The 124,767-nt window shown below is 49.5% G+C and overlaps 3 protein-coding genes across 8 annotated transcripts; all 3 read right to left on the reverse strand.

Annotated features, from left to right (window-relative positions):
• Positions 1–4,700: 4,700 nt before the first annotated feature.
• On the reverse strand, positions 4,701–47,969 carry LMX1A (LIM homeobox transcription factor 1 alpha). The gene is made up of 8 exons (XM_069863083.1): positions 47,894–47,969; positions 47,285–47,471; positions 10,764–10,996; positions 5,864–6,033; positions 5,633–5,710; positions 5,459–5,528; positions 5,182–5,352; positions 4,701–4,963 (listed from the first exon to the last, which is right to left on the reverse strand). The coding sequence occupies exons 1-8, from the start codon at positions 47,967–47,969 to the stop codon at positions 4,803–4,805; spliced, it is 1,146 nt and encodes a 381-aa protein (XP_069719184.1). The 3' UTR covers positions 4,701–4,802.
• A 6,781-nt stretch (positions 47,970–54,750) lies between these two features.
• RXRG (retinoid X receptor gamma) lies at positions 54,751–95,179 on the reverse strand. Of its 5 annotated transcripts, none has more exons than XM_069862702.1 (11): positions 95,109–95,179; positions 94,257–94,392; positions 66,049–66,308; positions 62,811–62,955; positions 61,929–62,108; positions 58,836–58,996; positions 57,967–58,096; positions 57,253–57,385; positions 56,387–56,478; positions 56,065–56,170; positions 54,751–55,225 (listed from the first exon to the last, which is right to left on the reverse strand). In XM_069862702.1, exons 1-11 carry the CDS (start codon positions 95,139–95,141, stop codon positions 55,078–55,080), a joined length of 1,524 nt encoding a protein of 507 aa, XP_069718803.1. In that variant the 5' UTR covers positions 95,142–95,179; the 3' UTR covers positions 54,751–55,077. The 5 variants fall into 5 exon arrangements, with proteins under 5 accessions (XP_069718803.1, XP_069718804.1, XP_069718805.1 ...); XM_069862703.1 differs by lacking the exon at positions 95,109–95,179 and adding an exon at positions 94,468–94,515; XM_069862704.1 differs by lacking the exon at positions 95,109–95,179 and adding an exon at positions 94,477–94,496.
• Positions 95,180–105,583: 10,404 nt separating this feature from the next.
• Positions 105,584–113,633, reverse strand: SELE (selectin E). Of its 2 annotated transcripts, XM_069862707.1 has the most exons (14): positions 113,413–113,632; positions 113,051–113,130; positions 112,229–112,615; positions 111,380–111,487; positions 111,069–111,254; positions 110,290–110,475; positions 110,000–110,185; positions 109,241–109,426; positions 108,951–109,136; positions 108,652–108,837; positions 107,602–107,709; positions 107,130–107,151; positions 106,947–107,019; positions 105,584–106,587 (listed from the first exon to the last, which is right to left on the reverse strand). In XM_069862707.1, exons 2-13 carry the CDS (start codon positions 113,085–113,087, stop codon positions 106,962–106,964), a joined length of 1,836 nt encoding a protein of 611 aa, XP_069718808.1. In that variant the 5' UTR covers positions 113,088–113,130; positions 113,413–113,632; the 3' UTR covers positions 105,584–106,587; positions 106,947–106,961. The 2 variants fall into 2 exon arrangements, with proteins under 2 accessions (XP_069718808.1, XP_069718809.1); XM_069862708.1 differs by having other exon boundaries at positions 105,584–107,019; positions 113,413–113,633.
• Between the last annotated feature and the right edge of the window lie 11,134 nt (positions 113,634–124,767).

The following is a 124,767-nucleotide window of genomic DNA, read 5'->3' on the forward strand; positions in this document are numbered from 1 at the left end:
GTAGAGCCTGTTTTCATGTCAGACCCTGTTCTTTTCTTCCTGCTTTGACAAGAAGATATCGTTTGTCCCAGGGAGTCACTCCCCACACCAAGAGCAGGCTTAGATGTGGAGCACTCTACAGCAAAGCAGCATCATGGAAGTACATCCCAGAGGGGCCAATCCTGAATATCGCAAACCCACCACCCACCCAAGGACACCCAACAACCCACCCAGCCCTGTAAGAGTCCATCTGCCACACAGCGACTCCACCACCTGGAGAAGATAAGGACCAGCCAGTTTTGCTTTGGCAGGATCCGTCCACACCCTGAAATAAGCTCAACAGAATATGAAAACCAGATGACAGAGGGACACGCATCTGCTACGACATCGAACAACTGAAAGCTGGACCCGTGTTCAGACTGTGTTAAGCATCCAGACCAACCTGCAGGAGGAAGACAGGCTTAAACCCATGAATACAGCTGATTTTACTAAACAAGGATCTACCCTCTTCCACAATACTGATCCTTCCCCAAAATTATATACTATGTGTAATAATTTTATACATCTACTCACACATACGTTGAGATACTGTTATTGAAGCATGTCATTACTCTTCTTTTTTTTTTTCCTCAAGATTTTTCAAGGAGGCAACCAGTCAGCATGCACGGGTTTTGTGGAGGCTTTGTTTTGGGGGAAGGAATTTTGTAAGTGTAAATTGATAGTTAGGCTGATGGAAAGGCAGACGGGTATAAGTGAAAATTTTTCAAATAGGAGATGCTGTGGGTGGAGAAGCTAAGCCTTTTATCTTTAAAAGATCCGTTAAAAAAGCCCTTTAAATGTGATGCTTTAAGAAGTACCCAAGTGCAGAGGATTTTAAAGGTAGTTTTAATAACCATAATGAAAACATCAATTTTTCTGTTGCAAGCCTGGGTAGTGTTAACTCAGCCATTGCCTGCACTGGTATCAAAGGGGACTCAAGCTGGCTCATGGGTCACCACAGCTCCTCCACTCTGCATATTCTACCTGCCCTAGATCTGCCCCCTTTCTGCAAGCAAAGCACAGTTCCAGCCCACACTGACCAGCAGCCTCACCCCAAACCCCTTCTGTTCCACCAGCCAGCACTTCTCCAAGACCATGAAGTCCGGTGACAGAGAAATCCCAAGCCATAATTTCAGCAACCAGTCCATACCAGTACACGTCCTACCCTTTTCCCTGCTGCTCTGGAACCCTCCTCTGCTAAGCCTCCAGATTAAGCGATAGGATTTTTGACTTACCCTATCATCCATCAATAAGTTAGGTTGGGAGAAACCAGATAAAAAAATGATGCTTAGCCAACATTACTAGCACTTATAACAGGTACCACCCTTGTACTTTGCAAGAATAAAGTACAAACACATCCCCCAGCCTCTACAAAGAAATTTCCCAAGACACAATTGTCTCTTAGAAAGAGCAAGGACTTTAGAAACAAAACTTACACACAAGCAGCTATCGTGCACTCCTTCACAAGGTCATCAAAAATCAACCACCTGACTTCCTAGGGCACATCTTCCCACCACCTCCCAAAGCCACATAACCTGCAAATCCTGCTTTTATAGGGTTTTACCCTCCCTCCTGCAAAACCTTCACCTGGTGACTCACTAATTATATCCTAAGTGAGGAAGCAGGCACAGCTGAGATATTTACACTGGAAGAGAAGACCTTGCAGCTCACAACTCTTATTTAATTCTCCACAGAAAGCCTTCTCCTACATGTTAGACACTTCTTTCTGTCCTTTTCCAGCTCATGTTTGGGCAATCAGTTGCTGGATAAGGGCTCAAAATGTTAGTGTTGAGAGAAAACAGAGCCTGTGCAGTGATTAAAAATAAGTCTTCATTTTGGGGAGAGAGGGGAAACACCCAGCTGCAGGATGACAAAGAACAAAGTCCCAAGCAGTTTGGGTCAGACAGGCTGCCCAGCACCCTGTCCCAAGACACAATTGGGTGACTGGAACAAACTGGATGCTGCTGGGCTGGGGCTGCTGTGGGTTTTTTCAGCACTTGCCGTTCTTGGGGTTGGCTGCCGTGGTCTTCTGGCCTGAAATAGAGCAAAGACCCAAACTAACCCAAGAAATCCAAGCTGTTCATTGGAAAGTACAATTTGCAAAATAAAAATCACACATTTTCTTCATACAGTCACATCATTTTGGAATTTTTTTTTTCTTCGGGTTGGACTTCGAAGACACTACGAGCAGTGACTGAAGAAGGGCAGGAAAGAGAACACCTTATTTTGAACATCTCAGATAATGAGTGGATCCCCATCCCCGATTTGGTGGCATAAGGACATATCTGTGAAACCTCTCCGTGTCAGGGACTTGTGAGAGCAACTCCTACTGGGAAATACCCGTCATGATGGGCTGGTGCTCCTGGTGAAGTGATAACTTAGGTAACAGCACGTGTGGGTTAACTTGTGCAGCAGAAATAGTTTCCAGCTCCTGCAGCCCCTCTGCCCCCAAGGAGGATGAACGCCTCCCAGCCATGTTCTGCTCAGTGAGGTCATATGGCAACCAAAGATGTGAAGATACCCATGAAGTCTGCAGGGCTTTTTAATTCAAGAGCTCACGCATTCAGGAAGATACTTTGCTCGTAATCTTGCTTTCCTGACTTCTCCAGCTTCCTGTGGCAGGTCAAAAGACAAAGCAGTGTTTTCTGGTGGTGCAAGCACGTATGAGCCCGTGCAGAGAGCAGGCAAACATGCAGAACACTTTGCTTTCTCTTTTTGCCCATCATTTCTACAAGATCTCTCCTTGTTGTAAGAAGATCACCCAGTGCCTGGCCTCCCTTTATTGGCTAGGAGTTACCTCACTGCCTCCAGCCATCTGAAAGTTAGTTGTTCACGGCTGATCTTGTCCTCCACAGTGCTGCTGTGCTCAGTGGAGAGCCCCAGCAAGCCCCTCACTGCCACCTTGAGTGGGAGCCAGAGGTAAATGTGTCACCTTCCAGATCCACCAGCCTCTGTCCATTGTCCCAAAAGAACCCTCCAGGACCAGTTTAGTCCCAGATCAGAGAATTATTGATACCGAAAATCCAAGGAGCAGAAGCTTCCCTCATGGTCTCACTATACTCTACCCAACACTTTGGTAACTTTGGAGATAATTCAAACCCTTCCCTGTCCAAGTCAACTGGATACCCCATGTAAGAAGAGACTAGGCTTTTTTTTTTTTCCAGACATTTTTTTGTCTTTTTAATCTTGGTACATGATTTCTGACAGTGCGTCAGCATCTCCCGCTCGGTCAGCCATCCCTGGACCCTGCTACATTCAGTGTCAGATCGCACGGTGGCACTGAGCCACCGCTTTGAGCCTCACAGTCACTTGTACGTCTTTACGGGTTGTTGCTTACATTGTTTGTGAACAGCAGCACAAAAGGACACAACGCATGAAAACGAGAGTGGGTATGAGGTGAGGGTCACCTGAAGGTTTGACCCTAAGGAGAACTTTCTCAGATTCCCATGGCTCCTGCAGGGATGAACCTGAGCCTGGTGTGGGAAATGCAGGGCTCTCTTCCTTTCTCCTTTGCCTGAGGGGCGGCAATACAGGCTGCGATGTCTTCCAGAGCCAGGACAGCAGCTCACACTGGTCTGGCACCCGTGTTTGAGGGTACAGGACAGGGTTGCTGGCGGAGGCAGGCCGAGTCCTGCCGTGGGAAGGAGAGATGATGGAGAAAAGCATGGCCGAGCCCTGATGAGCCAGACGTCCACCAACTCCAGCAGCATTGTCCACCCAGCACCGACCTCCCGGAGGTGTCCAGCAGTGGGGACAGAACCTGGCCACTGTGCTGTCCCCATCGATCTGCTGGCAGAGGAGCAGGACCCTGGAGCCAGCTCTGCTTTGGGTTTCAACTGCTCCTCAAAATCAGTGGGGCAACCTGAGAGCACCAAATAGAACCACCCCCAAAACCCAAACCTATCACCTGAAATGAACTGATGTTCCTTCCCTACCACTGGGCTTTTGCAACCTAAACATAATGTTTATAAAAAGTAAATTATTTCATCTTATAACTTAAGTGCATTATTTCCTTAAATATGGTTCACACGGAAAATAAAGTTACTTTTGCTGTACAGTAAATTTCTGATAGACTTAGAAATAAACTTTGTTGATACAATCTGGCAGGTGTGGCTGTGCAGCACATCACCCACAGCCCCACGGCTCTGCGCACACACACTCATACACACACGCACACAGCCCCATCCTTGGGGACAGGGACAATGTTAGGGGTTTCTAGCTTTCTATATTCACATGGGAACATCTACCTTAAAACTCCCTGTGTTTAAATAGCGAGCGGTCGAGCTGGTTGAGGGAACAGAGGGAAAACCTCACGGCAAAATTTTCCCTGTGTTTCCCCAAAGTGTTGTCAGCTTTTCAAACTTCAAAATCCAGCTGATGCTGTGGGCTCCCACCTCGAGCAGCAGCAGTTTGCTCTTTCTACTGCTTAGAACAAAGGAGATGCAAAGGGGATATGGAACCGGGATGTTCCTGTGGGAAGGGTTTCCACCTCCCTGTGCCTTTCCCTGTGCCAAACCAAGAAATTTCGTTCCTCGTTTGAAATTTGAAAACATACCAGCCAGCTGCAAAAACCACTCCTCTCCCTAATCCTAGGCTCCTAAGAGAAACATGAAACTATGCACCCATAACTTAACTTGCTCCTTGGGAATCCCAAACTACAACATATTGTTTGATAGCATCCCAGCAGTGTTACTTTCCCCTCCCTCCCAACCCCGAGGGTTCCACAGCCCCTCCTGGGGCAGCACGGTGTCGGTGGCAGCCCCATGCCGGGGACCACGCTGAGCTCAGGAGGTGAAGTAGGAGTTCTGCATGGAGTAGAGGTGGTCGATGGGGTTCCCCACCCGTGCTTGGAGTGGCCCCACATCTGCCGTTGCGAGGAAGCAGTCGCCCAGGTTGCTCAGTGAGGTATCATCGCTATCCAAGTCGTGGAAGAGGGGCTCGGCACCTTTGGAAGGAGGAAAGGAGTAGAAAGTCTTCAGAGCCTGCCTTTTCCTTCAGCACTTTGACAGTGCCTGGTACTCCTCGCTTTTGCAGTGAATGCATTTAAGGAAGAGGGGACTGCTGTCTTCTCAAAAATCTCTGCAACCCTCACACGTGCTCCCACCCCACAGCCCCGCATCTCTTCAAAGGAGAGAATGCAAGAGGCAAATCTTGGAGCCTTACCATAGGGGTGCATATGGTCTCCGGGCATCTGTGGTGGGGTGAGCCCTTGCCGGAAGGGGTCGGAGCCATAGACGCTTTGATCCATGCCCAGGAGCTGCTGGGGTGGGGGTAGAGTGGTGTAGGGGTTCAGCATCCCCTCTAGCCCCGCGCTGCTGGTGCTGTTTGTCTGGGCTGGGAGATAAGAGCAACCATCAGTGCAGTTGGGTTGCTGATTTCTGGGGGTCCAGCCTCCTTGGGAAGCCCGGGGGGGTGGGAGAGCAGGCTGTGAGGGGGGTACCTGTGCTCAGGCGTTGTGTGTTTTGCTGATCCTGCTGCTGCTGCTGCTGCCTTCTGGCAAGCTTCTTCATCTGACCGAGAAGGGGGAAAATCAGGGTGAAATCATCCCCTGGCCAGAGAAAGGAGGGAGGAGAGACCTAGCACCAGCCGCTGGTGAGGGACTTCTCATACCTACCTTTGCTCTCTGGTTCTGGAACCAGACCTGCACCACACGGACGCTCAGCCCTGTCTCAGCTGCCAGCGTCTCCCGCACCTTGGAGAGAGGAATGACAGCAGCACATTAGCCCCCTCAGCTGTTTGCGGGGATATTAGGAGTTGGAAGGAGCAGCTAGAGCAAATCCTTGCTCAGCATCCAGGACATCCCTGGGAGGTGGAAGCAGCTGAGCATGGGCCTCCCTCCCCATACCTTCCTGCAGGGCTTGGAGGAGACTTCAAAAGATGCCTTGAATGCCCTCCGCTGCTGTGTGGTCAGGATCGTCCGGGGTCTCTTGGGCCGCTTGTGATCCTTCCCGTCCTCAGTGCCCTTCCCTGATGCTTGGCCCAGTTTGCAGATGCTGTCCTCATCGTCACTTTTGCCTAAGGAAGAGGGAAAAAAGCAGGTCTTTACAGAAAATGGGCAGCACACATCGTTTTCCAGTATGTCCAAACTAATCTGGGGGATTTAAAACAATCTGGTGTTGGCAGGGATCTTCTTGTGAGTGTGTGTGAGGAGCTGAGGTTTGGGGCTGCCTACCCCATGGCAGCTCAGAGAGGGGAAAGGCTGCTGTGTCTCACAGTTCAGGGCCACTCATCCAGCAGATGCGCTTTTTGGTTCTTGTTCTCCCCAACAGTCTGAGCGGCTGCAATATGAAACCCTGGGACATCTGATTTTCCCTCTGTCAGACCAAAATCCCTGCCTGCTCCACAGGGATTTCCTGCCAGGTCACAGCTGGGGACACATCTGGACAGAGACAGGCAGGTCACATCCATGCGAGGGGACAGCAGAGGTTGGGGACCGCTGGGCTCCAGGCACCTGGTGTCTCTGCCCGGATGGCCCAGGCTGGGGGAGGTCAGGGTGAAGGGTGAGCAGGGACGCAACGTGTTAGCCAAAACCTCACAAACCTCTCCTGATCTGCCTTACCACGCCGTTCAACTCCCCTTAAAGCTCAGAGAAGAGGCACCTTTTTGCCTGTCTCCCCACTTCCATGGAGTGTTAGATCTCCCAGGGTGCTTCAAGCTTCACCCCGTGGTTACTCTCTGTGAGGTGCATTCCCAGACACGGCTGTTTATCTCGGGGCCATGAGGCCTTCAGGCAAGAGCTGCTCTGGGACAGCGGGCAGCGCTGCCCTGCCTCTTACCATCCCTCCTCGGTTCCTGCATCACCACCGTGTCCGTGACCTCGCTTGTGCGGGAGGGCTGTAATGCACATTTGACAGCACAGGTGCTTCCCTCCCACGAGCCGTAAATCACTTACAACATTTTCCAGCAAGCTCCTCTACCATCCGTTTGGGAATCGATAATGGAGCTGAGGTGCTGGTTTGATGCAGATGCAGCCTGAGAGGCTGAGCTTGGCACGAGTCCCGTGCCGGGGCTGCTGCTTCTCTGGGACATGGGCACCAGAGGGTTGTGAGTCTGGCACAGAGGAATTTGTGGCTACAACAGGCCAGGTTGTACCCCATGGTGAGAGCTAAACATGGATCACACAAAGCAGAAAAGTGTGTCAGCCCAGCTAGGCGCTGGGGAAAGATGGGAGAAGATCTCTGGGACAAGGGGAAGCGATGTTTCCTACAGAGAAGCAAGGATGTTCTTGGGTACCAATCACCTCTTCCCTCTGGGCTGCTGGACTCTCTTCTGAGCTCGCCAGCCTATATGGAGACCTTCCCTTTGGTGAGGACTGGGAGGGCCACGGAGAGATGTCTGTGCTGGTCTCCAAAACAGCCCGGAGCTGGGTGCTGGCCGCAGGGAGCCAGTACCTTGCTGCTGCAGCTCACCCACAGCACATCTATGGATCAACACCAGCAGCAACGACAGCGGGAAAGACTAACTGCTCTTTTCTTGCACGTCCCAGTGTAAGAGACATAGAAATGCTGCAGGTCTGAGAGTCCCAGTGCTGGGGACCACAGGGCATGGAGTCTCTGATGGCTAACGGGGATGAGCAGCAGCCACTGCTGCCTCCTTCTCAGTGCCAGCACAAGCAGGGTGTCTGCTCTGCTGAGCTGCCTGCTTTCCTGAAACCCAGAGGAATTCAGTTTTTATGTAAGGGTAGAGATTTTTTACGAATGATGGGAGGAGGAATGGAGGATAGAGACATTTTGGTGCCTGAACCCTTTTGCACCTTAACATGAGGTGAGGGCCCTAACGTCCCCCAGTCTGGGAGGGGCAGAGCCAGCAGCGGGGAGTCAGAGAGTCATGGACTCTATCAAGCAAATGATGCTTAAAACCCACAACATGGGGAAAAACCCACTCCTAGCAGACCCCCTCGAGCCCTCCCCCCCAGCACCTGCTCCCCAAATCCCTCCTAGCGTCAAAGGGAAAGAAGCAAAAACGAAGCCGGATTTGGCAGGGTATTACTTTTAATTAACTCTCCCTTTCAACCCTTTCCCCACCAAGGAAGGGGGAGAAATTAATGAGTGTCTGGGCCTGCCCCTGACGTCACCTGGGAAGGGCTGGGGCGATGGATATTGTGCAGTGTGCCCTCGGTCCGACCCGCTGAGCCTGCAGCCCGCCGCCGGGGCCAGGACATTCCTCGCTCAGGAGGATTTAGGGAGAGGAGAAACGTTAGGACGCTTTTAATTGGAAAGCGGGGTCTTCTTTCAGAGGGGTTTGTTTACTTAGGCTGGGCGGTAGAGGCTCGGGGGAGGCAGTAATTGAAGCAAGGGTTTGGGAGATTACAGACAACATATGGCTCGCTTTTTATCTGCGCTTTCTCATAAAGTGGCCTTTGGTGTGCAGTGCTGGGGGAGGGGAGCTGGGGGCTTCAAAGAGGAGAGGGGAGAGGCTGGACGTGCCCATTGCGTGTCGCTGATGAGGGGGCATCTGTGACTGGTGCCAGAGAGGAGGAACCTCTGCATCCCCTGGGGAGGATGCAGCAGGAGGGGCAGAGCCCTGGCCTGCCGAGCACCTGTGTGGGACACACACCTGGGCTGGTTCCTGACCCCATCCCAAGCCAAACTGGTGGTGGCCACCAAAACCAGGCAGGGATGGCAGTAGGGCTAAGCTATGGAGTCTGTGGGGAGATGGGAAGGGCTGGGACCCCCCAGACAGGGGCTGCCAGGGGATGCCGGGGGCTTTGGGTTGGGTTTCCGACCAGCCAAGGGGTTGTCGTGCCCTTTTGATCCCACACTGGCCCTTTGCATCCCTCAGGTCTCAGCTGGAGTTTCCACAAAAATAACTATTTTCCCTGGAGGATTTTGCTAGTTGAAGCTCTCAGTTTGGCTGGAGCCCCTGGCTGAAGGGCTGAACCACCAGCCGATGAGCCACTGGGGAGGAAAAGCTCCGCAGCCTTTCCCAAACTGCTCTTTTCCCCCACTAGGAATAAACCCAAAACACTGTGGGACCAGATGCCAATTCACTTATTTTCTTGTGTGACATCTCCTCATTGGTTCCTATTTTAACTAAAAGAGTTTGCACTTCCCAAAAGGAAAAAAAAAATAATAATTCTTCAATCAAGTAAGGACTTTCCCAGGGCCAAGGCAAGAGCCGGCACCACTGTGCTGGATCCTGCTGCTTCCCTGCCTCTCCAGCTCCTCCAGCACTGGACCATCACTCACCAGTTCCCTCCAGCCACCTCCTCCCATAGCCTCACTCTTTATTTTTCAAATATCATCACCATTATTTGGGGGAGGATTTTTTTCTTTTGAGCAAGCAAGGTTACAGAGCACAGGCAGAGCCAGCAGTAAAGCAGCTTCTTGCTGTGGAAGAGCACAATATCAAAAAGAAACACGGACTCTGGGCAATTTTTTTTCCACCCCGAATGAAACCATCCCTGTCCCCCCACGCACCTTCTCCCAGCTGCAGCATCACCTGCACTTGGTGGTGAGCACCGGGCTTTGCATGTCCACAACTTACCCTGCTTCACACTTTAATAACTCCCTCCTAAAGAGGCTTGTAATGCTGGTTTCTATTTTTTAATTTTTAAATTCCAGTGCTTTGTTCTAGCAGGGAAAAGACAGGCTCCCCTCAGCTTACTGGCAGCCCTTTCCAGAGCACAGCATTTCAAAGGTAAATCCTTCCTTCCAACAAGGTAGATTTTCCCCCAGTGGTGGTTTTTAAGAGGAGTCAAGTGAACCATGCACACAGTGTGGGGCTGTGCAGCCTCACGAGGAGCAAGTCTCTGTGGGGACAGCATTAACGCAAGGATTTCTGCTAGCAGATCATTTCCACCTCCCAGCCTCATTGCTGGGTTTTCTTACCAAATTTGTCATCCTGGGAAACATTCAGATTTGATCTGCATTGACTACAGACAGGTATTTTAATGCTGATCTGATGATCTGGGCAACCTAACCCAGCAGTGACACGCTGGCTGGAGCAGGATGGGAGCCCTTCACCCCTCTCCAGCTGCGGTGCCACCCCTCCTGTACCCCCCTTGGCTCTCCAGTGTCCCTGCAGTGTCACCACGCCAAGTCCGCAGTCTGGCCATCAACTGCCTCAGAAGCTGCTGGGGACAGAAGATTTGCAGGCTCCTTGCTGCCAGTTCATGTTTTAGCGCTGTGCCTCGGTTTCCCCTTGGTATTAAAATGGTGGGCGCAGCAGAAGCAGCTGCCTTCTTGCACTCAGCCTTTCCAGAGCCCTGGTGGGGATGCTGAGGCCCAGGGAAGGGACACAGAAGGTTTAGCCCAAGGTGGTCAGTGGGATGTTTTGTACTGTGATTTATTTTATTTTTGAGGAAGAAAACTCTCATTTACGTTGTATTTATACTAGGGGTAGCTCCTCTGTTTCCCCACGTGAAGAGGTGGGAGATGTCGCCTTTGGCCAGCACAGCTCTGCCCTCGTGCCTGGGGAGGCCGTACACCCCTGGGCACGGGGTGCTGGTGCCTCGCACAGCCCAGGATCACAAACCCTTGGAGAAAGATGCCTAATGAGATGGGACGGTTCCCAGAGCACCCTCCAGCCCCTCCACTGCTGAGATCCTTGCCCACATCCTTGCCACCAAGGTGAGAGAAACTCTGGCTGGAGAATGCAATGCTATTTATAGAGCTTTTCCCTTCAGACCGCAGGGCAGAGGTTCGAGGCAGCAAGCCCAAATCTCACCTCCAGACCCCACCACGCTTGCAGGGACCTCGGAGTGGGACCAGCCAGGGAGACGCCGGGCACAGGCGGCCCCTTACCAGAATCCGACAGAGCTGGGCTCACCAAGCTCAGCAGCTCCCGCTCCTTTTCGTAGTCGCCCTTACAGAGGAGCTGCCCCTCCTTCAGCACAAACTCGTCGCCTTTCTGCAGGCGCCGCTCACAGACGCAGCAGCAGAAGCAGCGCAGGTGGTAGACGCTCTTCTGGGCGCGCATCACCAGCTCGCTGGGCGCGATGGCCTCCAGGCACCCGGCGCACTTCACTGCGAAGAGCCTGGGGGAGCAAGAGGAGACCCCGCTGAGATGCCCCACAGCACCGTGGATGCACCTGGTGGGTGGCACGGCGCTGGGGACAAGGGATAGGGCATCCATGGTGGGGAGACAGACATCGGCACAGGATCACTGTGGCACCCCAAGGGTGCTTTGATTGTGTTGAGGGGCTGGGGACAAGAGTGCTGGCACCCTGAGTGACATGGTGTGTGCTGCAAGCTTGCTGTGTGCCAACGGGGGATGCTCTCCTTGGGTCACTTTCAGTATTTCTGGGTTACCTGGTGCTCACCATGAATGTGGTCAAAGAACAACCCAACGTTCACACACTCTTGGTGGAAACCATACAGGCATCAAACTCAAGCCCAGCTACCACCACCACAAGACATGGGACGTACCCCATCAACATGGGTTCTATCAAGCCAGCCCTACAAGCCCACCTGCCTCTGGCTCACGCTTAGATTTAAGGAGATGCTGGAGATGGCAATGGGGCTGGTGAGCTCATCCATGCCTCTCAACAAGCAACTGTAGAAAGCATCTGTGTTGTCGGTCACCCACAAAACACCCCATCCCTCTGGCCTGGATCAGCAGCCGGGCACTGCAACAGCCCCGTTCCTCATTGCCAAATACATCCAGAATGTCTAATACACGATAAAAATGTCCACGGCAGCAAGCCTTGGGTTAAGGCCAGTGACAGATTGAAGACTTGATGTGTCAAAAGCAAAAGAAGCAGCTCAGTTGGTTCCTTGACAATGATGTGACAGTATTTGAGGCTTCCCTAGTGGTACAGTCCCCAGGTTTCAACACATTAGGTTTATACTTAAAAGCCAATAATAACGACAGCTATAACACTTAGGCTGAAACAGAGCTTTTCTTTTTCCAATTGTAAATGTTCTAACCAAGAAGCTCAGTAGCAACATCAATGACTCACAGATGGGGAAACTGAGGCAAGCAGAGCAGAGGTAGCAGTATCAGTGTTGGCTTAGGAGTACTTGGAAGTGCCCGGTGCTCAACCCTGGGCTGCATGTTTTAAGTGAATGGGATGTTTCCCTCAGGACAGATGTTTGAAGGTACCAAACCAGAATCTCTTCACCACCCTCAGATATCTGTGTTTTTGGCTTCAGCCCCACAAAGGAAAAAAGGGCTGTTTACCCAGCCTTGTGCTAAATATCTGTGGGAACTGGACATTACTATTCCTCTGTCTTGATGATTTTGGCCCAGAAAGAGAAAGCAGAAGTCAGCACGCATCCTGCAGAGGTTATCTCCGAGCATTGCCCATGTCCTGAGGATGCCCTGGGGACCTCCACAAGGAGCGCTGCATCCAGCCCTCTGCAGGACCCAGATGGCCCCCAAATCCATGGTCTCCATCCTATGTTATCGCCAGTGGAAACCCGTGGGGCCAGGGGGCTGCAGGCCTGGGGAGGGAAAGGGCAGCCCTGTAGCCATCAGCAGGGTTTCAATCCTCCTTTTTTGCTTTTGGCCACCCTGCAGTAAATGAAAAGCGCTAAGTCAGCCCCATTCCAACAAGGAGAGGACCTGACGGACACAAAAACCTTGCAGCAAAGCCATCAGAAAATGGGGATCATTTTAAAAAGCTCCATAAAATAAGGAGATGGGGGAAAAAGAGAGCACACACATGTCTTTGTGCCCTGGAGGTAGACGCCAAGGCGAAGGCACCTGTAACACCAGAGATGCTGCTGCACAGAAGCTCCCCAGCAGCAGAGAGGCGTGCGTTTTGGTGCAGCCCCTGCACAGCCTCTGCTCCTGTGAAATCTCAGCCAAGCTTCATCTCACTTTTTCATTTCACTGCTTCAGTTACCCAATAGGCAATAAGCAAGACGGTCAGCTGTGCAAAGTGCCGGAGGGGGCCAGGCAGGCTCCACCGCGCAGGCAGCCAGCCCGGCACAGTTGGCAGCAGCTGGTCACATCTGTGCCCATCCCATCAGCCCGGCGCTTGTCCCCGGGAAGCTGGCGAGCCCGGGCAAGGCAGCACGTCCCATGAGTGCAAGGAGGGCAGAAACACTGCAGGAGCAGCGCATAACGCCTGCCTCCCCACATCAACAGGAAGAGTCGGCTGCAGAGCATCATCTCCCAGTGCCCTGTGCCGTGGCTGGTGAGCACCCAGCTCCAGAGGCCAACAGCTGCCTGCCAGATGTGCACATAGCTGGTGGGGTGCCAGGGGATATTGCCACCCACCAGCAGTGCCTGCCAGCCTTTGGGGCTGGGTGTTGAGAGCTTGAAGGGTTGGGAATGGTGCCCCCAAATAAACCCTGCTTTATTGGTGTTGGCTCCATCCCACTCAGGGTCCTTGCATGGACGCTTCATGCCAGCACATGGGCTATGTCTGTTCCCTCCCAGGTCCTCCCAAAACCGCAGCGGCGAGCACAGGGGTAGGGGGTATCTCTCTGCATCCCAGTGAAATCCCGGGCATGCTTGGCAAACTGATTTAGATTAGACATTAGGAAGAATTTCTTTACCATGAGAGTAGCGAGACACAGGAACAAGTTACTAAGGGAGGTGGTGGCTGCCCCATCCCTGGAGGTGTTCAAGGCCAGGTTGGATGTGCCCTGGGCAGCCTGATCCAGTGGGATGTCCCTGCCCACAGCAGGGGGATTGGAACTGGGTCATCTTTAAGGTCTCTTCCAACCCAAACTATTCTGTGATTCTATGATTCTATGAAACTGTAGCATCCCTCAGAAAGTAGGAACGGGGTGTTATAAAGATTTTCTAAACCACTATTTTCAGTACCGGAAAAGGAAAATCACCAAATAAAGGTGCTCAGGGAGTTTGTAACTTCAGATAATGCCATGAGTAGCTTTTATTTTTGGATGTTCAGCCTTAACTTCCCAGGTTTAGGTACAACTGTCTTTCTCTAAGGTATCTATATTTTCACTACTCCCGTGACTGCCCTGGGAAGAGAGGAATGTGCATTCCCTTGAAAGAATGACCCCTTCTGAAGGGTCATTATTTCTTGTTCCAGCTCTGAGAAACATAGATTTGCAGTAATATTTCTGTAGTCATTTCATCTTTAATTAGATCTCAATTTTATGTCAAAGTGGAGGCAATCTGTATTCATCTGGTAACGCATTCTCATCCTGTTTAAATGAAGCTTAAGCCCTACCTGTTGGGATGACTAACTGCTCTCAGTAACAAAATACTGATAAGCTATTACGTTACTGTTATCTAATCTTCATGAATGAGTGTGCCTAAAACCTCTGTTTTCAGGGCATCAATTAAAAAGCCATAAACCTTTGCCAACTAGTCACAGCAGCACCAACACGGACATTTCTAAACCCAAAGCGTGCTGCAAACAGGAAGGTGAGAGATTCAGGTAAATGGTTGCCTGTTCATTATTAAACCTAGAATAAATGACCAAATGAATAAATGATTTAATTTCCAAGCAGCTGAGTTCCCAACAGCTCCCGCTGAGGGATGCCGAAGGAATGGGGTGCTTTTCACTACCCAGTGCAGGACTCCCCCATACCTGGGCAAAGCGAGATGTAAAGAAATCCCCATAAAACCTTCTCCACAGTGTGAAGTCGTAAAGAGCGTCTTACAACCCCATAATTAACCCAGATTATAGGCACTAAAAGGCCATGGGCATAAAAACTGCAAGCTACCACAGGTAGTAATGGGGACGGAGCAAAGGGCATTGCTGGTGTCCCACATCCCTACAGCCCTGGACAATACCAGGTCCTCTATGGGAACTGGGGAGGAAGAGTGTGCAAAGACAATCCCACACACGGATAACCCCGTGCATGGATAAACCACACATGGATAATGCCACTCAGGGATAGCCCCACATAGGAGAGAACTCCTGCATGGATGGTCCCACTGAAACACTCTTGCTTATCCTGGGACAGGGCAGAAGGAAAATGTTCTTCCAGCCCCAGATCTAGCAATTAATTTCATATGTGTGCCTGAGCAAGACACACTAGCCTGGATCCGGAGATGTTTTCTTCCACCTCAGGGATCTGCAGTTCTGTTCCCCGCTCCCTCCTGCTGCAAAGCAGCAGGCTGCAGAGCAAACACCGTATTTTCTCCCCTCTCTACCTCTTTGTGTCTTCCTGCAGCTGCAAAGGGGACTTTGAGATTACGTTTCTCTACACGAGGCCGCAGGAGGAGGAGGACTGGTTCTGGCCAGCAACTTCAAGAGATTTTAAACAAAGAGCAAATTATGAACCCCTAAACTGCAATGGAAGTACCTTAATTTCCGCCATCCTAGAGATGCTGCAGGCTTTAGTTCTCACCAGATTTTTTTTCCCTCTCCATAGAATGGAGTTGAAAAGCTAAATCAGGCCTGGTGGCAGCCTTTGGGTTTGTTTATCCACGTTCAAAACTGGCAGGGACAGGGTGACCTGCTCAGCACTGCGATGCTCAGCAGAAACCCAGCCTGCCAAGGGCACCTCAGTGAAAGTCGCAACGAAGCATTGACAGTGAATATTTGTAAACAAAACCAAACACACGCAGGTTAGGAAGAAATGGAACAAAAATGTGGTGATGCAAGCAATATTTATCACAACATACTACCTGTCCTTTCTGATCTTAAAAATGTTCGTGTTCCTATACTGATTAATCTGTGTGAATATACATTTATTTTTTAACATTTATATGTCTCTTGAAATGACAATCTGCAGGTTTGAAACAGAAAGGTGGTGGAAAACATTGAAACAAAATAATTTGCTGTTTCTAAAAGCGCAGTGTTTCTGCTGGAAGACCCCCGAGTGAGCTAGCTGGCATCACAGACATCCCCCTTTCCTCTGGGACATTAATTCCACTTCTCCACATAATTCCTCTTCCTCAAGAAAGCCATCTCAGACCTCTGCTTTGGGGTTTCCCATCCACACAGTATCACTGAAACCTAGAAATTTCAACACATGGCCAAAGGCACCTCTGGGGCAGCGCATCCATCCCATCCCATCCCATCCCCGGAGCACTGATGAAGGGGGAGCAGTGCAGGCAGCCCTGGTTTCCCACCCGAGCCACCGTTCCCTGTTTCTCCCTTTATTTTGAGGTGACAGGCTGAAAGGGGACATGACTGACGGGCGCTTCCCGGCTGCTGTCTGTCTGCGTGCGCTGCATACAAACGCAGCCCCTCGGAGCCTCCCCGGGGAGGGGGCGGTGGGTCAGGGATGCTGATATTAAATACTGACGGGACAAATCTCAAACAGCGCGTGGAGGCTTGGCTCAGGTGGTGGGTAAGGTAAGGCAGCGCTGTCGGGAGGAGGGATGCTGTCCTACCTGCCCAGGGTTGTGGTGAGAGGGGCAGGGAGAGCCCCGCAGTGCCCTGTGGGCTCCTGGCTGAGGGCAGCGGTGGGCACTGTTGCCACCAGTCCCCACGAAGCAGTGCAGGCAGCTGCCCAGATGCATCTGCAGGGATGCTGTTTTTTCCAGCACCTCAGTGCAGAGACCTGACCAGCCTATCTTCCACTCTCACCATGTCCCAGGAGCCTGGAGGCTGAGCAGACGCCAACCATCGCATCAGAAGTGCAGGGAGCTCCTGCCCAGCCGTGCTCATAGCCATCCCCAATGAATGGCTCTCTGAAGAGCAAAGCCTTGAATCATAGAATCACCAGGTTGGAAAAGACCCACCAGATCATCGATTCCATCCATTCCCATCAATCACTAAACCATGTCCCACAGTACCTCGTCCACACGTCCCTTAGATCCCTCCAGGGAAGGTGACTCAACCCCCTCCCTGGGCAGCCTCTGCCAGGGACCAATCACCCTTTCTGGGAAAAATTTTTTCTGATGTCCAGCCTGAACCTCCCCTGGTGGAGCTTGAGGCCATTCCCTCTCGTCCTGTCCCCTGTCCATTGGGAGAAGAGGCCAGCACCCTCCTCTCTACAACCTCCTTTCAGGTAGTTGGAGAGAGCAATGAGGTCTCCCCTCAGCCTCCTCTTCTCCAGGCTAAACACCCCCTCCTAGAGCAGAACAGCCAACAGCCGTGCACAGTGCAAGAGGCACAGGAGGAGGCTGGTGGCAGGTGCCAGCAGTGAACCACAGGGCTACGTGGGGAGTAAGGATGCTGGATTGATTTGTCTTGGCACTGGGTTATCTTCTCACTCACTGTCACCTGTTGGAAGTGGAGAGAGCAGCACTGGGCCCTCAACAGGCTGGCAGTGAAAAAATGCCAGTCGCTGTCAGCCCTGCACCCATGGCTTGGGAACAAGTTGTCGCCCTGCTGCTGCTGGGCTCACGTCACCCTATCCCTCTGTCTGGCCTTCATGGTGTGAAAGGATGACGCAGAGGGCATGGAACATGGCAGAGCAGGAAAAGCAACGGATGCATCTCCCAAGCATGGTGGCTGTTGAGGCACCCTCTGACCACAACAATGAGGGGACCCCGCAGACCCTCGGCCCCGTCAGGAGGGATGCAGAGGCCATAAGAGCAGCTAGGAAAGGGCTGAGTCCACCTCCAGCTCTGCAGAGAGCAAGCTGGCGTGTCCTGGGGATGGGGGAGCAATTCGGATGGCAATCCAGCAACAGCAATCCCGGGGATCTCCACGCTCCCAGACTGACAGGAAAGCACCCACAGCTGCCTTCACCTTCCCTCCCCACACAACCCAAGTCCTCCAAGAGCTCTCCAGTGGGACAGAGGAGGGATATTTACCCCGAGGCTGTTCTCCTGACCCTTCCCAGTCTCCTGGCTCCCTCCCCCTGAGGCAGACAAGTGTTCGCTTTACTGCCTGGCAACGGGGCTGGGGCTAAGCTTGCTAAAATATGAGTGTTTTTTGGCTGGAGTACCAGAAGGCTGCAGTCCTACAGAGAGAAAAAAATTGAGCACTCCATGCCATGGCTCCAGAAAGGGGGAGAATTAGGTTTCACACCGAGCAGGCTGGACCATGGCATTCTTTAGTTAATGCTTAACAAACGCCCAAACAAAAGCGGCCAACTTCACTGCATGTTTGTAAAATGTATTCTCAGCAGATTCGGGTTTATTGGAGAATTCGCTCGCTTTGCAGCAAGTGGCGTTTTCCTTTTTTTTTTTTTAAATTTAATTTCCCTTCTCCTCCCTCCCCCCTACCTCAAGCCCTTCTCATTCCTGCTGCCTGAATGCATCTTCCGGCACTTCGAAGGGACATGGTAACGGGCTTATTTCATCCTGGGGGCTGATGCAAGCTTGGCTCCGTGGCCCCAGGGTGTGAGCTCTTCCCAGCGCCCAGCCAAGCCACTGCTGGTAACCAGGGATGGGGAGTCCCAAAAGTCAACCCCTCAGTGCCTTGCAAATCCACCCCTGAGCAACTGGCTGGTGGCAATGTTCTCTGAGAAGCTGAGGAAAGCGAGGAAGGGAGGTGAAGCCTGGGACTCTTGCTTTGCATCTCTCCAACTAACCCAGCTCTCTGAAGGTCTAAATCCAGTGGTCCTTATCCACCCACCACCCCACTCCACCACGAGTCCCAGAGCTGCACGCCTCCCGGCCTCGGAGAGCCCATCACAGCAGCGGCTTCTGCCAAGTACAGGTTGCTTTCAAAGGCAGAGCCGCTGCCAGGGATGGCCAGGGCAGGGAGGAGGGGAACAGCCCTGTCCAGAGACCCCAGAGGCTTTGGAGGAGTTAAACTGAGGGTCCATGCATGGGCATCCTGCAGGAACATCCCTAAACAAGCTCCTGTCCTGATAGAAGCACCTAAACAGGTCTCACATTGTCTCCTGGTGCTGTGGCAGAGGACACCAGTGACAAGGGACTTGAGGGACTCGTGGAGGAGAGGGCAGCAAAGGCGAAGGGTGGGCAGTAGAGGGGAGGGTGTTGGCACCAGGCAGTTTGACCCTCCTTCTGCTACATGTGAACCATCCGAGCCTTCCCAGGAAAGGGCATCTTCATCCCTGCCTCCTGGATTAAGGCCCCTCCAGAACCTCCAAAGACCACAGTAGGACACACAGGGGCACTGCTAAAATGACAGGGCTAAATAAATAGACAAATAATGCCTTCAAAATATGCTAGCAACCCTCACGACATCTCTACACCAAAATAAAAAAGCAAGCAGTGCACAGCTTCTAAAGCTGCTTTGAATCGCTCCATTTCTGAACAAGGACATACTTATAAGACCTTCATCAAAAAGATGCTGTAGAACACAGAGGTTCCAGGCCCACTCCAGGCCCTCGAGGAGTCTTATAGAAGTCCTCTACTGACTTCAGGAGCAGCCAGAAAGGGATCTCCTGGGCAATGTCAGAAGAAGACACCATTTCCCAAAGGCTGCTCCTTTGTGCACCACTCACCCACCCCCAACAGCCTGTAGCAGCAGGCAGGGAGCTGGCAGCGATCGAGCACCAGCTTTTGGAGGCAGGAGGGACACAGGTAGGAGAGGAGGAGGCACACACAAGACTGTATCCGAGCCCAAACGCCATCCCAATGGACACAAACCAAGGAACAATCCTATCCAGCCACAGCATGGCAGTTCTGCATCCCAGCTGATACATCTCCCACCAAGCCGAATTCTGAGCAGCAACCCCCTCCCTGCCCCATGCCCCCAAGAAAACAAGGATAATTGAAAAACCACAATATCACTAGTCAAATTTAATATTGAGAGTGAGTGAGTGGGAGCCAGAGGTCAGAATTAATTACACCCCACCATATTTCAGCACGCTGCCGCGGCTCCGTGTCCTTTCCTTGGGGAGCAGTGCTTCCACAGAGAGGTCGACAGACATTATTAGAAAGGACTGATTTAAACGTACCCCCAGGAGCTTTTCGGCTTGTCTCTTCAGAGCCTTTGTTTGTACTGAGATTAATGGGGAGGCAAATGATGGAAAAGCGAAGTCACCAGGAGCAAGAGGATGTGCCATCACCACCACCATCCCGATTTGGCCAGCTTTGCAAGCAAGGCAGGAATAACTAGCAGAGAAGGAAATGCTGTTCGTGTCATTTGTTTTGTGGATAAAAATTTCATGATCTTGAAATCTATTTTTTTCCTTTCCAAGAAACACATATCCTGGTTAAAATAACCTGCGGGCTGGTTTTCTTACCCCTTGGGGATGTTATATACCCACTGTTTTTTCGATGTGCTGCTTCACCATGGGGGAAGGAGCTATTTTCATTCTGTTCCAGCCTAAGGTACTCCCTCTTGCAGGTCATTATATTTGGTTCTGATATTTTTGTAAACATCCTGTGATGGGAAATGAATGTAGAAACAAAACAAAAAACCTAAATGCTTTCTATTTTCCATTCAGAAATTCAAAAGAAGGGCTAGAGAGGAAAGAGAGGAAAGAGAGGAAAGAGAGGAAAGAGAGGAAAGAGAGGAAAGAGAGGAAAGAGCGCAGACGAAGCAGAGAAGTTGTGAAAACTGCTTCCTCAGGGACAGACAGTACTCAACTGGCCCCAGCCCTGAGCAACCTGATCCACATATGAACCAACTCTGCTCCAAGCACAGGAAGAGCTGGGGATCTCCAGTCCCTTCCAGCCCTGACTACCCCATGATACCATAAATTCACCTTCACCTTGTACCAACAGGTACCAACCAAACCGAGTTTGGTCCCACAGGTCCAAGCTCACACCTAGGACCACCCAAATCCCTGGCTGCCCAGGGCAGATCATGCTCCTCTCTTTTTTTGCCGGGGGGAGCTTTCTCAACGCATCACCTCTGAGGGCATCAGGGCTCGCAGCAGCTCTCAAATCTCCTAGGCTACAATCAATCCTTGCATTTTCCCTTAGTAAACAGAAAACCCACGTTGCCCCCAAGGGTTCTCAGAGTATCCAGGAACGGGGCGCGGGAGTCACCATTTCCCAAGCGTTTAAAATTCACGAAGCATTCGTGCCGATGTGCCAATGTGGCAAACTCTCTCTCATTAGAAGGCGGCCAATATCCTGTTGAGCTTCCCGGAGCTCCAGCAGCTATAAAAATCGCTCAGCTGTATGAAAGCTAAACAGAGTAAACTAAGTCGGACATAGAGACCAGCTGCTTCGGACCAGCTCGGCAAACAGAGATCCACGCGCGCTGCTGGCAGGGAGATATCAGTCTCCCGGCTGGGTTATTTCTTGCCTTATCTTTTATTTCCATGTGCCCCAGCTCACCTTCACATGGGGTTTTGCATAAATATCATCTACGTGTGTTGTCAAGTTGTTGGGATGGTTTCTGGGGTTATTTTTCCAATAGCATTTCCACAATGGGAAGCAGCTGTTGTGGTTAACAGGCTGCTCCAAAGCAAAAGCTGCGCTGCACATCCAGATATCTCAAAAGAGGCATCCTTCATTCATAGCTCTGTGCACTAGAGAGCACTATAACATGTGTTTCGATGAAGTTTGTTAACTACTCAGCTAAACAAGCGTGCTGGAAATGCCAGAGGAATATGCTCTGGAATGAATGGAAATATTCATCTAAAAAGACATTAAATTTAAGCCATCTTCCCCCCCCACCTCTGCTGAGCTCATGTTGCAGTGCTCTTCTAGCGTGTACTCTCAGGCTGGGGTTTAGGGAGAAACAAATGCTTGGGGCACAATTTGCAACCCCAGCAGCACCTTAGACATGGCTGTGAAAACAGGCAATGGCACGCGGGGGGTTCTCGCGCCACCCGTGGCCCCCGGTGACGCACCAGCAAAGGCAGCCTGGCAACGGGCAGCCAGGATGGGATGTTCACTGCCCAGGATCCCAGCAAGTGACCTATTCCCAACCGACATCTCAGGAGTGGAAAACCTCTGCCTTTTGGGATGGCAGCCCTTCCACAGGTCTGAGCATCAGCTCCCCGGAGGTATTGAGCATCCTGGAGTAGATCAGCCTCATAATAAACAGGGATAAAACCCCGTGAAAATTTGATTATCAAGGGTTTAAAATTCACTTGCTTCTCTGGAGCTTTTTCCTTTTCATTCTCAGGAAGTCTGGGAGGGAAGTCTACATTTTTAGCCAACCCTCTCTTGAAAATTCAGTATTACAACAATGTGAATCCAAACTCTTTTTGATTTCGATGTAGCATTTCAAGGTGGCTTCAGTAGCCACGAATACCCCAAAAAAGGCTCTACTTGATGCCAGCAAACAAGAAGTGGCCTCAGACCTTGACATAAATTAGTGGGGTCAGTATCTGTCACAAGGGAGAGATGCTAAGAAGGCTCCAAACTGGCCAGCAGAAAAGCTGGTTGAGAGTTTCCCCATAAACTCATTGCCCTTTTTTCTACTTGCTCTATTTTATAAACATATGTATACAAAAATACAGACACGTGTACACACAGTATGTGATTTCTCTGAAAAGTCTTTGTTTTCTGCAGCGTTTTTTCAATTCAGATATGTGTCCAATGGGACCTCTCCAGTTCCAGTCACTCGGGTACTGAAGGGCTGTGCGCAGGGATGCTGAGCAACCTGGAAAAAAGGCACTCCGGCACTCAGCCCCCGCTTGGCGAAAGCCCTGGCTGGACCTCATCTGACTTCCTCGCCCATAAACATTTTCCTGGAGCTTTTAGATCTGAAAAACATCTCTTTGAATTTTTTTTTTTTCTTAACCATTTTGATTTCCTTGCTTGGTTTTCCAGCATGCTGAAATTTCCTTCCAGACATGAACAACTGATGCTCTGCCTCATGCATCCCTCACACCCCGCAGCACCCAAATACCTCATAGACCTCCCCAATGTGCTCCTATCACCAGAGGAGGCTGTGTGGGGATTTGGGAGCAAAAGGTAGTGTCCCCTGCAAGGAGGAACAAGGTTGCAGGGACATGTTCCCCATGCCACCACTGAGCTCATGCCGCAGTCACTGCTGCAGGGATGTGGGGCCAGTGCCTATCTTGCTGGGCTACCTGAGTCCCAGCACTGCTGAGGCACCAAGCTGAGCTTTTGAGGGATTAGATGGTAAAAGCAAACACACTTTCTCTAGGAAACAGGTTCCTGCTGCTCATCTGTTTGGGGTTTAACACAGTGTCGGGGGCAGCAGCCTCCGGCAGCCATGGAGGCAGGATATTACTTTGTTGCTTATTCATTTTATTGCTTCTCCTTTCTAAATATTTGCTTGGCAGGGAAAGGATTCCCTTTACACAGTATCAGTTTTTACAGGTCAATTGAATTTCTGGCGCTCTCAATCCCTCTTTCTCTCCAATTGCATTTGCAAAACAAATATTGATTGTACCAATTAGCTGCAAACCCCTCACGGAAGACGGCTCAATGCCTTCAGCTGGGAGAAGGCTCTCCTGGCCCAAAAACATGGGCTGGTAGGCAGAGCCGGTGGGATGGGAGCCCACACAGTGGTGGTGTCAGAGCAGGGCACTGAAAACCCTCAGCATGACCTCAGCATGAAGACAACAGCAAAAATGATGTTGCTAATCCTTCCAGCTACAAGGAAACATCTCTGAGGGTTGCTGAGTTAACGTTGGGGTGTTCCCTTGCACCTGAGATGTGTATAAACTACCCTGGGGCCTATAGTTCACTGTGGAACCTAACAACTGCAACCAAAGGAGACCGCAGGGGCCGGCAGCAGCAATAACAAATGTGTTCAGGTGGTAGGTAGATCCTGTAAGACCTTAAGTCACTCACCTCCAAAAGAAGCCTCATTTCTTTCATTGAAACACTGAATGCCCGAGCTCGTTGGGACAAGGATGCGGTAAGACCGGCACCCCACCCTCTATCCCTGCCTACAGCTCAGGTGTTTGGGAGTCCCTTCTAGCTCTGCTCTTCTGCCTATTGTGTGATAAACAAGCGGCTTCGGGCAGCAACACGGGCATCTTTCTCCTGCCAGCCTGGCAACACTTGCCCTCCTGAAAAGCCGGCAGATGCTTTTTTTGTAAGGGGTGGACTAGGCTCTGATGATACAGGAGTACACACTGGGGTCCTTGGCCACAGAACAAGGACTGCAACAACACCTTCTTTCAAAATCCCACTCTTAAGATTGAAACCAAAAAAGTCCTTCTCCCCAAAACGTCTCAGGGTTTGCCTGTGAGGTGCTGGCCTTACCTGAGCTGCCTCACCAAAAGCAACGGGCATGTCCAACCCAAGCACCATACTACACTTTCACATTGATTTCATTGCTCTAGGTTTTATTTGTGGCTTCCTTGGGAGGTTTTGTCGAAATCCTCACTGCCACAGGGAGAAAGGAAAGACACTTCAGTGGAAAAATCAGTTAGCATTAAAAACTTGCTGTGTTCTGCTCCAACACAGACTGAATAACTTTTAAAAGAGCAAATGAGATCACCGAATCACGCAGCGGTACGAGTCACAGTGGGGAATGGGAAGAAGATTGCCATCACCCTGCACACGAGAGCCTTTGCCGGCTCTTATCTGCCGCCAGCTGCTGCTGGGATGGGGTCCCCGGCGCTGGCTGGGATGGCGATGACAGCTCCGGTGTCACTCCAGCACGACCTGTGACACAGCCCTGCAGCTCATGACTGGCCAGGTAGCCAGTGGCAAAGCATTCAGAGCACACTGTTAAATGTGTCCTGCCTGTGTCAAAAGTCACAGTCTAAAGTAAAGGCCTGGGGGGCGGCACTGCTGGATCAGGCACCGCGGCTGGAGACCCTGTCTGCAGCCTGCTGGAGCCAGGATGTGGGCTTCCCTACTGCAACAGCACAGGAAAGACGCTGGGCACGGCTGGTGGCCACTCCATCCCAGAGAGGACTCCCAGGCTGCCAGGGATGCCCAGCCTGGGAAAAGCCTCTTTATTCAGCTGCCAACCTCAAAATGCTGCTGCAAATCCCAGAAAGCAGAGACGGTCCACAGCCCCCTTCCCAAGTAACCCCTGCAGCCTAGGAAAGGCAGATTGCCCAGTGTAGCCCAGGAATGGTGCAGAATCTAGGAGAAATGCTTTTTCTTCCAAAATGTGGGATACTCCCCCCTAACTTCTCTGAATCACAGTGGGGAGGAATTCAGGTTCCCCCTGCAGTGTTGGGGTAAAATGAGACAAGAAAACAGAGTGGTTGCCCTTCCACAGGGTGCGGGGTCTGGTACACACAGGGGTTTTGAGTTCCCCCTGCAAGCTGAGCTAAAAGCAGGAGAGAGATGCTAGTTTAAAAGATGTTGATATATAAGCTGGTCCCATCCGATGACAGCATGTACATATCCAGCCTCCCTGGGCGGAGGGTTGGAAGCAGATGCCTGGTTAAAGAAAGGAGGGACCAGCCACGAACCGCTCACGCTCCTCTGCAGCTTGGATAAGTACGAGGCTGTTTGGCTCTGTGTTTTGGGCTTGGGCCCATCCCTCCGGTTTAAAGCAGTTGAACTAAGTCCAAAGGCTCATTAGGTCAGTCTGCCTGGAGCTAGTTCTGCCGCCAGGACATTTCATCCCAATCTGAAGTCGATGTTCCTCTTTGTGGCTGTGAGGGATGTGGTAGGCAAGCAAGAGGAGGCAGTCCCTGCAGCTTGGGCAGTCCTGCTGACTCCCAGCACTTCACCTGAAATGGGTGACAGCGGGTGCTGGAGGCCCCATGCCAACAGCCTGGGATTGGGTGACAATCCCACCTTTTCACTATTTCCTTGCTACCAACTCCCATTTTAAACTGATCTCCCTGGGCAGCACCTGGAACAGGAGCTCTTAGGCTAGCGAGTCCCATGAGCTCAGAAAAAAAAAAAAAAAGCAAAGTCAAAGAACGCAGTATTTAATCCCCAGTTCATGTCAAATGACTTGATGGGTACCCCAAGGTCAGGAGCATTGATTTATTTTGCCAGCCTGTCTCCTGGACGCACAGGGCAGAGGCAGGCCGAATCCCCCTCCCTCGCGTCAAGCAGCGCATGCATCCATCCCGTCCCAGAGACATCCCTAAGAAGATGTCACCATGCCACCTCCCAGCCCTGCTGAACCCTCTAAAGGTCAGCACCAAAGGCATGTCCACCACACATGGTTATTAGTTCTCTGTGGGTCCGTCCATCCCTCCACTACAGCTGGGTGAACAATTCACAGCGCATAAATTTATCTAGCAGATCTCAGCCCACGTGCTGTTTGCTAACAGTCTGTAGAGAGGCTATATTTTATCCCTTTGGGTTTCTTGGCCAGCATTCAAACTCCTGACCCTGATTTATTCACAATCGGTCAACAGCCACATTTCATCTCTACAGGCCACGTCTGCACAGAGCTATTCGAAGCACGTGGCTCGACGTCCCGCAGCAGTGCCGGGGCACCTCACCGTAAACCAGTTCTTGCTCTTTGTGGCACCTCCAAGAGGTAGCCAGGAGGTTTTGTGACCAAAAATAGGCTCTGCGGGGGCAAACTTTGCCTGACAAGAGCAGTGTGGCCGGAACAAACCGCACCTCTTCTGCGCACGAAGGCGATGAGAGCTCCAGATGCCGGCCAAGGCTGGCTCGCTGCCTGTCCCCATCCCATCTCACCATCTCTTTGCCCACCTCTCTGCCTATTTATAGTCATGGAAGACCTTTGCACAACGCCTGAGCAATTCGAGGGCTGAGTGTATAGGCGGGATGGCAAATGTCTCTCTCTAATTTTCCGAAGTCCTTTTCCTTCTCCCTCCCAAGGGGACTGCCCCAGAGAAGCAGGCATGCATCCTGCCTTTGCAACAAGACCTTAGGACCAGCCAGAAAACCACTCTCGGAGCTACACCCATTGCCTACCTGGCCTTGGGGGGTTCATAAACTACCCTATGCTGTGTCTCAGCGAGACTCTACCACAGCGGCAATCACTCATGCCGACGCAAGCATCGCCCTGTAATGCCAAACCAGATAAAATAATCAGGGCAATGGAGAAGGTACAGAGTCATCTGCAGAATTCAGAGAAATGGAGTGATGTGAAGGATCAGGGTTAGTATCAGCCCTATCTGACATCTTCATTGGCAATTGCAATTAGGGACTAATTAGCATGTTAATAACATTAGCAGTAGATAAAAAGCTGGAGAGGATAGAATGGAGCAAAACAATCTGAAGGGGACCCTGGAGAGATAAAAAAAACAACAACAACAAAACAAAACTCTAAACCCAAAGGAAATTCAGTTTGTAAAAACACAGCTTCTGTAGTCCAGGGCAAAATCATCCAGAGCAGATGCTGTGGCGGGAGGAGGAAGGCAGGAGCAGGGAAGCGGAAAGCAGCTCAGCGCGGGGGCAGCGTGTTGGGCAGGCGAACAAAGCCAGCCCCCTGGCTCCCCTGCAAAGAGGGTCACAGGTTTAGCTCGCAGGCTGTGCAGTGAGCTGGGGCAGCCCACAGGTTTTACCTGGAGGGTTGAAGAAGGACCAGAACCACACGCTGGTGACCCACAAAGCACCCTGCTGGCATGTGGTAGTGCCACATAAGAAAAACTAATATCCAAAGTAGGGCTATTAAATGCAACTCAACTTCATTTGGAGCCTTTTCCCCAGGCCTGGGCTCAAGAAGCCCCACTGAACAAACATCTCGCCTCCAAGCAGCAGTTGTGCACCTGATTCCCGGGTGGATTGGTTACATAGAGCAAGAGGAGAGGTGGCAGAGGAGTGTCACCTTCAGCTAGGCTGGGCAAGGTCGGGGGAGCAAGGCAGCAAGCAGAGCTTGTGACTGTGTTCACACTGCTAGAAGAGACCCCCACTGCCCAGCTGTGCACAAAAATAATTCCTCCTCCTCTGCAGAGCCTCACACTGCCACCTTTGCTCGCTCCATGTTGTGTAACTGGCATGAAGTGCCAGATGCCCTTCCCCTCTAGCCAAGCTGAAGCTTCTCCCCATGCCTCCTACATCACACAAGCCCCTGGACCACTGGCTGAAAGCGGCACCATCGCTATCTTATGCAACACAGGACGAGAGGCAGACTTTGAGAGTTGGACACCACCAAGGTGGTCCTTGTGCTGATGTCATTGGTAGTCTACACTTAATAATAAGACGGAGAGAATTGTCTTCTTGCAAGAAAATCCTATAGTAACTCAAATGACCAAAATGGGATAACCTGAGTGCCTTAGGGGACCTGGTGCAAACCAGGTGGCTGTAAAACCCCGCAGGGTCCAAGCACTCATGGGGAGACAATGGTGGGACTGCAGCCACTCTCACACCGCTCTGGGAGCACTAAGTGAGACAGATGAAACAGCATGGAACAACCCTCCAGCATCAGTCCTAACCTCACAATTACCATGGCAAGAGGGACTTTGTCCATTCCCGTGACGGACAGGGAAGCTCAGAAGCGCTCACCTGATCTCTGCAGCTCTGCTTCACCAATGGCTCTTTCTGCCAAACAACACATAACAACCAGCAGAACTGCAAGGAAAGGGCTGAGCTCGTTAAAAGCCCTTCATCATGAGACACAGCTGCTCCTTTGACTCCCAGCTGGAGCCTTCCACCCTCAAAACCCGGTGCTCCTTGGCAGACCATCCTTGGGAGTCACTACCTCCTCTCTGAGCGCCAACAATTCAGGTGGACCTAGCAGGACCTGAGTCACTGTCACTTGTCCCCACCATGTGCGGACAAGGAAAGTCACACCAGCCACAGCATGGTGTCTCTTCTAAATGGCTGCTGTCACCAGTGATATCTTAGCACTCCAGCCCTTCCCTGGACCATTTGGAGGGTTTAGAAGTGCAACCAGTTCATGGGAACCCCAGATTTCTAACCTGCCAGGAACAGTGCTACAGTGTGCAGGAGCTCCAGAGGCTCTGGGCTGTGCAGCCGCCTGGCATCAGGAGGAGGCAAGAGTTTTATTGTCCAAGGGGGGCTTAAAGCGGCTCCTAATGCATGAGTATCTGGAGGCAGGCAGGGAGGAGGGGAGATGCTTTCCTGTGATTTGTGGGCTGTTCTCGGGTTGTCCTTGCTGCCAGGTCTTGGGCAATTTGATGACTTTTGTTGTAAACTGGAAGAACAGGAGACATGCGAAGGAGGAAACTTGCATTCCTCTCGCCTAAGAAATCCCTTCTCACTTTCCCCCAAATCACACATACACCCAACCTCAGCCTCTCCGGGCTGGCTTGGACACCAGCTCCCCTCCCACACCCAGATGACCTACTCGTACAGAAATGGCCAGGGCCACAGCCAGGGCGTTATCCTCTCTTCCTTTCCTTCCCTACCCGCCTCCTGCCTGCACAACCCTGCTGGCAGTCAAGGCAGGCAGGGGGACCCTTCAGCCTCTACTGTTAAGGGGAGAAGGGGAAAACGCCAGATAAAAAGACCCTCTCCCAGCAACATTGGTGTGAAGGGGGCTCCAAGCCTCAAAAACTCACTCCAGCCTCTCCACAAGCTGCAGCCCAACCACCTCCACACCTGCTCTTCCTGAGAATTCCCTGGTGGCTTGCAAACATGGATGTTGTATTTCTCTGCCTCTGTTTCCCAGAATAAGATCCACACCAGGAGCTCTCTGCCTCTGGGACTGGGGTCCCCAAAGCTGGACAGGGACGTGACCCACCAGGCAAGGGTAGTGGACACAGTGATGGATACGGCACACCAGTCCATTATGCCTTTATTTCTTGAGTACCTCCCCTCCTTAGGTGCCTCTTCTGCCCCTAGAAGTGCCCTGGGGGAACGCAGAAGGGGAAAGGACTCACACAAAGTTGAAACACAGCAGTGACCACCTCAGGCCTTGAGGCCACGTACTGGTAGGCAGAAAGCCAAAGCCTGCTGAAGAGCCTGAGCCTGCTCTAGTCTGCTGCGAAAGCCTGTGGGGAAGGTGTGCATCAGGAGGAAAACCATCTGAGCATGAACAGATACTAAATCAAAGCAACACAGAGTTAGGGAAACAACTGCTGAGTATTTTACCACTGAAGCTTAATGATGTCACCTGCCAACCTGTGGAACGTCTTCTAAGCTGATTAAGGCAAAGAGTGACCTGCATGTCACCAGTATGGAAAGGTGCCTCCAAGTCACCTTGTGAGAGGGAGAAAGCAAGGGATTCTTTGAACCGTACTGCAAAATAGCCTCTACATCCTTGTGGCCATCATGAGGGACTTCCCATCTCTACCTACACATGGCCAGAAAGCATCCATAAGGCTAAAACTCACCTCCACAAGATAATGTTATTCCCCAGGGTCAGCCACACTGCACTGGGGAGTTTCTCACTGGTGAAAAGGTGAAGCCAAGACCTCGCATGAAAACTGCGAGGAGAAACCCGGCAGCGCTGGGTTAAGCAAGACCCTGCAATCTGGCTGCGGGCGTTCGCCTGTGCAATCTTGGCTTTGCAACGGGTTTGCAGGTCCATTAAACAAAGTGAGACAGAAAATTGGACACCAGCGCCTGCTTCGTGGAGTGAGAGCTGCCCTGGTCCAAGCCCATCTCACCGGGGCCTCCTGAATTTCTTTTCCCCCCCTTTCTAAAGGAGAATAAAGACAAATCTCAGGCTCAGACTCTGATCAAACACAACCTCATATGTGCTCAAGGGGAGCAACCAGCACTGGAGTGGTAAGAATGAAGCACGGTCCTCGCATGGATCTTTCCGCTCCCATTTCCACACCCAGATGGATTTAGGCCTTCTCGGCTGGGGTGGGACCCTTCTGGGTAAGAGGAGAAAAAGCTCTGGGGTGGATCCTGCTGTTTCCTATTCTGGGAAGGGCAGAGCCCCTTTGAACTCTGTCCTTCTGTTGCAGAGAGTGAAATCTGGAGACGTAAAAAAACCACACAACTCAATGCTAATCTAGATTTACAACTTCCAGGATATCAAACACTGTCATCCCCAAAACATCACTGACCTATGCATGTGCCAGGCAGCCCCACAACAGACAGACAAGCTGGACTTGATCTGCTAAGCCAACGTTAACAGGCAGCCGAATATCAGCCATTAGATTTGATCTTTTTAGCACCAGCGCATTGCCCTAGGCAGCCAGCAAGACTATTATTAGGGCTCAAGGCAGACTGGCCACTGAATGCTTTCCCTGCAAGCACTGCCCCCTGAAAGGATGCGTAATTCCCACCGCAGTACCCCTCATTGCATAGATATTGGATTTGGGAAATACTTATCTGCCACGGGCAAAACAGGTTTTTTTTCCCCATGCCTGCCCTTTCAAATGAGAGTGCAACACTGTTTGCCGAGATCTCCACCTTTTGCAGCAGGCGTTACCTCCAAACACCTGGGGAAAACCTAACCCATGCTCCAGATGGTATAATACAAGTCTGTCACCAAAAGCCACCAGCATCCCTAAAGCTCGCACATCCTATCCATTCAGTGAGAGGGGAAGCCTGAGGAAGAGCAAAGCAGCAGAGGTAGCAAGCAAATGAAAGGCATTGCTGGAGCAGGGAGGCAACAAACAGCCCCACGTGCCAGCATCTCCCTGTGAAATAGCTCAGTGGCTCCATTCATGGTCTGGGGAGTTGGCAAGGAAGGGCTGGGGGGGCCCTAGAAACCTGCAAACAGCTTCAGAACAGCTCACGGCAGCAGCAGAGAGACAGACATATACATCAGGGTAGACTGTGAAAGCAAAATACAACACCACCTCCCTTGCTATAGCATCTAAAAATCCTCCTAAAGTAGGTTCCTGAGCTGGTGTGAGCTGAGCAGAGGCACAGGAGCACCCAAGACATCCACACCAAAGCCGCAAGGTGACCCAGTGCTGCTGCCATAGATGCTGCAATGGGCATCCTTGACCCAGTGCAAACAGCCCTGTCCTGAGCTGATCCTCCAGGAACCGCTGTGACTTTACAATGCACCTTTGGATGTAACAAGACCCTGGTTTGCTCCCTAATGTTGCTAGTTACTGTGGTGTGTAAAACAAGCCCTTTGATAATCTTGTTTTCCAGGTTGTAAACTCACTCCTGGGTCACTGGAATAAGAATGCATGGGGGCCTCGCCTCCTTGCACTGTTTCTAATGATCTCAAGATCCTCAATGGGGAATCATGCCCGGTTTCTGCAAGCTATTATCTAATCTAATTCCCTCCATCCCATTACTTAAGGATTTACAACACATAACCTCCCCTGAAATGATTTCTGGTAAGTTCTTTGAAAGCTCTTCTGGTTCTCACATCATCATCAGGGTCAGCCACACATTAATGGCAAAGCATTTATGCACTGGGTAACTTGTTCCCTGGCAAGTGAGTTTGTTTATACTTTTTAAATTCAAGAAGCGATTAACAGTTGCCACAAAAGCAACATGCTTCTCTTGGGTGACGGCCAGAAAGCCCTGACTCACCTTTGGGAATTCGGATGCCTCCATCTCCACAGATGTCTTCCATGAACACAGTGGTTGCAAGGTAAATCCTAATGCTGAATATCTAATGCTAAGAAATAGTCATGCACTTGCTAACCCAAAGAGCTGTGACTCTGGCTTCCCAAGCCAGCTCAAGGTGACCGTTTCAGGGAATATCTGTGCCAACATCACAAAGTCAAACAAATCTGAGCATCTTCCAGCTTCCCCTAGAGCCAGAGAACTAGAAGTGCTCCCTATTCAATGAAGGGAAGACTTCATCTAAATCCCCTGACTCTGCGACCTGGAGCTTTAAAAACCAAAGATCCAGAGATAATACTGTGGATGAAGCCAGGGTGACGGCAAAATCTTTTGATCTGACAGAGCATCCTGTTGAAAGCAAGAAACCCCCAGCCCCTGGAACTCAGCATCCTCTGATCACATTGGAAACCCTGGTCCTTGGAGTCCAGCATCCTCTGCTTACACCAAAAGCCCAGTCCCTGAAGCCCAACATTCTTGGCTCATGTCAAACAACTGCACACACGGAAAGCAGAGGCAGAAGCATCCACCCCACAGTGTTTCCTGCTTCCTGACCAACAGTCATCTCTCAGGGAGAGAGAATCCGCTCACTGCCCCCACTGAAAACAACGACTGGCTGCAGAGCTCCCCAGGTTTTAGGAGACAAGCTCCCTTTCCACACAGGCCTCCTCACAGCCATCATAAAGCAATGATTTCCAGGCTTAGCCCTCTGCGCTAGACTTCAACCAGCTGTAGACAGGCCCATGCATATCCTCTTCCTAATCCTTCATACACAATCCCTAGACAGTCCCTGGCTTTTATTATTTTTCTGGCAGGAGAGAGCACCACGTTAACCCCTGTGAGCAGGCTGCAGCCTGAGCATCTCTCAGCACATCCCAGCTTGGGTCCAATTCATAAATTAAATGTTCCTGTAACAAGAGAACTGGTGAGGGCCAATTGTCTATTAATATTTTAAACCCTTGCTAATTCTTATTTAACGAGTTGTTTGAACAGTCCCTTGCTTGATACAATGATGGGTCTAAAACATTCATTTATTGATAACACTGGGGAGGGATGGCCTTTCCTGCAAGGGGCTGGAAGCCAAGCAACAGTGCCTGCAACAGCATCACTACACAGGCTGCTCATCAAGACAAGGACTCTGTGCTCCTCACCTCTGCCAGCAAACCCATCCCTGCACAGCAGTTCTGTCCTGGGGGACAAGTTGAAGTCTTTCTTGGGAGGCATTTTAAGGCACTGAGAGCAAGAAAATATCGTCTATGTGTATGCTGAAAGCTTCTGTACTTAGCATGATGCCGTAAAACTCTCAGGGGATGGAACTGCACCTGATACACGGGCTCTGGCTAAGGGGCAGCAGTTCCAGATGTGGGAACAGCGTGTTGGCAGCACATGAGAAACTCTCGAGTGGCTGTGGGCAGGATTTGTATCCCAGAGCCACACTGATCCCCGGAGCACACCCTGAATGGAGAGATCCCAAGATGTGGGCTGCAGCCTCACCAGCCGGCAGCAAAACCAGCCTCCACCTCCAAGCGTGAGCTCCCAAGGCTTTACCCCAGGAGCAAGCAGAGCTCTGCAAGATGGTTCAGTGGTCGGGAGAGGCTGCAGCTGGGAGCTGCCCCTCTGGCCCCGAGCTCAGCACTGACCTTGAAATGTAGGGCGGGTGGCTGCCATCACCGGCATCATATGATCCGTTACAAAACACGATGGGCTCTACTTAGAGGTTACACGCCATGGGACAAATTTAACACCCGAGAGCATTCCCGATTCCATTGGAAGAATTCCTGGCAGGGGCTCAGTAATCGCCCACTACTGTAAGTGGCCAAGTGCCATCACATTGGTCCAGGCACATGAGGACCTTGTTCCTTATTTCTGATGGGAAAGACACCTCAGCTGATGGATGACACCATGCAATACGATGAATCCCTCAGTGGTGGGTGGGCCTGAAAGCAGAGAAAAGGAATCTGGCAAAGGTACTCCTCCAAAAAGTCTTCCTTTGCTTGAGAAATATATTTGAGGGCTGAAATTAAAAAGTTGCATTGTAGGCAGCCTGACTATGTAGCTAGGAGGTCCGTGAAGAGATCCCTACGGTGAAGGATGCTCTGATGGGCATCAGAACAAGCAGATGGAATAGAGGCATCCGCAAAAGTTGCCTAGTCCACAAATGCCAATGCCTGAGGATTTCCCAGCCCAGCCATGAGGAAGAAAGGCTCAACACCTGGAGAAATCATCCCTGCTGCCATCCTACCAGGTGTACACAAGCTCTTCCAGAGCCATGCAGGCTGTTTCCAGAGGTGATGTAGGGAGATGCTACTCTGAAGCTGAGCCCAAGAAAGGCACAGGGGAGGCAGGGTGGGAGAGCCTCTCCCAGCAGCGGATCTGGTCCCAGTTCAGCAGTGAGCCAGACCCCGCCACTCCCACCTCCTCCTCTCCTTCCTTTTCCTTTTGACCAGCCCCAGCTCCGTGTTTCTGGAGTGGTAAGAGTCAGCTCTGCCAATACTGCTGAGGGGCCCTGAGCCAGCTCTGGCTACAACCTCAGGATGAAAACATCAGCTCTGAAACACAGCAATGGGGAGAACAGACAGGCGGACACGTGCACGCATGAAGACTCCTGCAACCAGCAGAGATCTGATGTCAGCAGCAAGGTTTGCAGTAATGGGCAGTTTGGGGCACCCACTTGGCGTCTTAAGGAAAGGAGGATGTTGTGCTTGTTTAGAGTGGGCTCACAGCGAGTAGGATGGGTAGTGTTTGCTTCCAGTCCCTGTGAACACAAACTCCTGCTGCTCCCAGTCTGGTTTGCCCTCTAGCTTACACCAAGAGCCCGGCACAGTCCCAGCCGTGATGCTTACGGGAGGAGAGGAGCATCACTGTGACAGGCAGGTGAAGATGCTAGAGGAGGACCACACCAGGTCGGGTAGTGGATGCCCCCAGCTAAGAAAAGACCAGGTCTGGAGCATCAGCACGGAGGTAATGGAGCCAGGTCAGACAAGACGACAGAAAACGTTGTCGGGCCAGCAGCTATTTTTATCTACAAGGACCAACACTTAATACTCTCCTATCTCCCACAAAATGTCACTTGAGCTCTGGCAGAAAGTTTGCACCACTCCCAGACAAGGGCTGAAACCTGAGCATGTAATCCCTGCTCCAGTCAAAAGTTTTAGTGGGATTCACAGTGTCTAGGCAGGGGAAGATGAGAAAAAAACAAACATTTTCCCCTGAGAAATGATGGCTGGAGCAGAGGAGAGGCAGAGGACTGTGTCCCTCTCCAGAGTCACCTGCAACATCTTCAGGGCAAAAGAGACCTTGCAAGCCCTGAGGCTATTTAGCCTCACAACCTCAATCCGGCTTTGGCTATCCTGAGAGGGTCTTTAGACGAGGGGAGAGTGGGGAAAGTAAGGTGTTCACAACCCCGCTCTCTGAACACCGTACCCCCAGGGAGGTGAAGGGCTGAGAGGAGCAGCGTAGGCTGGTCAGAGCCTGCAGCGGGGTTCTGCAGCAGGCTGGGGCACGACACACCATTGAGATATCACTGCCATCCCTCTTGATAATCATCTCCTCACCACTGAGCGGCTTTAATTACTGCAAACACCATCTCCCCAGTGCCCTCTCTCTCTCTCTGCTTCCACTCCCTTTCCTCTCCTTAGGAAGCCTGGACCCAGACACGCCAGGAGCACGAGGAACAGAGGCTTCCCTCACTTAATAAAGGCAAGGTAGAGTAATGCTGTTATTAACAGCAGCCCGGCCCCCTTCTCACCAACAGCAGGAATATTGCACAGGTAATCCCCGGAGAGCACCCCAGCACTGCCCTCGGCAGCAGATGCAATAACACAGCCTCGCTGGGCCCCACCGCTGCCTTTTTATATTGCGGTGAGTGTAAACACCAGTGGGGTGCTCTCCCAGCCCCCTCCCCTTTAGATTGCAAGTGGCATTTTAGTATCAGGGAGAAAGGGAAGGAGGGATGGATGGATGGATGGATGGATGGATGGATGGATGGATGGATGGATGGATGGATGGATGGAATCCCCCTCCTTTGTTGGGCACAAGACAGCTCAGATTTAGGACAGCATCCTCTGACAGGGTCTTCTCAGGGAGGGGCAAGAAGTAAGGAACAAAGAGCTCCAGGCTGGGACTCGAGATGCAGCAAAACATGCTGTGACACAGAGATTTCCAGTGAGCTCAGAAACTTAGGGCACCCTGCTGTTCAGGGCTTCCACAGAAACTTACAGGAGGTGAATTTTTGCTTGGGATAAAAGGCTTGATAGATACCTTGGAGCTGCCCCCAACTGACGTGGCTTTTTTCACATTACACTGCCCTTTTTGAAATTAAAGACTGGCCGAAGCTGTTCAGATGGAAGCACAGGCAAGGAGAGGAACGAGCAGAGAACACGGTGGGCAAGCCCTGCTGGGCTTTGCAGCCCCAGGGAATTGCAGCAGGATGCTAACAAAAGGGACATGGCTAGGGCTTCCCAGAGGGATCCACAGCAACCCAGTGCAAGCAAACAGCAGATGTTCATGGTGAAAACTGGCTCTGCTAGCCACAGAAATCCTCTCTTGTGGCAAGGAGCAGGGTAAGAACCACAGGGAATACAATGTAAAGGCAAAACCCACATTCCTGAGATGGCCAAGAAGTGATCACATCTATCTCCCTCCATCTCCAGTTTCTAAGATCCATTTCTGAAGCATCACCAGCCAAGAAATGTGGGTTGATTGGACGTGGTTAAAGCAAACACGCACACGCAAAATCTTATAGCTGAAACTTGAATGGTCTCCACAAACATCATGCATATTTTCAAGGACACTGAGGAAATACACATTTTTCCCCCTTTTTGTGGACTTTAAAAAAATGCCCCAAGGGAAAAAGTAATTTAGAACTACTTAGGAAACACAAAACATAAAAAGCCTATAATTATTTCTCTGCCAAGGGCTTGTCAGTTTGAAAATCCTCGCTCTTGAACCACTAATCCTTATGGAAAAAAAAATGCAGCTTTGGCAAGATGCATTGTCGGTTGACTTTTGCTGCCTTTCCCAGCATGAAGGTACTAAAGGGGAAAACTTAAATTTGGGTTTTGTTTCTCTAGCACCTTATGCCCATGATGTGCCCAACGTGCTTCCGACATGGATCAAGACCTGAAAAGCGTCACCCCAAGGTGAGGCCAGCAGTTAGACTGCATGAGAATGGTACTTTGCAGGCATCAGGCTGGGGAGAGAAGGACCAAGGCTGATGTCTGGAGGCAGAAGTGCCTGAAACAGGCAAAATTAAATCAGTTTGGGGTGGGGGTATATTTCTTTAAAAGCCAAGGATTCAGAGAGTTCCTGGGTTATTTTTTTATATGCGGTTGGAAATAGCATAAAGACATTATTGGCAGGAAGATTGTGCTTTCTCAGGAGGATGGGGATGGGCCATCCCAGCAGAGCAGGGTGGATTTGGGCTCTGTGGCTTAGCAGCCAGATTTATCACTTCATGTCACCCTGCCTAGATGAGGATGGGTGGCTACAGTGCCTCTAAACTTGGTTGGCCATAAAGAACGTATACATACCTCAGCACCAAAACATCATCCGTGTTTCTTCACTCTAGTCATAAAGAGCTACAGTTTCACCGTGAGGCCAGAGGAGGAGAAAGGTCAAGTGTTGGAAGCAGGCAAGAGCCCAGCGTGCTCGGCCAGAGGTTGTTCCCATTGCAAACCCTTATCATGAAACTAAAAACAATATCCAGCAGAGATTCTTAACACAACACATCTGGAGAGAGAGCACTTCTCCCCCAGCTCTTCACCGGCCAACTGCTCGGGGCCTCGGCTCCATGTCTCAGCCAGTCAAAAAGAAAAGGTACAAAGGTGAGTTTGGTGCTGCAGAGGCAACTCCCACAGAGACCCTGCCAAGGGCAGAGACATTTTGGCTCTTGGTAGGACCCAGTCTAACACTGCCAGCACGGGCACACCGGCAGCTCTCCCCAGCCTAAAGCATCTCTGAGCACTGCGGGAGGCGCGTTACACCGGACAGAGTAGGGGAGCCACTTGGATCCTGCTGCACCCCAGCACACATCCATCAGATTTGGAGCTACAGGGCAGAGGGCATCCATCATACACACATCTTGCACAGCAGGGCCCAGAAAAATCTCACCCCTGACGTGGACAGCTTTTCCCCCACCACGGATAAACACCTCACTTGGACCTACCTTCCCCGTGCAGGGCCCTTCACCCATCTCTGATGTCTTCTCTCATTACCTTTACCTAATCCATCTCCACAACAGCACCTCCCATCAATGTGGCTTTTAATGTCCTCAAGGTAATGCATGCAGGAAGCCTCCCCTTTCTGGTTAACCCTCTTTCCTAGGGACAGAGCTGAAACAACCTCAGACTAAAGAGCCCAAACTACAAGACTTTAAGCTTCATTAAACTTTTAAGCCAGTCCGTTGAGGCTGCTCTTTCAGCCTTTCATAATTACGGATGCTGAAGGAAGGAGCAACGTTCACCTGAGAAGGCATCAAGAAGATTCAAACACTTAATGGCTTTCGTAACCAAGCTCACACATCCACATCACTGTTTGAAAGGATCTGCTCGATACCACTCCAGCGCTCTGCCCGGCAGCAGAGATGCTGAGATATACGTAATTCAGTAATTCAGTTCCCCATTGCCAACCCAGCTGGCCACCCGTTCGGCACATAAGGCTTGGAACACATGAGCCTGAGCCACCTCACTGCTCCAGAGACCACAGGCACACAAGTCAAGAGGATAGTTGGGTTCACAGACACCGTTCAGGTGCGCAAGGCGCTCTCTGCTCTTCCTGCAGGCAAGACCTGAAAATCAGCATCTCCATCGGGCAATTCAGACTTCGGCTCGGCTGAACCACGTGCTCCAGAGGAGCCTCTTCCTCCCCTTCAGCCCTTGCAGAAGCCCACAGAAAGTGATGTGCAAGCAGAGAGAAGACTGTCACGCCATCCTCAACACCCAGCATGGGGATGGGGTCCTGTACACTCGATGCACACATTTCAGACCTGCTGTTCCTTCCTCTCCTCATTGCCTGGATGGTCTTCTCTACAACCAGAAATGGAAAAGATGCCCCAGAAGTGTCTTGCAGGACAGTTGCAATCCAGGCTCGACACAGAAGTCATTGGGTACGAGTTTTGGGGTTGCGCCTTGAAAAATGCCCACCTTCACTATCACCACCCACATTTTTATTCATCTGACAGCATCAAAATCACCCCTGTGGAGGCGATTGTGAACATGTGCCATTTCCTATGTTGCATCTCCCTCCTCCTGCTTACACTCATTACTGCGGAGGTTAGCAACATTTTACATAGCTAAGATGCTGTTTTCCTGGAATAAGGACTTAACAGAGCTGGCAGATGTTGAGCAGAAATTTTGAAAGGAAAGCATCCCTATGTTTTTACAACAGCAGGGGTTGGAGGGAAGAAATGACAACATTGACTCTCAAATAAAAAAAAAAAACCTGCTGCAGCTGAGAACTGCCTTCAGGTTCCTTAACCTATTTCTCTCCCCTTTCCAAATTTTTCCTCTCAAATGCTTCCCTGAGCTTTCAATAGCAAAGAGAAAATTCCTGCCTCTCTCTTCCTGCTTGACCAGGAAGAAAATTCAACTCATAACGTGGCCCTGCTGGCCCCAGGCAGGGAAGGAGGAGGACTTGGTGCACCCAGGCTCCAGGTTCATCCCAGGAGCTCTGCAGCACAAATCCAGAGGAGAAGATGCATGTCCCAAACAGATGAATTGCATATGAACAGTGGATTCCCTGGGAATCACCCTTGCCTCCTGTGCTTTTAAGTCCCTGCTTTGCTCCCTCACAGGGCAGGGGAACTTGCCCGGAGGGCTTTTGGGCTCACCACCCCACTGCAATCGTGGTTATCATTCCAGAGGAACAGACATACCGGGGAGAGAGATTTTGCACGGTGGCGGCGGGGGCGGAGGACAATGGGCTGAGGAGTGATGGTCGCGTGAAAAAGGATTTGTTCCGCTGTCAAGGATAGAAGGCTCTCCCCAAGAGCAGCGTTAGGAAATGAAGGCCACAAGGAAAGGAGACGGGTAGGGAGCGACAAGAGACAATGTACAGACGATGGTGACAGGGGGACAGCTGGGAAGGATCAACACCGAGCCTTGATGGACTCGCAAAGCACGAGTACCAGCTGAGGAAACCTCCTCCAGGGTGCTCTGCCCTCTGAGGCATTTGCCTCAAGGAAGAGCAGGATGTCTCTGCACAGGGTGAAACTTTCGTCTGTGGCCACGGAGACCCAGCGATTCTCGGATGAAGTGGAGCATCACTGCCTGCTGGGATAGTCCTCCTACCTAAACAACACCTGTGAGACGCCGGAATCCCTGAAACACCACCTTTCAGTCACCTTTGGTCAGAGGTAGCCTAAGGTGGAACACTCAAAGGCAACGTGACATAAAAATTAGCAAATCTGGAGAGAGACTGAGATTCAGTCTCAGCCTTCAAACTTATTCAGCAAGACGCTCAAAGCACTTGTGATGATGTAATGAAGCCTTTTTTAGCTATATTCTTATTTCCAGCTTGATTTCATGAGTGAAGGAGCCAAATCTCAGCTCTTTCTCTTGCATCCATCATAGCCAGATCAAGCTGCCCCCCCCAGTAAAAAGAGACCGGTGCCAGCAGCCCAACACGGTACCTCTGCTGCCCTGCCATAGCGCTGCTCAGTGGTCAGCCCGCCCCACGCCTTTTGCAAAAGCTTTGGAATCTGTCTGTCTGTAAATATTTGGGGTGGGAAACCAAGGATTACAGAGCCTCTCTCCTGGGCAACCAAGGTTTGATGAACTTAAAAAAAAAAAAAACAAAAACAACAAAAAAGAAACAAACAAACCTCAAACAGAGCTGCAGTGAAATGCCTGCTGGTTTCATGGATACACACGAGACAACCTGGGTGCACCCACTGGCCCTGAGGACCAACAGCACCAGAAGACACCCAGGGACCAGCTGCCTTCCTTCTGCCCAGGCAGGGCTGCTTCCAGGTTAAAACTATTGAGGAACAAAACTGAATTTACAGGCGGGCATAACTGTAGCTGCAGGCTTCCACACGTTTGCACAGCATTTGCCACGTCAGGGAGTGCCGTTAGTCCCCTCCACCTCTTCCTGCTGAAATCTCTTACAAATACATGGAAATCCACATTTCTCGTGAAAATATACTTACAGAAAAAAAATATTTTGGATCAAACCCAGCATTTCACCCAAAAAAAATCCAAGTATTTTCTCCCTGCTTTAAAGATATTCTTTACTTCCATTACACAGGAGATGCTTTATTAAATCGTAGGCAGAGGCAGAGTCCTCCAGCCCAGGCCCCCTATCCCCACTTCACATTTGCGTCTGCAGCAGGCATGAGCCAGAGACAAAGCAGATCACAAAGGGACAAAGACAATCCTGAGAAGAAAAATACCCAGGACACTTCTCTCATTTCCACCTGCCTCTGCCTTGGCCACTGTCTCCTCTTCCTCAGACATCCTCTAGCACTGGGACATGCTGCGTGCCCCTCTTGGCTGAACAGGGGGGTCACCAGAAGTAGGGAATGGTGAATCCAGACCCAAACTTGATTCAAACAATTGGGTTTTCCCCCTCCTCACCCAGAAGCAGGACTTGTACCCTTGCGAGCAGAAAAGACCAACCGGCACCCCTCAAATCCACCTCCTCCCCCTCCAAAGAAGAGGGTGATTTACAGTCCCTCCAGCCACACCCCGGGGCAAGTGTACAGGATCTAGGGGTGACCACAGCATCAGCTTTAGACTCGGCTGGAAAGATACCTGAGGAACGACCATACAAGAAACCAAATGACGGGCTTTCTTAAACCCACAGCTCAGCAAATCCCTCCCTGCTCCTGGCGGCTGTGAGCAGGTGAAGAACCGGCAAGGCAAGGGCTGGCGAGCCGGGGCAGGAGAGGACCCCAGCTGTCTCTCCAGCTGGTGGAGACAAAATTCTCATCAAACCAAAACAAAACCCCCTTTCTTCCCTGAGCTGATTTCTTTTCAGCGCCTTCATTGGGATTGCAAAGATCTGAAGTGGTTCCTCCAGCTCTGAGTGCCTTGCCAAGGAGTGCTGGGTCATGGAAGGAGAAAGAAAGAAATTAAAAAGGAAGAAAAATCGTGGCAGATCTGAAATAAGATGGCAGAAGCCATGGAGGGTCCCATGAATGCTCAGGTTCCGGCTCTGCCAGAACCAACTCATAGCCCCCAGGGTCCCGCTGCCAACAAGCAGGAGAAAGGGTGACCCCAAAGCCATCCCTGTTCCCACCACAGAAGGACAGATGACAAGTATATTCAGCTGCTTCACTCCCAAGCTGCCAAACGTTGTTCCCTTTCAGGCCTTTCTATGAAACATTAATTGTAAGACAGATATCTAATTAAGGGCAGGGGGAAGGGGCAAGATGCCAAATTTCTTCTCTTCTCCCTTTGGAAAGGAGAGCTCTGCAAGCAGCACAAAGGAGGATGGGAGCAGCAGAGATGGGGCAAGGCATATTTTGCGTGCCCTTCTTTTCCAGCCTGGAACCTGAAGCAATGTCCCTCTTATCACCACACCCCAGTGCTTCCCCTGTCCACCAGCATAACAAGCTGATTTAATAACAAAACAGAGGACCGGTGACTGGTCCCAGCCTGGCAGCACCAACCACCTCACCCCTGGAGGCAAGGAAGCCAAATTCAGCTGCCTCGGAGCCATGCTCATCCCAGTCTGGAAAGAGTCAGCACATTTCCTCTGGGAGCTGTGGGAAAGGGGCTGAGGACAGAGAGGAGTTTGCTGTGAGAGATGAGGTGCTGGGTGAGGATGGAGAGCAGGAAAGAAGGATGGGAAGAAAAGGCTGAGGGAAAAGAGAGACCAGCAAGAGGGACATCATGCTGCAGAGCTGCTGCGTGCTCTGCTATCCCCATCCAGGCCAGCCTGACTGTCCCCAGCCAAGTGGAGAAACCCAAGTTAGAACCATCACCTCCATAGGATCCCCTGTAAGAAGGGAAAACGACCTCCAGAGGACATGCTGCACCATAGGTGGACGTAGTTCTCTGGAAGAATTGTTCTCTCCATCAGCCAAAAGAAGGGCAAAAAGTCCTGTTTCTCCAGGTGAGAGAAGGCAAAGGACCGAATATCGCAGCACAATCCCCTTGGATCATAGAAAGTCTCTGGACAGTAGGACCAGGCTGCCCTAAAGCATCCAGCATCAGCATCACTTTATTCATTCAATCTGTTTGGGATTATCCCCCTCGCAACCCTTCTGGGCCAGGGAAGCAGCGCAATGGTTTGCAGCTAATTGTGTAATTACATTCATTACCCACATTAAGCAAGATAAACAGCCACCACACTATAAACCTCTTCCCCCTCTCTCCTGTACGGCAGCAGATGCCAGACAAGCCTCTAGCGAGCAAGAGGAGCCTGCGCTGCCCCAAGCTGGGCAGATCCCACCTTCCCTCCGGGCAGACTGAGCTGCAGTTTGCCGGGACCACGTTCTCTATATGAAGATAACCGGGTGTGGGTTCAAAACCCAACACTTATGGGTTTCTTTGCATGCATTTTCTTTTGCACACATTCAGAACTTGGAAGGACGTGTGGCTTTTTAATTCATGGAGGAGGTGGAGGCACCCATGCAACCCCATGACTCCAGGAGCGAGGGATTTCAGAGGGGAGCAGGGGGAGTTTTGCAAGGACGACGCGGAAGCTGGCAGCAGCACAGAGCCATCAAGCCGTGCAAAGACAGGGCGAGCATCACACAACTGCCTCCCTCGGCCGGGGAGCCCGGCACGGCGTCGGAGGCTCAGGGGCTGCGGCCACCCACATGCCAGGCCTGCTCCGAGATGTGCCGGCCATCTGCTCCTGCCAGCGGGGACGGGGACGGGGCTCTGCGCTGCGGCTGGGGACATGCCAAGCCGTCCCGCCGCCACCACGCTCCCCAGCTGCGCCCCCCGTCACGACCGCACTGCGTCCAGCGCCCCTGGCCCCCAGAACTGGACGGTGGGGTTCCTGCGCCCCACTGGCGCTGCCCGCAGCAGGGCTTGGGGTGAGGATGGCTCCAGGTCCTCCCTACGGCTCTGGCTCCGTTGGGCCCCATACAAACCCACTGTGAAACGCCTTCGGGCAAGTGAAGCTCAGCAGTTCCCATTCTCACGTGGATTTTAAGTCTCCAGGGCAGCCCCGCTCTTCCCATTGCTTCCAGATCCCATTCCCATTTATGACCAGGTTCGATGCTGCCCATCCCCCTCAAAACCTGCCACCACAAAAGCCCATCCCCTGGTCATCAACATGGGGGCCCCACGGCCAGGACGCATCCCCAGAGCTGCTTTAGCAGTCGGGGAACCGTCCAGGGCAAAGCCTGAACCTTGTAATAGTTGAGACTTATCAGGTTTGGACAAGCGCCGGGGGCTGCCGCGGGATTCAGGATGTTCTGTAATGAACGTCCTCTGCCCCAAATAGATGCTGTCCCAGGGGCACGGGCTCGAGCCGTCCCTCCCCAGGAGCCCTCCCCATCAGCACGGGGGAATCCAGTCCAAGAGTGACCCCCAGCCCCCCAGCTGGCACCACTGTCCCAACTGCCCAGGCACCCCAAAGCGATGCCGAGACCCAGCCTGGCATCCCTGGTCTTTAATCCGTCCCACACCAGGTCCCCTCTCACAAGGTCTTCCTCTTCACGAAAGACAGAGAAATGTAAAACATCTGTTTTAACAAATGATTCTTCAATTTCTAGAGTCCGGCAAGTCAGATGCTCACTTAAAACTGTCTGTAACACTTTCCACGGGTGTATTTATAACTAAAGACATAACTCTGCCGTCTCACGCTCTGTCATTAACCCTCTACAGCCTTGTTATAAATGGAGCTCAGAGTGCGAAGATAGATGTCCGAAAACACTGCATTCACTCATTTGTGGTAAAACATCCCAACAGTCACCGTTTGGAAGAGAAATTCCCTTCTTTCAATTAAAAACAAACAAACAAAAAAAAACCAAGACAAACAAAACCACCAACACAACAGCACTGGCAGCACCGTGTTTCACGCACAGACACCACAGTCGAGCCCGTTGAGCTTCACTGCGCTATTGGAGAGGCCCCCGGAGCCCAGCTCCAGCGGCGGTACCACCGGTACCGCACGGAGGATCAGCTGCGCAAGGAGTGTCACTCACACACAATAATTAACCGGCTCCGCGCTCAAAATAATTAGCTCGGTCCACGAGCAGCAGCTCTTCCCCTACGTGTTTCACACCAAAAGCCTCGGCATCAGCACCGCGGCGGAGGCAGGCATGGAGCTCCTGTGCCCGGGGAAAACAGCCCAAAGACAGGACAGTTTGGGCAAAGAAAGAGGGTTTCTTAATTAAATACAGAGTCATACATAAAGCTCCACAGACCCTGAAGGAAAGGGCTCTTTGGGACACCACTCCAATACTTGCTGTCCCCTGGTCACATCGCCAGCACGGCGGAGAATCCTGCCGGGGGGATGGAGGGAGCAGCCTCGCAGCCAAAAAATAAAGTAAAATAAAATTCAAGGAGACAACAACATGAGAGAAGGGGCAGGCAGGTGCAGGAGGGGAAGAGGCTGGCAGTGGCTCAGGGCTAAAACCATCCTGCCTCCGGGAATCTGCCTGCCGCTGAGCCCACTCTCGAGCTCAGGCAGAAGTCACCAGCCTGATCACGGCTGAGAAATAATCAAGATAAACAGTGGCACTACCATGGCCTAGGAAATATTTGTGGCGTTATTTTTTTTTAATTCTTTTTGCAGTCATCCTTGTCCATCCTGACAGCAAGATGGGCACAGCAAGAAGCCGACTGTGGCACCAATTTCTTTCTCGGCCAAAAGACATAGGAGGAGGGTTTCAGGCTGGAGTCGGCTACCCGGGCTCCGAATCCACAGCCGAACGCGCCGCATAAAACCCACGCATGCTGCAAGCTGGAAAGGCATTTCAGCAGTAATAATGACTCTAATTTCCCTATAAAGCTCCAAATGCAGGCGTTAATAAAGCAGAAAAAATGTGAATTAAACTGTGTTGGAAGCGCACGGAAACCGGTAGCCAAAATATCTACGGACAAACAAAATCTCGACAAATTTTTGCCCCCGTAACGCAGCTCCCTCCGCTCTCGCAGCAGCTAATTCTTCCGCTCTTTCGTAAACATTCGAAAAACAAGGTCACACGCACAAATTCTGCTTTCAATTTGCCTTGTATCCATAGCGATTAAACTCAGACCCACAATACGGGACTTAGAGAGAAAAACTTTAAAAAGGCCTGGAGCGGGGCTGGTCCCCAGCACCTCGCCGACCCGCCAGCGACAAGAGCATCGGCGATGACCGTGTTCTCATAAAACAGGGACCTGGGAATTAAATCGCAGGGCTTCAGCAGCCGTGCGATCACCATAGCGAGGGATCCAGCCCCCCAACTACACTCCCTCGGAGAAACAACCAGCCCAGAGGCAACACAAATTTGCTGGCTCCGAAACCCGGCCAGGGAGTGGGGTCCAGCAAAAGCGGCAAGAGCGGGATGAGCAGGAAAAAAACGAAAGCAGCTGCAGGAGAGGAAGGAGTCGGCAACGCTCACCCCATTCCCAAAAGAAAGGCTTTTCTCTAAGAAAAATAATTTTCTCATCATCTCTCCTCCCCAGGCCCCACGCTCTCCAAAGGGGAAGCGTCGGGGCTGGAAGCTTTAACCACCTACGTACAATTTCCTGCTCAATCGCAGCCACAGACACGGGGAAAGGCCCCGGCGGGCGATACCGAACGGCCTGAATTCAGCAGAGCCGTCCCCGGGCCCTGCCGAGCGCCTCAGTTTCCCCAGCCAAGCCGGGGGAGCAACAGCATCGTCCCGCCCGCATTAGGATATTAGGAAAATCCTGATATTAGGAGCAGAGCCCCATCCAGGACTACGCCAGGGAGGACACAACGTCCCTTGTGTGGATGCTCAGCAGGGAAATCATAGAATCATAGAATCACCAGGTTGGAAGAGACCCACCGGATCATCAAATCCAACCATTCCCATCAATCACTAACCCATGTCCCTCAGCACCTCGTCCACCCGTCCCTTAAACCCCTCCAGGGAAGAGGACTCAACCCCCTCCCTGGGCAGCCTCTGCCAGGGACCAGTGACCCTTTCCATGCAGAATTTTTTCCTGATGTCCAGCCTAAATCTAAATAAAGCCAGAGGAGCCGAGAAAACGCTCGGCCCCGTCCCTCCGCTGACCAGGGGGCTCAGAGGGTCCCCTCGAAAGGCTCCTAACCCCCCACGGGCCTGACTGAGCGCGACGAAAAGGGGAGAAGCGGGGGTGCCGGGAGGCTGCGGGGCTGAGGGCGTGGGGGACACCGGGGCCCCGGCCCGCTGGGTCCGAGCCTCGAGGGGCGCGGGGAGTGGGGCGAGAGGGGCTGGGGGGACGCGGGGGACACTTACTTCTCGTAGTCGGGCTTGCAGTAGAGCTTCTTGTCGCGGCAGAAGCAGGTGTCGTGCAGGGGCTCCTTGCAGGCGGCGCACTGGACGCAGGCCTCGTGCCACAGGCCGTCGTTGAGGCGCAGCAGGAAGCGGTCGGCGATGACCCCCCGGCAGCCCTCGCACACCGAGCGCGGCGCCGCCGCTCCTCCTGCGGGAACGACCCGTGGGGGAACGGGGGCAGCCCCCGGGGAGCCCCCCGAGGGGCCGGGGGGGGGTTCGGGGCGCCGCTCCGGGGCTGGGGGGGGGGCGCGGGGCGCGGGGCAGCGACGGGCGGGGGGCGCCGGCCCCGATTTCGTTGGTCGCGGAGCGGCGGCCGCTCGGGACCGACGTTAAAACGAATACAGATAAAATAAAACGAGTTCTCTCTCGTCCGAGGCGAACGAAAGGCGCTCGTCGAGCCGGGGCGGAGTAGGGGTGGGGGGACAGCGGTTTAATGCACCCGCGGAACGAAACGCGAGGCGGGGGGGGGCGGTGGCGAGTCGGGGCTCCCCGGCCCCCCTGTTCCCCGGCTCCCCGGCCTCCCCGCCCCCCTGGTCCCCCGGACCCAGGACCCTCGGCTCCCCGGCTTACCCAGCAGCGAGGGGAACGGGGCGGCGGCGTCCAGGGCGCTCGGCAAACTCTCCTCCATCTTCAGCCCGTCCAGCATGGTGAGAGCGGGGCCGGGCGGGGGCCGCCTGCCCGCACAGGGACAGCTGAGCCCCGCGGGACACGGACCCGCAACCCCGGGACACGGGGATGCGGGACACGGGGATGTGGGATACAGAGGGGGGATGCGGGACACGGGGATGCGGGACACGGGGATGCGGGACGCGGGGGGGGATGCGGGAGACGGGGATGCAGGACACGGGGATGCGGGACACAGAGGGGGGGATGCGGGACACGGAGGGGGGATGCGGGACACGGGGATGTGGGACACGGGGATGCGGGAGACGGGGGGGATGCAGGACACGGAGGGGGGATGCGGGACACGGGGATGCGGGAGGATACGAGACGGGAGGACGAGAGGAGGATGCGGGACAGGGGAGGATGCAAGGCGGGAGGACGAGGGGAGGATGCGGAGCGGGGGGCTGCGGGGCTCGGCCGCTCACCTGCGTCCCGGCCCCGGCGCTGCCTTCCCGCGGGGAGCCGGCGGCAGGGGCGTCCCCCCCCGTCACCGCTCCCGGAGGGTCCCGGGGCTGCCGAGCCGAGCGCAGCGCAGCGACCTGCGGGGAAGCGCCGTCCGAGCGCTGCCGAGGCGCATCTCCTGCCGCTGACACCTCCCTGCCCGACCCCCACCCCCTGCCCTCCCCTCCCCACCCCGCCCGGAATGAGTTTCCTCCCCGCTCTCCTGCCTGGGGAGGCAGCGGCCCCGACACGCCTCGAGGGGCACGGCCGGGGCAGCCCCGCACCCCGGGTTTTTTTCCTTCTTTTCTTAGGAAGCAGCCTAAAAAGAAGAAAAGGGGCGGGTGGGGGGAAAGGTGGCGGGTGCCCCCCCGACATCGCGGCTCTGCCGGTAGCGAAACCGACTGGAAATCAGCTCCTTCTTTCGGGAGAAGCCGAGCACGGGAATTTTGGGGGATAGCAAGTCCCGGGGCTCCTGGAGGGATGCGCTCCTGGGGCTCCGGGAAGGGATGAGCTCCCCGGGCTCGGGGCAGGGATGCGCCCCCGGGGCTCCCGTTGGGATGCGCTCCTGGGGTTCCCGTTGGGATGCGCCCCCGGGCTCCGCGTTGCCCCGGGCGCCTGGCTCCCGCCGCTCCCGACACTTTAAGGAAAACGAGCGTTGGGAGGGAGGAAAAGAAACCAAACACAGAGCCGGAGAGTTGCCCCGGAGGGTTCGCGGAGGGGAAGGTCCTGCCCGGCCGCGGATCTTCCTCGTAAGCCGGCGGTTCCCCCGTCCTGCCCGTCTCTCCCCTCGGTCCCGCCCGGGGCTTTGGGGGGTTCGCTGCTTTTAGGGGAGTTTCACGTCCCCGCGGGTACCTGGCGCTGCCGGAGCCGCCGGGGCTGCGGTTACCCCGGCCCGGGGGAGCCCGGGAGGGGAGAAACCGGCTGCGGAGCTGCCAGGGACCCGATACCGGCTCCTGGAGGCTTTTAGGAGCCTCGACTCCCGTGTTGAGTGTGACCTCGTCACGGGGGGCAGGAGGGCTCCGGCCTCCCTGCGGGACATCCCCGTCCTCGTCACTACGCGCTCCCCACGCCCGCATGATGCGGGTGATGCAGGGACCGAGGTTTGTCCTTTGGGAGCTCCGAGGAAGGGAAAAGGCCACAGGTTGGCACGGGGGGATCACCGCCCTGCCAAAATCCCGTGGGAGAGGGAAGGAGGGTCCCGGGACAGCCCCGCGGTGTCCCAGTATGACTGGACTGGGAGCCATCGGCACCATCGCAGGGGTCAGCGTGACACAGCTCCCACCCTTCATAGCCAAGGAGACTGAGGTGCAGCTGCAGCAGGGAGGCACTGAACTCTGCTGCCTCTGTCTTTGTCTCTCCTGAAGGTCTCCAGGCAGCTCCAGACAGGTTTCTGGGTAGCCAGATCTGTCAGAGCCACGTTGGCAAGACACCAGCCCGGCAAGGGCCGCAGCGTGACTACAGGGGCTCTGGGCACCGTGCGCTGCTCTCCCTCCCAGTGCAAACCAGCAGAGCCATCCCTCCCCAGCCCAGCTGCAGAGCTGGGCAGTGCAGCAGGTTTTCCTTTACAGAGCCAGCAGTCAGCCCCACGGGGTGGGAACGCCGTCCGCCAGCTCTGCTAGAAGCTTTGGCCCTGCACAGGACACCTTGCTTGCAAACTCAGGCTGCTCACTCTATTTTATCTGAGCAGAGATGCAGGAACAGCTGAGGGAGAAGTCAGTCTCCCCTGTATCTGTCACCCGGTGGTGTTCCCCGTCCTCCTCCTCCTCCTCTCCACGTGAGGAGGGCTCTGGTGGCTGCCTCACCTCCCAGCTCAGTCTATGAAGGATCAGGCTTGAGGGAAGGGCATGGAGCACAACACTGAGGGGCTGCAGCAGAGTGTTCTGCCCAGGATTTACACCCGTCCACCAGCTCCCACACAGATCACCAGCACTGGAGCCCCCCCGTGCAAAGAATGGTTCCTGGGTGAACCAGTAATATACGCAGGAAACACTTCAAGCCCCCTCACTCCCGAAGCACACCTGCACCTAGTACAATTGCCCTTCAAAAGAGGGGGGAGCATCTCAGTCAGCTCACCACAGGCAGGTTTTCCATGAGTAGCTCACCCAGGGCTGAATTAGGTGCAGCAGCCTCAGCAGCTGAAGATAATTAAACCAGAGGAGAAGCAGGACTAAGCTTTCTCCTTCTAGCTGTAGGGTTACAAAAACTGAGTGGGCAAAACAGCATTAAACAGAAGCTGCCCACCAAATGAACAAGCTGACGGCACTGGAAGGGAGCCACAGGTCTCCCCCAGTTATCTCCCCTCTGGGGCTGCCCAGCTCTCATGTCTTTTGCCCGGGAGCTCGGGTGGACCAGCAGGACCCCACTGTTGGCTGATGGAAGGAGATCAGCACTCAGCTTCAAGGGTGAGTAGCCACAGTCACAGCAACAGACACAGCTCCAGGCAGCACGGAGCCGGATCAGCCCTCCAGCACCACCTTAACCCTGCCCAGCACAGCAGATTCAGACCCCTGCAGGAGCCAGAGGGGCTGGACCCAGAAGCAGGCACACAGGAGACTGAGGAAGAAGGTGGTGATGAGCACGTGCTCCAGCTGATTCTCTTGGGACGGGAGTCACTGGGCCAACCAGCCAGCATCACACCTTCAGTGCCTGAAGCCAGCTTGAGCCAGAAGACAAAGCTGTGCCCACCACTCAGGGCCATCTCCCTGTACCACTAATCCCATAAAGAATACACCACCCGCTCCGTCCTGCCACCCTCACAGCCCTTCCCGGGCATCAGCTGCTGCGCACGCAGTCAGAATGGCAGAGGCAAGCCAGAAACCACCACGATGCTGGCAGATATACCTGGGGTGCTCAAATCCTCTCCCTTTACCACCAAAATCCCCCAGGGCAAGTCTGTCTTAGGTAGAGCTAATTGCACAGAGGGTGTAGGTTGGCAGCCACCGTCCTCACATCGATATAGGTTGGTTGTCCACTAATGCTGACAAATGCCTGGAGTTCCATGAGGGCTTCTCTGTCTTTGTGTCATGCTTTCTAAGAGTGTATTATAACTCACTGTGAAATAAAACCCATCGTTCCCTGAAAGGGGATACACCACTGCTTCCCTCTGCTACCATCAGCTCTGGGGAGCCCCACCGTGCTTCCTCATCAGTGCAATTCCTCCTCTGCTCCGTGCCTTCTCGTGCTCTAGGAGCCATCGAGTCAGCACAGCCTCCCCAGCTTCACCCCCGGCCTTTGGTGGGACAGAGAGGAGACAAGCAGAGAAACTAAGCAGCAGGGAGAGCTTCTCGGAGGAGCTCAGGTGTGATGCTGAGGGCAATCCAGGGCCCAGCCCAGACAAGAGACCCTTGAGGAAAGGTTAGTGGCGCTTGGTTCAGAGTCTGAAAGTCATCTCAGCATTGTAGGACATGCCCTTGAATCACTAAATGCTCAGAGCTGAACTGAATGCAAACCAGCTCAGACTTGTATAGCTTAGGATTTATTTATTTTTTTATTCCCAGTCCAGAACTCCTGGTTTTGAACCTCAGTAGAAACTGAAGCAGCTGCTACAAAACCCATACGAAGGCAGAGCAGGAAAAGACCAGCTTGATTCCTGGGTGAGAAACAAATCCAGCTTAGCGCAAGCAATGGAATTCAAGGGTTTTTTTTCATTTTCCAAGGTCCTCCTCGTAAATGGCTAAAGCCACTATTTTGTGAAGTTCCCCCCCACGGAGCACTACAGAGCAAGCAGCTCAGAATTAACAGATGCTTTGAAAAGGTTGGTCTGTGCACTAAAACAAGGGTTGTCCGTGGTGGAGGGCACCTGCTCCAAACCCATGAGATGTGATGCATAGTGGGAAAGAGAATGTGACACTTTGCCTTGCAACAGCGATTCCCAGAGCAAAGGAAAGCAAAGCCAGAGCTTAATCTGAGGTGATGAGGGCTTTCTTAGGGAAACTAGCAACTGGGTCTTGAGAAAAGGTAAACCAGAAACTGGAATCCAGCAAGAGCAAAATTCAGAGAAGATAGGAGGAGCCAGATTTCAGTAGGAAGAGTAGGTAGCTGGACCCTGTTACCCTCTCCTTGTTATGACTGAAAAGTGGCTGATGCCTAAAATTTTGGAGGCACCATCTCGATATGTGTCTGCAAGGAAAAATGTCCACGTTGGAAGGGACATAAACTTTGCTGTGTCTTGATTTTTTTAGTTCTTCAGTGTTATTTTTTAGTTCTTTGTACAGCTATAACTCTACACAAGCTGGGGCTGAATGTATGTGCAAGGACAGAAGTTTTCCTTGACTTATCCACCCTTCAGGCAGAAATTTGTACCAATTAGTTTTCTGCAGGCCTGGAAGCTGCGTGGCCCAGAACCCAGAGATCACCTTGCCAGGGTCTCAACGTACCTCGCCAAGAGTAGGGGCGTCCAGGAGCCACAAGTGGCTGCTTTGAGACTTTCTGCCCCAGCCTGAGCTATCATATCCCGTTATTCCAGCTTCAAAAAGCAACTGTTCACATTGCAGGTAGTGGTCTGGATTTGCCTGCAGGCAGGGGACAGCAGCAAGGCGGTCGAGTTGAACCCCAACCTTGCAGCTCGGTGCAAACACTTAGGGTCACAGCTGCACCAACCATGGGCCAGGGGCAGCCTCTGATCTCAAAGGGTCACTAGCAGACAGCTGTCCCGTGAGCAGGAAAGAAGTCACCGAGAGAGACAGCATTGGTGTGGAAGCGTCCTGTCCTCTCCAGCTGGCGCCGGCTGCCGCCCGCAGCAGCTCACCCCAAAGCCAAAACTCACTCCCAGTTCCTCCCAGCAGGGCTCCAAAGCAGCACTCGGACACCCTCTGAACAAAATCTCTGCTGCACACATGACCCTCAGGCTTCCCTCTATATATTTCAGCAAAAAGCACTAATACCACACCGTGGCATCAGCTTCTTTTCTTGCTAAGCCTGCTCACAACAACCAACCTCCTTGATTTAAACCATCAAACCTGAGAGCAAGGAGGTCAAGAGAAACCCAACCCACCTACCTGGGGACCAGCTCATAGAAGAACGCGGTTCTTGGAGGGGGAAGCCTGTAGCAGCACCAGGCTGGAGGTCACCCCTTGTGGCACCACCCCAGAGCAGTTTGCATGCAGGCTCTCAGACTCTGGCAAAGATTTTAAAATGAGCAGGTTGAATATTTTGTGTCTTTAAACACTTTTCTTTTAATGGAAAATTACCTTTTCAGTTAAAAGTAGCCCCTTAGTCAACGCTCTTCACCTCTTTTTAAATTCTCCCTGTTTTTTTTCCAGCGTCGCTAAAAAAATAGTTTTCATAATTTTGGATTTTTAGCTTTTTTTTTTCTCCTGCTTTATTGATTCTCTCTTTCTCCTATTCACAGTGAAATACTGGAGAATGAATCATGTCCCCGCAGGGACAAAATGGTTCATTTTTATCGTCCTTTCTTTCCTGTTGTCACTCCTCCTTTCCCCCAAACTTCCCTGAGTCACCGAGCGGCAGCGTTGCAATCTGTCACACGGACAGACGAGGCACGGCTGCATCTCACTGCACGGTCTGTGCGAGGGTCAGGAGGGGCAGATCACTTAACACTACACCTGTTTTATGAATAAGAATACAGGCAGTTTTGCTGGGTTCCTGGGAGGATGTTTTCCCACCAGGATAAGCTCCGTGTATTGAACAAATTCATGTCTTTTAACTCGTTTGACTCTGGTTAGCTCGATTGTGATGGGGAGCTCGAGTGGTGCCATTTCAGCAGGGGAAAAAAAAAGCAGACCCTTAAGACAGATTTTGCTAGAGCGTCTTTTGCTTTACCTTTCTGCAGTTTTCACTTATGAAGGTATGAGATTATAAATTTGGGGTTGAAGCGCCTGTTTCTAGTGGAGAAAAAAACAAACAAACATGCACCAAAAACCCAAATAACTAAAACCAGGATCCATAAAGCTTCAGAAAGATGAAAATTGCCCATGAGCACACCAGGTTTGGGTCACTCCTAAGTACTCCACTTGGACCAAAATGAAGCACTTTGCTTCTTCCCTCAGTATCTGGATTGGCTCGGAAAAGAAAAGCACATTGAAAAGTCATTTTTAAAATTACTTAAGAAAATCAAAGAGTCTAAAAGTTTAAGATGGTAGAATGAAATGTTCTGGTTCAAAGCAGCAAGTTTTTCCAGGTCTTCCCTTAGCAGGAACAAGAAGAAACAATACCTGTTCTCTCTTGGCCAGAGGATCATGCCCATCAGCATACACAGCGATGTCCTGAGTGACGTTCCTGCTCCTATTGTGCTGCCCAAGAGTCCCGGGAAGGTCCCACAACCCCATCCCAAGCCAGGTCTGTGACGGCAGCAACAGAAGACACTGCTCTCCCAGCTCCAGTCAGTGCCTGCCTCGTATTATTTTATTTGTTCTGTTGGCTTTTATTGAGAGTGAAAAAATAATTTAAAGCAATTATCTGTACAGGGGGCAGGGGACTGGTTAGCTGGCCGGAGGGTCTGTGACTCAGCACGGCCAGGCCAGGGAGGGCTAGAGGGGGTGATTTACAGCTGTACAAAACCACAACAATCCCACCGAGGAGGAGCAGAGGGTGCAGGACATCTCCTGAGCTCTCATAAGCCCAGAGCAGAGGGGTGGGAGTCTGTGCAGGAGCAGGGGGGATCAAGGTCTGGCTAGAGCGGAGCCAGACTCTCAAGTGACCTGCAGGGGTGTCTCCAGCATCTCCATGAGGAAGGTGTCAATGGGGGTGTCCCCGATCAGCTTGAAGAAGAAGAGGTGCTCCAGGCACTTCAGCCCGATGGAGCGCAGCGCGGGCAGGCGCAGGAGGAGTTTGGCAAACCTGGAAAAGAGCAGAGTCAGAGGCATGCGGGAGGCACTGGCTACCCTCTAGCATGTGTTCCCAAGCCTGGAGAACAGAGCCCAAATCCTCCTCAAAAATGCCTTGGAGAGTTCTCCACTCTAGATTCTCTTATGCCTTCAAAATAAGCTTTTCTCTCCACATGTGTTGAGGAAATACACCTCTTTTCAAACATAATTTAGTACTTTTAAGGGGATCAGGAGAGCACAGCCCAAATCCTCCCCAAAAATGCCTTGGAGAGTTCTTAGTCTAAGATTCTCTTGTCCTTTCAAAATAAGCATTTCTCTCTGCAAGTGTGGAGGAAAGATGTCCACTTTCAAAAGTGAATTTGGCATTTTAAAAATTTTTTAAAAAAAAAAGAAGAAAAAAAGAAGATACACCCAGATTGCCTTTCTGAGACTTGAACTAGTGACTAGTGCCATTGAAATCCGTCTTGAAACCACCTTTAAAAATCCCCAGCCTCCCAAAAGGGCGTACAACCCCCCAGCAGAGGCTCTGCCAGAGGCGCAGATGCAAGAGGGGCAGCAGGCAGGTCCAGAGCCAAAAATAGCAGAAGATGCTGTGGATGCATCACTTGGCTGGCAGTGATGAGGATGCTGCTGGCGTTGGAGAATTCGGCCAGCAGAGGGTAGGATTGGATTGAAAAGCAAGAAAATTGCATTTCGCCAGCACCCTAAAGGCTCTGGCACAGGACTAAGGCAGTTTTGGCTGGTGTCCTGCCCTTGCTTTGAGGGTGGCTCAGGCAGAGCCAGCACAGACAGCTCTGCCTCAGCCTCGTCTTCGCACGCTCTGAGCTGCCAGCCCTGCCCGGTGACACTCACCGCCCTGGCTGCTCGGGGTACTTCTGCTTCGTGTAGGCTTCCAGCGTGGCATAGACCTTCTCCCGCAGCGATTCCACTTCTGAGGGGCTGGACAAACCCTTGGCATCTGGACGAGAGAGAGAATACAGGTAGAGAATGACCTGCATAAAGGACCTTCCCACTTCACGCATGGGTGGGAGAGGACTCAGGCTCTTTTTAATCATGCATCCAGGGGCTGGGACAAATCTGCCTGCAGTCATGCTGCTCAGCCCTCCTGCTTGTGACTTGCCAGGGCCCAGAGTGCAGGCATGTCACCTGGAATTGCCCCAGGCCTTGGACTTACCTGGGTTGAACAGCACAATGGCTCGCAGGCACCCCAGCTCTGACTTATCCATCTGCATGTCTTTCATTTTGGACACCAGCTCCGTCAAAACCCTGCATGTGGGGCACAAGAGTGGGCAGACAATCAGAGACAGGTACAGACAGCAAGGCTGAGGGCTGAAAAGCATCTGAGACAGGCACTTGGAATATGCCCAATTCCTGTCTGCAGGAAGAGGCAGCTTTTAGGGACAGCCACACGACACATCACTCTTCTACGATGTGCATCAGCAGCATTCATGGACTTCAGCATCAAATTTGTTCCCATTCTCACTTCGCTCAGCACATGCCCCCTGTGCTTTTGCCAGACTATGGAGAACAATTTGCATTCAGCTGAGGAAAAACACATCTTTTTTTCTTCACATTTCTCTGTGCAAAACATGGGCTCTGCCTTTACACATGCCAGTTGTGTAAAAGTGGTGATACAGTGTCCTGCCAGGCAGGGAGGAGGCACGGCGTGGACAGGACATGTGCAGCCATGATACGAACAAGTTGGGCTTTAAGGCTTTGCCAGCTAAAGCTCTTGCTGATCAGTATTAGCTCTAGATCCAGTTATGGCAAACTCTTTGAGAGAAGGCAAAGAAGCATTCCTCCCGGTGCACACCCAACCAAGCTGCTTCTGCAGCTGCAAATCTCTTTCCAAGGTGCCTTCACCCCATTCTTGTGTTTCAAGCCATTTGAGCATCCCTTACTCGTTCTGAGCCAGTTCTGCCCCAAATCACCATGGGTCTGCTTTAGTTTCCACTAAGGACACATTTCCCATTCAGAGGGCAAAGACAGAGCCAACAGATGGTTCCTACAGCTCGGGGTTGATAGAAACCAGCTACATACCTGTCGAAGATGGAGCCCACGCCAGCACTGTGAGCGCTGCTGCGGTGCACGTGCAAGCCCGTGGCCAGAAGGATGCCGTCTTGCACCGACACGGAGCGGTGGGAAAAAGAGGCAATGAGCAGCTCATTCCAGCCTGCAAGAGAATGTGTGCATGACTCAAAAGGCAGTTCAGCAAAAAATCCATATAGAAGAGGGGAGCTGTTTTCTCCCTACTGCCTTCAGACTCGGACCACAGAGACATGGGACCCTAGGTACCAGCTGCATCCTTGCCAACACTACAAGGGGTGGCAAACCTTGATCAGCAGCAAGGAAAGTGCAGGAAAAAAACCCAAAACACAAAAGGAAGAAAAGATCCTCCTAAAATCCCATATTCCTTGCATCAGCAACCCCTTTACATTATTTCGCACGTTACAAACGTTAGTTGAGTTCTGTGGTTATAGGAATTGTATTAAAAAGACACAATTATTCACTCTCCCCCAGCCCTCCAACAGGTCTGCATGAAGAAGGGAACAAACAGGAGATTCCACAGTCCCATCCACAGCCTCTGCCAACTGCTCATTGTGGCTCAGGACAGATTGCTTACCCCATGGCAGCAGGAATGGATCAGCACAAGATCTCGCATTTACCGTTCAGCCTGGCTGGCAGAGCACGAAGCCCAGCAAAGGGACAGAGGCGCCAGGAATAGCCCCAGAGACCACAGGTGGGGGATGTTACCTGCCCGGAGGAGAATGACTTGGTCTTCCAGTGTCAGATCGGAGAAGTGGGGGATTCGCTTGGCCCACTCCACTAGTGTGAAGAGCTGCTTGTCAGCTGCGTGGCATATGTTGGTAACAGGGTCATTTGTCTAATTAAGGATGATACCAAAAGGGAAAGAGCAGAGGAAAAGAGGGGAATTTATCAGTGTAAAATCTTTGATGATCACTGTCTGCACTGCATGCAGTATTGGATCAAGTTAACAATACCAAGAGCCACAAGTAAAATGATCAAATTGTCAATAAACTCATCTGTGCACTGTTGGAAAGAGAAGGTATGTACTAGTGGTCCCCCCAACCACTCCACAACCAGCCAAATCAGCTGGTTGATAGACTCTTCTGTTTGCTTGCTGTTCTTTGCAAAGAAAATCCTGCATGACACGCTGCACCCCTGTTCCCAGGGCACATCTAAAAAGGCATCAAGTAGCCTCTGAACAGGAACAAACATCACTTTTATCCAAAACAGTAAAACCACAGCAGTAAACCTGCTGCATCCAGCTCCATCCCAGTCTCAGTTACTGGGGCAGACGAGCAGTGTCCAGAGCTGTGCAACTGTGGAAGCCAGCACAGGGCTCAGACTCTCTGATATCCAATTCCCCTACCTACTCATTGAAACTAAAAGGAACTGGAAAAATATGCTAAGAAAATAATGTATAGGCTGATTTCTACTTGTGATTCAGAGTCGCTTCAAAAGAAGAATTGTTGGTGATTTTTAGGCGGTGCAAAGCATAAACCCCTTGCAAAATGCTAGCTGTTCACATAGGGTTTGCCTTCTCAAACCATACCTCAAAGGCTCTCATCTCAAACTATAAGTGATTTTAGTGCCCTTACTGAGCTCTCTGTGCTCATGTCACTGTACGCCTCCGTCTTGGGTTCGACCGCCAGCTCAGCTTCCAGGATCCTCTCCACAGGCATGTCCTCGTTGCCACTGCTTGTGGATTCAGCCTCATTCTCGCTCCGCTCCCTGCTCCTCTGTCTCTCCTCCTGCACAGCTGCAGCATAGAAAAGGGAATTTTCATATCTACAGCAACACTTACCGGCTCACAGTGGGTCCCTTTTCCTCTGGGAGGAGGGATGAGAATCCCCCTCAGGAAGTGAAGAAGAGAAAATAAACTAATACTGCAGATGGGCATCCATAAAATGTCTGCCATCATCACCCTCCAATGACTCTGGGGTTGCTGTAGACCACTGGTCTCCAAATTTGACAGAATAATTTGATTTCTAAGGTACGAAGTTCCAAAACAGTGGAAAGAGGAGTTGATGCCTCCAGGTGGCAGCCTGGACTCAGCTGTCATTAGATGCTGGAGGAGGAAAGAGGGACCCCAGCACCCAGATGCTGAGGTTTGCTGTGCTCAGTGCATGCTTCAAGCAGCCCCAGGGCAGCCAGAGCACCAGCAGCAGGGTTGGATGGTCACTCACCCCCCAGAGCATCCGCACGCTGCCTGCCTCGTGCCTGAGCGAACGCCTACCCAGCCTGGCATCACCTCTCCCTCCACAACCCCTTTGCCCAACCCTCCCCGCTAGAATTCAGTTCCCTTGCACCTCGGAATGCCCCAGTGCCTCCACTCTCTTCTCCCATATCCGAACATTTTCCAAAATATCTACTGAATCACTGACATTCCCTCCAGATCTCAGCTATCAAGTCTGCTGGGTGTTTGTAGGACAGGTCAGCGTGGGACATGTGTACACGGCACGCCAAGCTTTATGCTCAGTAGAAGTCGTGGATGCACATTTTTGTTGGAGAAATCCCAAAGAGAAATAAAGACATTCTTCAAAGAAAAAAAAAGGCAAGTGACCAGCAGGTGTCGTATCAGTTTAGCTCATTGGTGGGGAGAAACATCCCAAGACACCATCTCTTCCCTGCAGGAGCATGGACAAGGGCCCAAAGACCTCAGGGTGTTGGTTGACAGTGACTGAACATGAGCCAGCAGGGGCCCAGGTGGCCAAGAAGGCCAATGGCATCTTGGCTTGGATCAGAAACGGCGTGGCCAGCAGGGCCAGGGAAGTTCTTCTCCCTCTGGACTCGGCCCTGGTGAGACCGCTCCTCGAATCCAGGGGTCAGTTCTGGGCCCCTCACCACAAGAAGGATGTTGAGGCTCTGGAGCGAGTCCAGAGAAGAGCAACAAAGCTGGTGAAGGGGCTGAAGAACAAGAGGAGCGTCTGAGAGAGCTGGGGGTGTTTAGCCTGGAGAAGAGGAGGCTGAGGGGAGACCTCATTGCTCTCTACAACTCCCTGAAAGGAGGTTGTGGAGAGGAGGGTGCTGGCCTCTTCTCCCAAGTGACAGGGGACAGGACAAGAGGGAATGGCCTCAAGCTCCACCAGGGGAGGTTCAGGCTAGACGTTAGGAAAAAATTTTTCCCAGAAAGGGTGATTGGTCCCTGGCAGAGGCTGCCCAGGGAGGGGGTTGAGTCACCTTCCCTGGAGGGGTTTAAGGGACGGGTGGAAGAGGTGCTGAGAGCATGCCAATGAAATAACAGTTCCCTCACTCGGTCTCCAAACTCATCTGGGATTCCTTGTTCAAGGTGCAATCTGTCCCCAGCTACTGCAGCTCCCTGAAAGCCCCTGTGATTATTGCAGCCAAACCCCTGCAGGATCCACCAGGATCCTGGGGTTTAAATTTCCACACTCTGCAAAGCGAAGTCGCATTGCCACCCTGGTCCTCTGAACCACTTTGCACCCAGCTGGAAGGGAGAGCTGTGCCTCAGATTGGGGTTTTGATTCAAGCTTGGCATTTTGTGGTCCCCCACCGCCCTAAGAGGCTGACGCAGCATTGATGATGCTGCAGGGCACAGGCCAAGGCTCAGCCCGTGCACAGCGTTACAGCTCCTTCTCTGGGCTCCGCACAGCCTGAGCACAGCAACCTGTTTGCGTGCTCCGCAGGGGAGCAAGTGTCGCCTCAGAAGAGACAGCTATATTGCCTGCTGGCATTAAGCACTGGAGGTGGCACAGTTACTTTATCTTGGGAAAAGCAGCTTGTCACTATCTGACCATGCATGTGTCAGTAAAATTGGGGAGACAACCCATCTCAGCGGACCTCGCTCCACCAAGGGAGCAGCAGTAGACAGAGAAACACCCCTGCTGCAGCGCTTGCCTATCCGTGCAGCAGAGATTCACTCAGTGGTGGCTTTTACAAAGACTTTTGCACCTTTGGGAGCTGTCTGGGAGAAAGGCAGGGCGGTAGCACCCACCACAGACACACGTCACCCTCAGCAGCTCTTGCAGGGTTCCTTCAAGTCAGCGCAAAATCCCTCCTTAAGTCCAATTGCCTCAAGTTGTATCCTTGCTCCAAATAGACACCTTAGGTTTTCTGGACCAGAAACAGAGCCGGGGACTGCAGTGACTGCATGTGAACATGGGAGAAGCTGCATGAACTGCTTCCATACACAGCATAAAAACACCACAGGGTGTGGAGCTGTTCATCTCCTAAGGTAAGGCTGAGAGTGGCAATGACAGAGGACTATAAAATAAAAGATAGAAATAAATAATCCGCCCTTATCTTTCAGTGCAAGAATTAGATGGTGGCAAAGGAAGCCAGCAAGCTGAAAACAAAAAAGGAGGTTGCTCTTCACACAGGAGACAAATAGGCTGCAGGATCCCTCACTGCTGGGTGGCATCCACAGCGGGGGTTTACAGGGGTCCAGGCCACTAAGTGTCACTAGCTAAAGGCAAGCTTGGGCCAGAATCAGTTAATAGGCTCAACAGTCACCAGTATGCGTGTTTAGGTGGGATGGGAAAAAAATTACAGTGTAATAGTTTTCTCATGAGCACCATTTTCTTTACTAAACAAGGTCAAAAATGCCCTGAAGCTGTCATTGTGGGTTTTTTCAATGTTCCATCCTTAGACGGCCACCAAGAGCCAGATTTACCTGAACGAATGTAAGGAAAATTTCTGTAAGCCCATTTCTTCCATCAGCTCACACATACCTTCCCTCTTCATCCCCATTGCGAGGCACTTCTGATAGCGGCAGTACTGGCAGCGGTTGCGTTGACGCTTGTCTATGAGGCAGTCCTTGTTGTCACGGCAGGTATAGATCAGGTCCTTCCGGATTGTCCTCTTAAAGAAGCCTTTGCAGCCCTCGCAGCTGTACACCCCGTAGTGCTTCCCTGCGGAGGCAAGCAGAGGCCATCAGTGGGCAGGCAGACAGCTGCCCTTCCCTCCAGCACGAAGAGCTCAAACCAACCCCAAAGGTGGAAAAAACTGGCTGCAGGTTATCACCTTAGCAGGTCTGATTTGGCTTTAGCAGCTCTTAGCAGGAATAGTGACCAGCAGCAGTCAAACTACAGGACCATCGCTTTCCTGTGATAAGGAGGGACCACATTCCAGAGGAAGGATGTGGAGCCACATCTTGGCTGCAGTGCAGGTGTGGAAAAGCCACAGGTAGAACCACTGCGGGTGCACTGAGATGGAAGGGGTCTGCGAGGCTTGGCCAGACTGCAGGCCTCTGGGGTAGCAGAGAAACCCCAGGCACAGCCAAAGCCCAGCCAACATAAAACACAAGCAAAATTAGAACAACAGTGATTTTGATGTATTTGCCTTTCATAAACAGGGAAAAAATGTATAATGGGATTGTATACATAAGGGAGAAGAGCAGGGCTTACAGGTTGGTTCTCTTTTGGGCACAGTTGCCACTACTCTGCAAAACATCGAGTCTCCCCTCGCGTAAGCGAGATCCAGCTATGGATCCTGCAATGCCAGCACGGCCCCAGTGAGCCTCTGCTGCACTCACTCCTGCACAAGCCTTTGCTGCGGAGCATCAGGGGAGTTTTCATTGCAGAAAGCCTGCCCCAAGAAAGAAAACTTCCTACCTGAGGACCTGTCCCCACAGATGGCACAGATGTGTTTGGCTAAGGATCCTGGGCTTGTAGATGGATAATTCATGTTCCCAAGCCCTGGGAGCCCCGGCAAAGGCTTGACATCCTCTGAACTGCTGACATTGTTCAGGAGGTTGAGCTGCAGAAGCAGAAGCCATCAGACAGGTTAGAGGGTTGAGACTCATACCTCAATGAAAGCACCCCCAAAGTGAGTTGGCCCTTCCCCTGTTGTCTGTGCTGGGCTCATCCCACAAGTTTATTCCCAGAAACTCCATGGGGCTGCCATGGGCAGTCAGACATCCTCCCGTGAATCCAGCTGGATGGGTTTAAGCAGATGCCCGTCTGCAGATATTGCCTCTCACCCTGCCCTGACGCTGTAAATAAAGCCAGGACTAAGCAGAGCTGGAAAAGGGCAGGCAGCAAGCCTCTGCTGCTCAGTTGCAGCCTCCAAGTGACAGGGCTGGTGGGACCCAGCCTGCTTTGTTAGAGGATGCTGACCACTGGCTGCTTGCAGCCTCGAGCACCAACAGCTTCGTAAGGAAAAGCTTTGCAGCCAGGCAATTTGCTGCAGTTAAACCTGCACTGCTGCGTAGCTGGGGAAGCTGTAACGATGTTTTAAAAAAATATGCTAAGTGGGTTGGCTCCCCTGCCTCATGATATGCAAATCTGCACAAATGCATGAAAGTAAGGCCATCTTGGCCACTCTCATAGGCTGGAGAACAGAGCAGATTTGGGGTTGCCAGCTTGGAAAAAAAAAAAAAAAATGGGAGCAGGCTGAGCATCTAAAATCGGCTGCAGTGAGATGCAAGCGAACAGCCCAGAGCCCCCAGCTGAGATCCTTAGGAGCTGCTCATGGCTGCTGCAAGTTAAAGGTTACAAACCAACATCGATTGGAGACAAAAGCCTGATGTTGCCCATGGCTTCATTTCATTGCTATTTGCTTTTGACCTGTTGTCAGCAGGCAGTGAGGATTAAGGACCATTGAGACATCTTGTCAAAAACTGTCTGGGCAGTGCAACGTCTCTCCAAACCCACCACCCAAGCATCTTTCCCACTGCCATGCTTTGAGGGATGGGGATGGTTTCTTTATCATTGAGCTTGTTTTTAGCAGCTGCCCCAATTTATCAGCTACATTTTGTGTTCTCAGTGAAAACGCAGAACTAGAGACAGAAACCAAAGCTTTAGATGAAAATCCAGGCACAGCCTTCTTTACAGTCTCCATAACAGCTAAACCACTAGATCTCGTGTGTGTCATTGCAAGTTCTCCACTTGCTCCAAGAGACTGATCGTTTCCTATGAAAAAGTATAATAATTTCCACAGGGAATTTCAGCGAAGAACAAGAAGGGTTCATCCCATTGGGATTTTTGAACCTGTTACTAGTAAAACAAAAAGGCAAAGCCTGTTTTCACTTCTCTCACCCCTGTCCCTCCATTTTCAAAGCTTCAGTGGCCTGATGACATTGAAAATACAAATTATCCAGCAAAAAACTACCACATTAGGAATCAGCTTGTTTTGCTGCACTGGAAAATAAAAGTGTTTAGGAAAAAAAATACCCAGAGGTTCACTCTGCCCAATGAAGACCCAGCTTAGGCACCGGGCAGTGGCAAATCCTTATGCTTCAACATCCAAACCTGGCCCAAGGAAAGGAGAAGCCAACGCTTTGCTTCTCACAAGTGCCCAGTCACTGGTTTTACCCTGGAAATTTTTCCTTGCAAGATGCTGAGCCAGGTGGAACTTTTATGGTGTGAAGTATTACTCAGAGCTCAGGTACCACATTTTCTTTCTCTCTGGCTGCACTTTGAGACAATAACAGGGAGAGAGGGTGTATGCGAGTGGAGAAATGGGGCAGTTTTAGCCATCAGTGTCCTCAGAGCTTGACTCCTGCAGGTTAAGTGCAATCGCGTATGATATCTGGGACAACTGCTTGAACCCAAATCCATTAGCTGCCTCCCTGCTGAATCCCCAAGGCCCAGCTGTCTCCTTGCATTAGTGTCAACACAAATGAAATCCACTCCTTGGAACTGGGAACTTGGCGTGGTGCCCAGAGGAGGAAAACCACTTCCCAGAGCATCCCCAGCCCCAAAGGAGAGTTTTCCACCCAGCCAATGCTGCCACCAGCTTCCACTACCATGAAGTACCTGCTCTAGATGCAGGGGCACAAATACTGTCAGGTCAATGGTGAACAGTTAGGTGGTGCAAGGGAAGGAAGGATGCCCAGCACACCCAGCGCAGACAGCCCAGACCCCCGCAGGAGCTGAGGATGCTGGTGAAAGGTAAGCCAAACCTGTCAAATCACCCTTATACTCCCTTAGACCTCTCGAGTGACCTCCTCAAATCATCCTCACCCAGCCTTAGTGGCAGCACTGGGAAAAGCAGGCAGACCATGTAGATGGGGCAGCAAGGTCTGGGGCACAGAGGGCTCTCAAGCACTCCCTGCCTTCGGGTCGCACTAACAAAACACAAAGTCTCATTAATCAAAGACAGGATTCCCACTTATATTTCAGCATTTCAGAGTATTTCAGCATAAAAACAAAATCCCATACTTCCACCTTGGTCCCAGCCACACAAGAGGTGGCAGCAGGCTTTTGGAACAGCAGATCCTGGCCCCAGATAACCACCCTAGGAGGCTCCCAGGCCATCCATGGCTCTGAGGAGGCACTGACTCCTGTCTGGAAGAGAAATCTCAGCACCTGAGTGAGCTCAGGCAACAAGGATGGGAGCGCTTCATTTTTCTTCAGGCAGACTTTGTATGCCACACATAGGATGTGGCAGGCATTCAGCATTCACTTTTCTCAAGAGAGAGTCTGTTTCCTTTCCAAATAACAAAGCAAAGCAGATAGATACCCTTTTGCAGGAGGAAGGGGGCTGCTTTACAGGCTGCATCCCTTGGTTACCCCAATTATATCCAAATATAGTAAGTATATATATAGCAATAGATGCAGTGGAGGGAAACTGGCTTTCACCCATGGTGAGAACAGACCTTGGAACTAGCTCTCTCCTCTCACCGTGCAGGGTATTTTGAAGCATGTACAGGTGCCTTCTCTACATCTGTGCCGTGGGGATTTATGCTGAAAGATTCACCTATTGGAAATTGCTTGTTACAGCTGATCTCCCTAATTGGCCAAAACACAACAGATTCTACCAGCCAAGCCACTCCCTCAAGTTTTCAGGTTGTCCCCCAATCTCTGAGCGCTATGAATCGTAGGGAAGGAAGGGTGCACGTTAACCTACCTGTGGATTGGCCTGTGTTACAAAATTCATGCCCGGGGCCGAGGACAGGGTGACAGGGTGCGAGCCGATGGAGGATGCGATGACCCTGTATGGCGAGCCCAGTGCGTTCACTGGAGACCCGATCGCGTTCATGGGGGACGGCAGTGCCCGGGAGGCGTTCGCAGAGGCTTCGAGGTAGTTATGGTGCCCTTCTACTGAGTTTCCCGTGGAAAGGCTTGACGATGGGCTCACAGATGTGGAGCTGGCATGCACAGGGGAATCTACCAGGAAAAGCAGAAAGATTGAATAAACTACGAGCGAGGCTGGCTGTACAGTGACCAGCTGCCCAGCCTTGGTCACGTCAGCTTAGATACTGGCCAAGGCTCAGTGCCAGCCAGCAAACTTGTCTTATGCTGTAAAAGGAAAGAGCAAAACACTGGTTATGGTACAGGAAATAAGAGTGACATATAGCAATAAAACATATTATGAAGATAATAATTACATCTTCCTTCACTGCTTCAGTGCCTCAGCTGACTTGGAAGGTATCACTGACTGCCAGCCTCAGGCTGGTTTTCCAAGGTATTCCCTGAGGTCCCATTTCTCGTGTCTACGCGGGCTTCAGAGACAGCGAGCATCTGAATCTATGAAATCTCTGCTGACCAGGCTGCAAACCCCAAATATTCCTTGTGTCTTATGAAGCACTTTCGCTACCTCTGATGGCTCAGACATCATGCTCAGCAGGCTCCTCTTCCCATGGTTCCGTTCTTCCCCTTCCCACCCACTCACCTCTCCACTGTACTATTTCACATATTCCACCAGCTCTCAAAATTTGATGCCAGCACCTTCAGGCGTAGCTGGAGGAATGCAGGACAAGAAACTGCCCATGACATGCTAACAACACAGATGACAGGACAGGGCACTCACAAAATATTTTGTCCATTACTTTTCCTCACTTAGTATGGACAGAGCAGTGAGCACGGCCACACAGACGTGCCTGCGCAGACAGTCTCACAAGCAAAAGGAAAGTAGCTTTCCTCTCTCCACACTAAAGAACTCCAGTGCACATTACCAAACTAATCCTGTTAGTAGCCCCACAAGACCAACCTGCCCCTGAGCCCTGCTGGGGAAGAGGTGGCATAGAAAAGCGATATATCCTTGATCACTGCCACTTTGGAGCAGTCTCTGAGGCTGAACCCCTCATCCAAGGCCTAAACGTTGCCTTCTAGAAGGCTGATCTCAAATATAGAGAGGGTACCTGCACATCAAATGCCCACCAGTCCCAACAGGTTATGTATCTAGCCCTATTTTAAGGATTTCTATAACCTTTTTCCCCTCCCCTAGAATTTACCAACCCCGGCTGTAGTTATCATTTCAATGAACCACTGCCTCTCTGTTAGTTTTTTAACACAGGAGATCATTCCCTGGAGTAGCGAGACAAAGATGTTGCCTGGGAAGGTCACACAGCTGGTTTTCCACGGTCCGCACTGAGGATGCTTCTTCCCATTGCATTTGCAAGTAAGGCAGCAATTTGGTGTTTTGTTTGTTTGGATTTTCCTCCTTTTAACATTATTGCAAAGTTATTTATGTGACAGTGTTTGTTATTTTACCTGAAGTAACAATCAAATCTGATTCAAAGGGAAGATGCACAATAAAGACGGGAAAAGGTCAGCTTGCTGAATAACATTAAAGACATTTGTCAGAGTCAAGGAGGACTCGATCCGCCGTTATCAACCCACTTCAGACTTAATTCTGCAGAGGGAGGGGGAGAAAAGGTCTTTGTCAATTCTTGCTTTGGCTTTTTGGATCAATTCTCCCAGTGGGAAGGTGATGTGCAGCAAGAGGAAGCCAGCTCAATGACAATAGTAGAAGCCTTGGAGGCAGGGAGGCAGTCTGGAGGCTGCGCCAGGGCCCCTGCCTGCTGCTGGAGAGAGTCACCCCGCATCCCCCCACCTCCATCGCGGAGACACGCAGCCTGTTCTCTCTTACTAGACAGCAAAATCCCTACCTTGTAACAGCTTCCAAGCGCAAAAGCCTATCACCCCAGAGACAGCTGCCAGGAAAGCCTTTAGCAGGTTGAGATGTGCTGTTTGCCTGGCCCCCTACTTTCCTAAGCTTTCAACCCAGAAAGGCAGCTCAATTTTTTCCTGGGACTTAAAAGGAGTATCCTGACTCGAGCAGTTATTGTCTTCGGAGAAAAGTGAATGCATTTTTCATCACCTGTGAGCTGCCTGGTACCATAGCATGCAGCCCTCCCCAGCATCTGTAGCACAGACTTATAAAGAAATTGTTTTCATGCCTCTTTAAACAACCAGGTAAACAACATTGGCTTTGAGGATTCTTCAGCTTGGAAAATAAGCCACTGAAGGGGAGATGGGGCAGAAATCTATCACATGAGGACAGCTAAGGAGGAGAATGATTCTTCATCTTTTTCCATTAACACAGAAAAGGGCATATTTTGAAGGTATCATGAAGAAGATCTAAACCGATAAGAAAAGACTCCCAGGAGAGTTATATAAGGGTTTGCATTTTTATCAGACCTTGCAGAATCACTGTCACCACTAAGCTTCTCTATTAGAAAGGCGTAAGTTTCATAAGGACCCAGAGCAAGAAGAGGAGAGGAGAGGGAGACCTCATTGCTCTCTACAGCTCCCTGAAAGGAGGTTGTGGAGAAGAGGGAGCTGGGCTCTTCTCCCAGGTGACAGGGGACAGGACAAGAGGGAATGGCCTCAAGCTGCATCAGGGGAAGTTTAGATTCAACATTTGGAAAAATTCCTTCATGGAAGGGGCTATCAAGCACTGGCAGAGGCTGCCCAGGGAGGTGGTTGAGTCACCATCCCTGGAGGTGTTTAAAAGGCGGGTAGATGAGGTGTTTGGGGACATGATTGAGTACTAGACAGGTACGGTTGGAGTTAATGATCTCTAAGGTCTTTTCCAAGCTAAGGATTCTATGATTCTATAAATGAGAAAATCAACAGGAGAGCAGGGCATAAAGCCAGGCTCTGCCAGGACCTGATGACAGAAACCAGAGTCAAAAAGCTTGTACCCAAGACACCTGGGCATGCTGCACCACCAGGGCTGTGACAAACCTGTTGATCAAAAGAAATGGAAAAGAAAAAAATTAAATAAATTTTAACTTCCTTTAACCAATGAAAATTTTTATCTATTATAAACGGCAAGACAAATCCTATTTAGAAAAGTAGAAACAAGCAAAAAAAAAATAAAATCAAAGCAAAGCAGTCCTGCAGGGTAATCCAAACTTAGACTTCCAGTCCCTCCCTGGGTGAACTTCGCCAAGGCAGACCCTGAGGGAGCAGAAACACACCCTTCTGTCCTTGGGGAAATACTCCTACCAGCATCTTATTTACAGGCTGGAGTGCTCTGGGATGGGTATAGGGTGTGACTGCTACCAGGTTATCAGGTTGTGCAGAAGGTGTGCAGGAAGGGCTGTGCCAAGGCGTCTTTGACACTGGGGCTCCACGAGCTGATGGCTCTCCAGGTGGTTTCAGTCTAAAGGAGCCAGGCTGGCTTGGACAGCGCAAGCAGCAGGGATTGCAAGTCAGATTAATTTTGGTTCAAAATGATTAAATTTCTGATTTGCAGGAACATACTGCTGATCCATGGCCCACATCTCTCAACAGAAAGTCGTGCTAAAGGCCTTGGGCTTGCAGGGATGGGGACAGACAGAAGCATCAGTAAGGCAGCGCAGCAGGGCCAGCAAGGAGCAGGGATGAAGTTCTGGGACAGAGTGGGGTGGACTAGGGAGACAGGACTCAGTCCTGCACGCCAGCCACAGCCTCTGCCTCTCCAGCAGCATTCGGCACAGGTGACATTTACAGAGACCAAAGCGGGCCTGGAGTCTGTCCATCAGGTAATGCAAGGTGACAAGGGATGCTGGAGATGCAGCGGGGACCCACAGAGCAGAGGGCAGCCCTGCACTGGGAAGCACGGACCGCGGCCGGCACAGCCCCTACCTGCCAGCACCAGATGTGGCTCCCAGACTGGTCAGGTCCTTCATGTCTGCTGGGGAAGGCTGGTGAGACCCTGCACCAGGGATCGCTGCTGCTTTTAACCACCTGCTCCGGGTGCAAGACCAGTTTATTTCTGATCTGAATGGGGCTGTTTGTGTCTTTCTTCCCCATCTCCCTCCTCCACATTAATGCTTGGAGAGGTAGTTTCCTGAAGAGAGGTTCAGGGAAGCCCAATATTGTATTTATCAGAGGAAGAGAGGATAGGAAGGAACTTGCATGAGCGTATTCTCTGATGTCTTCACTGCAAACGTGCAGTGTCTAGAGAACCTAGTGCTTTAATGAACTCTCCACAAGCTCTTTTCTATGGAATCAGACACACTCCTGCCTTCTCATTGTAGGAAGCAAAGTTTAGAAAGAAGAAACATCCTTCTGGGTGGTTTGCTGTTTCAAGCTGCAGAGAGCAGCCATGGGTTGGAAGTGTGCACACACGCAGTATCCATTGTGTTGCTTCCACATCCAGCATAAGGATCATATCTAACATCAGCATAGGCATGCTGACATTGGTAAAAATAATGACAGAAGACCCTAAGAACTACTCTGGTTCTCTACAGTTTGAAAACAGTGCCCTTAAGGACATAAGCAGGAGTGTTGAATTTACCCAGCAACCACTGAAGCCAAACAAGGACACAAAGCTTTGATACTCCACTCTCACCTATGTTTCACCTCCGTCTGAGCAAAATTCTAGTCCAGGCATGGGAAACTTGCATGAACAGCCTCAAAGTGTGGCAGATAAGAACGGTTGGACTCGATGATCCAAGAGGTCTTTTCCAACCTGGTGATTCTATGAAAATTTGGAGCAGAAAAACACTCTCATATATGTCTGACAGGTGCAGCACCAGAGCACAAAATTCCACGCCCCCCTCACCAATGCCAATCAGCCAGGTCTGTGCTAACACAGCTAAACTGGTCCAGGACCAACACTAGCACAATAAAATCAGCTTGGACATGTCTGTGCTGTGAGCACCTCACAGGTAAAGCTGGGACAGGTGTGGAAGAGAAGACGTACATGAGTGCACAATCAACCCCAAATGCCTCAGTAAAGGCAACAGGAAAAGGTGTGTCCAAGCCGCAACCAGTAAAGATCATCGAATCCTAGAATCACCAGGTTGGAAGAGACCCACCAGATCATCAAGTCCAACCATTCCCATCAATCACTAACCCATGTCTCTCAGCACCTCATCCACCCATCCCTTAAACCCCTCCAGGGAAGGGGACTCAACCCCCTCCCTGGGCAGCCTCTGCCAGGGACCAATCACCCTTTCCACGAAAATTTTTTCCTAACGTCCAGCCTGACCCTCCCCTGGTGGAGCTTGAGGCCATTCCCTCTCGTCCTGTCCCCTGTCCCTTGGGAGAAGAGCCCAGCTCCCTCCTCTCTACAACCTCCTTTCAGGTAGTTGCAGAGAGCAATGAGGTCTCCCCTCAGCCTCCTCTTCTCCAGGCTAAACACCCCCAGCTCTCTCCGCTGCTCCTCATCAGGTCTGTTCTCCAGCCCCCTCACCAGATGTCTTGATTTTCACCCAGATAATGTCAGGAAACATCAGTCTCAGCAAGTACATTTGAGCAGGAGGTAGGATGAGAACGCATGGAGAGCGGAAACATCCAAGCCCTCCATCCACCATCTGTTTATCAATGTGGATTGCAAGGGGATTTTTTTGGTTAATGCCCCTTCAGCTCTAACACCTGGCAAACCCTTGCGTGAAAAAATATCCACGTTAAACACTGGTGTCTTTCTTCAGCTAAGGCCTAAAGCCATCCTGCCTCCTCCTCAGACCTGAGTATCCCTGGCAAGCCTAGAGATGATGGTATTTTCAACCTTCACAGTTGTGGTTTTAATGTCAGAGAGAATAAAAAGCTGGAACTCTTCAAATAATGGAAAACACACGTGCGCTTCGGAGGCCTCAGATATACAGAGAAAGGGCTCATTTCATTGGTATGATCAATTGCAATGCAAGTTGCCCTGCCTGACACAAGACGAGCAACATTTTGCAGATACTCCATCCTCTGCAGATCAGAGAGCACCTCGGAGTGGGAAGAGACAGGCAGAGGAAGGCGGATTTCAGCAGAGGAGCACGGATGCGCGTGGGAGGTACAGCCTGGCAGGTAGCTCGTCCTTGGGGACGACCTTCAGGGGGAAATAACTGTGAGAAATACTCCTGAAAATGGATGCGGTTATGTAGCAGGGAACCTGGGTTAACTGGAACCAAACAGGTTTGCTGGTATGATTGCAGAGGTAGTTTTTATTTAATGCATGGAAACTAAACTGAAAAATTCTTCCCTTTCTTGTAACATTCCATCTTCCTGCTTAACTCTGAGCCAATAAATAACGCACCTTTCCCCTGACAGACAACATCATGGAGGAGCAAATATTTTTGGAGGTGTGCTGGCACATATGTGAGCAAGGACTTTTGCAACAGGGCAGGAGACCAGTAATCAGGAGAAAGTTTCCCTCAGCTCTCCGGGTGGTGGGTAGAGCTGCTTCCTCTCCTCTCATGCTATGCTCAACTGGACAATGCCTAAACAGCTTAATAAGTCTGTGCATAAGTAGCTTAATATGTCCAGGGACCTTTGGACAAGACACACTCACAGTGTAACCACATATTCTCTTCTCCAGGAAGCCAAACTAAGGAGGAGGGAAGGAATTTACTCACTCTAGTAAAGTATCGCATCCCCCTGGTGACCACAGTAGCAAACAAGAGTTGGATAAAGTTTCTCATCTCCAAAGAAACAAAAGTTGTTGAATTTGAGTCCTGTAGGGTTTTTCATGATTGTCTGATCGGATTCCCCACCTGGCTAGCAGGACCTCCAGCACAGGATCCACCAGGAAAAGATATGTACAAATTCCTATGGTGGTCTTTAAACTCCAGGACAGTCTATGGGTCCCCATCAGAAAAGATCCCACTGGCTGCCCCACACAACAGATGGCAAGTGTCTCCTGCTTAAAAAAATAGCAAATTAAATCTGCGTTTCCCCAGCTGCAGGAGGTGCCCAGTTACTGGATTTTCTTGCACCTTTGCTGGATCAAAGAGCCTTGTCTCATCTTCACATACACAGTTCCAGGTACGGACATGGCAAGCTGCGACAGCCAAGGAAAAAGCATCTTGCAGGTCACAAAACCTGGAACCACCACAGGTGAGAAAGCCAGGTAGCAGCCCCATTTCAGGGACAACCTGAGTTTCCTTCTCCCTATCCCCCCAAACGACCTGGCCTAACCCCGCTTTGCTTGGAAGAGCTGACAAGATTGCAGCCGGAGGTGGTATGGCCACAGGCCAAGTTACATGAGTGCTAATAAAAGAGACTTTGTGGAAGAGCCAAGTTAGTTCTTGTCCCCAACCAACTGTGCCAGAGAGTGCTCAGAGAGAAAGGACAGCCAGCACAGCATCTTTCCTTGCCCTGGGAGCTGGGCTCTGGATGAAATGTATCCTTCTGGAGAATAAAACCACATTTATAAGACCTCTCCTTGCTCCCACAGCACAGGCTCTGAAGACAAATCCACCTGCTGTAGCGCATACCTCCTGCTTTAGATGTCTAAGGGTGACTCACCTGAACCCTCTCCCTGCTACTCTACATACTCATCTGTAACTTCAGAGTCTGACTGTCCTTTTCTCATCACAAATCATGTGCTTATATTACCAATTTGTTTGTACGTTCTGTGACAAATTCAGTGGTGTTATTCAGACATTTAAGATCAAAGTGACTTTTATACACACCATCAAAAACGTGTACCTTATTTCTAACTTGAATGCAGATAAAAATAATTTAAAGCATATGTAATAGCTGAATACAAAAATATATGATTTTTTTTTGATGCTATGCTCAAAATGAAGCCCAGAATTTCAGAGCTACAAGAAATCTGAATACCATAAGATCCAGACACACTGAACCACAGCGGACGCATCACCTTAACTCTGCCCTCCAGCAATATGGTGCAAGAAAAATGAATGCAACAAGCCGACACTGCCCTTTTCCACAATTCTGATGTCTCCTTTCATGGTTCCAGCACAGGCAGGATCAGCAACAGTTTCATAGCTAGTTTAAAGGAGCAGGGAGCAGCAAAGACCATGAACACACCACAGGTTTGATGGAGATGTAGGCTGCCTGCATGGGCTTTGCGATGAGGACCCCAAGACAGTGGGAAGTCGCCGTACACCTCCATCAGCGGTCACCATGATCTATCCCACTTCATCCCTCTGGAAGCCTCACTTGTCCTCTCGCACAGCCCAAAGTTGAGGAGCTGAGGAAAGGCCAGAGCAACCGTTTTAAAGCAGCCCAGACAAAACTTGGCCAACCCTTTTGCACCTCTGTTTTTCTAAACCAAACTAGAATTAGGTTAAAGCACCAGTTAAACATACTTCTAAATGAAAGCTAAAGTCTCATTATACAGAACTGTTGGTGGGCTGGAGAATAGTCCTTTGCTTGTTCCTTAAAAACATCAGTGAGCAATAGATTCTTCCAAGACGTCTCTTTACTGCAGAAACTGCCTAAAAAGATATTTTGGAAAGTCAAGCGCTTATGAAACTTGGGGATGACTCGATGCAATACCACTGACTTTTCTGGAGTTGTAGGATTACCAGAGGTGAGCATCTGGTACAAGAAGGAGAGAAAAGAAAATTACACACGTAGCAGGAACATCCCACGTGCAATTCAATGCCTGCAGAAACCCCTTCTCTAGCAGAGAAATAAGAAGTTGATGGCAAACAGCCTGGGAGCCTCCAGAGAGAGTGAAAGAGTCCTGGGGGCATTTACTCGCCTGGAAAGGCTGAGAACAACTTGAGGAGCTTTCCAGAGATATTAAGACTTTGCACATCCATCAAGAACAATGTCCTTTAACTTTGCCGGAGCAGCATCAATATTTTGTCAGCAGCTGACACCTGGGTGCTCCCAGCTCTTTGCAGCCAAGCTCTCCAACCTTCCAGCCCCCCGCCTTGGTCAGGGAGCTCTACAGCTCATCAGCCCGTTACCCTTACACCTCCCGAAGTGTGACAAGAGGAATAACTTCAGATAAAAACAATGAGCAAGCCCCAGTAATTGCAAAGCCCATTTTCCAAGGGCAGTTCTGGTTTTACAACTGGAGCTCGCTCACAGCTGGTGTGCAACGGGGGTATTGCAGCTCGCAGCTACGCAGACGCAGCCCTTCGCAAACCACTGTCTAACTGTGCAGTCTCGTTTGGCTAATCAGACACAGCTTCACACAATTATGGTGGTGTCTGTGTCACAAGGGCAGGAGACAGACACTGAGCAAGGAAAGAGCCCTCTTTAGAATTTCTTGGGGTCTGTTTTATGTTTTAAAAGTATTTTTCTCCTCCAACAACTTAATAAAAAATACAATTGGAAGAGTATTTATTTGGTCTGGTCCTATAACTGTGATGAATAGACTCAGTCCATCACACACACACACACATCTCAAATGTTACGTACTAAACCTCAGAGCAGGGAGTCAATGGTTTGACTCAAGCCCACATAATTTCAAGCAGCGTGGTTTGGCTGCGGTGAAGTTCACAGCACACAATCACAGGACAGCTTCAATTAGAAGCACAAGGTACCACAGGTTACAGCCACATACCAGCTAGGTTAAACATGTTTTTGAATTCCCCCTGCCCTCCCATACTGTGGGATCAGCTCCTCCACCTACCCCAGAAGGCACAGATTGCAAACGCAAGTAAAATACTTACTGCCAAAGCCCGCAGGAAACTTAATGAAGTGAGGATAATTCCCATACATGTTTAATCTTCAGTTCATCTCTTGCCTTTCTAAACACAACCGCCTCCTCTAACTTCAAAGCTGCCTGGAGCGTGGCGCAGCCTGCCGAGGTCGGGACATGGCTCTGCAGGAGCAGGGGCTCTTGGAGGGTGCCAGGGCAGCTGCCTCCTCCCGTGGCCTCATCCTTGCTTCACGCTGGCAGCAGCTGCTCGCCAGGATGAGACATGCTCTTGTTCTCCGCTGCTCAGGGCTGGCTCCCGTGCTCAGCTGTCTCGGCTCCCTGCAAATTCACGGCAGACTGTCCTGGTAGCATAATCGCCCGGATAAGATGCCGATCAATGCATGACGGCTCTGGTATAGATCAGAAATTGGGAGGAGGGGGGGAGGTTAAGTTGTTTAGGGGAGGAGCATCACAGGGAAGGAGGGGGATGCTTTGCTTTTCCACCAGTGAGGACTTGATGCAGTTTGTTAGCTATACGAGCCTCAGCCATGTGGATATGTTTTCCAGACATGCAAATGACCAACCATCACCTGGAGGGTCTGGCATGCCGAGGACAAGCCAGCTGATAGTCCAGGCAGGAGGACTCATGCAACCGTCCCAGCAATCTGGGGCTAGGGCTGTGCAGGGCAGAGAGCTCCTCACTCCCACAACAAGCCTCGAAGCAGCTATGCCCCTAGTATCAAGCCATGGTCCCTGTGGTGCTGGACCGTGGTCACCCCTAGGAAATGCAGCCAGGGCTGAGGAGGTCCAGGACCTTCCTGGGGTTAGTGGAGCTGGAAGCTCAAACCCCCTCCCCAACCCAATCCAAAAAAGTCCAAAAAACACCTGAAACACTCCCAAAAAAGCATCATTACCCAGTTACTTTAGCACAGCTGTATGGGATGAGAAGGGGTGGGAGTATGGGACAGAGACCAGGGACCTCAATCCATGCCACACACAACCAGTAAAGCATCCACAGCCACAGCAGAAAGCACAAGGTTTCACAGACAGAATCACAGAATCACAGAATCACAGAATAACCAGGTTGGAAGAGACCCACCGGATCACCGAGTCCAACCGTTCCTACCAAACACCAAACCATATCCCTCAGCACCTCGTCCACCCGTGCCCCAAACACCTCCAGGGAAGGTGACTCAACCACCTCCCTGGGCAGCCTGTTCCAGTGCCCAATGACCCTTTCTGTAAAGAATTTTTTCCTAACGTCTAGCCTAAACCTCCCCTGTCGGAGCTTGAGGCCATTCCCTCTTGTCCTGTCCCCTGTCACTTGGGAGAAGAGGCCAGCACCCTCCTCTCTACAACGTCCTTTCAGGTAGTTGTAGAGAGCAATGAGGTCACCCCTCAGCCTCCTCTTCTCCAGGCTAAACAACCCCAGCTCTCTCAGCCGCTCCTCATAAGGCCTGTTCTCCAGCCCTTTCACCAGCTTTGTTGCTCTTCTCTGTACTCGCTCCAGAGCCTCAACATCCTTCTTGTGGTGAGGGGCCCAGAACTGAACACAGGATTCGAGGAGCGGTCTCACCAGTGCCGAGTACAGAGGGAGGATAACCTCCCTGGACCTGCTGGTCACGCCGTTTCTGATACAAGTCAAGATGCCATTGGCCTTCTTGGCCACCTGGGCACACTGCTGGCTCATATTCAGTCGGCTGTCAACCAACACCCCCAGGTCCCTCTCCTCCAGGCAGCTTTCTAGACAGACTTCTCCTAGTCTGTAGCTGCACAGGGTTGTTGTGCCCCAAGTGCAGGACCCGGCATTTGGCCTTGTTAAACCTCATGCCATTGGACTCTGCCCAGCGGTCCAGCCTGTTCAGATCCCTTTGCAGAGCCTCCCGACCCTCCAGCAGATCGACACTTCCACCCAGCTTAGTGTCATCCGCAAACTTGCTAAGGGTGCATTCGATGCCTTCATCCAGGTCATTGATGAAGACAGTCCCATACACACATCCACGACTTCAGTTTAATGCCCACCCACCCTCACAATGAGGCACTGCTGGGAATAGGTAGAAATAAGCAGAAACAAGCAGCCAGACGTCCAACTGTGTCAAAGCCACATGCAACTGCAGCACCACCTTGTCCAGCTACTGGTACTTGAAAGGGAGATCGGTCCCCATCCACTGCCTGGCGAGGCCCCTGCCCAGCTGCTGCAGTTTTGGGGAAAGGCAGGAATGCAGGCAATAACACTGACCACTGTTTCTGGTTTCTGATCTGTGTGACCTCGGATGAAGTCACCTCGAAGGAATGAAGGAGAGAGGAATTTTGCCCAAGGTTGTAAAGCAAGCAGAGACCAAGGTCTGCGCTGATTTGAGCGCGTGTTGGAGGAGGAGGTGGGCTGCAGCTCTGCTGATGGCACCAGCCACACAGCAGAGAAAGGGGCTACAGGACTAGAGAAAGGGGCTCTGCCTTCCCAGGGGTACCACGAACCACCCCCACGTACAGGATGGGGAGCACGCCATGCAAGCAGCCAGACAAAAAGAGGCAAGAACAGCAGATTAGGATGTTTGGCATCCTTCAAAGGCCTGCTGGCTTTTGGCACGCTCCAGGTCACTCAGGGCCCCATGCTGCCCTTTGGCACCAAGCATGCTACAAGTGGAAGGCGTGCGATACGCCAGCAGAGAGCTGCTCACAGCATCCTGCGGCTGCTCAGGCAGACGCTGACTGAGGAGCTGTCAGCCCAGAGGTGTGTGTGCAGGAGAAGGAAAGGCTACCCTCGTTAGCTCCATTTCTTCCTTCGCCCTCAGACATTGCCATGCCTCTTTCTCTCTAGCCACAGAGTTTGAGCAAGGGAAGGTTTTTTTCACTCCCTCATATTAACGACTTTTAAACTATTTTTAAAAGGCAATTTTGCTTCCTCACGTTTCTACTCTGCATCTGTGTGCAAGGACCTGGTAATCATAGAATCATAGAATAACCAGGTTGGAAGAGACCCACCGGATCATCGAGTCCAACCATTCCCATCAATCACTAACCCATGTCCCTCAGCACCTCGTCCACCCGTCCCTTAAACCCCTCCAGGGAAGGGGACTCAACCCCCTCCCTGGGCAGCCTCTGCCAGGGACCAATCACCCTTTCCATGAAAATTTTTTTCCTAACGTCCAGCCTAAACCTCCCCTGGTGGAGCTTGAGGCCATTCCCTGTCGTCCTGTCCCCTGTCCCTTGGGAGAAGAGCCCAGCTCCCTCCTCTCCACAACCTCCTCTCAGGGAGTTGTAGAGAGCAATGAGGTCTCCCCTCAGCCTCCTCTTCTCCAGGCTAAACACCCCCAGCTCTCTCAACGTGCAACATCAGGAGGATGCCATGACATAGATGCACAGTTTTTATGGATAGCACATACATTAGACCAACTCCAGGACTTGGAGTTTACCTGGGAATGGGAACCTCCTATTTGGCAAAGCATCTTCAGGTGGCAGAATGAATGGACTGCTGCCAGGAGCATGGAGGTTTGCAGGCAATAGTATCAGCCTTCTGCATAGCCCTTTAGCTGTAGTCCAGGCACATACACATTTTTTTCCTCACAGTTAAATAAAAGAGGATCAGTATTCAGAGTAGGTTCTACCAAGGCAAAAAAAAAAACCCAAATAACTGCAGTCTTGCAGGAGGAATACAAACCAAAGAGATTGCTCTCATTTTCTGTCTGGCCTCCTTTCACATTTCGTTTGTTTTACTGCACAAACATAAACAGCACTGCAGAATTGTTTCAGTGGAGGAGAGGCAGCTGAACAGCCTGCTTGCACACCCGAAGTTCTGAATTCTGGGGAAGGGACACCAAAGGGTTTGATAACCAACACAAGGGATAACACAGCAGCATCTGACTGTGGGTGCTGTGTCCTGTCCCTCTCCCTGTTCAGTTGAGCTTGTGTCCTCCCCTGCCATCACCCCAACACACAATCGGGGGCATCCCCGGTGAACGTGCTCAGCAAGGGCCAGTCCTCCAAGCATCCACAGCCACATCCAAGCACAGGACCTACAGGCACAACTCCTGCCCCACTCTCACCTGGCCACACTCTCATGCACCCACAGGTCCTTCCAAAACCATCTCCATCCTGCTCTAATCCAAGTGGTATCAGGTCTCTGGCAACCACAGGGATTTCTAAACTGTAAGCAAAGTTTGCTGCTTCAGGATAATGCTGGCCTTGCCTCTGGTGCCGTCCTTCAGCAGCCACACCAGAGATCCTTTTAGGGGCAGGAGGCAAGAGCCAGGCGTGGGGCAGGGGTGCCCCGGGGCCCCGCGGGCAGAGACCTCTAGTGCTGTGGACGAGCCGCCCGCAAGGTGCCCTGTTTCAATCTTTGGATAGAAAATTGGATTTCTCAGCAAGGCAAGATTTCCTCCTCTGTGACAAGACCGAAAGAAACATTTTTCCATCAAAAACCCCAACAAATAATCTGCTTCCAAACAAGTGATTTTCACACACACACAGCCTCGATGATCTTCAAAACTTGCACAGGAGAGCGGGGCTTCGTGCAGCCCCAGGCACAGCTGCCGGGGGGTGTCTCCCCAACCCAGCATCAGAAGGCTCTAGCGCGATGGGCAGGCTCCCTGTCCAGCAAACACCCAGAGCCTTTTCCCATCATCTGCCCACCACCCCCAGCTCCCACGTACCCACAAGCGCTCAGAATTGAGCCACCGTTTCAAGACAAATCCATTCTTGCACAACAGAGTTGCTTCCACCTACTTGAGTCTCGCCTCCCTACAGTCCCAGCCTGGCTTGTCCCTTGCTCTCGGGCTGAACAAGAGGGCTGTGCCCTCGCCACCACAGAGCCAGCTGCACGGCAGCGCCGGGACAGGGAGGTGTGAGCAACGAAGCAGCTTTGTGTTTTAAGCACCAACTGTGCTGAGATTTAGTAGTACCATTAATTCTTACTGACTGCATGGGATCTCGGCAGCTTTAATTCCATGCTAATGAAGTTTTAGTGGGGAATTATTTTTATTGATCTGCCCAGAGCAAAGAGCCTGATTTTAGTCCAGCTCTGCCAACATCCCCTTCCCCATCCCTCTTTTCTCATTTCCAGCTGAGAAGAAAGGGGAGAGGAAAGAAGACAAAACAGCTCTGAGCTCCTTAAAAAGGTTGGCAGTCCCAAGCAGTAAGTGGATTACTTTATTGATTTTTAGCAGATCTGGGTTAGCGAGTGCTTAGTGCTGCAGAACACATGTACACATTGAGAAACTCCAAGGAAACCCCTCCAAGCCCTTTCCCTCAAGCAATGCAGGCATTGGGCTATTCTTTTAGGAGTCCACTACAGGTTTTGGGGTGTGGAGATGTTCCAGCCCCGGTACACAAACCAGTCTGTGACAGGACTCAAGGAACTAGCCCAGTGTCTCTTAAGTAGTACTGCAGGACTGTATAGAGGCAGCTCCTCAATTTCTGCTACAAATAGCACAAGTCACTGCTTCAAATTATTGAATGCTTTTTATTCCCCTACCTTGTTATGTAAAAGGAGAAGACATTATGACTGCCACTGTTATTTTAGGAAGGAAGATCATTGCCATGCCACTCCCAGATGGGACTTGGTGCTGCCAACTGCCATCCAGCAGCTATTCCTTGGAGGTCATCAGTCAGAGCAGGACTCTGATACAAGCCAGCTGAGATGTTACCATTGTGCTGGGGTTCTTGACTCGCTCACCTCCCAATTAGCTTTCCAGAGCCATTGTACTGCAGCCAATATTTCAGCAGCGTGTTGGAACAGCATCTCAAAGACCTCCCAGTACTACTCCACCAAGCCTCCTGAGATGCTGATCTCTGAAGCCAGATCCTAAGCATGTGAAGGTCTGTAGTGGAATAATCTTTTCCTATCCTGCCTCAGAGCCAGGAAAGCTAGAGGTTTTCCTCACATGTTGAATTTAACCAGGAAAACCCCAAACACAACTGAGAATCCCATCAGTCTGCTATCCCATCTCTGTTTAAAGGCAGAGGTTGTTCATGTGGCAACAGTACATGCAAACAAAAAGCTTGCAGTTCCTATAACCCTGCAGCTGCACACACGTCTTCCTCCTGCTTTGGAGCTAGAGTCCCAGAGAAAACCTTTTGCCCAGAGGGTGCTGATCCTAGAGCTGGGGCTCCCTTCACATAGCTAGTGAGGTACAACAGGGACTTCCAGGCTGAGGGCTCCAGAAGCCAAAATGCCCACTCCCTTCCCTGCTGGCCCTCACAGGACACACTGTCACTTGTGACACATTCAGGGTGAGGTGACACGCTCAGGGACAAAGCCAGTGGCAAAGCAGGGACTTGAAACTGGGTTTCTCCAGGCTAACTGATGGACTTACCCAACCTCATCTATCTGCTGTACTGGTTGGCATTGGCCTGAAAGAGGCAAAAGGCACCAAAAGCAAAGTGATCCCTGGGGATGGAGATGAAGGGAGCTACTGCATCAGCCCTTCCCAACCCAGCCCTGCCCTTTCTCACCACTGTCTCTTGTAAAGCAATAACCACAGACACCAAGGTAATGAAATTAGCCCCAGAGCCCCACCAGGCTAATGCAATTAGCAGCAGCAGCAGCGTATTCAACGGCAGCATCACAAGCACACCTGCAGTAACACAGCCTGTCCTCTCCTTCTCCCCAGGTCTTCCCCATCTCTCCCTGAGCCCCACGGCTGCCACTCAGTGTGCGTCCCCTCCCCAGGGTCTGGAAGGCACAGGTCATTCTCCCCAGGGTCACTGTTCCCAGGAGGGCACTGCCTACCTTGCAGGAAGCACAGTCCCATGCAGCCAAGAGCAGCCTCTGAGGGCAGATAATTCCCAGCCTGTTTAAACCTTGGGAGACCTTCAATTACCAGCACCGTAATGAGGCCTTCAACACTAATCAGCAGTGTCACTGAATCCTCTTACGCCTGCCTAAGCACCTCCAGCAGCTTTGCTGGTTGCAAGGCCCAGCTGCCCACTCCTCCAGGGAATTACCTCCCCGGGCAGGCATCAGTGGTGGCACAAGCACATTTTGACACAGATACAGATAAGACACTCCCAGGCACCAGTGACAGGTGACAGAGTGGCAGACACACCCAAGTAAGGCTTCTGCCCAGCCCAGAAGGGACCTGGGACCAATCCTGCACTGCAGATGCATTGGAGTGGACAAACATCGCAAAATTACAATGGAGGGATATCTTAATGCTAGTGTTCCCTGCCTGAGGGGCAGAGGGCAGGTTTACATCTGTCCATTTCTGAATATGAGGTGTCATCTATACCACCAAGCCAAGCTCATTCTCTGGGATGCTCCAAGAAACTTTTCAGCCCCTAACTGCGGATGGCAGGTGACCTCGTCTCGCTTCGCTCCGCTCCTCTGCGCTGGCACCCATTCACGAGGCGACAGGCAGCTCCTTCCACACATCCGTTCTGACTCACGCTTTCTGCTCCAACAATGCACTTTTTAATATCATGCGAGGAGCAAAAACAACAGGTCCACTATAATGCTGAGATATCCTGCGGCAGAAAATCCATTCGGAACCCAGCTAGAGAGAGTCAAGTCAATTAGACACTTTCTGGGGCGTCAAGCTGCCAACAATCCCAGCCTTTGTAACTGCAAAGAATCGCCGCCTATGTGCTTCCCAGCGACTCCTCCTTGCCAGAGCAGAAAGGTCAGCAGTGGCAGCGTCACGGAAAAGCATGCCACAGAGTACCCCTGGGAAGGTGGATCCAAAAAAATAGCCATTTGGACCCTCTGGAAAATAAGGTTTTTTTGCCAAAAGCATCCATTGCTTTGCGTTGCGTTCAGAGAGAAGTAAGCAAGACCAAAATACAGATTTGTGCTATACCACAGAGATGTTTGGGCACTAAGGATAAATGGTTGGGTCAGAGTGCTAGCTTAGGATTTGGGAGCTCGCTGCTCCCTGCCTGTTTTCACACAAGTCACTCCACTGTATTTGCTGGAATCAAGACTCTAGAGACAAAAAAAAGAGCATCACAGTACTGCAACTGAGAGAGCCTCACATCCCTCTGCATTTGAAGGTAAACACCTGACTTATCTTGTCAGCTGTGCAAGGCAACAAACTGGGCTATAGAATCAAGATTCCAGGTTGGATGAGCACCAGATGAAGGCAGGATTTCTATATGAAAGTGCTGAAGTCACTTAGATCCAAAGGCAGATCTCTGAGCAAAAGGCACTCGTGTGCAGAGGAGATTTTGGTGGGAAGTGAACACTTGGCTCTTTAAAAGAGTTCACTTTAACACGTCATTCCGTATTCAGCAAGGGGCTTTCCAAGGACGGGAAGAAAAGGTTCACTTGATGCCTCCTTGATAACACCCTGCAAGCAACTTTTCCAGAGTGCCAAAGGACCTAGAGGTTGTCATCCAAACACAAGCCCATCTTTAACCCTGCTGTACACACGATGCGACGCTGGGATTTCTACAAAATGCCTGAAAACAGCTAGGTTACCTCCCTTCAAACAAAGCTACACCCTGAAAACCAAGATTTCCTCATCTCCTGAGAAAGAATTCTCAGAGAAACATTAGAAGACACAGCCCATGCAATTGCCTGTGGTTCTGCTGTTTTCCCACAACCTTTTGTCAGAGGAAATATTTCAACAGAAGATGGTTCCTTCACCAGATTAACCCTACATTATTGTTTGTAGGGAAAGGAACTCAACACACACACACAAACCAGTAACAAAAACACGGATTTCAGGGCTTGACTACCCAGAAAAAAAAACCTACTTAAGTGAAAGTTGGTTCCCCCATCTGCCTCCAGAGAACTCCTGGAGAACTTTCAGAAAGCCCTTTTTCCCCGGATTCTGCTCCATTCGTCATTCTGTTTTGCTGGGAAAGCTGGATTTCCATGAGCAGACTGCATTCCCCTCCTTGGCAAGGGCCTGAGCTGGGTGGCACACAGCTGACAGGGTAGCAAAGCCGCACGAGGTGTCTGCTGGACCTTGCATGGAGCTCAGCACAGGGTGGGGAAAGTCTTGCCACAGCACTGCCCTGCACAAGGCCACAAAGGGCTCCCACTTGGTCTTTTCTTGCTATTCTCACTCTGCATCCCTGTGTTCATGCTTTTACATTTCCTCCTGCTTCAGCAAGTGCAAAACTCCAGAGACAACCTGTCAATCTCCATCACATCTGGCTGCCTCAGATGGTCTATTTATACCAGACAGGCAAGTCTTGGAGCTCAAGGTAACAAGGGGTCATTTCTGCTCTGAGTAGCTCCTGTCTCAGGGGAAGAAAGCTTCAAGGCATCCAAGAGGAACAGCTTCACATCAGGGGCTAGCACCAGTACCTTCGTGACTGAGGACACAGTGGCCATCACCAGCCACAGCAGCCCTGCCCCAAAAGCTCCAGAAGGCTGATATCTATCATAAGACAGCTCCTCCCAAATACCACTGTATCCTGCCACGGGAGAGGGGAGATCAACATTTACCTTTGGATTTCTAACCCATCCTCTCTGCAAGCCAGCAAGGCAACAACTTCAGGCTTGCTGACACTGGGTTTCTCCACTGAGCACTACCTGGATCAGGTGCAAGTGGTCACACCAATGCCATAGCGAGGGCTCTGGCTTCCACCAAATCATTTGTCTCTTGCACTTTTGTCTAAATATGACCTGCTCTCTGGTAGCCAGTGTATCTGACCCAGGATAAAGCCTGCCTTATCACACGGCCTCACAGCTTTTAGATCTAGACCAAGTGCAGGAAAGCTACACCTACCACATCGCCAAGGTGCAGCATCAGTTAGCACTTCTCATCCAGCTTCCTTTGCAGTTTAGTCCTTGCTTCAGTCAACCAGGCATTTTCCACAAGCCACAGTGGGATGGTGGGGTTGCTGCCCCTTTCACAGGACACTTGCAGCTCCTCAGGAGCCATTTCATTTCTCCATATGCCACTGGCTCATTAACCCTTTTCCCAATTTCAGCCTTTCCATTAGGTCCTCTGAGAGCAGGGGAAGAAATTAAATACAAGTGTGTCTGCATGAAAGAGGGAGAGGTTGGTTTCTCAAATCTTTGCTATCTCCTCTACTGCACAAAGGTCTCATCTATTTCCATAACAGCATGATCTTCCAGGGGATGGCTCTCCTGAGCTCCAGTGAGTTTCAAGGAAGTCTTGGAACAAGCTTCCATTGCTCTAAATACTCTGATCCAGTACCTCTGGCTTAGCACAGCAGCCCTGCACACTGAAGTCTCCAGCTCACACCTACAATACCTCCGAGTCGCCAGAGGAAAACACACCAAAAAAGTCCCCAAACAATAAACCAGACAACATCCTTGCTAAAGACACACCCTGTTGGATGCGGTGCCGCAGGTACACACCTGCGCAGCCTCTCCATAAACAGCAGATCCAGAAACACAGCCTGAGCATGGCAGTTAGAAAAGGCAAAGCACAACCAAGTCTTGCTGCCTAAGCACGTGAGGCATAAAATGCCTCACCCAACTCAGGTGACCTGAAGCCCAAAGATAACCCTTCATTAATCAGTGGTAAAAAAGGACAGGAGAAAGGGGATGCAGAGACCTCACCTTAGCCTTCACTGCCTCTGCCTCCACTGGTGGCTTAAACAGCTCCACTCTTGATAGTCTGGGTCCTGGAAAGGGACAGCTCTGTGCAGGGGCACCTCTCTGTGGTGAGGGTTAGGGTTTGGGACTCCCCACGAAGAGCTGGTCACAGAGAGCTGTCCTAGACCCACCTGGGTCTGTTGCCTAAGCCACAGGGGCTTCTGCTTCACAGAAAACAAACATGTTCATTTTGTGATCATCTCTTTCCAGATCCAACCAACATCACTTCAAGACTGCCTGCCTGGTCTGTTTGACATTTGGGAGATAAAGCCATCTCTTTGCCTTGCCCTGGCAGATACACGCATCCCTCATCTGTTCTAGTGGCTGTTCTTCCCCTGGGACTCACCTTCCAGTGGCAGCTGAAGGGAAACAAACATGAAACTCAGCCAAAACCTTCTCCCATGAGATCAGTTCCTCTCAATGCTTCGCTACAGAAACTGTTTAAAATCCTTCACCTCACTGTGTAGCCGAGGGGCTGGTAAGGAGTGAGCATCCCTTTCCTCATCAATGCCCTCTATTGCCTTTCAAACGTATTCTGCTCTCAAAAGCCACATGCTCCCCTGTACCAAATGAAAAGTCCACTGTTACTTAAAGCCATGGAAGCATAACAAAATTCTCTGTGCCCCAAAGAAAGGGACAGCCCTGGATCAAGACAAGTACGTACCACACTACACAGAACCAAGGCAGCACAACAGTGAGGAGTGAGTACACGAAGAATTTGCAGGGGTGTGGAATGACATTTGCTGGCACTACAAAATACCTGCTCTCTACCCCACCACCTCTTCCCAGTGGAAAGGGAGAAAAAGAAAGGAGCAACTGCCCACAGTCACAGGTTTTGGCCCTGTCCTCTTTATCCACTGGGCAGGAGCAGAGAACGGACCTGGGATGATGGGGGCACGGGAATACACGCTCGAGTACTGGAACTGCACTGACACGCACTGACTTAAGTCAGCTTATTAAAGCGAGCCCCTAATACCCCAGAGCAGCTTGTCCAACACAGAGCCACCTTCTCTGCTAACCAGGCATAGCCCAATTGTGAAATCTTGAGCCGAGTCCCTTTTTAGGTCTTTAGTTTCCAGACCAGCAGCACAGCCCCAAAGGCTGATCTATACCAGTAAATTCACCAGCCTCAGGGTCTGTCCTGCTGGTTGTAAGCACTATCCCTGGCACCTTTCATCAGACAGTTCCCAAACAGAGCTCAGGAATCAGTGCAGGACAAGCATTGTTCCCACAGGGAACTTTGGACACTTAAGAGCTAAGCCATACCCACACAAATCATGTCTTTATTTCATTAATGCAGCTTTTAAATCATACCTTTCCACTACATCCTGCAGCCACAAAGCCTGCAATCCATGGCAGCAAAGACTCAACACTTCAAGCATCCCAGAAATTGTGCAAGACTCCCCTCAGAGCCCCAAGAATCTCTCTGAATGCCCCCAGGCACCTGTGCCAGGTGAAAAGCTTTTCAGGAAGGCTCTTCCTGCAAGAGATATGTTATTTCAAGCTCCCACAGGTGAAGCAGACCTGGTAGATGTTTACATGCCATGCTGTGGCACATATAGCTCATAATCTAGGATGACACAGCGGCAAGGGAAGGTGAGTATTGATGAACCCTTGGTCGGGTGAAACAGAAGAGCTAAAACAGTCGAGAGCCTTAGCTGACACCAGCGGGCACAGTTCTCTGGCAAAATAAAACCATCCCATTTGCAACACCTAAGAGCTGCCCTGATGCCTCTTTCTGGCTGGAAACCAAGCTGTCAGTGAAGGCTGGCTCCCAGGACCCCAGGCAAGCACACCCGAAGCCAGAATCTCCCCAAACCTTCCCCATCATCTGTAACCCTCACTGGAGAAGAGCCTTGCTCCTGTCTCTGCTGAGCATCTTGCACAGCTGCTCCCTCAAAGCAGCCGCGTTCCTGCCCTTGGTAACAAGTCAGCAACAAGCAAAAGATCGTTTACATCCATCACTGTGCACACAGGAGCGAAGGGGGCCAGGGCTGCCAGAGAACAGCCAGGCAATGCCCAGACAGTGAGTGGCAGGAACGTCTGTGCAGAATCACTATGGATTTTGGGGGCAGCCAGTCCTGGACCCACAAGGTTATCACTGAGGGAAGAAGCCAAACAGTTCAGGCTGCTGGGAGGTACCTGCTGGAGGAAGGATGCTGGAGCACACTCTGCTCCTACCTCCCCTGTAAGCATCCATCAAATCAAGATGGATTTTTGGCCTGGCTGCTTTTTATATCCATGGGAGGCTCTCACCTAGCCCACACAGCTATGGTCTAACCAAAGTCCCAAACCCCACACAGGGGCTAAACATATATGTATGTGTGTGTATATATATAAATATAAAATCACTGACTCGGGTTTAAACCCCAGCACCACTTTTTTGGCCTGATGAGGAAGGCAGTGAGTTTGCAAGGATGCTTGATGTGAGATGTGATGTGATGCCTCCCTGCCATCCCAGGCTCTAAAGGGCACTTGGTTCCCAAGCCACCTGCCCCATTCCCAGCTGCGCAAGCGCGGCCGCCCCCCGGGGCACCTGCAGCCCTGTGCGTGCAACCAGAGATGGAAGGTTCCCTGGACAGCACGTCAGCCCTCCCCACGGGCTGACTCTCCACGAGCGATCTGTCAGGGGCAGGAAGCATCACCCAGCACAGAAACAGGGCTGAGCTATTCCCAGCTCCCCTTGGCGCTGTGGGTCAGCGGGGCTCAGACCCAGGTGTGTGATGTAGAGGCACAGCTGGCCCTGGCTGCTGAATGGGACAGACAGTTTTGCATTTCGAGTGCCCAGGGTGCTGGTGCCACGATGTAAAACCCTGTGCAGGTCCATTACAGGTCCTCAAAGTGCGCCCCTTTCTCCCCCAGCAGGACTCAGCCCCCTGTTCTCCTGCCCACAGCATTCAGAGGTGGAAGTATTCACCTGTTCCAGAGTCACTCTTTGCTTCTGTAGCCTTATATCTCGAAGAAAACTCATCCCGAAGGGCACGGCAGGCCCAGCCTGCCTGCAAGCCACCACCCTGCAAATGCAGCCTCATTGCCTGGCTGGAAAACCTGTCCCAAACGCTCTGCTGTCCTCTCCTTGCCTCGTGTATGCCTTTAACAGTTTGCTGGATTACCCATTGCAACTAAAATAACAAAGCTACAAAAGAAGAGGGCAAACAAACGCGATATTCTGCAGCAATTAGGGCTAAAGAGGGGAAAGGGGAGCAAGGAATGAATGGACAATGGAGAGGGCAGGGACGTGGCAGCCCAGGACCAGGCAGGCTGGGCACGAACTGTCCTCAGGAGGCAGAGTCTGAGCCAGGGAGCAGCGAGCTGTGTGTAAGGAAAGCAGGGAGATGAAAAGGGCTGTTTAAACAAGCACCAGGCAGTCCCCGCGAGGCCTCCGCATCCACTCCGCTTCCTCGCAGAGCGCCTAGGGGAGAGCAGCTCCCGCTTTCCCCCCTCACCGAGTCCTTTTGGGTGGCGGGGGATGCTGGCAAGCTGTGGTGGGGTCCACTCAGAAAGGAAGGAATCCATTAATCTCCCTGGTAATTACTGCCACATATGGATTTGCACAATTACACTCCGTTAATTGGTTATTACAGGCAAGCCAGACTGACTGGGCAGAACGGCTGGGCTTTAACCCCTTTGCTGCCCTCAGGGCCAGCCAGACACAGAGGCAGCCTTCTCCAAAAAAACTGCTGTATCCTCCTGTAACCTTGCTCGCGCCCATGCCAAGAACCAGCAAACGTGGTTCCCAGCAGCCAGTGCAAGGCACCTTTGCTCCGACACCTTCCTTTCAGCTGGGGATCCAAAGGAGACAGACCAAAGGGAAAGGAACGAGGCTGCACCTTCAAAACACCCAAACTTTCCCAGGCAATTGCATCCTCTCTGGGTTTGCAGCATGCACACCACGTACTCCCCAGGGTGCCCAGGGACTGAAAACTCTGATCTTGTTTGTTTTTAGGAGACCCAGATTCCTCATGCACTTCGACTCTGTGCCCTCAAGCCCAGCAGGGCTGGTGCCAAGGAGAGGAGAATCCACCCTCAAGTCTCTCTCAGTCTCTGAGCACAGTTTCTCTGACTAGATTTGCAATGTAATTCTTCTCTTCCTCAATCAGAACACTGAAAACAGAGGCTTTACTCTAGTGATAAATATATATCTGCAACCACAGTGACAAACTATACCAAAAAGTACAGATAAAGCCCTTTTAGAACTCCAGATGGGGTAGGACTTCTGCCCGATGGGCGCGGAGGCAGCCGGGCCCCCTCACACTGCAGAGGTCACCTCCAACTCAACACGCCATCCAGGACCAGACCCCAGAACGTCTCATCAGAATCCAACCATGTTCCTGGAGAAAGCCTCAAAGATGCAGGCCAAGGCAAGAGCGATTTCTGCCACAACCATGTAAAAGGTTTCCTGCTAAAAAGCTGTAACAGGAAGGCAAACAGGAGCATTGCAGAAAACCCACAGGGCAGCAGAACCCATCTGAGAAGAGAGCTGTGCTCAGCAGCCTCTGAGGGCAGGGCAGGCATTAGCATCCTAGCACATCAGAGCCACCACACCGTCACTTGGCTTTTTCAGGCTCACGCTTCTGGGATGCTCCTCCACAAGAGAGGGCGCAGAGAAACCAGCTGCAGACAGCTCATACCACCCAGACAGAGAAGCCTTACACATCATTGCTCGCAGGGTGTGGCAAGGCACCACTATACCATGCTGCACCTCCCCATCCCGGCACATTCAGTTTTGCTCTCATTCGTTGCGTTATTGCTGCTTCCCAGAGATTTCGTCTTTGCTCACATTGTCATACACAGACAGGGATTGAGATAACACCCTGTTGCCCCATCCTCCCCCTGTCCCGAGGGCAGCCCAGCGCTCCTCCGAGGGACGCAGCAACTGCTTGGCAATAGGACATTGCTTAGCACAACCAAGGCACTTACGGGAAGACTGGGACAAATCCAGGCATCACACAAAGCACACGGTGAGGGCTTTCAGCTCAACTTGTGAATTTCCCCAACAAGCCACTGCAGCAGGAGCAAGAAGAGAAACCAAGCAGGAACACAGCATAAGAAGAGACATCTAACTCCAAACCACCCGCTAGCTCCATCCTCTGAGTTAAAAAAGCTCTTGAGTGGCCCACTTTGGGTTTTCAGCTGAAGTAGATCAAAAGGAGACTCAAAACACCTGCAACACTCCCATACCCTTTTCCCTACCGCTATCACTACAGTAATGCCTGCTACAACGCTCTAGCCCAGGAGAAACCTCCTTCTCCTCAACTAATTACAGGGCTTTTACTGTCCTCCCTCTGCTGCAAGCAGCAAGTCCAGCAATAAAAGTCTCCTCCTTAGGTCACGGGAGTTACATGAAAGTTGCAGTAGGATTTGTTCCTGTTATTTCAGTTGCCTCTGATTTCCCAGCTCCCTGGCTTCAATATAGAGATTTCTCCCTCATGCCCACCAGCTGCAGGCTCGCTGCCCGAAGGGGAACATCTCGTCCGTTTTAAAGGCAGCACCTCCCAGCTCCCTGACAGTGTTTTTAGGTATGCGTGAGCTTGTCTTTGAGGAACAAAAAGGCAGGCCAGCTCTGAACCCGTGAAAGGTTGCCGATCCCTGCTGTAAACCAATTGCCTCTGCAAAGTTCGGAATGAATCTTCAGAGCTGTCAAAGGGAAGATCGGGCAGAACCTGCAACCGTGCTTAAAAAGGTCAGCTGGGAAAAGTCAGGATGGGAAGGATGCTCGCTTTATTGACAGATGCAGAGTGGAAGGGGCTAACCTGTGGATACCCGCAAGCTGGTTTTGGCAGCACACGCGAGACTTCAACTCTGGGCTCTGATGGCTGGAGCTGGTGACAAATCCTTTGTGGATCACTTCCAGACAACAGAGTCTGGGGACTAACTCTGAAATAAGACGGAGGCTGAGCACCAGGCAGAGCTCTTGTGCAGCCTTCCTTCATTCTGACAGATGGGAGTAGGCTGGTTGGATGCATACCTTTCTGGATCTCATAAACCAGACCATCTTTTTAGATCTCTGAGACTAGAACACGATTTTCTCTGTATCCTTTACTTACACGTACATCTATTTGTCCAGGTTTCTGTAGGAAACAGAGTGTGAGCATCCAGGCATTTGCTGGCAGTTTCTCACATATAAAGTGAATCACCCCAGTAAAAAGCCAGGGAATCTTCCAAAACTGAAGAAATTTGACCCAAACTCCCCCCACCTTGCGAGAACTTTAGAGTCTAGGTGTGATGAGGGTTTGGAGTACTTGTAAAAATAAGTAAACAGAATATTTAAAAACTACAGTTCTTCACTACCCCAGTTATAACATGGGTTCTACCAGCATGGAAATGTACAAAGGATGACTTACAGCTGCGCATCACCCCCCCAGAAACCCCAGTAGAATTACTCAGGGTTCATGCAAGGACCAGTACATCAGCACTACCATCAGGCACAAGCCAAGGTAGCTTTTCCAGAATGCTTTCAAATTCCCTCCTAGCTCTCAGTCCTACCTTTTGCCAAGGTTTCCTTTCCCTAAGCTTGGCTCAGGGGAAGGATATAAACCCACAGGCTCTTTGTGTGGCTCAGAGGTGGTCTGAGCCCAGACCGCAGGAGGGATTTGCCAGCCCCTTGCCATGCTCAGAGCTGGTACCAGCTCTGTGAGTTCTGGACACCAGCAAGTAGCCTTTGGGGTGGACATTAGAAATAGCAGGTGACAGCAGCCTTGCTGTGCCCCACAGGCTGCCAACACACACCAAGGACACCTGTGCCCTGCGCGACCGAGAGAAAGGGGTCAAAGCAGAGGGAAAGCAACTTCACTGCAAGCCCAAACCAGAGCCAGCAAATTCCTATCCACTGCCTGCTGCCTCGTCATCTCAGCATGCTGCCTGCCCGTTTGTGCTTGGTTACCATCTCCTGGCCTTTTGAGAGCAATCCCTGCCCTCTCTGCAGTCCCTCCAGCCCTCTGATCTGCCCCAAACAAGCGAGTTTTGATCCCCAGGGTTTGGTCCCTGGTGCAAAGGTTACTTTGCATCTGATCAGATCAATTCCAGCATTGAGCCACTGTATCACTTGATATACAGGAATCAGAAAAAATAGTCTATCTGCTGATGCTAATTAAACTGGATATTGATAGGGATACGTGAAATGTTTACTAAGAAAGCAGCAAGAGAAGTCGCTGTTTTAATTTTTGTGTGACTAGCAAATATATAAGGCAAGTAAATATATTCCTTTGGGTCAGAATATTATTATACATACGTTGCAAAGAGCTCCTCTGTAGCAAAGAGAGTGAAACACATTGGGTCAGGCCAAAACACAAACCATGTTCAAAAGGATCTGAAATTAATTAGACTATTACAGTATTTTTCCAGTGGAATTCTGTCTCTCTGCGTCTGCACATAAACACACACACATTTAATATATTTGACAATACTTATCAGCTTTTGGAGAAACATCACTTTGTTAAAAATGTTATTCTCATGGAAAATTCTTGACTAGCTTCATGCATAACTTCCACCTGTCCTTTGTTGACCTTTACGAGCTGATGTCCAGAACTCCTTTAGTATAAGAGATCTCAGCCCTCGCTGAGTATCCTTTTCCACAACCAGAATAATTTTCTTTCCCTCTGTCACAGGAGGAAAACACAGACTCACAGAGAACAGGTCTGCAAGTGACCTGGCAAACTCACCTCACCCATCTTCGTGTCCCAAATCAGACCAGAGACCTTCAGAGACAGAGCTGCCACCTCCTTCCCCAGCCCACCTGCCCCATCACATCTCCACCACTCCTGTCAAACGGCTTTTCCCAGGTCTGGACTGAGCCTTCCCTCCTGCAATGGAGAGGGCAGCACAGCGCTATGAGGGCTTCTTTTCAAAACCTGCACCTGAATTAAAGTCCCATAAAGGCTCTGTTCGGTCGGTGCCCATTGCTATAGGAGCAGCTCGCCCAGGAGGCTCGGCAAACCCCACGGCTCTTGGCAGTGGCCGCGGTGCCGTCCCACTCGCCCTCCGAGCAGCTGCCTGAGCTCACGCTGCCGTTCAGCACAGCTGGTTCACATGGGGTCCCGCAAGAACTTACAGAAGTGAGGGAAGGAGCCCGTCTCCAGGGAATACGGAGCCTGTGTACCCGGCTGCATTTCCAACCTGCGTCCTGTCTCTTCAGTGGACTCAACCATGAAGGGAGGTTTAGGATCAGCTCTCTCAGCTGTGTTGTGCTGTTGGAGAAAGAAAGGAGTGTTTACATATCACAGAGCAGCATCCTCACCATTTGTCCTAAGTTACAAATTTACCTCCCAGACCTTGACCAGGGCTGGGGTTTGCTGTGTTTGCTCTCCGGGCTGTTGTCTCTTTGGAAAGCAGGAGGTGTTGCAATCCTGGGGGAGGGCTGGCTGCCCCGGCTGCCTGGGGAAGGCCCTGCGACGCCGAGGAGCGCGTCCAAAACGGCTCTGCTAAGAAAGTGTCTCCTGGAAGTGATTTCTCTTCTAAATCTGGCTCCTAAAGAAATGGCACTAAGCAAACACCTGACATCCTGCCCGAGCATCTCAGTTCTGCTTTCCTCCTCTCTGCCAGTTTGTCTTTACTTTTTCTTGTATCTGCAAGCCTACCCATTCTATCTAATAACAAACTCTGCCGTCAAGAAGGTGGTAACATTCGTCACATCGCCCCTGGACTCCAGTGGAGACCAGGTATAGCTGGCTTTTGCCTCATTGAAGCTTTTTCAAGGACCGTGGGGGCAGGTGACAAGGGAGCAATGTCCTGTATGCATTCCTGGGCAGTGTCACTAGCTGCCTGCAGGTGACCTGGACAGACCCTTGTCTCCAGAAGACTTTCAGAAGACAATCAGCCTATGCTGCAACCAGTTTTCCTTGTGCTGAAGTTAGACGCTGCGGCTTTGTCCCTCTGCCAGCTTATCTCAGTTGCCCTCTCAAACCTTATGAGGGCGGCCGCCTGCATCTTCCCTCATATTTGGATTTTGCCAGTCCTGACGGAGAGAAGTTGCAAGCAAACAACATTCCTCTCCCCTGTCTGCACTGATAATCTCAGATCTCATCTCCTTTGTGCTCCCTTTCAGGCTGTGTCAACATCACCAGGATTGCACTGACTTCACTGCCCCATCCCGTACACCGTGTGCCGCCCTGCCCAGCCCCACCGCACGCAGTATTTCTTTGGAATGTGAGTCAGACCTGATAGGGGGTTTAACCACCTTCTTCCCCTAGATTTCTCCACATTTACAGCAACAAAACACGCAGGTCCCAGAGTATGGAGTGATCTCAAGGCTCCTTCTTCCAAAGGCTTTCTGAAATTGGAGCCTTTGTGTTGCTGTCATCCCCTCAGATCCGCAGAGAGAGTGTTACTAAAGCCCAGGTGGGACACACAGCCCCTTCCACATCAGTGCCAACCACGGGGACATATCCTGCAGGATGAGCAGGGAGTCCTGGCAGGATGCTAGCGAGGGCACTGAATTGCTGCTTTGTCTTTGCTTGCATTTTCAGGAAATTCTTAATCTGAAATTGCAACAAATTCCCAAAATTCAAGCTCTCATGGAGCTGAAACCCTGGAAGGTAATCTGGATTGGGTCCAAGAGGTAAGAAAAGAGACATGGAAAGATAGGATAGGCTGTGGCATCAGCTCTGAGCCTCTTTAGGAGCTGTAGAAATCCAGTGCGCTCTGTCTGCTGTTTCTTTTCCCCATGAGCATTGCCCTTCTTACGTTCCTACACTGCCTTGGGTACGATGGATCTAAACTCCCCATTTTGTTGTTGGTTTTGCCCAGGAAGGGCTGCCCAGCAATTGGACCACGGGTCAGAGGCTCCAGATCCTCTCAAGCTTGCCACTGACCTTTCAGATCCACTCATTTGCCTTCCCAGTTCCGACAGACGGCAAGATTTCTCTGCTCCGAGCCGTGGTGCTTGGATCCCTCTTGCTGTCCCTTTCCCTCTCTCAGACCTAACATTTCACAGCAGATGCCAGAGCACGGATCCACTCCTGAAACAAATCTGTGGTGCTAGGTGGCACGGCTATAATTACATGACAGGAGCCAGAAGAAAGTCTATGAAACGCTGCCCTTTCAAAATCTTAAACCTCCACTCAGAGCGCTTTGCGTGGCTGTGAGCAGAAGCAGCACAACATGAATGCTGCAAGCACACAGAGGAGCCGAATCAATGTCCTGTGGATACAGCCCAGCAAAATTAGCAAATGATGTACAGGACTGCAGGTTTTCACATGTGAGGGAAGGATTTACAGTGATACCAATGGAATTATTTCAGCCCCACAGTGACAATACCCACTCGCTTCCTTATTATATTTTATTGATCTTGCCCTAAATACATGTGGCTGGAGGAAACGATGCATAAATTACTAACAAATTAATTTCTTGCTCCAACACAAACTCACAACAGCCCTTTGAAGGGGAACCAGGAAAGACAATGTGTGAAAGGATAAAGGCAACGAGACAAGCTTGGATGTAATAATCCCACGTGAATGATTATTGCTGCAACTAATGTAATCTAATAATGAAGAATTTACGCCAGATGTCCCTTGGAATATGCCAGGCAGACTTGGGATTCAGCAGTGGATCCATTTCTAAGGAAACCTTGTTAGGAGGAAAAAAAATGCTGTTGTCTGTCAAATGCAAGGCTGTAGACCTTTCTTGTCGGAGTCACTATTAAAGCAAACCTCACAAAGCTTCTGGGACTGTGTGCATTAGGCCTGATTGCCAATTTGTTCTCAGGTGAGGTTCAAGGTGCTGGCTTTGGCCGACAGAGCGCTGGGAGCAGCCCATTTCAGAAGGTGCCCCTCACCCTATGGCAGAGCTGTCACTAGGATTTCTCCTGTGTCTCCCTGGGGCAGAGAGGGAGCTGCTGGAAGGGTAGTCTCCAGGATAGCAGAATGAAGAGCGGAGAATCAGCTCCTTCTATTTATTTTCAACTTGCTACCTTTCACCTCCCACAAAGATACCCTAGACCAGATCTCCATTACCATCTCAGGGCATGATGCACCCTATACACCCCTTCTCACGAGCTGCAGCGTATGAGGACACCGTGTAGCAGGGAAATAGAAACCACTGGTGCAACCAGGCTGCTGCAAAATGAGATCGGCTTCCCCTTGGTTCTAAACGCCCTTTAGAAGCCCATTTCGCAGCAAGCGTGTCGAGGCAGAGTGCTGCTGGCCATCCAGGACTTCATGAAGACCTGAACTAGAACAAATTTGTTGTCAAAGAGGAGATCAGAGGTGGGATGATGTATTATTTCAGATCCAGCACTGAATGAATTCTCTTCTAGCCCAGATATAAGGACAGCACTACAAATGGGCACCAATTTCTATGGCATGTCAGGCAATCAGCCAGACCAGAGACCTGACATCAATGCTTCCCCTCTCCATTCAAAAACCCACGTGAGTTAATTCTACAAAACCAGTACAAATCACACTTTTCATTCTCCCTCCTTGCCACTGCTTATTCATCACCTCTTTGAAGGTATTTCATACAGCCATTCCAAACACTTACTCTGGTTATGGTTTGAGGTTTCAACTGCGGTTCATAATTCCCTCTTATTAACCACTGTTATTTAAGTAGCTCTGATGGGAAGAAGGGGTAAGGGAAGCTTTAGCAAGATGCAGATCCACTAAACCACAAACCACTAAGCCCTATTAACTTAATTGGGAATGAACATTTTGTTCATTTGCTGTTTTTGCAGAAGACCTAGAGATCTCCATAGCGAACCTGCGAGACTCCAGTACTGAGTCGTGGGCACTACACGAATATGGTTTGATTGTGTTAAAATCCCAGCCTCAGTGCAGTGGAAATCTCTTTCACGGGAGCTCTTTGATCTGTGCCTGCGCGCTGCTGGTTTGTTCTAACAGGCACACAGCTGCTCCAAAGGACTTTTAACGTAGCTGCACGGAGGACTTGCAGACCCTGATTTTAGCTGGTTTGTATGTATGTCAGACGTCACCATGACTAGAAACAACTTACAAACAGGACCAAAGATCAGGCCTAATTTTAGTAAGCCTTTGGGCTTCGCATCCCCTGAGTGTGCTTGCTTTGATGAAACACAATCAGAGGATGAAAGAAAGCAAAAACCCAGCTGGCATCTGCTGGGAGGGCAGGGAAAGGGAATCTGGCAGACAGGAGGATCCTACAGAGATTGCCAACACCCCTACACGTCTGGTTTGCTATTTGGGCAGCGTGTTGAATCCAAAGGTGATAAACATTTGGTTTGACCAGCCAGACAAGATGTGCCCACATCGGATACTGCATCCTCCCTCCTCACCCACCAGCATCTCTGCAGTTCTTAAGACGGCTCCTTCTGCTGTGCCGCAGGTCTCCAGCCCCTGAGCTTCAGAGAGGATCCAGGCTCTGCTGGAGTGAAACTGGTGGTTAGCTGCTCCCTTACAAAGAGCAGGCTGGCCGGCTGGGCTGCTCTATACCAGACATCTAGACAAGTGACTTCAAATTTCACTCTGCAGCACAACACAAGGATTGCTGTCAGAAGACGTCTCTGAACCTCAGGAAACTTTGATGTATCCGTAGTATTTTTAGGACAACAGCTTTACTTACGATTCAGTTCCATGAAAAGACAAAAATTTCACTAAAGTGGGGATCACTTTGTTCTCCAAATACTTTCAGTGAGGAAGAGCGACTCTGAAATGAAAAGAAAGATGCTGTTTTCTGAGCATCAAAAGAGGTTAGTAAAGATTCTTGACTACCCATTCTCTTGGTCTGAAGTCCTGAGGAAAGTATTACAGCCCAGTCGTGCTCTTTAACCAAAGACCATTTAGAGTGTTCTCTTTTCTCCAGTCAGGACACAGTTTCTTTCTATAAATATCTAGTGGTTTTACTGTGCCATCGAACATGCAGGTGAGCAGGCTCAATACATTTATCAGCCAGCCACACGCAGCCTGAATGACTCACGGCCCCTGCAGCAGCAATCAGCAAGTATGTGATGGAGGACAGACAGCCGAGTCAACCCCCTGGGCTGCAAAAAACCTTGTTAGCTTTTAAAACCCATTCCTCACCCCCACTCTCTCTCCAGAGAAGCCTAGAGCACCTCTTCGGAGGTCTGGGCATGAGGACCTGCACCCTGGGCCCACCAGGTGGATTTTATGGAGGTGGCCTGGCCTGCTGGACCCCTTCTGGGATGGAAGGGGCTGCTGATAGCATCGTCGCGTCTGCTCTCTGTCACAAGAACCAGGGCTTGTCTGCCCCGGAAACAACGCGCTAGGCAAACACGCAAACCTTTGCGGAAGCTACAGCAATTAGGTTAATTAAGAGCTAGGGCAGTCCCATATGTTTTCTGATCTGTTGGTTGCACCTGTTCCTGTAGCATCCAAGCACCCTGAAGGCTTAGATTTTCCCACTCTAGACACAGGAGCTGTCCCAGATAAGAGCGAAGGCGTCTTTGCCTTGTGTCCAGCAGTAGATGGAGGTGGCAGGAGCACAAGAACAGGACATGTTGCCATTCCCTGGTACAGGTCCTCTGCTTTTCCAAGGAAGGTCCCAAATATCTTCTCTAAGGAGTTCAGTAGCATTCCAGTTTAGACCAAGACAGATGCATGAATTTTCCAGATTCAGCTGTCAGCAGGTCTCAGAAATCAAACTTAGTGCTCATGTTTCCAGGCCACAGCTTCCATGTTAAAAGAACTAATAGCTTCAGCTTGGGATTTCTGAGATAGTTGACTTGATTCAGACACCCGGTCAGCCCCGTTGCCCAGAACCTATGCACCCAAATCCCTGAGGCTGCCTGGAGCATCCTTGCAGACATGGGCCGCCACTGCACTAGGATCCACCTGGAGAGTCCCAGTGTTTTGCATGGGATGCACAGCACCAACCTCTACCTGCAGTGCTGTCGCTCACAGTGTGGGACAGGGCTTTGGAGTGGGTGACATCTCAGGCCTCCTCAAATCCTATTTTCTAGGATACTCTGACAAGTCCTTTCCTCAGGCGCAAATTCAGGGAAAAACCTGATCTTCAGAGTTAGTTTTGCTCATTGCAAAGTCTGGTGGAGCCCACGTTTCCCAAACTCCTCCAAGACAGATGGTTCATCTTTGCACAATTCATTTCTCTGAGGCAGAATTGCTTTCTGTAGATACACCCCAATGCCAACACAACAACAAAAAAACAGAGTCAAAGAGTGACTGTTTCCAACCATCTTTGTCTCCCCTTCTCAAGCTGGAACACGAATAAAGTGCTTTAGAAGTCCATGTAGTCTCCACCACCAACTTCTGTCACCTAAAGCCTGACCTGCAAGACCTGCTCCCACTTATCCAACAGGGAAGGATGTTGCAAAGGGTCATTCACCATTTAACAGGCTGAGAATGAAAATTCACCCTGTGTGCCTGCAAGGAAACGGGAAGCAAAAGTGACAAAAGAAAAACATTGACTGACCCGTTGTACCCGTGCGTGTGGGCGCGTGTGTGTTATTAGCCTCATCTGGCAGCTCTTGAAACAATTCTGTCAGCACCTAAAGGAATTGCTGCTGAATTTAATGCAGCCAAACTGAAAGAACTGCAGTCTGGAGAAGAGGGTGGCCTGTCTCTGATTCATTTTCAGCACTTACATGACTTCAGTGAGCCAGATGCTTGTTTGTAAGCAATTGCAGTTTCTTTACAAGAAACGGCTTACGTCCAGTATGTTTTTAAAATCTGGATTTTAAACTCAATGTTAGGGAAGTCATGGATTTTTTTAATGTCCCAAGTGCTCTTCTCCTGGCACATCAGCTGGGATTTTATTCTACTCTGAGCAGAAGCTAAGCCTTCTACTCGGGGAAGGCAAATTAAACAGGGCACTGAATATTCCTGAAGAAAGGGCTAATAGAGGGAAAAGAAAACGAATCAAAGCGGTTTGTACTAACCTCTGCAGCAATGTCCAGCTGCCCCAGTTCAGAAGAGCAGCATGACAAATACATTCAGGTGAATAGCTGGCCCATCTTCAGTGCAAATAAACCACCAGCCTGAGCAAACTCTGCCTGTGTGAGTAGTGTGGCTTTACCAGTTGACAACACAATGCAAACTGCTACTGCTCCTTCTCAGGCCACATGGCGAGGGTCTCTTACCTCTACCCCAAGCCCTGGCCCCCACCAAAAAAAAGCCAGGGAGAAGAGCACAAATGGCAGGCAAGAAGGATCTTGCAAAACAGAGATGGAGCTGTTCTTCCCTCCAGGAAAAGAGGAAGAGCAGTGGAGAACATGGGGAGCCTCCTTTCTCTCTCCTGCATGACTCCACGATGACTACTTCATCACTGTCGAGTGCTTCAGCCAAATCCACTGCCTTTAGTTGCAAGAGGTGGGTGACACGGGTGAGTTTTTCCTCCACAAGTGCCTTTGACAGAGTAGAAAAACCTTTGCTACACCCAGTTGTTTGCAGAAGTGGTGTTGGTCAAAAGCGATTTGCTTTAAAGTATCGAAGATCTTCTCCATTCTCTTGACAATGACCCAGCAGTTCCTAACTCATCTGCAAAGCTTCCTTCTGCTGCCTTTGAGGGCCATCCAGGTCAGATGGGAACAGACCCACGACATAGAGAGCATCCCCTGCTCTCCACCCAGGGACCAACCTGCCACCCCTGGGACGAGCGGAGGCAAGGGAGGAGGAGGAAACAGAGCAAGGACCAGAGAGGGCCCTTTCTCTCTCTCTTAGAACAGGCTTTCTAGGACTACTGCGGCCGTCTCCCTGCTCAAACCGCATCATTTCCCCATGGGAGGGCTCGGTGGTTCATGTGACACCAGCATTTCACCATGTCTGACTTTCATGTTATCTCGATTGTTTGCACTGACATGAGATAAGGTGAAACGGGGACATCTGTGTTTTCCTCTTAGTGTAGGCCAGGCTGGGCTGGATTTCCCAACATTCCAAGGTGAACACATCTTGCCTGACTGCAGCCTCTTCTTTCCCAGAAATCATCCTGTGGAATAAGCCCTGAGCAGAGTGTTTCCTGGCTCCCTTTTAGCCCTTTTCCTTCCACCCAAGAGCTCCATGACCCAAAACCGGCTCCAGAAGGCATGGATTCAGTGTAATTCCCTTTTCCTGCCCACTCAGAGGCTGTCAAAAGCCCAAAATGACAGCACTGGAGTGCCAGACGCAAGCAAGTCACCTGCAATTTCACACCTGCCATTGCTGCTTTCGTGGCAGCTGGTGAGGCGAGAAGTTGATGAAGGTCCCACTTGGCCCAGGCTGAAAGTCAAAGCAACTGTTGGGCTTTTCAGGGAATGTCCTTCCCTGAAGTGGAAAGGCAGGTAGAAAACCTGCTGGCAGCTGCCCAGGGGCATCTGCTGCCTTCCTGAGGAGGCATTTGTGCTTTCTGCACGCTGTCCTGTTCTTGGCAGCAGCTTATCCAAGCTGGAAAAAGCACTGGCCATCATCAGCTGTGGAAACACTTTCTGGGCTGTGGATTTCTTCCTCACCACTGGAGCCACAGCTGAACGGCGTTGGCCACGTCTGCCTCCCTTCTAGGTGAGATTTAATTGTGCCAGGTGAGTGGCTGTGACCATCCAGCGGGCTGAGGCTCCACTGCTCAAATCGAGCCTGCGGTTTTGTTTGTTTCCCCGTAAACGCGTCACGAGAGAGGCCATAAACCAGGCTAGGGAGCTCCGTAGTACAACTGTGCAAATGCTACGACAGGCTGGTTTTCTGCCTGCCACAGTTTTCTGCCCTCCTCCAAGCTTCTGCTGCCCATCATCAGCAAGAGATTGGCCTGCCCGTGTGTGCAAGCCCGTGCTGAATTTCTCACTTGATCAGAGTCGTGAGTCCCAGGGCAGCCAGTTGTGTTGCTCTGTGTCCCTGAGCAAGAGCTCACCATGGCAGCTTTCTCCCCCAAGACTATGGGCTGAGGACCCTCACCAAATACACACCACAAATCGCACGCTAGCAGCGCGCTCGAACCAAGGGGAGGGAGCCAGCCCCCTGCAAGAACCAGAGGAATTGAAACAGAAGCAAGACTCGGGACAGAAACCAGACTCACAGAGGCTTGAATATGTTGCAGTTTGGCTTCCTAGCCCTAATACCCTCTGACAGCTCCCAGAGCACGAGCTGAGCGAGTTCGCGGTTTGATCATTACACCAGCTCCTGCGAGAGCTGCTGCTTCAAAGTCCCTGCTGGCAGTCCTCAGCACGCAAGGAGCTGCGAAGACCCGCAGTCTCCAGAGCCAGTAGCAGTGACCTGTCTTCAAGAGTGAAGAACGGCTGGCTAGATGCTGGGTCCGATCCAGCCCTTGAAAACTGGAGCTCCGGGAGGCTGCTTCAGCCAAGATTTGGTAAAAGACTGCTTGTTTGATGGCTAATTGCTTATGAAAACAGAAGGCACAGACCCAGTCTGGGTAGAGCTAATACTATCCATATCACCAAGGGCCACAGAAACACCTACCCCAATTCAAACACTACCTGTCTGTCTGAGACTTTAACTGAACTTTTGTTTCTAAGTCCCCTTCTGTCAGCCTGCAGATGTAAAAAGCTAATGCCACGCGGGCAGCTTGGTTCGTCCAATGTGTTAAGTTACACCACGAAAACCATCCCCTTGCCAAGCAGCAAACACGCAAAACTGTGAAAGAACACATGTGCCTCCCAGTTAATGTCACCTTCACAGCTTCCATAGGTCACGGCTCACGCAGACATCTGCTCCAAAATAAGATGCCAGGCAAAACACAGATCCCATTCTAAACAATGCCCCAGGCCCAGGGAGAGCTAAGGAATTTAAGGGAACAATAGAAAAGAAGGAAATTCTCTCCAGCAAAGCCCCTGTAGCCCTTTGGTGATTGCCCAGCGCTGCACCGTTTAGGGGAGTGATATAACGGAGTTTCTAAAAGACCTGGCAGCAAGTGTTCCCGTGGCCGTTCTTGCCGGCACAGGAACAATACAGAGAGCAAACAACAGAAGAGCTGTGTTCACCCTCACTCAACAGAGACGCATCCACTGCGAACGAAAATTGCTTCCTGAAGATCCCAAAGGCCTGGACAGACCGTGGCATCAGAGCGGGTAAGTCATATCCTGACACAGGAAAAAACAGGGCCAGGAAAGGACCAAGAATCAAGCAATGTGGAAAAGCGCAGACTAGGGTTTTGCCTGTGCCCAGGACTAACATTAACTACGAGGACAGATGTAACCTGCGAGTCAGTGAAAGAAAGGAGATGCCAGGGAGTCTTTGTCTGGTCTACGGGATATATGGGAGATAGAGAGAGAGGACTGATCTCACTCAAATGTGCTCTCGCTTCTGCTGCCTCTGGAAATCTCAAGGGATGAAGGTTTGGAGAAAAAGAGGGGATAATTTTGTAGTCTCTTTTTCTGGCAACACAGACTTTCTAAGGTCCCAGAGAAAGCTACTAGAAGCACCAGCTCTGGTCAGGTCCTGGGGAAGGGGGAGCTGGGCTGCCCGGAGCAGCTCTCTCCAGGGGATGCTACAGGGCTGTGCAGATAGAGGACAACAACAAGGACAGGCTGGGGGAACCCATGTGGTCTTTTAGCTCTCAAAACAGCTCCTGCAGGGATTCAGAGCAGGGCGTTTCGGGCTAATCTCTATGTCCCCTCAGGGAACCTGAAGGATTACTGCTCTACATCTGCTCACACGGTTGGGCCCCCACCTTGTCAAGGCGGGGGAAGCTCTGACAGCCGCTCTCCCTTCGTTAATCGGTTTGGGATAAACAGCAATGGGCCCTGTCCACTATGGCACAGCACTTCGTAATTGATTGCCTTGCTCGTAGGCCTGATGGCTTCTCTCAAGCCTTGCCTAGGGCAGGAACGCATCCTGTGGTTTATCCCCAAGGGCTGGCAGCAGCTCTGGAGAGCCACAGCGCGGTTCCCTTGGCCGTGTCGGAGGTTGGGGAAGGGCAGCCACGGGAGTGCCGGACCATCCTGGGCCCCTGGCCAGCACTAGCCCAGGGCAGAGCCCAAGCTAGGGTGGGAGTGGAGGTCCCTGGGCAGCAGTCACCACTAATCCCCAGAGCTGTTATTTCTCCTGTTAGCCCATGGTTTCCCAGCCCTCAGGTAACTTCCCCGGAGAAAGGGCTGCAAAAGACGGGAGCCGGGCGTAGGCTGAAGGGTTTGTGTTGTTAACTGTGCACCATGATTACCTACCGGCTCCTCTTTCTGCTTTCCTCTCACAGAGCTCACTGCGGGTCCAGGCACCTGCTTTACCAGACACAGGGCTGAGCCTTGCTCTGTCTTCTCAGGACTTTTGAGGGATGCTGGTTTGAGCTCCAGCTCTGGCTGTGCCAGCTCCCAGGCAGTCAGTGCCATCTGCTGGCTGCTCTTCCCCTGACTGCTGTGAAAACAGGGAAAGCTGAAGAAGGGACAGCTTTGCTGTTTAGCCAGTCTTCCCCCAGTCTGCTGCTGAAGCCATATCCACACTGCTGGCTTAAATCATTTAAATGATGTACACTTCCAGAAAGGCAGAATTATATTTAAAACATTTTATTAGATACTGCTACAAATAGGACAATACATACCAGATTCTAAGTCAGAGATTCTTAATAAGTTATGTTTAAGTTATAATTGTAAATTAAGAAAGACCTTATCATTTAAAGTCCTCTAACGGTTTAATAATTCATACTTGCAATACATATACACAACTTTCACACTTCCATTTTATTTCTAAATAACACACAAGTATTAAATCCTTATGAAAATCTCCGAGTTATTTTTAAATTACCTAGACCCAGATCAATGGCCACAGACCTACTCAGGAGCAGATTATTTTACTATACATTTACAGTTAACAGCACAAAAATATCCACAGTAAAAACTGCACAACTAAATATTTGTGTATACACCTGTATTACAGTGCGTAATCCCACAGGGATGAGAGGGATGAGATCATTTCCGATCTACTTGCTGCATTCCCAAACCAGAGTACCAAATATAAGCACTACAATTCCTAGTGCTATTACCAAAAAAAAAAAAAAAAAGTCCTATTGACTAGGACATCCTCTTAAAATAAACTGGCTTCAACAATAAACTAGATCAATGGTGTCAAAACTATTCAGTGAATATTTTTTTCATCCCAATTGTTCTGTTTCCGTAAGTATAACCCATATGTCTCCAGAGAAGACATCTCCAGCAGTGTAGTAAGTGATGTGAAATAATGCATGTCTTCACCTTACCCAGGTACCTTTGACTAGACCAGAGGAGAAACCAGCCTCCTCTTTAGGCAGCAGCTTACTATTTGCTCACCATCTGGACAAGAGATGGCAAGCTCCCAGTTCTGATAACTACATGACTGAATGTAGACAGTATTTTGCCAGAAGGCCAGAGTTTTACTCTCTGCTTGTCTTCAGTGCAAATACCAGACAGCTTGAGTTCAAAATTTCTGAGCAATACCCAAGGTCAATCATCTTGTCAGCAAGAGGTAAAAACATCTGGACAGCTGCTCATTTGCATGCAGTTTCATTCTCTGGTAATCTGAGATGTTAAGTAAAGATGACTTCAACTCCTGCAGAGAGAACAAAATTCCTTTATAAATTGGAAAATTAACATAGATTTGTATTTGTGCTCATTTCAGAGCAATATTCTATGCAGCAGGTAGAAAAAATGCACAAAATTGCTCCTAATACTATATGCAGCTGGACAAAATGCTAAGCACAATCATCCTTGAGGAGCTGAATAACCATTTCTAAAGCAATAAATCCATCAATCTTGTTAAGAACTTTCTTGCAATGCTGAGATGCATATTAGATACCCAAAATCCCATATTACTATTTCAGCAATTGTACAGCAATTAATAGCTCTGATTGCTTGCTTGTGTGATTGAAAGGAAAAGAGTTTGTGAGTGCAGCTATCTCATGTGTTTACCTGAAATGCCTGGAGTCAGACGTTCTGGCCAGCGCTTTGGAAACTGCCTTCAATGGTGAGGCTCTGGCAGCTACTATGAACCACAGAAATGAAAAGTACTTTAATGACAACTGGTTTATATCAACTGGATTTTAGCAAAGCAATTGCCGTGGTTTTCATGCTGCTTTTTGAGACACAACTTACCTGGAAGGAGTAAATTTCTTTGCTGCAAGAAGAATAAGAAAAAGTATTAGCATTTCAATATTACAGCCTCCTCATGCTAGATTTTCTTCTACTAAAACACCCTCTCATTTCTGAATATCTGATAAAAAGCCATTATCTATCTACAACAAATCGCACAGACAAATATTACTGTGTTGTCATTAGCCCATCTCAAATTTCCATTCACTTTCCCTGGCAGTACTGATAAATAGAATGTTGGGTGTTTTTCTAATTCTAGTTTCCTAAACATTTGGGCTTAACTATTTTTGATGTTTAAATTTCATCCAAAACCAAAACATGGCATGCATGCAGGCTTCTTCAAAATTATTTTGGAGTTTAAGAATGGAAATTTCCAGTTTTTAAAAAAGCAAGATATAGGGTTGTGGAGGAGGATTTTTGCCTCCCCTGAATTTTTTTCAGGAAGTAAATAAAACTAGTGGACCCAGTTGCTCACCTTTTCTCTGGAAACGTCTTGCAAGCCAAAGGAGGAATGATGCTGTGGACAACAGAGAGGCACTTGTGGCTGCTATGCCCACAGAGACATAGCTGACTTGATCAGAGGCTGAAAGGATGAAAAAATTTCAGTGAGATCATGAGGCGTGTGAGATCTTTGAAGCCCTCCCTACTTGTTCCTCTTCCTTGTGCTCTTCAAGAGGAACTTGAATTGCAGCTTGTAAGCCCTAAATTTTGTCTTGCTGAGACAGGACATATGTCCACAACATAAAAAGCTGCATACTAAAACTTATCCCACTCATTGCCAAAGTCACTGCAAGCTACCTGCACCGGGATTTGTCTAACATCCAGCCTCACATGACAGTTTATGCTCATCTTTTATTTTTTATGTTTCAGTTTAGATTTTAATTCCCGCTGTGCTCTCTGCCTATTTGAGCAATCTCATTATGATCAATGAAATTACTCAAGAATTTAAATTCTGCTCAGGCAAATAAAGTGGGGTTGAGCTTTTAGGACCTAAAGCAAAAGCATTTCAGGCAGGCTAAGTTCCCACTGAGGACAAGGACAGAGCTCTTACTGCCTTGAATGGGAAGGCAAGGCTGAGACTTCTGTCTTGTAACATTACAGCCTTTGACAGAAAAGCTCTGCGAGGTCTTTTGGCTGAGGAGCTCACCCAGGACACTATTACACTGAATTAACAAATCTATAAGCTTTCCCACTGACAGAGTTATGAATGCAGATTTCCCCACAGGGTTCTGTTTCTCTAGAAACACTTTTTTCTTTATTCATACAGAAAAAGCACAACATGTGAAATATTTTAATTGAAAATCGAACAAATCAACATAAAATCAGGTTGCAGCTTTTGTTCTTGGATAAGAAATCAATATTTTCCACCAAGACCTTTAAGGAATTTTTCCCCCTTAATTTTCAAAAAGACATACTGAAAGATTTTGCTAGGCTTTAATTCATGGACTTCAATAGAAGTTCTAGCTCACTGGTTGGTGCCACTTCCTCCACCTTTCCATTCCTCATTTTATCACAGATAAAATACCTTCACAGATGGGTGGACTAGCACTCCAGTTTCCAGAATGACTGCACTCAAGGACATAAGAACCATTGAGCCTCCATCCTTCTAGACAGCTGAAGTGGCAGGCTGTGTTGTACGTGAAGTTCCCAGCACCGTGTGAGCAATCCATAGAGCCTTTCTCAGGAGACCTCAGTGGTTCACACTGTACAACTGAAATACAGAAAAAAAATATTTAAAGTTAAGGACTTGCCTGTCTGGCCCTTTTTTTTTATTTTTTTGCACCAGCGACAAGAAAGTGTATTTTCCAACCCAGGAATTCCTACCTTTGCATTTTGGCACTGGCTTTGACCACTGTCCCTGCGCTGTGCACTCAATGCTGGACGGGCCATCCAGAATAAAGCCTTCGCTGCACTGGAAATCACAATGTGAGCGATAGGTGAGACCTGCAGGACCGTGGTCACAGGTCATGAAGCCTTCTTCTTGCCAGGTCACAGCCTCACACCTCACAGCTGCAACACATCAGAACAGCCATCAGTACAGATGCCTCAGGAATTCAACATGCCAGTGCTGACAACCCCCAAGTGCTCAGCTGAGCAGGGATAAGACAAGGTACCTGCACAGGATGGTTGCTGCCTGTCCCAGGCCCCAGAAGACCCACACTGCAGCATGGCTGGTCCTGTCAGGGCAAATCCTTCCTCACAGGTGAACTCGCAGGTGGTACCCCAGGTGAGCCCCGTAGAAGGATGGGAGCAGTTCACAGCACCATGAGCAGGCATTTCTAAGGCAGGACAGGTCACAGCTGAAAAGCATGAGACACAAGCACAGAGCTTAGAGTAGGTCAAGACAAACACTCTTCTTTGAGCTGACAAGAGGACATGCTCTGCCTGGAGCTGTCCTGGCAGAGCCGTGATACTTCTCTTCTGACCCAGCAGTGCCTCAGAAAACAGGGATTTCAGCATGTTGCACAGTGCAGCCAGAACCCTTAAACACACACATAAAACATGCAAGCTCTACTGAGACTGGCTCCAGATTATGTTCTTCTACTCCTCAAATGGACTGCATAAACAGACACTGGGTCCCATTTAAAGTGTAGGGAATAAATAGTTCCTGTCAGAAAGCTCCACTGCAGAAGCCTGTTATCAGACATGTTAGGGACACAGTTCCTGAGAACTGCTTGTCGCCCTGCACTGCTCTTTCCTCTTTAATACAAAAGCTTAAATGTCCCCATCTTCAGAGCTGCTTATGAAAAGTGCTATAAACATGCTGGGGATGACATTTACTTACTCCTTGACTACATTCTAATGAGGCAGTGTTTTCAGACTGTGAGCTACTCTGAGCTTTAATTGAAGATTTCCAACTCAAGAATTCTTACCTCTGCATTTTGGCACTGGCTTTGACCACTGTCCCTGCGCTGTGCACTCAATGCTGGACGGGCCATCCAGAATAAAGCCCTCGCTGCACTGGAAATCACAATGTGAGCGATAGGTGAGATCTGCAGGGCCGTGGTCGCAGGTCATGAAGCCTTCTTCTTGCCAGGTCACAGCCTCACACCTCACAGCTGCAACACATCAGAACAGCCATCAGTACAGATGCCTCAGGAATTCAACATGCCAGTGCTGACAACCCCCAAGTGCTCAGCTGAGCAGGGATAAGACAAGGTACCTGCACAGGATGGTTGCTGCCTGTCCCAGGCCCCAGAAGACCCACACTGCAGCACGGCTGGTCCTGTCAGGGTAAATCCTTCCTCACAGGTGAACTCGCAGGTGGTACCCCAGGTGAGCTCCATAGAAGGATGGGAGCAGTTCACAGCACCATGAGCAGGCATTTCTAAGGCAGAACAGGTCACAGCTGAAAAGCATGAGAGAGAGCACAGAGCTTAGCTTGGAACAAACTATAAAAGATGTTTGTTTTTTTTTCCTGAAACAGCAACATACAAAATAAATGGAAGCAGCTGCAGATCTATCATGCTGTCATTTCATGAAGCAGATAGGAGTGAAAAGATCTCAAAATGGAAGACTGACTCTTAAGGCAAGGGTGCAAATTCATTTCATCTGCAGCTTATGACAGCAACTAGTTACAACCTAAAATTTTCCCATTTTTGATGTTTGACGCTTTTGTTTCAAACAGCAGCTTATTCTAAGCTCTACACCTCAAAAAACAATTTTTACAGAAGGTGCAACTAGCCTTTTGTGAGCAGTCTTACAGTGAGATCATCTCCATGCCCCGTGTCCCAGTAAGGGGTGGGAAAGTCTTTTCCCTACAAGGAAATCTAGGCCAGGGCCAGAACACTCATCCTGCCCCTGTCGTCTCTTCAGGAACAAAGAGAACTGTGTGCTGCAATAAACAGCACCTTCACCACATAATTAATTTTAAAGGAATGGTCCAGAATTTAATTGGTGTCTACTAACAAAGCAGCATCTGTCACTGCTCGAGAAACTCACCTTTACATGTTGCAAGAGGGGCAGACCAGACCCCAGAAGAGGTACAGAATACAGATTCCAATCCAGTCAGCTCGTAGCCTTCGTCACACTGAACGGTGCAGGATGAGTTGTAGCTGAAGATCTCCAATGGATGGTTGCACTTGAGGCTCCCATGATCAGGTTTCTTCAGTGGATCACAACTCTCAACTTCAAAGAAACACAAGAAGGTACACAGTCAGTCTCACTGACTGGGCAGGTAAATCAGCAAGCCACACTGAAAACCAGCTAGCATGAATCCCCCCTGGTTGGAAAGCAGGGCAGAGTAATCTTACCAAACTCGCATTCATGTCCATAGAATCCAGGGTTACAATGGCAGGTGTGATTGTTAATAGTCTCTATGCATTCTCCACGGCCACTGCAGAGAGATGGGTTGCAAGACGCTGGGAAGAAAAAAAAGAGAAATAAAAATACAGTAAATTAGTTACTAATGAAACCTGACTAGTGCTTTGATTATCTTTCTGGCACTAAAGCACTTTCTAGACCAAAAGATAAGAAGGGTGTTTGGTACATAAGATTACTGTATCTTTTCACAGAAGCATTTCAGAAAACACCCCCTTCGACAGACTAGCTGACAGTGAAAGGATACAGCTGTCAGGGAACCTCGTAACCACTTGTTCTCAGGTAGATATTGGCAATGTTTAAAATGCAAAAGGAACAATATACCATGGGGCAGTAGAAACCCTCAACAAATTCACCACAGCTCTAATACGATACTTCACTTGGATTATTTATTTATTTGCCTATCCTTCGCTACCTCTATACAAAGTGTATAATCTAATCCAATGGTCAATAGTCAGCAGACAGATGCCTCCAAAAAGGTTGAGGCACCCACTTGAGACTGGGATGAAAGTCACCATCTGGAAGAGCCTCTTTCTCTACACTGATTATAGAAGTGGTCTGCTGATTTGCTCAGAAAAGATGTACAGTATTCTGGTAGCTAAAAGATAAGTGAGATCAATCCAGCTCTTAAAACGAGAACAATCTCAGCCCTGTAAATAACGATAAGTGTACAAGTCCTTACAAGGTCACGCAGTTAACATGTAAGACTAGGTTAAATGACCCATCCCACCTCCCAACTCATCTCCACAAAGCCACACTAGAATGTCCTTTATATACCATACCTGTGTAGCACAAGGCAACCTTCTTTTTCTCACACTGCTCATCATTCCATTTGCCATCATCTTTTCCTCTTTTGATGTAGATTTCAACGCAGTCCTCATTGTTCCCTCTGCCATTTGGCTCACCTGAAGCCCAGTTTTTTGCCTCTTCCGTCAGTACTTTGTTAGTTCCGATCCAGGTCCACACCTCATTAATTTTTCTGATTCCAATCCAGTAGTAACCCGGATTGAAGGGTAAGAACTTATTGAGATAGTTGATTTCCTCCTTATTCTGAATGGCAACCATGTTAGTATACCTCTCTTTGCACCACAGCTCTGCTTCCCTGTAGGTCATGTTTGTGTCTGAATAATGGTATGTCCAACAATTCACTCCCTGCAGAACCATAAGTCCTGGAACGAAAAGAAGTCAAGAAGTTGGTGTTTGACTTTTTCCCTCCTTTCTCTCTAGAAGCAGATATATGAAGCTCTATAAATATTTCAAACTTGTCAATATCTGAAGCTGCATAAAAAGTAGTGGCAATTTTATAGACAATTAACTGGAAAGCTTCAAAACAGGCATGTCAGCATCAAGTCCAGGGACTTTAGCCTGCAAAACTGTCTGATCACACACAGCTTTGCAGACTTCACAGCAAACGGTAGGAGCCAATTATGTATTTGATAGACAAGCAGGGAAACATGCCATTGCAGCTAGAGGTTCCCCTATGTGAACGTAGCCTCAGGATAACTAGGTCAGGTTCAGAAGTTGTGTTTAATTCTGAGTTTAAACAGAACAGTCACACTAATATTACCATCCAATTAGTTTACTACAAAGACACGCACACTCACCATAAGCAAGAAGAGATAGGAGCCACAAGGAAATCATGTTTCTGACAGTTTTCTGTTCTCTTTATCTTTTAAGCAGATGGCTACAAAAGACCAAATGAACACATTTGTAAAGAAGAAATACTGACTTTCTACAAGTCAATATAAACTACTGTCTATGCAATCCTTTCTACATATTTCTTAGCAATTATTCCAAAGACTTAAGTTTTCCATTTTTAGGAAAGATTAATTTTAAAAGAGTTCTTAATATTAAGACAGTTTTTAAATGTAAACAGCTTTTAAAGAACACCAACACAGAATTCCATCTGATCAGTTTCCCTTTAGCTGAGCAATGAAACAGAGTAACACACTCCATTTATACTCACAGGCTGTAGCTGTGGTGGCCAGGTGGCAAAAGTCCTCTGTGATATTTCTCAGTGACTACTTTCTGTCACCAAGTTGCTGAATATGGGCTTGAAGATTAAGTTCAGCTGCAAGTGTCTCGACTGTGTAATCCCCTGCCTTTACTACGGCCTTTTATTCTCTCGACTGGACTGTCCTCCACAAGATGGGAAATTACACGTGGAAAAAAATTTCTTGGAAAATCCCAGGATCTGGCCCTCCCACACATTAAATGTTATGCTTTCCCTTGCCGAATCAGCCGTCCCACAAAGACACACTATGCTGACAAACTGCCAAGTGCTACATTACATAGCCCTACTGGTAAAAATACACAATTCCAGGATATCAGGACGGAGCAAGACTGTCAGTTTTAGTTGCATGAATAAGCAGATTCCAGCTTTCCACCTAGCAAAATGTTTTGCAAAAAGGAGGTGCTGTTTTTTTTTGGGACCCAATAAGAAAGGCACCAGCACTCAAAGCTGGTTAACTAAGTCTGAGTAAAAGATAGAAACTGCAGCACTGGACAATCCCTTCCTTGCAGATCACAGCCTACTGTGCAGAGCTCTCAAGGTACGGTTTGCCAGCCCCAGGATTGCTAGTACTCTTCTGAAGTACTGTAAAGCATAGTTATAGTTTGTGCAGTGCATGGTAGAGCTCTTCATTTGGAAACCCAGCTGGTTCTTACAGAATGAGACACAGTGGTGCTCCTGGATCTCACGCTAAGATCTCAGCTGGTATCAACTCTCAGGTTTTTCACCAAAAAATATTTGTCAAGTAGCCATACCTTAACAGATCTCTGCCTGTCAAAGGAAGCCATCACAGAAAAGAGGACAGAACACAGGGTGTATTCTCAAGCAGCCTCAGTTACTACCAAACTATGAGGCTTAGCAATGAAATGGTAGAAAAGTTCTAGAAAGCACATCAAAGTCAGCTACCGAATAGAGTGAGCACTAAAACCAACAAACTGAATATTTGTAGGGAGAGGAACACAGGGGTGAGCTAGCACAGCTGGAATCGCAAACAAACCCTCAAGAAACACTGGACAGTTGAGATTAACCCTTGGCCACGCTGTAGACACGTGCTGCAAGCCAGACCTGGGCCAGCTTTGCTCAGAACAACCAGCCTCCAGGGACTTCCAGGTAGCATCAGATAAGGACTGTTATTTCTTTAGCCTCAGCTGCTCATCTGTAAAGTGGGAACGAAAACATTTCCTGTCTGCCAACCTGTCTCTGTCCATATTCAGTAGATTGTAAACCCTTCTAACAGAGGCTGGTACTTTTAATGTACCTGCACAGTACATCATGCTGCAGGGCCACATAGGTGCTGTGAACCATTACCCTAATCAAACAATTACGTTATTACATATATATTATATAACAATTACATTATAATTACATTATAATGGGTTTTGATAGGACAGCCTTATTTTTTTTTCCTAAAACATTGATCAGGTGTTATAATTTAGAAAAATTAGAACAGTTTATATCCTGTCAGGAGGCAGAAAGCCCTACACCTTTTCCTGGATATTCACTTTTCCAAGTAATTTTATGAGCTTCCTACTGGTAAGCGCTCATCTTTCTTGTGGCAGCAGCTCTGAAGTTGTGAGGAGGAAATTTTATCAGAATCGCTTTGCCAGTAGAATCTCCGGAGGAAGGAAAAGAACATTTCACAGTTTACAACAGTCTTCCTTCACAGGGGCTGTCTGAGACCTATTGTCTGCTGCAGATAAAAAAAAAAAATATGACAAAACAAGTACAAAACACCAAAGCCTACAAGCAATATGCCTGTAAAAACCCCGGCCTAAAAAAAGGACGGCCTGTCTTTGTTGGCAGTATTCCCTTATGCATCAGTGACCTGGGGCTCTTCGCGGGTTTTCCCAGGGAACTCTGCAATCCACTGATTATATTTTTATCTCCTTTTAAAATAATGGAATATGAATACAACTGCAAAATTTGGGGGGGGGGGGGAGGGAAGCCTGATAAATATCTTTAAGAGTACACAAATGAGAAGTTAAAATATCATTATTAAAAGTTAAAGGCATTTAAAAGCTTCAACACTGTTACTCAGAAAGACCAGGATTCCTGTGATCTAAAGCTCATATTGCGCAGGTATTTCAGGAAAAATACCTCTGATACTTAGGTTGAACTGCAGATATTTAAGCTAGAAATGCCATAGAGCCTGACTCTTAGCTGGTTTCCATGCTATCGATTTATTCTTTTCTCATTGTTATCTCATATTTGTCCCTTTTTTTTCTTTTACAAATTGATCTGAGAATATAAGAACCTTCTTTCTTGCGCACACTGAGCCTTTGTCCACACTCCTCTTGTGCAACACTAACACAGACATAGTTCCTTAAAATAAATCCAGTTCCTCTCTGCCAGAAAAACAAGACTCAACTTAAAAAGAGTCTACTTTTTAGAAGTGCTGAACACTTCTTGTTCCTACACAATCCAGGCTGTCATTTCCACAAGTGAAAGCCCAGGTTTTTGCAAGTGAATGGGAATACTCCAGATTACATCTTTTCCCTTAGAAAAAGAGATGCCTAACAGGGATTACCCAGCAGCAACTCATTTTCCAGTTGGAAGGCCACTCTGAGACATAAAAAGTAAGAAAAGGCTATTTAAAAGCACTGGGGGTAAGAATAACAAAGACTAGTCAGATAATCAAGAGGACACATCAAAACTTTTCTTGGTGTAGAAAGTACAACAGATGCTCAGTACAATAGCCTATGTGCTGGGAAAAGAGAACAGGTCAGAGTATAGAGAGACGGCACTGAAGATTATTTAGGTAGGTTACAGCCACTAAAGTTACTGTTTAAGGATCCAAACCCTCCGTAATTACCTTTGAGAATATGGGAAAACTGTCAGAGGGCCGACAAAAATATTTCTTCTCTCTAACTAGAAAGGAAGATCAAAATAAATAAATAGAAGCCTTCCACATGAGCACCTAGAAAAGATACTTGAACCGGATAGAAAATTTGTTAAAGAAAACAATTGAAAAATCAGCAGAAGGCTGCTCAGCTGTCAAGAACAGCTGACATTGATATGATTGACTTATTCTTGGCAGATCAATTCAGCTTGTACTTCAAGGCTGAGTGAGCAACAAAGAATAGCTTTACTATAGTTTGCTGTGATTAAGACTTTTAATACTGTCCCATGAGACATTCTTATAAGCAAACAAGTGAAACTGTGCTTAGCTGAAATCACCATAAAACAAGCATGCAAGAGGTGTAATCGCTACTCAAGGGCAGTTTCTCAAAGATCACTGTCAGTATCAAATTTAAGTTGGATGGCAAATTATCATCTAAATGCTTAGAAAATTTGTAGATGACAGCAGGCTTTGAGGAACTGCAAAAGTTCCAAAGGACCAATGTAGGACACAAAGATTTTGGTAAGTTAGAGACAAGACCCAAAAGAAATGAGAACAAATCAAGAGAAGCAAGCACAACATTCTTTATAATAGTAATAATAACAACAGAAACAAACTGGGAAAATGCTGGCTGGGCAGGAGCATTGTAGAGAAGAAACTAGAAGTTACAGTAGATCACAAATTCAATATGGGTTAATGATTTGTTGTCCTTTTTAAAAATAGGAAATGTTGGTTTGGTATGTATTAACAGGAAGGCTTTATTTAAGACAAAATTTGCAATTGTTCTATCCAATCTCCCATTGCCAGATCTCATCTGGTGTACTGCACCTAAGCTAAAGTACTGCAATTTTAGGAAGAGACAGGCAGTCAAAATGCAATCAAATCCTGAGCAAAACAGTTGATAGATTCTTTAGGACAAAATCAAAGCTTTGTTCTCTTTTGGAAAAGAGACTAGGACCATCTGATGCAATCTTGACACCCTACATTTATTTTCAACAAAATAAAATTATTAATTTTATTTCCTATGAACACTCTCATCTTGTTTTCTTCCCTGAAAGCATACATGTATGTATGTTTTCAGGGAAGCATATATATATATATGTATATATACCTGACATACACATCTGGTTTGTAAAGAGATTGCAAGTGATCTCATTTTCCAAACTCTCAGCTCTCCATAGATCACAGTTCAAGTAACATATGATCAGAAAATGCAGACTATGCACAAACACCAGAGGCATTTAATTGTTTTATTCTCATCCCACTGTAGAAAAAGATGATAGAGGCAAGAAATCTATATAACCTTGTAAAACCTAAAGGTGTTTCAGAACACTTAGGAGGCATGTGATGAAGACTTCTCCGTGTCCACCGGGCGTGTAACAAATAGGGGTTGGATTGATTTGTAGTGCCAAAGTTTTAAAGGAAGTTTTTCTAAACAAGGAAGACATGAAATGCTAGAACAGGAGTTTTGCAGAGTCTGGCATCCTGTTGGAGATTTTTAAGTCTTGGTTTGAGCAACATTTTTCAATACCTTTATCAGTAGCTTATGAAAATGGGATGCAGTAGTAAATTATTTTAGATTCTCTAAAATTCTCTGTTGAACTTGCTGAAATAGCAAAAATAAGACAAATACAGGATATGGTGGGATCTCAGGTGACCAGAATATATGCACGTACATATGTGCATATAGGAAGAGACAGAGATTAATTTTCCAAGTCTTTTTTAAAGAATGGTGCTTTACCTACGTTGTAAGAGTACATCTGCATTTACACATTTCCAAGTCTTCCTTTTTAAACATTTTAACAATCCTTTTATGTCAACAGTCAAAAAAACAGAATTAAGTACCTCCGGATAACCCAGTTCCATCTCTCTTCTAGGAGCTATATTTGTCATTCCTGAATTAAAACACTTCATAAATACTTCTGTCAAAATAGTTTGTATTCCAGATTTCTAACCCATGGTAAAAGCTGTAAGACTACTTGAAATTTTGAAGTCATGGAAAAAAAATCCAGCTTCACCCAGAGTTAACACTCAGCAGAAGAGGAAGAGTAAGAGCTTTAGCCAGCCTTGAGGGGAAAAAGAGTTCTGGTGCCAGTAATGAAGGTGTTTCCTGTTTGGAGAGGAGCTTGAAACACTAATTCTTTAAAAATTCAGAGACAAAAGGCCTAAGGCACAAGTTTTCCTGGAGGTCAATATGGGAAAAAAAGATAATTTCCCAAAACATACTCATCCCTCAGCCTCTGTGTCTCATTAAGCACCAATAAGGTATGTAATACAACTGCTACAAAGACGCTGGAATTTCTCAGGCTGCTTAAGACAGTCTCCACTCTGTCTGGAGTGAAACCCCAGGAGCCAGAAAATCTTATCTCCACTTCTTATTTCGGGAACTCTCTGATGTGACTCATACTGCTCAATTTCCTCCAAACAGGCAAAAAAAAAATCACTTTCAAGAATCTAACCTGAAGCCAGGGATCACTTGCACTGCAAGGTGTGATTCAGTGCATTGAACATGAGGCAGAACAAAGGAGCAGAAGAAACAACTCTCACTGTAAGACAAAACCAGTGTTGGTCTTAACATCAAGTCCTTGGTTGCCTGAAGTTGCAGGTGGAACTGGTCCCATGCAGAACTTGATTATTTCTAGTTTAACTGATGGAAATTATGGCAGAGAATCACTCGGAGCCTTGCCACCCTACATGTACATGTAAGAAAGAATAACTATAACCCATTCCCAGATACAGCAGTGTTGATTTTATTGCCCAGGTCTGTTCTACAGTCTCATACTCTCAGCAGGTGAGATATTCCAGGTCTGACACTAATAGGGATGCTGGCTCTGAGAAACCTGATCCAGTGAAAGGTGCCCCTGGCAAGGGGCTTGGAACTGGATGATCTTCAAGGTCCCTTCCAACCCAAACCATTCTATGAAGTTGCAGGATTAGGAGAATAAGTATTGTTCTGCAAATTGAGAAAAGGTTCCTGGTTTATAAATTCTTTGCATAACCTCTGCCGAGCTCTGTTCCCAGAAAACACTGCTTTGACTCATCAGATCGCATGCAAACTAATAGTACCCCTGGACAGCTAACATGGCCTTCCATTCTCAATTTGCAGTGTTATGAGGGACAGACTACAAAAAACGATGAGGAGGGTGGCAGTTTTACTTCCTTACTAAAACAACTCACCATTAGTTTATGAACTCCAAGTTTCAAGCCTGTTTTTTTCAGTGCTTAAGTCAGTTTCAAGTAAATAATTGTTATACATCAATGGACACAGTATTTAATGTGATAGAGTTCATAAATAAAGGAATGTCCAGCAACAATTTTTTTAATTGTTAAATACAACATCTTATAACTTCAATATTTTAATTTCTCAGGTTTCTCCATCAATTTTCAGCCCAATTTCCCCACCCCAGAAGCTGTACTGCTCTGAGAATAAACACCTGCTAAGCAAGCTTCAGAGAAGGCCAGTAGATATATTTTAGTCCTTAATTTTTTTCTACGGTGAAACAAGCAGTAAAAAAAACTCTCCAAGAGTTACCTGCAGCAGATCATAAACTATAAAGCCACATTGTTGAAGGATGTAGGAGTATTGATCATGTACCTAAGGCATTTTGGGTGATACCTACTTCTATATCTAAAACCAAGCCCCAGAGACTGTCATCACCGTCTGATGTCACTTATAAAACCAAGAAGCAGAAAGGTCCATCACCAAAGCTACTGACATTCTGTGGAATGAGATCTTATCACTTGCTATCTGAAATCTTCAAACAGAAAACTAAACTAGATGCAACAACTACACAGCACCAAGAAGTAAAAGCTGACCCATAACAGCCAGCAGAGACACAATTCACACTACTCCTAACTTTTCTCAGTCCATGAGAAAAAAAGTTCTTGAATCAAATACTCTTTCACAAGCATTCTAGCCACACTATTGGCAAAAGCCCACAATCTTTTTTGAGTATCTTCAAAATATCTTAGGATCATCAGACAGGCAGGGGACTTACACAAGATGGGTCTCAGTTAACTATTATCTTTCATAATTTTTGTGGTACGGAATTAAAGTTTGCTCAGCTATGTGGTTTATCTAAAGGTTAAGTTGAAGGAGATGCACTCTCTCTCTATTAACAAAAATAACAGCAAATACATTTGCTTAGATGCTTACAACAAGAGGAAAAATTTAGAACCGTGTTGTAACTTTTCATCTGTTACTCAGATTGTGCCATTAGCTGCTGAAAAAATAAGACAAAAGTTAAGCCACCAGTTCTATGGGTTTGCTTCTGTCTCTAAGGCAGGATTTAGTTTTATTCCCCTAAAATAAGTAGCGTAGCTGTCCTTTTTAGACTTCCTTCATAGAGTAACAAGAACACATACCTACATATACCGAACACCACTCCCTGACTTGGGCACTCACTGAATGTCAGAATTGGGAAAACTGTTCTTCTTTCTTTTGCTGTACATGCAATGTCTCTTCTCTCAGAGCAGAATTATTGCTATAGCAGCCCACCGGCAAGAATATTATTTTTATTTCTTTTAGCGATCTAGTAATCTACCTTTTTCCTTCAATCTATATCCGGAATTCTGCAAATAAGACTTCATACAATTACATTCACCATCCATCATCTTCTTTCTGATTTTCTGCCAGGGAACTACAATTCCAATACCTACTTTTAGGTACCTCCAGCTCTAAAACCAGCATTCAAAAATATCCTTGGATCCCTGCTCCATGAGTGTAAACACATGAGTTTATCTTGAAGAAAAGCAGCTGCAGCTGAAAGGTCCTCATATTCAGGATGTCATATACCCCACATAAATTAACTCTAATCAATCCAAAAACTTGTTCACACTCTTCATCTCTACAGACCACAAAGTAACAGCTGGGGCTCTGGAATCATTGCTTACACATTGTGCTTTTTTTGTGCCCCCAACATATGCTGGAAGGCATGTACACAGAGGGCAGGGAAGGACAAGTGAAGGACAGCAGAGCCATGAAAACAAACCAAGCAGACTGGTTTCACCAACCAAGAGGATTCCAGGGGAAAGCATGTGTTATGCCTCCAACTAGCAATCCTGTAACAGGGAAGCAATATTTATGGTCATTCAGAAGGAGAACTAGGAGAAGGCCACCTCCTAGTAGGAAGCTATAGACTCTCCAAACAGAATAAATATTCCATTAAGTCCTCTCTAAGGAAATATCTTTCCAGGTGCCTATTATAAGTTTGTGTTTAAGTCTGGGGAAGCAGCGAGGAAGGCTCAGGGAGGATGTAATGGGCTCTTTGTAAGGATCAGGCAAGTAAAGAAGGTGACCAGAAGTCTTCTGTAAATGAAGTGATAAAATTGGTACAAACCCCCAAATACATACAAACCACCTGTGAGTAAAGGTAGACTGGAAATGAGGGATTTTTTAGCCAGCAGAGCAATGAGGTTATCAAACATCCTTCTGTAAGTAACAAACAAAAAATTTGGTTTTCATGCAGGCATCGTTCAGTTTCTGCAAGGGATCATACAAGAGCTTTATTCATGAAAGCAAGAGGTAAAGGACCCAGCAGAGGTCCTTCACACTCCTGTGTGATGGAGGCTTGGATTCTTCCCCTTCAGCAAGTAAACCAAGCCTCTGGCTTCAGAACAGACTATACATACACAGATCCACAAGATGCTAATGCCAAGAAAGATAATGCTATTATCCTGCGTTTGTTCTGGCTCCCTTGCTAATCTGAGGAACTGCTAATCAACGTTTCTTGAAGAAAAAAAATCTTCATTGAAAGCCTATTAAAATGACTGGGCCAAACAGCAGAGCAGACATGTAATCTTTGATGTCCATGATAGTCATAATTTACAGTGTATTTCATTTGCACCAGTGTATTATGAATTCTTCTTCTCAACTCAAGGGAGCATTCTCACTCCGAGATTGAAATTTGCAACTAAAGCTGAAAATTAACCCTCATCTTATTTTCTCTCTTGTGCGAGTTACATGCGATGGAAATCACCTACTTCAAAATTCTTTTTAATATCTTCCTGTAATACAACAATGGGCCAAACATATCCTTACACCTTCTGCCCTGCTGTCAAGGAGCTCAATAAAAGGAAAAATTTATAAAGTTGAAGTTCAAATGAATTGCTTCCTTTTTCCTCACTCTGGTAACCTGGGCTGGCCTAATGCTTGAGAGAATCCCACGGCAAGCTTCACTTCATCACAAAGTAAATTTAACATATTCACATAATATTAATATTCCTCTTCTAGTCACTTGCTATTCAGACACTCCTGGCTAACAGGCTTTTTGCCTCTTCTCCAATGAAATGTGAGATCCTTTTTATACTGTGGCACACAGTACTCCAAGTGGGGTAATAACATAGCCTTAAGGCTATCACAAAGCCAGCAGAAACGCAGTTAAGTGTGACAAAAAGAATGTATTTGTCCACTATCAGCGGTTTCCATCACCCAAATAATTCACGCAATACAAAGGAATGCATCCCCTCAGCAGGAACACTCATGGTGTCTCTGTTCTCAACCTATTTTCATAAAACCTGTAGGAGTATAATGGCACTGGTATCTTTGTCATGATCTCAAATTGAGGTGACATTTACTAATACTTTGAAGAGTCATTAAACAGAAAAAGCACAGTCACAGGGCCCCCTTATAAGGGATGCAACAGAGAACACAAGGCTACTCTATGATTTATCGCTCTCAAGACACTTAAGAAGTATTTTTAGAAGGTAAAAGTATAACAGATGCTAGGACATCTCATAGCTTTGTGAAAATAAACTGGTTTAGCTACTGTAGTTACACCCAGCTACCCCACCATGTCACATGAACTACAGGTTTTGTTGCTTCTTTTTAATCCAATTGCTGGAATACACAGAGACATTTGAACAAGTCCAGATGCAAGAGCTCAACCACTAACTTGGTTGAGGTATCCCAGATTCAAACTAACCACATGTTCAGTTACATCAGAAGTTCAATCCGCTCCAACACAGGTTGCGATATTGGTACAACCCAATGTAATGTAAGGACAAGTGAATTTTACAAGGCCTCATGAATTAAAACAATCTTAGGATAGGAAGGGCATAAGCAACAACAGTGCAACTTTATAGTTACTCGGGCACAGTCCTAAGCCTGCAAAGCTTAGTGGAAAATAAGCCCCATATTTAATATAGAAGAGGATAAAAATGCTTACAATACTTAGCCTTATGATCTCACTAGAACTACTCAAGAAAAATAGCCACTATCCTATACTAATCATCATCACATCAGTACACTGTTACCTAATTTGAGACATTTACAATTCTTTTCCTCAGAACAATAGTTTTTAAGACTCCTGTTTTTAGCGCTGTGAAGAAACAAGATGTCACTTGGCCAAATAAATAAAAAAACTAATTTTTCAGAATTTTTTTTCAGAAAGTAGTGCCAAACTCATTGCCAGAGTTAGATAAGAGTGAAAATAACACCAAACTGCAAAAGGAAAGTCCCTCCAGGCAGTTTCATTGGAGGCGGGCTGCCTCTGGCTTGAGACCCCTCTCACCCCGCGCCATCCTCTTTGCACCCCTGAGGCCCATGAAGTGACACACCAGCAGTTCCCGCTAACAGCGGGGGATTTTCATCTTCAGCCTCGATGCCAACAGGAAGCTCCAATACCTCAACATGGCATAGGAAACTACTCCTAGATAAGGTGGGTGCTTGGAAATATAAAAGTCTTAAGGAGAACAGGATAAAGTTCTGCTTTGCCTGTTTACTAGCTCACAAACTTATTTGCTCAAACTCATGTAAGCCAAATACCTGCTCTCCTCGTGAAGGACAAATTCCTTTCAACTTTGCTTCTACCCAAGACATGCCAGAAGTATTTCCTTTGCCATCCTTGCCCTTGTTACCATTGTTTGTTGCTAGTTCCTTCCGTACATCATAACTGAAATGGAATAATAAAGTTTTCCATGGCCATACAACATACTTATATGCTTAAGGAAATGAAGTACCCTATTCCAGTTACAAATAAAAAGGCAAGGTTAATTTAAACACCTAGACTCCATAAAGCCTTGATGCTATAGCTCTAACAAGAGACAAACAACAACATTAGATATTGGGCTAAATTGGTAGGCAAAAAAAATCCAAGAATTAAGCTATACACACGAAGAAACAATGAAAACCACAACAGCCCTTTAAGATTGTTTGAAAGAAACTTAAAGAACTAATACTACAATAACCCTAATGCCCTTTCCTACATTACTGAACAAAGACAACTTGAGCAACTACCTCAATACCACAGGCCTTTCAGCCTTATGACCCTTAAAAGGCACCTCACCCAGATACAGATTTTATCACTTACCCACCTGCCTTGGCAAATCCAGAACAGCTGAGTTGGTAGGTTGGGTTCTATTTAAAGCCCTTCTCACATCTTCATTTTCTAAGATACAGCTAGTGAAAATACAGCCTATTTTACTAGGACTCTGGTTCCTCACAACCAAATGACATTACTCTGTCCAAGAAG

This window comes from Phaenicophaeus curvirostris, chromosome 8, assembly GCF_032191515.1.
Source record: "Phaenicophaeus curvirostris isolate KB17595 chromosome 8, BPBGC_Pcur_1.0, whole genome shotgun sequence".
Lineage (NCBI taxonomy): Eukaryota > Metazoa > Chordata > Aves > Cuculiformes > Cuculidae > Phaenicophaeus > Phaenicophaeus curvirostris.

What these genes read in the sequence shown, in the direction of transcription:
- SELE (XM_069862708.1), bottom strand. Translation starts at nt 113,087, where the DNA reads ATGATTTCCTTGTGGCTCCTATCTCTTCTTGCTTATG. An exon ending in GCAGCAACCATCCTGTGCAG is followed by an intron (nt 110,186 to 110,289) that starts GTACCTTGTCTT and finishes GATGTGTTGCAG; the next exon opens with CTGTGAGGTGTGAGGCTGTG. An exon ending in TAGTCCACCCATCTGTGAAG is followed by an intron (nt 107,710 to 108,651) that starts GTATTTTATCTG and finishes TCATCCTTTCAG; the next exon opens with CCTCTGATCAAGTCAGCTAT.
- RXRG (XM_069862702.1), bottom strand. Translation starts at nt 95,141, where the DNA reads ATGAGGGAAGATGCAGGCGGCCGCCCTCATAAG. An exon ending in ACATGAGCACAGAGAGCTCA is followed by an intron (nt 58,097 to 58,835) that starts GTAAGGGCACTA and finishes ATCCTTAATTAG; the next exon opens with ACAAATGACCCTGTTACCAA. An exon ending in GTGGGCTCCATCTTCGACAG is followed by an intron (nt 56,479 to 57,252) that starts GTATGTAGCTGG and finishes CCCCACATGCAG; the next exon opens with GGTTTTGACGGAGCTGGTGT.
- LMX1A (XM_069863083.1), bottom strand. Translation starts at nt 47,969, where the DNA reads ATGCTGGACGGGCTGAAGATGGAGGAGAGTTTGCCGAGCGCCCTGGAC. An exon ending in CCCGTTCCCCTCGCTGCTGG is followed by an intron (nt 47,472 to 47,893) that starts GTAAGCCGGGGA and finishes TCGTTCCCGCAG; the next exon opens with GAGGAGCGGCGGCGCCGCGC. An exon ending in TGCAAGCCCGACTACGAGAA is followed by an intron (nt 10,997 to 47,284) that starts GTAAGTGTCCCC and finishes TTGCTCCCCCAG; the next exon opens with GCTCTTCGCAGTGAAGTGCG.